Source organism: Delphinus delphis, chromosome 18 (genome assembly GCF_949987515.2).
Source record: "Delphinus delphis chromosome 18, mDelDel1.2, whole genome shotgun sequence".
Taxonomy (NCBI): Eukaryota; Metazoa; Chordata; class Mammalia; order Artiodactyla; family Delphinidae; genus Delphinus; species Delphinus delphis.
Genome location: NC_082700.1, coordinates 49,550,496 through 49,694,674, shown reverse-complemented (window position 1 = coordinate 49,694,674; position 144,179 = coordinate 49,550,496). Strand labels below are relative to the sequence as shown.

General features: G+C 37.3%; 1 long non-coding RNA gene across 1 annotated transcript; it reads left to right on the top strand.

The window, feature by feature from the left end:
- Window positions 1–30,169: 30,169 nt before the first annotated feature.
- Window positions 30,170–136,075, top strand: LOC132413848 (uncharacterized). The gene is made up of 5 exons (XR_009516831.1): window positions 30,170–30,349; window positions 49,025–49,154; window positions 101,893–102,088; window positions 134,969–135,054; window positions 135,686–136,075. It is a non-coding gene; the product is annotated as an uncharacterized lncRNA (long non-coding RNA).
- Window positions 136,076–144,179: the final 8,104 nt, after the last annotated feature.

Genomic DNA, 144,179 nt, shown 5'->3' with positions numbered 1-144,179 from the left:
AAAGACAATTGGGAGGGAAAGAGGCGAGAGGGAGGCGAGGGGAGGGGAACAGGAGAAGGAGGAAGATGAGGGATGAGGAGCAAAAGGAAGAGGGGAGGGCTTCCCTGGTGGTGCAGTGGTTGAGATTCCGCCTGCCGATGCAGGGGACACGGGTTCGTGCCCCGGTCTGGGAGGATCCCACATGCCGCGGAGCGGCTGGGCCCGTGAGCCATGGCCGCTGAGCCTGCGCGTCCGGAGCCTGTGCTCCGTAACAGGAGAGGCCACAACAGTGAGAGGCCCGCGTACAGCAAAAAAAAAAAAAAAAAGAAGAGGGGAGGTGTGTGAGAAACCAGGTGTGCAGAAAGAAGCAGAGGCAAGAGACAGTAAGAGAAGGAGAGGACCACCTGTGTTCCTGAGGGATTCACAGTTCTGGTGCCTTCCTAGGTCCAAAGTATATTCCTGTAACCATTTGTTCCTTTTTCCTCAAACTGCATTGGTTTGATTTCTACTACCTGCAAGGTAAGAGTCCTAATTAGAACTAGAGAAGAAGTAAATGTGCCTTTCGTCTAGAATTATTTCAAGTAAGTCTGGAAGTCAAACTCTGTCTAGATGGCCAGAGTCCCCTGTACCTGCTGGGGTCCGTGTCTCATTTCTGGACTCCGGAGGTGAGTAGCTGTGGAGTCTACCACCCTCAGCCCCTGATTGTTTCAGTTGTTCCATTCCAACACTTAGGCTTCCATGCAGTTGGCTGCTTTGGGCAAATCACATCATTACCCAAGCGTTATCCTCTCCTTCCTTCATTACTGACCACAAAGGCACATCCCATAGATTATCAGAGGTGGAAGGAGCTCAGAAATCATCTGGTGCAACCCTCTCATTTAATAAATGAGAAAACAGAGGTTCAAGGGAATGAAGAGGCTTATTCAACATTACGTGACAAATCAGAAGCAAAGCCAGGACCAGAACCTTCCAACATGTCTCCTGTCTGTGTACCACCACCTGAAGTGAGCATCTGTGTTAGACTGCAGCCAAGGAAAGGAAACCAGTGCTATGGGGAAATGGTGACGAACTTTATGAAAAGCAGCAGTTTTCCTCAGCTTTCAGCTTCTTGGGAGGCAGCTTAGAGTTTTCGTTCCCTCTTGCGGAGCAGAGGATTCAGCCCTGCTCCCACAGCAAGAAAAGCATTCAACTTTTCACAGCTTTCATTTTCAGGGTCAGTATAGTAAATAAGAGAAAAGCTCTGCACTTAATTGGAACTTCGTTTGTAAAGCAGAATGGAAGGGTCACATAAATGTCAAAACATTTTCCAGTGATCTGGGCAACTTACCTTTCCCTAATGCAATTGACAAATTTTTCTGCATGACATTTGCATTGTAGAAAGGCTTGCAGGGAATTAGAAATCACAACAGGCCAGATTTTTTTTTTTACCCTCTGCTCTGATCAAAAAAGGGGATTCCTACAGAGGTTTTGCGAATATTTTGTTTTTGTTTCTTTCAGTTATTTTTTGGACTTAACGTTGGTTTCAAAGCTTTTGTTTTTTCTTCTTCTTCCATGAACCATACTTTTCCTATGTAGAAATTGCTATCTTTAAAACACCCCAGGGAAGAGATATGGGAACATATGTATATGTGTAACTAATTCACCACTTCAGCAATTATACCTCAATAAAGATGTTAAAAAAAAAAAAAAAAAAACACCCCAGAGGGCTTCCCTGGTGGCGCAGTGGTTGAGAGTGCGCCTGCCGATGCAGGAGACAGGGTTCGTGCCCCGGTCCGGGAAGATCCCACATGCCGCGGAGCGGCTGGGCCCGTGAGCCATGGCTGCTGAGCCTGCGCGTCTGGAGCCTGTGCTCCGCAGTGGGAGAGACCACAACAGAGAGAGGCCCGCGTACTGCAAAAAAAAAAAAAAATCCCAGAATCCAAATTTCAACAAATTACAGAGTCAAATTTTTTATCTTAAAACAGTCAAATTAATATTCATTATCAATAAAATTCATACTCAAACTGATATCAAAGCCATATTCATGGAAATGTTTTAATGGATGGTAACATGCACTATTTGTTTTGTTATTTTAATTAATGGTCACTGGTATACATTTTAAATTAATCATTCCCTACCTTGTGTATTGAAAGAGGACAGTGAATTAAGTTGAACTCTACCGTTTCAGGACTTGATCATTTAAGGTAATGTTAGTTTGAGATCTGATATTTAGCTTGCTTGGTAAAAATCTTTTTCATAGTTAAAGTAAACTTATAGTGCAAACAAAGTGTCAGGAAAAACAGTTAAAAAGCTTACTTTGTTCTCTCATTTCCTTGTCAGAGCAACCCTATAAGACAGGCATTATTATCCACCATAAACTCCTTTTACAGTTGAGACAAGGGGGTGGAAGAGAGGTTGAGAAACTTAAGATCACACAGGTACTGTTTGGCTCAGCTGGAAAGTCAACCCAAGTTTTTCTGACTCCACAGCCTGTGCCATTTTCTTTGCCAAGGTGCATCCAACAACCATTCATCAGCTTATTTATTAATTAATTCACTTACTCATTAAGCATTTACTGAGTCCTTATAACACATGGACCAGACAGGCTCTGGCAGTACCAAAATGACCCTAACCTGGGGGCAGGAGATGATCACTGAACAATGTGGCCAAATCTGTCACTGAGCTCTGTACACAAAGTAACCACAAAAGACACACTTATTTGCTAATAATGAATTTTACTTATTGCTCTACCAAAGTCATATTGTTGGCATTCTTTGAGTTGCTTTGTGTAATTCAAATAGTAGAACTAACTTCATTTCTTTTTTTTTTTTTTTTTTTTTTCCTGGTACGCGGGCCTCTCACTGTTGTGGTCTCTCCCGTTGCGGAGCACAGGCTCCGGACGCACAGGCTCAGCGGCCATGGCCCACAGGCCCAGCCGCTCCGCGGCATGTGGGATCCTCCCGGACCGGGGCACGAACCCGTGTCCCCTGAATCGGCAGGCGGACTCTCAACCACTGCGCCACCAGGGAAGCCCACTTCATTTCTTTAATAGCTTTCAATAGTTCAGATTATACTATTTAAGGCTGGCCACTCACCAAGTAGCCCAACATTAGTTAGGTTTTACCTTATATACCTTGTTGATTTCTGAGAGAGGGATACTGTAAAAGATACAGCAAACAAGGCTGACATTTCATCCAAAGGATGACTTAGGTTCTGAGTATGAGTCAAGAAACTTTTTGTGTCCTCCAGGAAACTAGAAAGCAATACCCTTGCTGCATCAGTATTTCACCATATACATTATGCTTGCAAACACTGTTCTTTGAAATCCCTTAAGTAAGATATAACTTTAAAAGTGAATATTTTCTTCAGTTTTATGTTTTTTCTAGAAATATTTATTGAGCTTTTTCTAGCTTTCTGGTACTGCTTTCAAATACATTGGTATATGCAAAGAGTAACATTTATTTGAAAAAAGCCTGTTTTCACTCATTATAACAAGTCATTTCACTACCTGTAAATTGGAGATAAGAGTTGTACTGAATATTTAGGCATGTAAATGAGATAAACTTAGATAATATATGCAAAATTATTTGGGGAACTCTATCAGGTAAATATAGTAGCTCTTGTAAAAGTAAACTTATGTGCTCCAAAGTATGTAGTTCATAAATTGCAAAGTATGTGGTGTGGTTTAGGTGGACTAACGGATTTTATTTTTGAAACAAATTCTAATTGATTAAGCATCTTAGTGGTGCAAAAGACTTCCTCTAAAACTTTTGTTTTATGGGTTTAGGCGTTGAAATTTCTCATAGCAGGACACACTTGCCCTTCCTTTATAAAGCACATCTATTTTAATGGACTTCTGTTTTATGTAATACCTCTGTTTCAATACAACTAGAAGCCAGTTTGATCCTTGTATTTTTGTTTTTTCTAGAAGTCCAGTGTTTCTCAGATCACAACAAAAACAAGTGAAAGCTTTTAGCACAACCAGATTCAAAGTCTGAAACCTTTTTTAAAAAATTAATTTATTTATTAATTTTTAAATTTTTGGCTGCATTGGGTCTTTGTTGCTGCGCGTGGGCTTTCTCTAGTTGTGGCGAGTAGGCGCTACCCTTCATTGCAGTGCACAGGCTTCTCATTGCGTTGGCTTCTCTTGTTGTGGAGCATGGGCTCTAGGCACGTGGGCTTCAGCAGTTGTGGCACATGGGCTCAGTAGTTGTGGCTCACAGGCTCTAGAGTGCAGGCTTAGTAGTTGTGGCGCACGGGCTTAGTTGTTCCGCAGCAGGCATGTGGGATCTTCCGGGACCAGGGCTTGAACCCGTGTCCCCTGCATTGGCAGGTGGATTCTTAACCACTGCACCACCAGGGAAGTCCCTGAAATCTTTTTAAAATCAGGTTTTTAACTTTCGACAAAGCTAGACCCCTGGCTGTGAGAATAACACTGATCAACAGTGTTCTCATGGTCCCAGATCTATCATACTGTACTTAAATGCTGTTACAATTTGCTACAGAAAGTGCATCAGAATCAAATGATTAAATTTGAGCTTTGCCTGCTGTGAAAGTTTCAAACAACCACACAAAAGGCGACAGGCTTGTGCTCTCAGCACCTACAAGTGCAGCATGAAGGTGCTGAAGGAGTGGGTAATTAATGATCTTGGAGAGATTGGAGGGCTGAGTGAAAAATGGTTGAGGGTGGGGCTGCCCCTCTGGCTGGAGCTGGCTGGTGTTAGTGAAAGTTACTCCTGGAGCTGTGTATTGCCTCTGGGAGCATGTAAATACTTCTTCCTAATTCGAGTTACTATTTCCAAAGTCTATAAAAGGAGAGTCAATTTTGTGTGGGCTGCCTGAAAAAAAGAAAGCAAAATACCCAGTGGGCAACTGGTATTATAAAATTACCACACAGAATGCATTTAAGAATGAGTAGAGGGCAGGGGAGACTTATTCTATTTCCAGATAAATGGCAGAGTCTGGCAATAAAATTTCATTGCTCATGAAGTTAGAGTGCCTCCTGTAACAGTTCTAAGAGAAGTTTAGAATGTCCCGGATGAATTCTCTAAACCATAGCCACCAACCGTGAGAATACATTGGGGGCAGGCATTGATGGAAGGCAGGAAGAGAAATACTGGGAACTCAGGTTTGAGGATCAGCTGTGTCACTCACCCTGCAATGGTTAACTCTGATTTCAAAACTTTTTTGAGATTTTAATTTTGTCATCATATTATTTTTTAAGTTCAAAGACTTTTTTTTTTCCTCTCAATGTTCTTAGCTGTATAGTTTTTTTTTTTTTTTTTTTTTTTTTGTGGTACACGGGCTTCTCACTGTTGTGGCCTCTCCCGTTGCGGAGCACAGGCTCCAGACACGCAGGCTCCAGCGGCCATGGCTCACGGGCCCAGCCGCTCCGCGGCATGTGGGATCCTCCCGGACCGGGGCACGAACCCGCGTCCCCTGCATCGGCAGGTGGACTCTCAACCACTGTGCCACCAGGGAAACCCCTAGTTTTGTGTTTTTAATTTGTGGATTAAGTATACTACTATCTTACTTCCCTGAGGGTTTCAATTACAGTTTATTCAAGAGTTCCTCTCTGCTTACTGCAATATTTTTATTTTTCCTAAGTTATTTTTTACTTTTTACATATCTTAACTTCTCTCTTTCATGTTGGAAACTTTCCTCAAATGACTAATGATTCTTGACTTCCACTCATTTTTAAGAATGAGGCAATAAAATTTGGTCAATCACTATGTATAAATGGGAAGTGTTTATCAATGGGTGACTTCTCTATTGATGGACCCCACCTGTCAGTACCTGCAAGTCTTTTCTTTTGGTTTGGTCATTTTCCTATCTGAAAGTTATAAGCCTTTCTATCTGCATGCTGGAGGAAATGAGCAGGGCTCTCACCTTTACTTAATGCCCATATTTACAATGTAACACACAGACCCTCAGTTCTGCCTATGCTTTGAGCTCAGAATCTCTCTGGTTCACTCTTTTTAGAGAGTAAGACCTCCGTCTTCTGTTGGGGTGGGAGAGACTTCTGGGTTCTAAATGCATTTTGTGCAGATTTTCAATTTATCCTCTTGTTTTTATAGCCCATCTGTACTCTCACTCCCATATAATAGGCTGCCTCAATTCCTGAGGTTTTCTGTGGATCAGCCTGGCTTCTTCCCGCTGCTGGTGGTGCGTCACTTTTCTCAGCTCTGTGTCATCCATTACCTCTTATCCACCAGCTTTCTAGTTTCCAAAGTTGTTTCGCTGTTGCCTTTTTTCTTGTTCTCTTCTTCTTTGTGAGTTTATGCTCTTAAAAAAAGAATCTCTCTACTGTCATCCAGTGTGGTTTTGGGAAGGAAGTGATAAACACCATGTGTAAGTGGTCTCAGTGTTTGTTTTCAATATTGCTTTAAAAAATCTGGAACTAGTTTCCCCTGAGGGCAAGCCTATTAAAAACAGAGCACTGTGGGATATTTCAAAATGGTTCCTTTTCTCCTTCCCTCTGCTGGAAGCATGAGAGGGTTTTTCTCTGATGTTTTATGAGGGAATCTGGTCGGGTTCCTGGAGGTAAATACCCCTATGACTGGGTTTCGATGGAGATTTTTAACTCTCAGGCTTGTCCGTGCTGAGCCACCATCAGTTCATCAATTACAGTTCCCAGCTTCCTGCCCTGCACTTGGTTCCCAAAGGTAGGGTGGAGAAATTTAAACTGTTCAAGAGAATCCAACTGGCCTCATCCAACTGGCCTCCATGAGCACTTGTCAAAGAACTTGGAACTTCCACAGTGAGCATCATGTGGAAGGTGTCAGAAGGAGGGAGAAGATGGCTGTTGCCAATCATCAAAGTGGATTCTGTTGGAAAACACTACTGAGCTCAAAAATCACCAGGCCTTGATAAGAAAAGATACAGAGTTTCTCCCCAAATTTTCACTAACCTCGCTGTAATCTAACAGTAGTTGCACCTAAACTGCCTAACCAAAAAGGAAAAAAACATGCACTGAACCATTTGAAACACATACAGTTTTCCATCAAATTCCAACATGCTGGGAATGTTTACAGTCACTGTGTATTGGGTAGAGTACACTCTGGTAGAAGTTTAAGGACTGGGGGCAAGATATTTTTGGCAAAGACAGTCTGTTTCTCTGAGACTTGTTCTCTAGTTTTCCTCAGGAACTTGGGTGTAGCAAGAAAGGAATCTTAGAACTGCTGGGGTTTCAGAGTAAGAATGAAAGCATAGGAAATAGTACAAATATCTGTTCTAGCCAGCTAATTATCATAAATATTTTTAAAAACAAAAATAATCTACCATTGGACTCTGGGAGGTCTCATGCCAAGGAGTACTTCCCAGAACTTCTGCTGTCAGTGTCCTTGTCCCCGCTGTGAGCCACAGCCACTCCCTGCCTTTCCAGGAGACTCTCCAACACAAGCAGCCGTGTGGCTGACAGGGTCTTAGTGCTCCGGTCTGGTGTCAGGCGAGCCTCTGAGGTGGGAGAGCCGAGTTCAGGACATTAGAACACCAGAGACCTCCCAGGGCCACGTAATATCAATCTGTGAAAGCTCTCCCAGAGATCTCCATCTCAATGCTAAGACCCAGGTCCACCCAACAGCCAGAAAGCTCCAGTGCTGGACACCCAATGCCAAACAACTAGCAAGGCAGGAACACAACCCCACCCATTAGCAGAGAGGCTGCCTAAAATCATACTAAGTTCACAGACACCCCAAAACACACCACCAGACACAGCCCTGCCCACCAGAAAGACAAGTTCCAGTGCACCCACCAGAACACAGCACCAGTCCCCTCCACCAGGAAGCCTACACAAGCCACTGAACCAACCTTACCCACAGGGAGAAGACACCAAAAACAATGGGAACTGTGAACCTGAAGCCTGAGGAAGGGAGACCTCAAACACAGTAAGTTAAGAAAAATGAGAAGACAGAGAAATATGCAGGAGATGAAGGAGGAAGGTAAAAACCCAACAGACCAAACAAATGAAGAAGAAAAAGGCAGTCTACCTGAAAAAGAATTCAGAGTAATGATAGTAAATGTGATCCAAAATCTTGGAAATAGAATGGAGAAAATACAAGAAACGTTTAACAAGGGCCTAGAAGAACTAAAGAGCACACAAACAATGAAGAACAACACAACAAATGAAATTTAAAATTCTCTAGAAGAAATCAATAGCAGAATAACTGAGGCAGAAGAGCAGACAAGTGACCTGGAAGATAAAATAGTGGAAATAACTACCACAGAGCAGAATTTTAAAAAAGAGTGAAAAGAATTGAGGACAGTCTCAGAGACCTCTGGGACAACATTAAATGCACCAACATTTGAATTATAGGGGTCCAAGAAGAAGAAGAGAAGAAGGATGGGTCTGAGAAAATATTTGAAGAGATTATAGTTGAATTTCTCTAACATGGGAAAGGAAATAGTCAATCAAGTCCAGGAAGCTCAGAGAGACCCATACAGGATAAATCCAAGGAGAAACATGCCAAGACAAATATTAATTAAACTATCAAAAATTAAATACAAAGAAAAAGTATTAAAAGCAGCACGGGAAAAGCAACAAATAACATACAAGGGAATCCCCATAAGGTTAACAGCTGATCTTTCAGCAGAAACTCTGCATGCCAGAAAGGAGTGGCAGGACATATCTAAAGTGCTGGAAGGGAAAAACCTACAACCAAGATTACTTTACAGAGCAAGGCTCTCACTCAGATTCGAAGGAGAAATTAAAACCTTTACAGACAAGCAAAAGTTAAGAGAAGTCAGCACCACAAAACCAGCTTTACAACAAATGCTAAAGGAAATTCTCTGGGCAGGAAACGCAAGAGAAGGAAAAGACCAACAAAAACAAACCCAAAACAATTAAGAAAATGGTAATAGGAACATACATATCGATAATTAGATTAAGTGTAAATGGATTAAATGCTCCAAGCAAAAGACATATACTGGCTGAATGGATACCAAAAGAAGACCCATATATATGCTGTCTACAAGAGACCCACTTCAGACCTAGGGACACATACAGACTGAAAGTGAGGGGATGGAAAAAGATATTCCATGCAAATGGAAATCAAAAGAAAGCTGGAGTAACAATTCTCATATCAAACAAAATAGTCTTTAAAATAAAGACTATTACAAGAGACAAAGAAGGACACTACATAATGATCAAGGGATCAATCCAAGAAGAAGATATAACAATTGTAAATATTTATGCACCCAACATAGGTGCACCTCAATACATAGGGAAAATGTTAACAGCCATAAAAGGGGAAATCGACAGTAACACAATCATAGTAGGGGACTTTAACACCCCACTTTCACCAATGGACAGGTCGTCCAAAATGAAAATAAATAAGCTTTAAATGATACATTAAACAAGGTGAACTTAATTGATATTTATAGGACATTCCATCCAAAAACAACAGAATACACTTTGTTCTCAAGTGCTCGTGGAACATTCGCCAGGATAGATCATATCTTGGGTCACAAATCAAGCCTTCGTAAATTTAAGAAAATTGAGATCATATCAAGTATCTTTTCCAACCACAACGCTATGAGACTAGATATCAATTACAGGAAAAAAACTGTAAAAAATACAAACACATGGAGGCTAAACAATACACTACTAAAAGCCAAGAGATCACTGAAGAAATCAAAGAGGAAATCAAAAAACATCTATAAACAAATGACAGTGAAAACACAATGACCCAAAACCTATGGGATGCAGCAAAAGCAGTTCTAAGAGGGAAGTTTATAGCAAAACAATCCTACCTCAAGAAACAAGAAATATCTCAAATAAAGAACCTAACCTTACACCTAAAGCAATTACAGAAAGAAAAGCAAAAAACACCCAAAGTTAGCAGAAGTTAGCAAAAGGAAAGAAAGGAGAAGTTAGCAGAAGGAAAGAAATCATAAAGATCAGATCAGAAATAAATGAAAAAGAAATGAAGGAAACAATAGTAAATATCAATAAAACTAAAACCTGGTTCTTTGAGAAGATAAGCAAAATGGATCAACCATTAGCCAGACTCATCAAGAAAAAAAGGGAGAAGACTCAAATCAACAGAATTAAAAATGAAAAAGGAGAGGTAACAACTGACACTGCAGAAATACAAAGGATCATGAGAGATTACTACAGGCAACTATATGCCAATAAAATGGACAACCTGGAAGAAATGGACAAATTCTTAGAAAAGCACAACCTTCCAAGACTGAACCAGGAAGAAATAGAAAACATAATTAGACCAACCACAAACACTAAAATTGAAATTGTGACTACAAATCTTCCAACAAACAAAAGCCCAGGACCAGATAGCTTTACAGGTGAATTCTATCAAACAGTTAGAGAAGAGCTAACACCTATCCTTCTCAAACTCTTCCAAAATATAGCAGAGGGAGGAACACTCCCAAACTCATTCTATGAGGCCACCATCACCCTGATACCAAAACCAGACAAACATGTCACAAAAAAAAGGAAAGTACAGGCCAATATCTCTGATGAACATAGATGCAAGTATCCTCAACAAAATACTAGCAAACAGAATCCAACAGGACATTAAAGGATCATACACCATGATCAAGTGGGATTTATCCTAGGAACGCAAGGATTCTTCAATATACGCAAATCAGTCAATGTGATACACCATTTTAACAAATTGAAGGATAAAAACCATATGATCATCTCAATAGACCCAGAAAAAGGTTTTGACATAATTCAACACCCATTTATGATAAAAGCTCTCCAGAAAGTAGGCATAGAGGGAATTCACCTCAACATAATACAGGCCATATATGACAGACCCACAGCTAACATCATTCTCAGTGGTGAAAGGCTGAAACCATTTCCTCTAAAATCAGGAACAAGACAAGGATACTCACTCTCACCACTATTATTCAGTATAGTTTTGGAAGTTTTAGCCACAGCAATCAGGAAGAATTAGAAGTAAAAGGAATCCAAATCGGAAAAGAAGAAGTAAAGCTGTCACTGTTTGCAGATTCTCTATGATACTATACATAGAGAATCCTAGAGATGCTACCAGAAAACTACTAGAGCTAATCAATGAATTTGGTAAAGTAGCAGGGTAAAAAATTAATGCACAGACATCTCTTGCATTCCTATACACTAGTGATGAAAAATCTGAAAGAGAAATTGAGGAAACACTCCCATTTACCACTGTAACAAAAAGAATAAAATACCTAGGAATAAACCTACCTAAGGAGAGAAAAGACCTGTATGCAGAAAACTATAAGACACTGATGAAAGAAATTAAAGATGATACAAACAGATGGAGAGATATACCATGTTCTTGGATTGGAAGAATCAACATTGTGAAAATCACTGTACTACCCAAAGTAATCTACTGATTCAATGCAATCCCTATCAAATTACCAATGGCATTTTTCATAGAAGTAGAGCAAGAAATTTCACAATTTGTATGGAAACACAAAAGACCTGGAATAGCCAAAGCAATCTTGAGAAAGAAAAACAGAGCTGGAGGAATCAGGCTCTCTGACATCAGACTATACTAAAAAGCTACAGTAATAAAGACAGTATGGTACTGGCACAAAAACAGAAGTATAGATGAATGGAACAGGACAGAATGCCCAGAGATAAACCCACACACAAATGGTCAAATTATATTTGATAAAGGAGGCAAGAATATACAATGGAGAAAAGACAGCCTCTTCCATAAGTGGTGCTGGGAAAACTGGACAGCTACATGTAGAAGAATGAAATTAGAACACTTCCTAACACCATACACAAAAATAAACTCAAAATGGGTTAAAGACCTAAATGTAAGGCCAGACAGTATAAAACTCCTAGAAGAAAACATAGGCAGAAGACTCTATGACATAAATCACAGCATGGTCCTTTTTGACCCACCTCCTAGAGAAATGGAAATAAAAACAAAAAAAAACAAATGAGACCTAATGAAACTTAAAAGCTTTTGCACAGCAAAGGAAACCATAAGTAAGACAAAAAGACAACCCTCAGAATGGGAGAAAATATTTGCAAATGAAGCAACTGATAAAGGATTAATCTCCAAAATATAGAAGCAGTGCATGCAGCTGAATATCAAAAAAACAAACAACCGAATCCAAAAATGGGCAGAAGACCTAAATAGACATTTCTCCAAAGAAGATGTACAGATTGCCAACAAACACATGAAAGGATGCTCAGCATCACTAATCATTAGAGAAATGCAAATCAAAACTACAATGTGGTATCATCTCACACCGATCAGAATGGCCATCATCAAAAAATCTACAAACAGTAAATGCTGGAGAGGGTGTGGACAAAAGGGAACCCTCTTTCAGTGTTGGTGGGAAAGTAAATTGATACAGCCACTATGCAGAACAGTGTGGAGCTACCTTAAAAAACTAAAAATAGAACTACCATATGACCCAGCAATCCCACTACTGGGCATATACCCTGAGAAAATGATAATTCAAAAAGAGACATGTACCACAATGTTCATTGCAGCACTATTTACAATAGCCAGGACATGGAAGCAACCTAAGTGTGCATCGACAGATGAATGGGTAAAGAAGATGTGGTGGCACATATACACAATGGAATATTATTCAGCCATAAAAAGAAATGAAATTGAGTTATTTGTAGTGAGGTTGATGGACCTAGTGTCTGTGATACAGAGTGAAGTAAGTCAGAAAGAGAATAACAAATACCGTATGCTAACATATATGTATGGAATTTTTAAAAAAAATCTTCTGAAGAACCTAGAGGCAGGACAGGAAGAAAGATGCAGATGTAGAGAAGGGACTTGAGGACACGGGGAGGGGGAAGGGTAAACTGGGATGAAGTGAGAGAGTGGCATTTACATATATACTCTACCAACTGTAAAATAGATAGCTGGTGGGAAGCAGCTGCATAGCACAGGGAGATCAGCTTGTTGCTTTGTGACCACCTAGAGGGGTGGGATAGGGAGGGTGGGAGGGAGACGCAAGAGGGAGGGGATATGGGGATATATGTATACGTATAGCTGATTCACTTTGTTATACAGCAGAAACTAACACAACATTGTAAAGCAATTTTACTACAATAAAGATGTTAAAAAATATCTGGCTGTGTGTTATTTCAGAAAATTTTTAAATTATAAAGTGTAATAAAAATAATCCAGAATCCTACTTTCTGTGGGTAATTAACATTTCTTGAAGTCATTTTTTTCGAAAATTATTTTTTACATAGTTGAGACCATTTTGTGGTATAATGTTATATCTTTTATTTTTACTCAACACTATAGGAATTTTCCATGTTATTATCCAATTTGTTAACATTTTTTTATAAGTTCCATTATATTGATTTCAATATACCACAGTTTAAGTAGCCATATGTCTATAACTGAGCAATTGGGGTGTTTCCCTTTTTATAACATTTTTTTAAAATGGGGAATGAAAATCTGTAAATAAGGTCTTTTCTGTATTTGGAAATATTTTTAAGGACTAAATTCCAGGAAGTGAAATATTATTAAGGCCATTAACACATTAAAGCAGGCATTACATATTTTTAGCATTTAGTAGAAATTAAATCAGTAGAGCAGTGACCTGGCTATTCACAATTATCTGATATTCTCTTGTCTCCTACCATGTCATGAAGAAGCCAAAGGGTGGCTCCTAGCTATGTCTGGCTTTGCCTCAATCCCCGTCCTCACTGCAAGATTCACCTCTGATATTTGTAGGGCCTTGGGTTAAAGAATGAATGCAAGCTCTCAACTCATAGACCCCCACCTTCACTTCCCACATGCGACTGTGTCTTCGAATGCATGTGTGTAGGTGTTCCAGCTTCTTCATCCAAGTAAATCCACACCTTAAGTAGTTTCATCTTGGGCATTTCTTGGGACTAGGGGTGTCTATACTGGCAGTGCAGCCCATGTTCAGGAGGAAAGACTTGGGGTCTCTTTGGGCAGGAAATATTAAGATTTCAGATGCCCAGAATGTGGTCTAGAATGTGAAGGGGAGGGTGTGAGCTCTCCATAGGCCCTTCTCCTTGACCCATAAACTCCTTGCCTTGTGAGGAAGGATGCAGTCATTGTGAGGCCCCCAAAGTGCAGGACCCATGGCAGGGGCCCTAGTAACCTGGGTCTAAGGGCAGTGTTACTGACAGCCTATGGCTCACCATACTCCAGGAACAGTTCCGTCTAAACATGACCCGATTTAGCAAGGCATGAAGGCGGGGTGGGGGGTCACTAGGGAGTGGCGAGGGTGATAGAGATATGGGAGAAAAAGGGATAAAGAGTAGTATCTTGTTCATTTTTTCCAAAGAAGCAAAGATAGACTGATAATCTAACTCTACTACATGTAGTTCTCTTCTTTGTGAGTGAAAAATAGATTCCACCAAATATAATATTATAGTGGGTCGAATAATAATGACTCAGAGATATTAAGTCTCAAACCCTTGGAACTTGTAAATGGTACCTTAAATGGTAAAAGAGTCTTTGTAGATGCAATTTAATTAAGGATCTTGACATGAGGAGATTACCCTGAATTATCTGAGTGGTCCCTAAATGCCATCACAAATATCCTTATGACAGAGGCAAAGGGAGATAATACAGACAGAGGAGAAGGTTATGTGGAGACACAGTAGAGAGAGCTGTGTCTATAAGCCATGGACTGCCAAGAGCCACCAGAAGCTGGAAGAGCCAAGTAAAGGATTCTCCCCTAGAGCCTGCAGAGAGAGTGCGATGCTGCTGACACCTTGGTTTTGGACTTCTGCCTCCAGAACTATGAGGAAATAAATTTCTGCTGTTTTAAGTCACACAGTTTGTGGTAATCTATCATAGCAGTCATGGGAAACTAATACAGTACTATTAAATGAAAATCACCCTTATCACTTTCCTTTCAATCCTTAACACATGGGTTTCAAGATATAGAAAACAAAATTATTAGATCATGTTTTGTCTGGTCAAGGATTTTCACAAAACACCAGTTAACATTTTCATAGTCTGGAGAAGCTGACATTCAGGACAAAGACATGTTATACATAATTCCTGGGATTGTTGCACATTACCAGAGATTAGTCCCCCCAGTTCTACTCCCCTAAGCAACACAATATATTTGGCTCAACTCAGCTCTACCACTTACTAGATGTGTGAACTTAGGCATGTTACCTAACCTCTTGCCTTGCAACACTGGAGATAAACTTGTCCTAGTACCATCTTCAGAGACACTTCAAAGGAACCTTGTGATCTCCATGAAGATCTCTCTTCATCAAGTCTGAGTTTCATGTATGTATTCCTTTATTGCAGTTTGATAAATCTCTGGGCATTCAGAGATTATAGTGTGGAGAGTGTACGTTTTTCAAAATTTGGATAATTTGGTTCATATTAAAATTTGAATGGTTTAACATAGCACTTTTTAAAACCAAAGGGATGGATATCTAATGGTAGAAGTTTATACATTATGGCTGGCTCATAATGGTGATTTTTTAGTCAGAATTTCATTTTATGTGTACATTTCAGGAATAATCTATTGATAAATCAACCATTTTATATCAGTATTTCTTCCTGTCTCATTAGCACAATAGGGCAAAAGGAGTGCAGTTATAAAAATAATGAAAAAGTAGGATTCAACCCCTTATGTTATTATTGCAGTCTAGAAGGGTTTACACTTAGACCAAGGCTTATTTCCCTTTATGTGGGAAAGAAATCAGTTGAAACCCTCAAGGGATAAACAACCCCTGTTATAGATCTTAAAGAGTGGAGTTGTGAACAGTTTCCATGAAGAGCAGCAGACCATCCCTAACTTGTCACACTGAATTGAAGCCAACATTCACAGCTGCTCTTTCTTCTCGACTTTGCAGAAGCAGCTTATCCGAGGAATTAGTCTCACTCTGTATTTCTTTTGGGGGCTGTGCTCCTTTTGACTTAGTCTGGAATTAAAATATTCATTACTAAATGCTCACTTTTAAATTTAATCTTTTAAAAGCATTTTATGCCTCCTTTTGGAGGATCTGTAGGTGGTGAGGTTGGGTTGGAAAATGATTGCAGTGATAATAGCTGTCACTGCTGTAGGAATAGCGTGAGTGATTATCAGATGAATTCTCTGATGTGTGGACCAGATGTGTTCTTGGTGGGAGATATAACAGCTCATTTTATTTGTTTCATTGTTGTTCCTGGTGGGAGACATAACAGCTGATTTTGTTTCATTATTGTTCTATGGCGGGGGAGGGAAGGGGGGGGTGATTCCAAAATGGAAGACGCTGAGAAGCTGGAACTTGGTGATAGAGTGGCTGGTCAGTTCAAGAAGGACAAAAAACAAGGACATTTTGGCTGATGCACTAGGGCACCAGGGTCAGTGCTGTTCTGGTAGATGTTTAACATTCAGCTCTCTGGAAAAAGATCCTGATTTGTAGCATTTGCTAATGTTTATGAAATAAATACCCCCAAGATGGCTGATTTTAAGCTACAATGTGATATCAATTGGCTCAAAAAATTTCTGGAAGCTTGACATTGGGCTCTGACAAGACCTTAAGAGCCAGATCCAGCACATCATTGGCAAGACAGGGGCTGAAATGTGCTCTGTGTGTGTGTGTGTGTGTGCGATGGGATACTCCATTATAAACGGGAGTGGTTTATGTCTGTACAGTCTAATAGCCAAGGGTCTTCGGGATATTTGGACATTGGTGGGTCAGAAAACTGTGTGGCATCTCTGGTCAGTCTTTGACATGAGTTGCTGCAGGTAGCAACATTCTGAGCATGTGTTGGTGGGTGCAAGGTCTTTGTGAGTTTTGTTGACCATGTGAATGGCTCTGAGGACTGGCATCAGTAGTTATGTGTCTCTGTGGCCAGTGACAGTGTATATTGTGTCCTGTCCTTGTAGAACAAGGTACTAACTTCTTTTTGTGCCTCTAGGGACACCAGTAGGTACTCATGTGCATTCTACTGTCATTAAGAATTTGTTCAGTCTGTGGGGCTATAGACCTATTTGGGGTTTTGCATCTAGATGTGCTTGTGGTAAGGATTCCCTCTGCTTTCGTTTCTGAGAAAGAACATTAGTGTGACAATCTGTCAACAAATGGTGAAGTGTGACTGCCAGCACACACTGAACGTCAAGTGTTTCTAAGTTGTTCCAAGTGAGAGAGGAAGGTCTTAACACATCTTCAAGGAGCACCAGGGGGTCGTGCCTCTATGCCTTGAAGCTTCTATCATTGACCACGTGTGTTCCCGTACACTGGAATTGACTGTGGCTGAGACCCATTTTTGGAGAAACAGGGAAGGGATGAGGTCATTCAGGCTAGCATCCTCCTGGATAGAATGTTATACACGTCCATGCTAAGTGCAAACCAATAAAGAGCCTCATCAAAAACCACCATGAGTGTTTGCACTTATCCTCTAGAAGAGGGGTTGGCAAACCATGGCCTCCAGGTCAAATCCAATCCCCGTTCCTGTTTTTATAAAGTTTGATTGTAACTAGGCCATGCCCATTCATTTGCATGCTGTCTGTGGCTGATTGTGCTACAACTTGTGACAGAGACTGTACAGCCTGCAAAGCCAGCAACCTTTCCTCTCTGGCCCTTTACAAAGAATTGTTTCAGAGTTCCTCCTGTTTCTCTGCTCCACTGACCCACATCTTCATTTTCCTGATTTTTCTACTTCTGTGTTGGTAATTATGCAACGCGATAGAAGTGTTAGCTAACACTGTGTTGGGAATCATATTGCAATATGTAAATGTACCCAGTCAACAAGTTGTACCCCTTTACACAATGTTATACATCCATTATATTTCAATTTTAAAAATTGAAGGGACTGAATAGGATATGTTCGATGGCATATTGTACCTCTTTCTTCCTTGGGCTTTAACTCAGGTTTAAGGACTTTCCATGATGTTAATAAGCACAGATGACTTCAAAAAAATGATGAATGATGGTCAGTGTTAAGTGTGAAATTCTTCAATGTTAAGTATTTAAATTCTCTTTTGAAAAGTATGAGACCTTGTGTATAGGAAAACAAATATTAAAGGAATTTCATTAGTTCTAATTTTAGAAGAAAGAACTGATTGTTCTTCCTTTTGAAAAGTTCCTCTTTCCCAGAAATTGGAGAATAAACTATGTACCTCTGATAAAAGAACAGACCCTTCCTTCACTTTTTTTTAGAGAAGATCTTTCTCAGCAATAGTTACCAGGTATGTTCTTGACAAGAGACACGGACATCAGCTACTTACTCCCATAGTTTCAAAGGAAAAAAAAAGTCTTCCACAGTTCAGCCAAAGAGCAAAAGTGTCATTTTGTGGACATAAGACACCAGCTAAATATTTGGATGAAGGTTGAACAATGGACTACAGAGACTGTATTAGTTTCCTAGAACTCCTATAATAATGTACCGCAAGCTGAGCAGCTTAAAACAACAGAAATGTATTCTCTCACCGTTCTGGAGGCCAGAAGTCCAAAATTAAGGTATTGGTAGGGAGCCTCTAGGGGAAGATCCTTCCTTGCCTCTTCCAGCTTCTGGTAGCCCCAGGCATTTTGTCACCAATGGAAGTGTGGCTCCAATCCCTGCCTCCGTCTTCACATGGCCATCTTCCCTCTCTGCCTGTGCCCAAATTTCCCTCTTTTTATAAGGACACCAGTCATAGTGAATTAAGGGCCCACCTTAAGGACCTCATCTTAACTTGATTACATCTGCAAAGACCCTATTTCCAAATAAGGTCACATTCATAGGTATCAGGAAGGCTAACACATCAACATATCTTTTGGGCGGGACACAGTTCAAGCCATAACAGTGACCAAATGTTTATGAACCATGACTGGACACAAAAGAATGAATTGAGGCCAACACATTCTCTATCTTGGGAATCTGAAATCAAAGCAAAATAGGAAGTTTTTTTTTTTTAAAGGATGTCATGGATCACGACTGTGACTAGCCAAAGCCTTGTGCAAACTGAAATTGTAAGGGAGCAGAAAAGATATAAACAGGTGGAAAGAGTAAAAGACAGGTGGCGTGTATAGTGAAACAGGGATGAACAGAGACAGATGGAAAGTAAACGAATATTTTGCACAGCAGCTTGAATTCTTCAGGTGAGCATCCTTATACTTAAGGTACCTCTGCCCTTGGGATAACCCAAGTGGCTTCTTGTTACTTGGAAACAAAAGAGCAAAACCCTAACAACTGCCCATTGTCCACAAGATTCAGGCAGAGAGGCTCAGGTTGGGGGGTGACAAGAGGGGCAAGGAGAAAGTAAGGAACAAAAGCTTCCAATTCCTTACTTTCCTGTTTTGTTTGTGCCTTGTTGCTTATCTTTGTTTTCTGCCATGGATTCTCATAGGCAGCATTTGTTTGTAAAATCACACTGACCTTCAAATCCAGCTAGAACGAAGGATGAGGAAAAGCTCTTATTGGTATTACATCCCTTTATTAAATCATGCATCACTCATGCTCCTGGGCTAGCTAGAGGAATAGAAAGATCAGTAACTACACACACACACACACACACACACACACACACACACCATTATTTCTGCTTCTCAAATTCACTTTTCAGTCTTGACTAAAATTTCCCCTTCAATGTATATTTTGTAAAATATGAATTGTTTGCTGGGTCAATAAAAGACAAAGTGGTGGAAAAACCAAATTTTATGCTTTTCCAAAGACACATGTTGACACTTTCTATATGGGAAGGCTTGTCTCAAGTGCACCCTAGACTCGCTGTTTGGGGTAGAGAACTCAGCCAGCTGAGGGCTTAGGGTGTACTCTTCCTTACAACCAGAGACGGGTGTCACTCTCTCCTGAAGAATATTTTCGATACTCTTGAGTGCAATACTCCTGTGCATTCAAAGAGATGGCAAAATAAATTGCATACAGCCTTCACTTTTCTTCCGGATCAATAGAAACAAGCCTGTGGTTTCTGAGGTTTCCAAGAAGTGGCTTTAATACTCTGTTCAATTTAACTTTCCTATATCAACCTCCAGAAAAATCAACAACATTTTTCTAAAAGGAAGTTTAGTTCTCACGAAGGCATTTGCTTTTTGGCACGTTTAAACCTAGGTGGGAAACTTATTTTATTCTTAAAATCTTTCAAGATGGAAATTTTCATCCTTGCTCTCTGAAGATAATGTCTTCACTCTTGTTTTGTGACTTTCATTTTGGGGTACAGAGTCAAGTTGGATCCGAAAGTGTGTTTGCCACTTTTAACTTCGGCAAGCAACATTCATCTGAATGCCTGTATCTCCCAATCTTTAACAATCGCTATTTCAGGTGGAAGGGTGCTGCATTTTATTGAGAAGCCTTCTACCATTGCCAGAGTTCTTTTTATGGGAACCTTGGCATACATTACTAGTGAGGCTGTAAAATGTTTACAATCATGTAAACTGTCAGGATCTGAGAACGATGTATGAACACTGTCAAGTTGAAGATACACCTTGCCAGAAAAAACTATATTATGTGGTTGCCTGGCACATTTAAATCAGCAATGCTTGTTTTAACTCAAGGAAAATAGTTTCTGTGTTTGATAAAAGCAAATTATGCTGTAAAATTCTGTATAACATACTGTGAAAAGTTCTCTCATGTTCCTGAAGAACTTAGTTTTATTAGGCATTATCAGAGAAGGGACAAAAATCAGATACGGCATCATCAGGAAGCATGTGAATAAAACCAATAGAAAAGTAATTGCATCAGTAATGGTCTCCCTTTTAGGATATTTGGTTTATCCTTTATAAATCTAGGCTTTCGTGTATTTCTCTTTTGTTGTTTATTAACTTTAATTTTATTATGTTAAAGGTAAAGAAACATATGGCAAAATATAGCCCATACTTTTCTTTTGCTGTGTTCCATTTAAAAGAAGAAAAATGAAAGTGAAGAGTAGGATGTGATAATCCTCTCTAAAGAAGCCTTCTTGGTTTCTTTATTTTTCTGTGCAGATTTGATGTTACCATATTAAGAGGGAAGGAGTAATTGTTACATAATTAACTCTGCTCTCTCAGATGTCACTGTCAATCTATTTTGCTTTATAGTTTTATAAGTTTCTAGAAAATATATCTAGTACTTGCTTTTGAAAGACCCAGCCTGGATATTAAATCAAGTTCCGTACCAAATATTTCTTTCATTGCAGATCTCATGAACTCTAAGCTTTGTTGTTGTTTTCCTTTGATTTGGGGAGAAAAACAGGATCTCTACTTAAAAAGCAGATGAGCCCCGATTCTGGAGGCAGACTACCTGTTTTCAAATCTTGGCTCTGCCGCTGATTAGCTTTATGACCCAGGGCCAGGCACATAATCTCTCTTTAACTTAGCTTCTTTATGTATAAAATGAGAAAATGATGTTATCTTTCCCATAGGGTTAAAAGAGTGCCAGCCAGAACTTTAGCTCTTCCTATTATTTGCAAGATGAATAGACAGCCTGTTCCACACAGCAAACATTTGATCATGCACACTTACCTGGTCAGCTCATTTGTCATGTGCTCTCCACGGGGCCACCATATCGCACAATATAGAATATAATGTGAATGACACCCCCGGAGGCCCATTATTGTGTTCTCCGAGAATAGTGTCTCCTGGTGTTGTATAATTTGGAGGTCTTGCTCCATCTGCTTCCGTTTTATACCTATCAGTGCACACCATCAGCTTTTTGCAGAACTTCTAAACCACGCTAAGAGGATGAATTTCCTCTCTGTGTTCCAGAAAAGGAGAGAAAGAAGTTCTTCTATTATAGAAGAAAACAAACTAAACAAACATATCTATAGAGATGTGACCAAATTGGACTAAGCAATGTAGTCAGTTTGCTATTCTATAATTCATCTAAAACAGGCAGATTATTCTGGGGAGACCTCCCAGTACTGTGTGTGTTGCTCAGGTAATGTAAAAGGATGCTCTCAGGGAACTGGTATAACCAAATATTTTGGTTCTATTATCATGGCAATATTTACAGTGGGTGTTCCCTAATAGATGTTGCTTTCAAAAATGTGTCTTTTATAAGACAAGGAGGGGTAAGATATTCTGTTTCTTATTCTTTTGGGGGGCACTTTGAGTATGTGACACAGAGTATAAGGCATTCATTGTATTAGGATTTCAGAGCTCGCCCCTGGACATCAATACTCAAGAGACATTGATACTCAGTTGGACTAAATTCAAAAGAATACTTTGAATTTTAAGGTATGGGAATTTGTGCTTATTTTTGTTTCAAAACGATAACCACCTGCTGCCCTGCCAGAGTTTTGTTTCTTCCAGTCAAAATAACGTAGCTCTTAAAAATTCATTTTTTCTACTTCTGAGAAGCACAACATTAGGAGAAAATGTTCCCTTCTATTTCTTTAGTTTTTTTTGTTCCCCAAGTTGATTACCAAACCCTAGGGGTAACAGAATCTAATTCAATCATCATAAATGTAGCATGAGGCCCATTTAGGAATTTTCTAGTCTGTAATCCAATCACATCATCTTGCTTTTCTGGCCAAAAAAGAGACTGTTGCCAACAGCACAGAGAAGGCATCTGAAGTTTCCTTTTTTAAACTTCACATTAATAACAACCACTTGTAAAAATAAACTGTATTCAAAAGAGAAGTGCTTCTTCATATCTCCTCAAAGAATTGTGAAATTACTATGTGTAAATGTTTATAAAGGCTTTAATTAACACCTTGGGATTTCACATAGAGATCTGTAAATAAACAGTGGATTGAAATTTGAAAAAATACTTTTGAAACCTTTACTGTATACAATACTTTTAATTAACGCCTAATACCTCCTCCTGACTATATTATTTCTAGGAACTTCTGTAATCCTTTATCTTAGTTTCTGCTATTGCTTTCTGTCTACAGTCTTCTTTCCGCTTTCACAACTGCCTTATTCTTATCAGCTTGCCATTTTATCATGGACTGATGGTGACTTCTCCCCAAGATTCTGAATTTTCAACTTACATTTGAACACATCATCATCATCCATTTCAATAACACGTTTTTATACCTGATGCCCTTGACTTTCCTCCGTATTTTTCATTTATTTATGTATTTAATTTGATTTAACTTTGATCTACAACCGGAATTTTTTACATTCCCTGCTCTTGGATTGCTGGAGAAAGTCATGCTGATTTAGGTGCTCTAAATTCATGGCAAATAACCTTTGATGAGCTCTCAGCGAACCCTGCTAGCCAGTTGCTATGCTGCAGAGCCATAGTCTTCATAGCTGCCATTCCATAGATGTTTTTCTCTCTTCAAACCTGGAAACCAATCCATATCCCCTTTTATTTTCACCAAGATTAATAACATCATCTAAAAAAAAGTCAAACGTTTCCCAACTCATATTCCCTCAGGTATTTCCCACCTTACATTTACTTTGTATTAATATTTTCATCTGTCACCTTATTCTTAGTTCTTATAAAACCTTAATTCTTATAATGGAGAAAGAAGATTCATTTTCCTCTCAAGGCCAGTGGTTTATACTATGCTCACAATCCCATCCCTTTTGCAGAACTTGAACTATTAATTATTTCCTTTATTTCACATCTTCAAGAACTTTCTTTCGCTTTCTTTCTTCCTTTCCTTCTCTCTTTCTTTCTTTTTTTTTTTTTCCTTTTCTTTCTTTCAACATGCTGGTATCTTTCTTGAAACTGCTACTTTCTATGAGTTTCCTTTTCAGTAGCATTCTATGCTCACTAGCTCCATTTTTTAACTTGCTGATTCCATAAACACAATTTGATGTGTAGTATTCCATTGAGAGGAAGTCACAATCTCCTAATTGTAATGAATCACCTTATATTTAAAATAAATCACAAATATTTACATGCTTTTGTCTGTCTTCTCAAAGGAGAATAAAAACCCTTTCAAGACAAAGACTTTATCTGTCTGGTTCCTCACTGTATATCCTACATATCCTGTCTGGTGCAGAGTTGGTACTCTATAACTGTTCACTGAGTGACCAGGTAATCACCTAATCCAAACCAACTTTAAGTTTCAGAGACTTCTGATAATAATTCTGCTCAATAGTAATTTTATGAGGAAACATTCTTTGAGGATTATCTTCCTCATCTTTCATTTCCACCAAGATATCCAGTCAGCCCCCAGTTTCTTGTTCTACAAACTCTCATATGTATACTTTTCTTATCTGTTCTTATTTCAGCATTCTCAAATGGGAAAATTTCAGTACCGTAGCCTAGCACAGTATCCATGCCTCTTGTTCAATCCATCCTGCACTGAGCTACCAGTATAATCTTCATCTGAAACAAAGTTCTGGCCACACAACTCTCAGCAGCTTCTGTTGCTTACACACTAGAATTGTAAGCTCTAATTGGTCTTTATTGCCTTATCTCTGAAAAATTTCCTATATGAAATTTATGTCCCAGTTAAACATTTTTCAAATATACTCCATGGTTTTTATAAATATAAATAAAGATAAATGCCTTCCTAATCCATTTCTTCTGAAATTTCTTCTTCCCTTAGCTATCTAACCCATCTGTCAGGATTTAATTCAAATGTTACCTCCTTCAGTAAGCTCTGTCAGAGCTCCCCAAATGGAAGTGACCTCTTTCACCTGTAAATCTTCATAACATTTTGAACTCTTTTCATGGTATGCCTCACATTATGTATTTATTCAACATATTCTATATATTTTTCTCTTGTTTACAAAATTATACATTGTTTGAGTACAGGAATATTGTTTTTAATATCCTTTTATTTCCTTAGTGCTTAGCATAGCATCTTTTCCCTCCAGCTTTATTGTAGCATAATTACGTACAGTGAAATCCATTTAAGTGTACAGTTTGATGAATTTTGGTAGTTACATACAGTTATCATACCATAATCAAGATATACAATATTTCTAATACTATAAAAAATTTCCTCATGCATCTTTGAAACCTGTCCTCCTTTAATCCATAGACTTAGGTGATTACAGATTTTTCTGGAACTATAGTTTTGCCTTTTCCAGCCAGAATTTATATGAATAGCATCGTATAAGTTGCTTTTGTCTTTGACTGCTTTCATTTTGCAGTTTTCCACCCATGGTGTTTCATATTTTAATTGATTTCATGTATTGAAATTCCACTGTATTGCTGAGTATGAATATACCACAATGTTATGTTTATCAATTCACAAGTTGATGGACATTTTGAGTTTGTTTGGGTTTTTGTTTTCAGCTTTTGGGTATTGCAAATAAAGCTGCTGCGAACATTTATGTACAAGCTTTGGTATGAATACATGCATTCATTTTTCTTAGCTAAATCATGTTGTAGATATGTGTTGGGAAGCTGAGTGAAGCCAGTCCAATAAAAAGTCATAATCCCTTGCTCAGCTCTAGGACCTGAGCCAATTTTCAGATCTGGAACCCATTGACTAACAGGTGGCCTCATTCCTAGGAAGAAGGTCACAGCAACTTCCTGGCAATTGTATATTATAATGATTTCACAGTCCCTCCCCTGAAAGACCTAAGTCATTTACTCAGATTGCTACATACTTGGGAGAGGGAAATGCTCAGACATTTCAAGGACTATTAGACACAAGTAGAAAGTGAATTTGATGCTTGGGGAACCAAAGCATCATCACGGTTCCCCTGCTAGAATACTGGTTTATGAAGGTAAGATAATAAACGGAGTTCTGACTAAAATCCAGTTTCTAATGGGTCTACTGGTTCCATGGATCTACTCAGTGGTCATTTCCCGAATGCATAACTAGGATGAACATACTTGTAGTTGGGATCATTTTTTCATTGAGTATTTTGCCTGTTAGATAAGAGATAACATAATGAGGACAGCCTAATAGAAACCTCTGAAACTTCCTCTACCCATGCTGGCTCACACATTCTGGGGCAAGGGTATAGTAGAGCATGGCACAGATAGTGGGGCGGTGGTCCCTTATCATTTCCTTATCTCCTTTTAATTTGTCAGTCTGGCCTCTTTCAGATACTGATGGATCCTAGAGAATAACTGTAGATCACTGCAAGTTCAAACACATAGTAGCCCTGTTTGCAGCCACTGTGCCAGATGTTTCATTGTTGCTCGAGGAGATATAGAAAGCCTCAGCTAAATGACACTGGGCCATTAATTTGGTAAATGCATTTTTTTTGTATTCTAATAAGAGGATCAGAAATAGTCCATATTTTCATGGAATGGACAAAAGTATTTATTAATAGGTGTGCCCTACCTAGGGCTATGTTAACTCATTCTCCTTCTCTCATAATAGGATATAAGGGGATCTGGAGCCCACAGAACATTGCATGCATACATCATATCAATGACATTATGTTGATTGGGCAGGATGAACAAGAGGTGGCTATTTGCTACAGGCTCTGGATCCTACATCAGGATCTAGCCTGTCCTCCTTTTCATCAATAGAGGTCTTCTTTTCTTTAAGCCTAATTCATTTATTTGCCTACTCAAAATTCTTGTGCTATTGATTATACTTTCCTTGTCTTGTATATTTAACATCTTCTCAAATAGCTTTTTCTTATCAATTTTTGAAGCTCTCCGTAAAAACAAACTCTGAAAATCCTTCCCTTACCCCAAATTCCCATCTATCCTTGTTTCCATCCCTTTACCTTGTCCCACCTTATAGTCAAAATTTTCCAATTTGGTTTTAATATCTATCATGTAATAAAATTTGATATTGTATTCCAGCTTTGCAATCCCCTTGAGCTTCAGATTCATATAACTAACTGAGTACATAATCTTTTTACTTGGATGAGTCAATGTTACCTCAAACTCAACTTATTTAGATTCAAAGTAATGCTCCATTTGCCACTTATAGTCTTTACACCCAGTGGTCTTTGACTCAGTATAGCTCTAGAAAACAAAGGAATTAATCTTAACATTTCCCTCTCTCTTATTCTCAATACCTGATCTCCCACTAGGAAGGTTTATTTTTCCTCCCAATGCTTTTCCAATGTGTCCCTCTTTCTTCTCTACTGCCTCTGCCCTTGTTGTAGAATACTCTCGCCTAGAGTATTGTAATCGTTTTCTAACAGACTCTCCCTTACTGTCAGTTGTCCTCTTCCAGTCCTTACTCCATAGTCAGAATAATTTTTTCTCTTCAAACAGAAACCTGATCAAGTCACACCTTCTGTATAACAGTTTAGTAAAATAAAACCGCAAATATTTAATGTGGCCAAACACGCCCTGCATTGTCTGTCCTCACTTTTCTCCACATTGTGCTTTAATCTTACACAACTCCCTCACCCCACGCTCTTCAAGTAGGGAGCTCTTGCCATTCAATCACCAGTGATGCAGGAAGGACTTCTCTGGCCATCTCAGTCATTTATTGCTCCCCGTTAAATGTGCTCTATACATGTACTCCATTCTGTACCCTTATTTATGAAGCATTCAACTAGAAGTGGCTATGTGTCAAACATTATATAAGCATTTAAAATATTAGCTCGATTAATACTTATAACAATCCTATGAAATAGATACTTTAAAATTTTCCATTTTACATATCAGCAAACTGAGGACAGAGAGGTTAAATAACTTTCCCATGGTCACATAGCTAGTATATGACAGAAGGGATCAATCTCATCAGAGCCATGAAGGGGATCCATGGATCCAACAGAAGGGGTCCATGTTTTAAGGAACTTACTTATGCTGCCTCTCTCCCTTAGTGACATTTTTCAAAGTCACAACTTACATTTATTTGTGTGAATGTCTGTTTTCCCATTCTAAAGATAATGATCTGTTTTGCTCATTATTATGGTACATAATGCAAGTAGAAATGAAGGGATGAAAACCGAATGAATAAAATATTGAACTATTTATTTATATCAGTCTGTATTTTGGATGTTAACTTCCTCTCATATGTGTCCTGTGCTCTGGAATTTCATACTACTAGGTTAATTATTTCCAAAAAAATATGTATGAGCCTTGGCAGAGGTATTTAAAATAGGTAATGAATATTTTCATGGCCTAACAACTTAAAAAATGGAGGGTCTTAAGTAGAGATATCAGCATGTCAGAAATGTTAGAGAATATTCATTTTTCACTCATGTTGAAAGTTTCATGAACCAGAAAGTTTCATGATGTTTCATTTCCCTTCCTCCAATTAATTATGAATTCAAATTCCTTGTCAAGCTTAAGTCAAGGAATAGTAAAAGACGGGAACATTTTTCTGATTATGAAATAACACATGTTCATTACATGGAATTTTAGAAATGTAAAAGATTTTTAAGAAGAAATTAAGAATCAATTACTGCTAAATCTGCCAAAAAAAGAAAAACCAGAATAGTTTGATGCCTAAATCCTTTAACACCTATATGCATATATAGATATATAAATCATATTTATACATACATATATGTCAAATACAGAGGAATACATATACATATGTGTGTATGAGTGTGTATACTTCAAAATTAGCATGTTACTTTAAATGAATGCTTATTTAATTTTATATAAGAAGCATATTTCACTATTATTGTTTTTCAAAAACATGATATTTAATGTCTAGATACTATTCATCCTATAGATAAGCCATAACTTATTTTACAACTTGTTCTTATTTTCAGTATCTTTAAAAATAATAATTCAACGTTTTCTTATATATAAACCGCTATCCACATCGCTGAAGTTTTCCTCATGATTGAGTCCCCAAAGTGGAGAGAAAAGATCTTAAATGTTCTCACCAGAAAAAAGAAATAATAATTATGTGAGGTGATGGAGGTGTTAGCTAATGCTACAGTGGTAATTATATTGCAATACAACATGTGTATCAAATCAACATGTTGTACACTTTAAACATACATAATGTTATATGTCAATTAAATCTCAGTTTAAAAAAGCGAATTTTAATTCCTTGATTCATATTGCTGACTGCTTCCCAGAAAGGTTGTACATAATTAAACAGAAGCATACGGGGTACCTACTTTATGATACCTTTATCAACTTTAAATGTTGCTCCTGGAAACAAAATCTTTGATGATTAAAAACTTTGATAACACTATGTCAATGAGTGTTTGAGAAACAGATATTTTCATATTTTGTGAATATGTGTAAAAATTGCTACAAATTATATGGAGGGAAATTTGGAAACTCCTGCTAAAATTTCATTTCTCTTTTGATAGCAATTTAATTCGTTTCTAGGATTTCTCCAGATATGTTCAAGCTTGGTCTCAAAGTCGTGTACAAAAATATTCATGACCCCTTGTTTGTAATAGCCAAAGGCTGTAAGCCACCCAACTATCCATCTATAGGAGGTTGGTTATATAAATATGGTATAGGCACACCATAGACTACTGGATCAATTAGCGCTCTCAATGCTAAAAATAACAGAACTCTAACCCAAATTGGCTTACACTATAAGAAAATCCATTGATAACTTGACAGTCCAGAGGCAGAGTAGACTTCAGGGTGGCCTTAACCTCCTGACTCTCATATTCTTGACTCTTACTATCCCCAAAGACCTACTTTCTCTGCTCTGCCTTCTGCATTATCTGCTAAAATACATGGCTTGGCTGCCTCCACTTGTGATTAAAAAATGCTCTGGGCTTCTTCATCTCATGGAGAGAGGGAGCAACTCCCCAATCATTAAAAAAAAATAAAAAATCTAGGCTTCATTTTGATTGGGCCAACATTGGCCATTTGACACTGAAATAATCACTGTTGAACAGGGACAACATCCCTGGAGTTACAGATGGTATGAGTCTCACTCAAACTTTAGTGCAGTGACACAAAGGAGGTGGAAAAGTGGAAGGTCACTGGGAAGCAACCTCATATCCACTACAATTTTTATGCAGAAATTAATATATAAGGTAGTTTTATATGTACTGATACCAAATAAACTCCAGGATATAATATAAGCCTAAAAATAACAATAAGATGTTAATTATGAAAACACACATATTTGCTTGTATATGCAAAGAATCTTTCTAGAAAGGCACATAGGATCTGGTAGCATGAGTTGCTTCAGTTTGGGATAGTGGAATAGAAACTTTTCATTGTATTTTTTCTTCAAGTTTTTTTTGTTTGTTTTTGTTTTGTTTTTACTTTGAGTTATCTATTTGTAATGTATGAAAAATACTCTCTTATTCTACTTTCTACCTCTTTGAATATAATGAGATTAGAATTTTAAAACATTAATTGGCCATTTGTATTTATTGTTCTATGAACTGTCCACGAATGTCTTTGGCCACATTTTCCTATTGGTGTGTGCAGTTGTTATTTTCCAAGAGGGCCCCCAGTGATCCTGGTATTCAGGCCCTTGAACATCTATCTCCCTTTTACATTAAGATTGGCCTATGTGACCAGCTGATTATTGATGGACTAAGACTTCCAAGATTAAGTCATTAAAAAGCTTTGTGGCTTCTGACGTGATCTCTTAGGTCTCTTGCTCTGGAGGTAACCAGACATCATGACATGAAGATGCACAAGCAGTCCCTGAGGAGAGGAAGTGAGGACTCTCACCAGCAGCCAGCACCATGTATGTGAACCAGGGGTGAATGGGATCCTCCAGCCGCAGCCAACCTCCAGGTGACTGCAGCGTTTGACTATGACCTCAGGTGAGACCCAACCTAGAATTCCCAAATTCCTGACCCACAGAGACTGAGAGGAATACTAAATGGTTACTATTTTAAGCCACCAAATTTGGGGATTATTTGTTATGCAGTAATAGATAATTAATATTGCACATAAGCAATTTTCTTATTGATTGATTAGAGATCGTTATATATGTTTTCCAAGTTCATGGTTTACTTTTCAATTTGTCTTCTTAATACATGGTTTTAAAAATTTTTTATGCAGTTGAATGTATAATTTTGCTTCTTGTCCCATATCTTTCTAATATCTCTCGGAACCATGTAAAATGATAATGGTGATTAAAGATTTTCTAATGTGATTCTTTGATTTAAATGGAAATCACTCTAGTATTTTACTATCCAGTATTATGTTGTTTATTGGCATAAGTTAGATATTCTTTATTATGTTGAAAAAGATTCTTTTATTCTTAGTTTTCTTAAAAAGTCAGTGATAAGTATGGTGAATATTAGCAAATGTTTTTCTGACACTTATTGAAATATTTTTAAATTTCTTAATGTAATGTACTATATATTAGCAATATGAATCAAATGAATAGTAAGTCAACATTGAATTTCTGGGAAAAACGATTCTTTGTGTGGGTAAATAATTTAATATACTCTTACGTTCTTACACAATTTTTAAGAAAAGTGTGCAAACTTATAGCTACTCAGACAGGAAATTAGTACATCATTAAGCATTTACATAGGTTCAGATATTTTATCAATACAAGAATTTTGTTCCCTGCTTTTACTGCAAAGACAGGAATAACTCTTACAGAGGATAGAAATTTTAAAGCTCTTTAAATGACAAAACTGGAAAAGGATTGATAAAGCAAAAAGTTCAGCAGCATTGCAGGCAAAAGGGGTTAGGGGGTGACCTTGCTTCATGAAAAAGCACTGATGTCAGAGCTTGGCCAGACCAATCCTTGACCACCACTATTAACTGTTAACCCACCTCTCTAACTTACTAATATTTTACTCAATATTTTTGCACTAATTTCATTAATAAAACTGATTTTTAGTTTCCTTCTTTTATTTTGGGCTCTATTTTAGGATGTTATATGCAACTTATATTAGCCCCACCTCAGGTTGGAGTCTTATTTGTACCTAAATCTTTGATAACATTTTCAAGTCCTTTGTAGGTATTTGGTTTATTCTGCTTTTTTTATTTTTAAACTTTCTTTGAATTAATTTTGATAATTTTCATTACACAGTTGTAAGTTGGTAGTCTATACTAGACCACTGATTTTCAAAGTGCAGTCTGAAATATTTTTTAGGGCACTGTGAGGTCAAAATTATTTTCATAATAAAACCAAGCTGTTGTTTGCTCTTTTATTCTCATTCTCTTCTGGGTGTATGGAGTTTTCCAGAAAGTAAATTATGTGTAATGATGTCATTATTCTGATATCTGAGAGAAACGTGCTTCCATATTCTTGTGTTTTAAATATTCCTAGTTTTGTAAATCAACTATTCTTTAACAAAAAATAATGAAAAACAATTCCTAACTCAAAAAATTCCTAATAGATATGACTATTAATTTATTATTAAATAAATAGTTTAATTTCTAATATGGTAAATAGTAATAGGTATGACAAACATAAACAAAGGCACTTTGGGTTCCTCAATACATTTTAAGTGTTTAAAGGGGTCCTGAGAAAAGTTTTGAGCATTACAGTTCTATCTAGATATTGTCCATTTTTTTTAATGCAAAGTTTTAATAGTGATTATAAAAAATATTTCTTTATTAATGTTAATCTCTCCCTCTCTCTCTCATATATCTTTCCTAATAGTCTTATTTGTGTTTTATTCTCTTCTAAAAATTGGATATGCCAAAAGTCTGTCCATTTGATTGATTTCACTTGATTTTGCCCGACAGTAACCGTAACTAACTCTATTCTGAATTATTTTATGTTTTGCTTGTTGTTGTATCTTTCATAAAGATCTGAGGTTTAACACAAAGCTCGATTAATTTTTATTCCTTATTGTTCAACATGAAAACACCTAAAGCTATGTTTATGAACAAAAGATTTTGCCCTAAAAATTTAAAACAAACCAAGCTAATGCTTATGTACTACAGCAATAAACATATCTTCCTAGATACACAAGAACTCTGAAATAACATGCACATGCTTTTTCTTGATAAATTACTTAAGACATATTACAGTCAACCAAAAAATTGATCACAAAAATTCAAGTAGTGTCTAACGGGTATTATGAAACGAAGTGATATTATTCATTGAAACTATCTAAACAGAGATTTGATCAATAAATTGCTATACATAAGTATATTTACTGAACCCTTGACTTCCTGATGGTATTTTTCTATTTCCTTCATACATTAAAAATAACTTAGCAGGTAAATAAATTTAAGGCACAACTTTTCCCCTTCAAATTTCTTTGGACCATGTATATTAGTATCCTATTGCTCCTTTAACAAATTGCCACAGACAGTGGCTTAAAACAACACCAATATGTTATCTTACAGTTTTGGGAGTTGGAAGTCTGAAATCAATTTCATGGACTAACATAAAGGCGTTAGCAGGGCTGGTTCCTTTTGGAAGCTCTAGGGGAGAGTCTGTTTGCTTGCCTTTTCCAGCTTATAGAGGGCACTCACATTTTGACTCAGGGTTGCTTCCTCCAACTTCCAAGCCAGCACCATAACATCTGCTCTCCTCTCTGACCTCTGCTTTTCCATTATTTCATCTCTTTCTGATTTGATCTTCCTGCCTTTCTCTTATAAAGACCCTTATGATTGCACTGGGCCTACTTGGATAATCTAGGATCACCTCCTCTCAAAATCCTTAACTCATCATCTGCAAAGTCCCTTTTACCTAGTAAGACAACATATTCACATGTTGTGGGAATTTGGATGGGGACCTCTTGGGGGGAGGCTATTATTCAGCCTACCATATCATGTTCCATTTATCCTGGTACTTAGCATTCCAGAGGAAGAGTGAGGTCATCACTATTTTCATTTTATTAAATCTGTAGTTATTTTCAAAACAATTAAAAACCTGCTTCTATCTTTTTTTTTTTTAATTCTTAAAAGAATGTGGTAGTGGTGGTCTTCACTGGTGAATTGAATTATTGGCCCCAGTTCTTCTCCCTTTCTGTGCCCAAACTCTTTGCCTTGAACTTTGCAGTCCCTGCCGCCGGTACGGGCTGCATTCCCTAGCCCTTGTCTTTGGTCTTGGCTAGCTGGCTTGCCCTCCAGCCTCATTTCATCACTCCTCACTTGCTCTGGTCCAGCCACATGCACCAGGCCTTCAGATAACATTCCCTTTGCCTCAAAGGTTAATCCTCTCTCTCTTGAATTTGGGTTCATTTTCCTCATCCTCCAGGCCACTGTGTTAGGGAAGCCTTCCCTGATTCCTGGACAAAGCTTTACTGCTCAGCACCCATTCACTGCTCTTCAGTCTCATTAAGCCAACTGCTGAGACAAAACTATGTTCAGCTGTTCTTGGAAACATGATCCATTCAACAGATATTTATTGTGCACCTGATATAATGTCCTTGAGAGGACTCTCAATCCAAGAAAAATGTCCCATCTCCAAAGACAACCCCTGTTGACTGAGGACCTGCTCAGACAGCTTGGCAGATGTAGCTCAGATCTGGTTTTCAGCTGCCCATACGTGTATTCACACGTATGCACTTTGATCTGCTTTAGAGTTTGCAGACTTTGAGGACTGCTGAGGATACTCCTGGGTAGACAGTCTTGACAGGAGACAGGGCTTGTTAACAACACAGACAACTTGGGTGATCTTGAGCCATCTGACAGTTGAATAAAATCAAGGTACTCTCTCCTCCATTTGTGCAGAATTTTGCCTTCAGAAAACACTTTTGGTGCTGAAAGCCCCTCCAGGAACACTCTGGAGTATACCAGGGCTGACTGATGAGCCTAAGAGCCAGCGCTCATCGGCAAAAGCTGAATATGTTATTCTGCACCTCATTTCCCAGCCTGCCAGGCAGAATGTGATGGCTGGGATGACAGCTGACATCCTGGGATGGCCGTGAGATTTCATTTACTTGTTAAATGAGGTCACAGAACTGCTTTGTTTGGCTGTGATCAGTGTTTCCAACTCTCCTGTGGAGAAGGAAGGACGCTTCACACTGTTAGAGAAGTCTGCTTTCAGACCTCCAAGTTCTAATCATGCACTGTCCGTGACCTTTAGCTCAGCTGACACTAAAGGCACTGTGCACCCATCTATAGACAACTCCTCTCCTCCAAGCCTGGTAGAGAGGAGAGTGGAGATGGCTTCTTAGAGAGTTGAATCCCTGGAGAAACATGCCTCCTAGCATGTCAACATCCTCCTAATTTCCTTCCTTTGTGTTTCTCTACATTGAGGCATATCTATTCTTCCTTATGAAGATCTGTCATGGGATCAGCATGCTTATAGGGCTCGTTGATCACTGATCTTTCTGGAATTCTCTCTTTTTTTGTGACAATGTACCAGCAACTTCTTACCTGGTTCTGCATGCCAGAAGCAGCTTGTGATTTTTGGTGTGTTAAGCTGACATCTTCCTTGGCCTCAAGTTATGCTATAGCAATAGTATTCTTTCTCAAAAGTAGCACAGCACAAGACTGAAGCTCCATGAGGAGAGGAACTGTCTATTTTTCTTTCTTGTATTCTTAGCAACCCATATACACCTTCAACCATGGTAAGTCTTTAGTAATGAATGAACGAATGGTTTCCTTGGCAACCTCCCAAAGACTTTTCAGTTCCTACTGCTGCTTCCTGTCTACCTCTCTCAATGTTTTATCTCAAGTGAAGTAGAAGTGGAAAGAAGAGGTTGTGTGCAAGTGCTAAGCAAGCCCTTCATTGTGTTTTCTGGTATCTCTCTCCCTGAAACTACTCTCTATCCTGAAAGTTCTCTGGCACTACTTATTTGACATTGTGATTTCTTCCATTGACACATCTTCTCTGTTCTTTAGGTCTGTATTTTACAAAACACTTAGTTTTTGGTTATCAGAATTCCAATTTGAACTAAATTAAACGAAAATGTGGGAATTTGTTATCTCATGTAAGCAGTGGATATAGCTGGACTCAGGATCAACTGGAACCAGTATTCAAATGTTGCCAAGATTTTTTATGTGACTTCTTTCTTAGGGAAGCTGCATCTACTTTACTTCTACTGGAGATCAACTTTCTCCCCATTGTGTGGGAGATGGCTTTCAAGTCTTTCATCTCAGAATCTCCATCCCAAATCTCAGTATGAAAATCCTATGGAGAGACTTAGGTTCACATGGTTTGGATCATGTAACCCCTGCCTGGACCTACCTGTGGCTGGAAGAGTGGAGTATTGGGATCAGAAATCCCTTTGGGTGAGGGATGGAAAAGATATCCCACAGAAGTCAGTATAGTTTCCAGAAAACAGTAAGCTATTACTCAGTGTCTGATAGTAGACTAAGAGAAGAATACCTCAATAGTTGCGTTTACATTAAGCCACATCATTCTTTACATCATTGAACGTAGCTGTAATAGTGATTCCTGTCTGCTAATTCTAACATCTGGGCCATCTTGGAGTCAGTCTCTGTTGATTATCTTTTCTGTTGAAAATGGATTACATTTTGCTATTTTTAATATGTCTAGTAATTTTGGATTGTATCCTGAATATTATGTTAGAGTCTCTGGATTCTGTTGTATTCTACTGAAGAGTGTTGATTGTATTGTTTTAGCAGGCAATTAAATGAATGGGCTGAAACTGCCAACTTTATATCTTAGGCAGCAACTCCAATATCAGTTTAGTTCTTCTATCTTCTGTTTGACTGTTTTATGCATGCCTGGCTCAGGAATTAAACAGAGATTTGGGTGGAATTTATAAATAAAATTTGGGATCCTCCTTTTCTAGCTGTCACCTTTCCAGGATTCCCCCACTCACTTTCCAGGGCCTGTGATTATTCCAAACTCTATCCTCAAGTTCTTTAGGCCAGAAAGATTGTGGCTTTTTTAAATCAGAGTCTTAGATGTCCTTCAATTAAATTAGTACCTATGTTAGTCTACTTTTAAATCACACTTTCAATCAGATTAACTGATCCTGAAACACTTTGAGCGTGTTTCCTTTGCAGTTGTAAAACGAGGTGCCTTTTTGCAGAGATCAGTAGGAAGTAGAGAGACAGGAGCTTGAAACTGTAGCCAACAGCTGTGTGACCTTAAGCAAATCACCTCTTTTGTCTGAGGTGTGATTTCCTCATTTGGAACATAAAGTATCAGCCTCAAATTTCTTTAACACTAATGTCTCCACAAGTTCTAAATTTCTGGGTTTTCATGGTGGGATGAGAGGTGGGAGGGAAGATTCCTTCTCTCCATTCTCTCTTTTAAACAACTGTATTGAGGTACAATTGGCACACAGTAAACTGCACAAATTTAAATTGAATAACTTCATGTGCTTTGATTTGTGTATACCCCTGGGAAACCATCACCACAGTCAAGATAGTGAACGTATCTGTCACTTCCCAAATTAGCTTGCGTCCCTTTGTGATACCGCCTCTTCCTTCCTTCAGCTCCTGTCTCCAGGCAGAAAACTACTAATCTTCTTTTAGTCTCTTTAAATTACTATGTGGCAGTATCTCCTCATGGTTTTGATTTGCAGAACCCTAATGACTAATGGTATCGCGTATCTTTTCATGGGATTATTTGCCATTTATATATCTTCTCTGGTGCAGCATCTTTCAATGTTTTGCCTGCTTTTTCTTGGATTGTTTGCTTTTTTATTATTGGGTTTTCAGAGTTTTTACTATATTCTGGTTACAAGTTCTTCACCAGATATATTAGCAGTGTCTTTTAAAGAGCAGACGTTATGTGGAGCCTGAATTTCTGACCCACATAAATATAAGATACCATAAAATAGGGGTGGTTTTAAGTCACTAGGTTTTAGAGTAGTTTATTACATAGCAGTATATTATCAGAACATTCACCATGGGATCTTTAATCTTTAATCACCAAGGAGTAAAGAAGGAGAGGAGCAGAAATGAGTTAGGCAGCAGATACAATGATTAAATCTGCTTTTGCCCCACCCAATGGCTCTGTTTTCACTCCTTTGGGAAGCTGGAACTCTCCTTGAATTTTATAATTTCAGTTTCTGATAAAAGAGAAGGAAACAGCTTCTTCTCTGCAGAAATGAGGCTATCTTCTCTTCTATGTCAACTATTTTGGAAGATAGAACTTTGGTAACAAAGAGGGCAGATCCTTGAGACACCCCTGAGGTTGGTGGGTCCATGGCAAGGACCAGTAGAAAGGTCCCCATGGTCTTCAGTAAACATTGAAGTAGGCCAGGTTTTCCTCCAGTGTTCCTGGAGATTCATCCTCTAACAGTCTCCTCTTCCTTTTCTGCTTGGGGCCTTGTGCTATCTCCATCCTTTTATCTGTTAAAACTTATTCTTAAGAAAGAATCTGTTTTCAGTCATTTGTCTGTTATGGGGTCTTAATTTTTGCTTTTATTCCACATCTTATCCTATGAAAATTCTTTCGTATAAAGATTTCCCCTCTCTGAAGAATTTCATGGAACATCATTCATTCATTCATTCATTCATCCATTTATGTTTTTATTCACTTACTCTGTAAGTATTATTAAACACTTCTGTACATCTAATGCTGAGGATATGATGGGGCACAAGTTTTAGTGTCTGCTCTCAGGGAGTTGTAGAGAGTGATGTCACTGCCTCTCTGGCCAGAAGTGTGTATTGGGGTGAACCCAGGAGTTCTTCCTGAGATATCCTTTTACCTATCTGGACAATGCCTGGGTCTGACTGTGAAATATCTCCAGTGAACATTTACCACTTCCTGTAAGAGCATGTCAGTTTGAGGCTGCAGAGGTTCTTCCAGTCCAGAGGCAGATCTCTCAGGTAACCTCTGCAGGAAATTACACATTGCTCTTCCACAGAAGGAAGTGGGGGAGGGGGTGTTAACTTTGTATATAAGCAGCATTCTCGGACTACGGTTGATGGACAGTTAACTTTTCTCAGTTGGCATACTTTTGGTACCTCAAGATGATAGGTTTGGAAGTCCTGAAAGAGCTTCCTCCTTTTCTGAATGTGAAATTTCAAGGGGAATACTCTGATGGATTTCCTGTATTAAATGGTACCTGAAAATTTGCAGACACAACGTAATCAGAGTATTGCTTGATGCTTATAGGGTATGGGTTGACAAGAACTAGGGCAATTGAATGTGGGAAAATGATCAATTAAAAATATGAGTGAAAAAACAGAGGACACAAAGTTGTTAAAATTCCCTTTGCTTCTAAATGCAGAATGAAACATCACAAAAGAAAATGGAGATATCTAAGTAGAACAAAGGTCCAAGTGGTTTCTGCTATGAGGTCTCAAAGCTACACATAATGGCAAGGACACTTCTCAAAACCCATACAGACTGTCAGCAGTGGAAGGTCAGATTCTTCCTCTCAAGCTGAAGTCGGCTTGTGTTAATGCTTAAAGTTTTTATTTGCAGTTGTTTTTAAAAATAATTTTGGGGGCTTCCCTGGTGGCGCAGTGGTTGAGAGTCTGCCTGCCGATGCAGGGAACACGGGTTCGTGCCCCGGTCCGGGGAGATCCCACATGCCGCGGAGCGGCTGGGCCCGTGAGCCATGGCTGCTGAGCCTGCGCGTCCGGAGCCTGTGTTTCGCAATGGGAGAGGCCACAGTGGTGAGAGGCCCGCGTACCACAAAAAAACAAAACAAAACAAAAAAAACACTAAAATTACTTGGGGTATTTTTTGTTATAATAGTAGTAGATATTCATTGTTATAAATGTTGAAAATACACGTAGGCAAAGATTGCATCTCAACTATTAATATTTTGTCATATAGATTTTTAGTCTTTTTTCTTTGCTCTTATGCATTTGCCTTAATTATATAAGGAATACAAATTAAAGTTATAAAATATAACAGGAAGTTATAGTCCAATAGGAGAAAGTGCTCCTTCACCCAGATAATCACTGCCAAGAGTTTGTTGTCAAGTTCCACTCTTTTTTAATTTAATTTTATTTTATTCTAAATTTTATTGGAGTATAGTTGCTTTACAATATTGTGTTAGGTTATAACGTACAGCAAAGTGAATCAGCTATATGTATACATATATCCCCTCTTTTTTGGATTTCCTTCTCATTTAGGTCACCACAGAGCATTGAGTAGAGTTCCCTGTGCTATACAGTAGGTTCTCATTAGTTATCTATTTTATACATAGTATCAATAGTGTATATATGTCAATCCCAATCTCCCAATTCATCCCATCCGCCACCCTTCCCTCTCAGTAACCATATATTTGTTCTCTAAGTCTGTGTCTCTGTTTCTGCTTTGTAAATAAGATTGTCTGTACCAATTTTTTCAGATTCCACATATATGCATCCACTCTTTTTTCTGTGCATATATATTTACCAAAAGTGGGATTTTAGTGTATGTTCTGCTTTATGACTCACTTTTTGTCTGATCATATATTAATCTTGTAAAATATTCTTTTATATCATTTTTTATGGAAAGGACTTAGTGATTTAATTATTCAAACTCTTATTAATATGTAGGTTGTTTTAATGTATGATCATCATGATTAGGTAAGTATTTGTATGTATCCTTACGATAAATTTCCAGAGGAGGAATGTTGGATCAAATATGTTCTGAACTTTTAAGTTTTCTCTTGATATAAAAACAAGAATTGTCCTCCAGGGCAAATTTACAAATTTAGAGTTCTAACAGCAGAATATGAGAAAGCATCTTTCCCTTATTGTTGCCTATGTTGAGTATTATTTTTTAATCTTCTCTAAATCTGATCCTAAGAATATCTGATAGTTGTAATTTATATATCTTTAATTGCTGGGAGGATGTGGGTATGCAACTTTCCAGTATAGAGGAAACAGTAAAGTGAAGGTATTTTAATGTAGTCCTCGGGACTTATCTGTGTAACTTGGATCAAAGTGACTCAAAGTGGGAAAGTTGCTGTTGAGCACTTTGTAAGATGAAGTGGGATGTGGGGCAATACCTAATTCAGAGAACCCCTGTCGACAGCCTGAGTCCATGTTTATTTCGCATAAGAAGTGGCAGCAGGATGAGATGTGCTGGGAGCAAAGATGGAAGCAATGAGGGCCCTTGTGGGGCTGTGTTTCTTTTTCCTTTGGGAGAGTTTCTTGGCTTTAGGGTCTCTGGTGTGTCTACCTTTGACTTTCCATCTGACTTGAAAGTAGGGCCACCTTTTTGAATGCTTTTCTTCTTTCTGTAGGAGTTGTTGGAACCAACGCATTTTGGAGGGCCGGTCTACACACCTGGGCTTCATTCTGAATAACTATTCCTCTCTCCTCTGCCTACTTCAGCTCTGGTCAGCACATTAGACACGCCTGTGGAGCTTTCAAGACAATTCATACCTCTCTTCCCTTTCTATCCCCTCAGACCAATTAAACTAGAATCTCTGGGCTATGAGACCTGGACACAGAAGTGCTTTATTAAACGCTCCAGATAAGACACTAATGTGCATCCAGGCTAAAAAAAACCACGGGACTAATTTATTTCCACCCTTCAGTTATCACAGGAACCAATTCTCTTCACACCGTCCCCCTCCGTCTATACACATGTCTTTTTTCTAGCCAGCTCCAGCTTGGATTTTATTGAGAAGAATCAGAACAACAATATGGTAAACAACATACAGTTTTACTACATAGGTGCACGTAAGCCTAATTGTGATAAGTATCACAGGGGTGCCCTTTTGTTAGGTCACCAATTTCTCCTGCAAGGGACAGTTCAGTGTGTTCTATGCATAGAATCAATTTCATATTGATTTAGTGGTTCAAATATATATTAGTACCAGCAAATAAATCATTCCCTTAGCGTCAAGGATGTGGGTCTAGAGGTTCAGCCAGGGGACTAGAAATAGTTATTGGTGTTCTGAAGCAGCCGATGAGCCTAGAGAAACTGTCCTATCTGAAGCCCTACCCTGACCTCTGGCAACCAGGCCGCAATCCCAATTCTGTCTTTTTTATTTTCTTGCTGACACCTCGGGTATAGAAATCGCCAAATCACAATGGCTAGCTGGACCCACGGCTCCCACTATGGCTTCTCTTAAATCTTTCTCTCTTCAGGTTGGCTTTGACGCAGGACTTTGTAGTTTCCACGTAGTCTCTCAGTACTGGTCCAAAATGTTTATCTTTCCCCTAAGGTTCGGAAAAACCATAGGAAAGAATAGCTCCAGGCCAAACAAAGAAGCGTGCTCCCCTAGCAGCAATTGTCTCCTTTTTCTAGGGTCTTTTCCAGTTCTCTGTTTGGAAAGCTTCCGCATTCTCTGGAACAGCGGGCAAGAGACAAAAGTGTATATTTGACATGCAAAGACTATGCTTAGTATTCAAATAGTGCTATCCCAGCAGGAAAGTTCTCAGCACTTTTAAATCCGTTAACTCTTTTCTATTTGAATACTTAGGGTTTTGGTCCCACTTGCTGCTGGGGAAACGAAAACACAGTGTAAAGAAGGTGAAATAGTGGTCAAAGACCTACGGGCGTGCGGGAGACTTTAGCAAGTTACCTCTCTCTGAGCTTTAATGTTCTCATCTGTAAAGTTCATAATAACACCTGCCCTGCTGGACCCACAGGGGTGTTGAAACAGGATCATATGTGGGGATATGTGATTTGAAAACTGTGAGGTGATAAATACCTCTTTATTGAAGTTTAATCTATAAATAATAAAATGCACAAAGTTCCATATGTTTTTGCCAAATAGATATACTTGTGTAAAAATGCCCAAAGCAAGATACAATAGCTCACCATCACTGTAAAGGATCTCTTTTGTTCTTTTATGATTAATCCAAGCCACATCTCCCACCAACCCACAGAAAACCACCATTTGGATTTCTATAGAAATAGATTCATTTTCCCTGTCCCTTAGTTTCAGATAAATGGGATCATACAATAAGTGTTTTCTTGTATTTGACCTTGTTCTCTAAAATAATGTCAGTGAGATAATGTATGTTCTGTGTGTCATCCCTTTTTACTGCTGAGGGGTATTTCATTGCATGAATAAACCACATTTTGTTTATCCATACCCCCGTTTATGGACATTTGGATTATTTCCAGTTTTAGCTATTATGAATAAAATGACTATGAACATTCTTGTACATGTTATTTGGTGGATATACACTTTCATTTCCCTTGGATATGTACTCAAAGTGGAATTGCTGGTCTGTGGTTGTAGGTACAACTTTACCTTTGTAAGAAATTGTTAAACTGCTTTCCAAAATAGTTTTATAAGGGTCCCAGATGCACCACATCCATGCAAATCTTTTCAGTCTCTTTAATTTCAGCCATTCTCGTGGGTTTCAGTATGGATTTAATTTGCATTTCCCTAATGACAAATGGAGCGAATCATCTTTTCATGTGCTTATAGGTTATTTGTGTATATTCTTTGCTGAAGTGTCTTTTATCTATTTAAAAGTTAGGTTATTACTGGAGAGTCAAACCCATTTTTTGTTTCCCATTCTTATAGTTAAAAATCCTCTGATTATATCAGTTTGTTTCTTTAGCAAACACAATTGAGAACAAATTTAAGAACAGAATTCTAAATCTAATAGCCAGTGGTTTTTCACAAGTCACCTGGATATCCTGTTAAAATGTTTGTTATGATTCAATATGCCTTGGGTATGGCCCAAGATCCTGAATTTCTGTCAAGGTACTGCAAATGTCAAAACCTCTGGTCCAGTTACCACCTTTGAGTAGCAAAGCAATCAGTGCTTCTTTGATGATGGAGCCCAGCAGTATTGAAAGATCATTTTATATAGCTACATCTATATTTATTGTAAATCACTGTTCTTGTGGAATCATAGCCTGAGAAAGCCAAGGGTGAAAGGAGTCTTCAGAAATAAGATTAAAGTTATAGATTCTGGTATATTGATTTGACTAGTGGGCCCAATTGTCCAACCTCGTGTTTTCAAACCATTTGCTGTATAGCGTGGTTAACGTCCCTGCACTTACACTCTGTGTCAGGCATGTGACTTGCTTTGTCTAGCGAGATGTTAGCAGCTTTGGCAAAGCAGGGCCTTGACCAGTCCTTGTGCATTTGGGTTTGCCCTTGCCTGTTTCTCTATGTTCACCCATTTGGCTTCCTGAAGAATGAGAAAAACACATGGTCATTTATTGGCCAGTGTTTCCTTAGTGCCTATCATTTATTGAGCATGTGCTATGGTTCAGGCAACATGTGAATCATTTATATTTTCCCAGTACACTTCCCACAGTAATTCCATACCATAGGTACTACTACTGAGGACATTGAAACCTAAAGAGGTTCAATGAAGCAATTAGCTCCAGAACTAGGATTTAAATCCTTTTTCTCTTCTAACTCTAGATGAAGTTTTAGCAACCAAGGTTGCAGACTAAAGCAATACCTTGGAAAGGGAGACTAGGACTCTAGAATGTTGACGGGCAGCAGTGGAAAATTGGAGGATTTTCTTTGGTACCCTTATGCCTCCCTTTATGCAGTTCTTTCCTCCATCAAAAGATCATCCATTATCTGTAGCCCCAGTAACTCTGTGTAACAAACTACTGGAAAAACTCACTGCCTTAAAACAATATGTATCTGTTTAGTTTAAGAATTTACAGGTTAACAATTTGGGTTGGGGTCAGTGGGGCAGTTCTTCCTGTATCCATCACCAGGCTGCCCCAGCCAGCAGTCAGCAGACCACCAAACATGTGCATGAGAAATTATAATTATTTTTATCTGGATTTTATATAATTATCTTTTTATTTTATATACATATTACATACATATATTACAACGGAGTGATGACAGACATCAGTATTCAAGATAATGTGTAAAAAGCCTTATTATATTAGGTTCTATTCCAGGCAGAGCATGCTATTCGGATAGCTGTGTAATTTTACAGAAGTACCAAAATATTTTACTTTTATGGGTAATAACTTTATTCATAATATTGATTTCCTATACTCACTATCTGAGTCTGGGCTGATAAATCTGTCTTGAAAGGATCTTAAATCTTTTCCTAAAAGTAAGTTTTACATGTAACATCCTACGCTTGGCAGCTATATCAGCTCTACCAGGATTGTTTTCTTTAAGCTGAACCACAGCTTATTTCAACTAAAAAAAATGTAACAGCAGTTCCTTATTCAAAATACTATTTGAAAGATTGCTTAACTCAGTAAGTAAGATAGACTTCGAGTGATTTGGGTCAGTAGCTGAGTAAAGCAGAATGATTAAAATGACACACACTCTATGTTACTAGAATCGATTTTCTTGTGTGCCCCCTTTATCTCGTGACTTTTATTTTTTTATTTTTCAGGCTATTGGGCAATATACATTTCATGGTTTGGAAAACACAGTTACTTGTCTGTGGTTCTCCCAATACTAAATAGAAGAACCTTTGAAGGAAAACGTGTCACTTTATTAGAAATAGTGAAAGGGAGAAAACGTTCTTTGTGGTTAAAATTATGAAGGAGAGCTCTGTGTCTTGAATCTGATTCTGTTGATATATGTTGGGAGCATCTGGAACAATAAAGATTGTTATGAGCCAAGAGAGCTAGAAAGCAGTTAGTCTGATGTTTCATTTATTATTTTCTCTCTAGAACAACTCATTCAGACACTAGGATCCTGGAGAAATCAGAAACAGGAGTGGTTTATGTATGAATTGCCACAGATGGCATGCACCTAGACATTTCAAGCTCAAAGTTAAAAACAGGGCACTTAAAACAGGTCTGCTGTTTGGCTTTGCCACTTGAGGCATTATCTCAAGTATGGAAAATGAGAGTCTTCTCTTGGGTTTTAGGTTTGGACAGACAAAGGGAAAAAGATAATGAGTTTGGACTATGTATATATGACTCACAGCAGTACATAAAGAACAGTGTTCTGAGGGCAAACAACAATAATAAATAATGGATTGTAAAATGCAAATCTGGAGAGAGGAGTTTTCTGCTGGGCTTTAATCTTGAAGGGTTCTTAAAGCCTTTAAAAAGTATGTAACTTTCTGAGTTTCAAGCAAGAATGACAAATGGCCTAATTGTCAATATACTGGGTACAGAATCCACATAGGAGATAAACAGATACGATTCAATAGGAAACAAGTTGGAAATAGGAAATAAGAGTTGCAAATAGGAATTCAAGTTGGAAACAAAAGAAAATAAAACCTCAGGTAGAAACAGAAGCTGCAGAGTACAAGCCTCTTTTCTTGGCCTGAGCTAAAGTTAAATCAAACAGTCATTAATAATTAATTTTTGTAAAATCGCTGGAGGCCTTTCATTTGGCTGATTCTAAACACAAGGTGCTTTACTGGAGAGATGGCTGTAGCACTGACAGTAGTTATAGCTCATGAAATGAAAGTGAAAAAAGGCGTTCTCTGGCAAAGTTTTTCTTAACGTTTTCTTTTGATTTTTTAAAATATTTATTTCTCAAATAGTATGAGAGCATCCAAATATTAGAGGAGTATTTCTTCTTCTTCTTGTTTCCTATTTATGAAATCTGAGCTTCTAAAAGTCTAGCTGGGTTAATTCATAGTATTAGCAGTAGTATACGTTTTATTAGCTATGGCTTGATGACTCATCTTTTGGCAAACGTTAGAATTCAGGTCTCTCAAGAATCAGACATATGTAGCCTAGATGATAGAAGGCATGCAGAAGTAAACAATGTAGTTTCAGACTGCTGCAATTAGGAGTGTTTTGGCATCCATTTTCTACCCAAAGGGAGACCCCTTACAGACAAGACAAATATAGAAACTTTTTTCCTAACTCAAAAGGCAAGAATTATAAAAACAAAAACTTTGCCTGTCACGGTATAACCACCTACATGACTCCAAACAAAGTATTCAGAAATAACGTTTCAGTGCAAGGCAAATGGGAAGAGGAGTCATCCTCTAAATCAAAGTAAATGGCAGTGGCATTTTTCTGAATCTGTTGGAGGAAGAAACTCCTTAGCAAGAGAGTTAATTAGGTCTTTCCTCTTTGAAGTCTGAACTTTGAGCAATTCCAGAGAGACTTAGAATTTGCTCTATTTAGTTATAAGGGAAAAGAAATATGGGTGCAGTTGACTCAGTGCAAAGCAGAATGGGACAAAAGCAAGGAGGACACAGAGAGATCATTAAGTCAGAAAGATGGAAGCAAGAGGGAGCGTAGAACATTAAAAATATTCCCCCAGCCCCATGAACTCTTCAGTGAGTAGGGGAAGGGGAGGGAGTTAATGATGGAACACCACTTTGCATCACTTATAGCTTGTTGTGTTCACCCATACTTCTGTCAATTGTATACTAAGATGTCTACAGCTCTAAATTTCAGAACATAAGTTCAGTCATTCTCAGTTGAGTTCTTGGTGTCTTTTTATGGTCATGCATTAACTTCATGTATTCTTGTGGATCTATATCTGAGCCAGTTGGATCCCAACTGGCAAGATTCTGTAGATTAGACTCAATATGCAGTATCCCTTCTACCATGTTACATATTAAGACTCTCTTCCTCTCTGAAAGCGATATACATTATACACACACTTCATGAGACATAATATTTTGACTTCATAAATGGAAACTAATATTGTGTTTCTGGTTGTAAGATATCTAGTTTTGTAATACCACAAAAAGAATTAAAGTAACTTGACTGTTTAGGGTGCTTTATAAGCTACAAGCACTTTTATATCTATTCTCTTATTTATTCTATCCTTGTTGGGTAGATATAGATTTTTAAAGATGAGAAATCAGGTTGGGGTAACTTAAATAATTAACTTGGGTCCTGTTTTTAGTCGAAAGACCTATAGTTAAGGTTTTCTTTCTTTTTTATAAATCTTGTAATTCTGTCGCCTTGCCGTTCTTTCCAGCATAAACTACTTCCAGATTATAACTAAAGTCTTTCTTAGGAAGGCTCTTTTTGTAGACCATTTATTTGAACTTCTCTTTCTTATGGCAAAATTTGTTTTGACCACAATCTTATTTTACACATGACTTAGTCATTTTTTTGCTTAATAAAAGTTCTTTTACAAGAATATTATATACTTTCTGTTGTTTAATTAAAAAACAATAAGTATGTATTCTTTAAGGAGAATGAAAATGTATATTCTATAATAAGAAATGCTAGTTCAAAATTCTCAGTTGTTGACTTCCAATCTGACAGTTGTAAAACAGGCAGATTCACTTTATGAAAAAAGGTTTGCAAAGCCTGTAATAAAGTAAATGATGCTGTACGAACAGAAGGCTCTGTAAATGTGAGATGCATAAGCTTGAATAAACTGTGCTTTTCTTCTGATAAAAATGAAAGAATTGACACATTTGAACTCTGTCATTCCTAACAAAGATTCATTAAATATAACCTGTTAACTTTTCCAAGGTGATCTTGCATATGAATAAAAGGCTATGCTGTATCAAAGATAAAAAGCAGATACTTCAGGTTTTTTTGAAGATTGTTTTTGTATAGTGAATGTTATGGAGAAGCAAAAGTTAGGATAAATACTGTTTTTTTCAAAGCTACAGTAAATAATTCCAAATTCCCGAGAGGTCTGTGTTAAAATGGCTGTTGTATCTAAAAAGGATCATTGACCAGATTGTGAAATTATAGAATCTTTACAACTATGCAGAAAAGGAAATACTGTATTGTCCAATCTGTAATTTTATTGATCATTTTCCTTTTACTCTTCATTTTCGAAGACCCTAAATCCTAAAACTCAGCACCAGTTCCATTCTTCTAGTCCCAGACTTTTAGTTTGCTGGTTATATAACAATATCGTATACTTTCTATTGGTTAGAAAACAATTAAAAAGAATGGTACAAATGAACTTATTTATAAAACAGAAACTGACTCACAGATATAAAAAACAAACTTATGGTTACCAAAGAGGAAAGGGGGGATTAACGGGTACACAGTACTACATCTAAACTAGATAAAAACAATAAGAACCTACTATATAGCATAGGGAACTATACTCAATATCTTGTAAAAAAAAAAAGTATAATATTTTTAAGAAAATGCAAATTGATATACTATAATAATATAATATAATATAACCTGTTTGTGTGCCTGAAGGTTGCTATCCTGAGCCTATAAAGCACAGATTTCTCATCGCTGACAGCATAATGTGTCATTCTCTTCATGGCTCTACACCTCAAGTTGGCATAGCCATTTGTTTTATGGCTAGAAGACAAGGAGACATTCTAGGTCATTTGTGTGGAGACAATGGTGTTTTCAGCTAGATTTCCCTTGTCAAAATTGCAGCACAATCACAGAGTATGTCGGATTTCCCATCAGAACTGGACAGGAAAGCCACATGACTCTGGAAAGATCAGATAGCAGCTTGACACATCTGTACTCATGAAGTGTCATGTTGGGAAGCTACTAAAAAAATGATGGTTTCCCCAAAGAAACAGGCAAAGCAAATGGCAGAAGGGACAAATGAGATGGAAAATATGTCCAATCAAAGAGTATTCCCCTCCGAGCGGGGAGGTTCTGAAAGCAACAAGACACCAACCCCAGCCCTAACTATCGTAACTTAGGGGCGGTCTGAGAAATGTAAGAGCCAGTATAAAACAGAGGGAAAGTAGATAATGCTAGATTTTCTCCTTTTCATTATAAAATAAGGACTTATTTTATAAGTCCGTATTTATAAGGACTTAGATACCTATCTAGAACCAAAGCCTAAACTTGGTAATTTGAATATGTCGAAACAATGACATGACTATGTTTTCCTTTGTACCCGTATGCTTCTTGATTTTTCCAGGAGCAGAGGCCTCTTAATGACCCATCCAGAGGTCAGTGGTTCAAGGACTATCTGTCTGTCACGGATCAACACCTGACAGAGAAAGCCCAGTAATGGAGAAGGTGGAGCAGACTCCCAGACAGGAATAACGGTGGGTACAGTGGTGGCAGCTGTGATGTATGTGTTTATGGCTGCTTGTGTTGGGCCTTTGCCTTTCAGCTCAGTAAGGGACTCAGTTTTGAACACCATTGTCCCTGTCTCCAAAGAGACACTTGGGTTGGAATTGCCAAGTCCAGGAAACTGCTGTCCTTTGGGACAGTGGCATACTGAATCCTGGGGCTGCCTTTCACTAGACTCTGAGTGTTCTGTATTTCTTCAGCAATGCTGGGTGGGAGTGGTGCCTCGACCCTAAGAACCAGCCTTTACAGTGAGAGAGAATATGTTCTATCTGAAATGTGCCAGCAGATAAACTCTCTGAGGGCAGGACTCTTTTCTACATTACATCCCCAGTAGCTGGCACATAGTATGTGCACAGCAGGTGTTTGCTGGATGAATAAAATATAGCATAGTTTTGTCAGATTGAAGCCTTTTCCAAGTAGGTGTTATAATTCTCATCTGCGTTATTTTTATGGAAGTTTCAGTAGGATCACTTCTGCCAAAACAGCTAGAGATTTGTCCCCCCTACCCCCCTTACCAGAGCTGGTAAGTCAGTGAACTGATAACTGATACGAGGACAACATAAAATGAATTTCTTTCCAATTTATCAAAACGGGTTTACTATTTTGTTCTATGAGATTTCTCATATGGGTTGAACTAAGTAGAATAGTTGGGAAACCACTTATGCTTGATAGGATTTGTACTGCTGTTTCATGAACTTAGTAGTTGTATCTTTGCTTTACTGGCTGGGAAGAGATGCTAGCGATCTCTTTGAAATAACTTTCAAAGCAATTAAAATTTTTTGGACCCCTATTGTTCAAGGAGGGGAGAGATCAAAGACACAATAGTGTCTCTCTGCCATTAAGCAGCATAAATCCTAGTTGAGGGGCAGAGACATGTACATATCTACATGACTCACAACTTCATTTCACAGAGGACCCGCTCAAATGTTCTATCCCCTTACCTGAACTTATTTTGCTTTATAGTCCTTACAACATGTTTGTTCATTATCTGTCTCTTTCCACTAGAATGTAAGCCTATGAAGATAAAAAGGGTTTGTTTATTTTGTTCATTGCTCTGTTTCCAGTGCCCTGGACAGTGGTTGGTACACACTAACCCCTTAATAAATGTTTATTGTTCAATGAACTGTCAGTATCAGGTAACCTATAATTTCCTCATTGATTTAAGACTAGATAAACTGTGAGTCTTTTAATCATAACATTTTACAGTCACCTATGGTCAAGGAAAAATGTCCAGTCAATAAATAATATAAGAATTGTAAGAAAAATCCTGTTCCTATCCTATTCAGAAAAGAACTGTGGACTCCAATGGATTTCATGTCTTTCAAACATGTATTAAGACATCTTACTTTCAGCAAAGCTTTTTTTTTCTTTTTAGTTTCTGGAGTTTCTGCTAGAGTCAATTCTCTTTACTACTTCTGTTGCTGAAGTGACAACAGTACAGATGGGCCTCAAAACTGTCTGATGGCATTTTGTAGTATATAGAACCTTATACTCACAGAAATAAAATTTTTATGGATGTTACAGTCTTTGTGGAACTTAAGACCACAGAATCTGAATTGATTACTTGAGGGGGAAAAAAAGAATCAAAATCAATACATAACTGCTTAATGTCTCCCAGACTCTGAATTACAGAAAAATTTTTGTTGAAACACAATGAAGTTATACTGTGCAATTCAGTCACAGAATAAATGATTCAGAGTTGTTTTTGCCCTAAAATCCATCAATAATAGCAGTAATATTTGGTAGCAAATGCAATTTTGAAGACTGATGTGAACTGTCTACTTAAATAACCGTAACACCAACCAATTAAGTTTTCTCATAGTCATTTTCCTCCCTTTTTTTTTTTTTTTATACACCGGTATCTTGGAAAACACCTGCTGATGACAACTAAGGAACTGTAATTCTTCTGCCTTAGCTTGACTTATTTTTGCCTTAGGGAATGAATTAGCATGTAAATTAGACATGACTCATTTTAGCCACCTATCAATCCAAAAATATTTGAACAAGGTAGGCCAAAAATGACTGGCTGGGGATTGCAGAATCTATTGGACTATATTGCTTTCTTTAAAATATATTACTTTCTCTAATTGAATTAGGTTAGCTTCATGTAATTGACACAGACAAACCTGAAGGACGAGTGGGAGATGATAGCCTGAGGGTCAGGCTAAATTTGAAGTCGGGAAATCACTTAATATTGGGCAAGATGATCTTTAAGTTACCTTCCAACCAGACACTGTATGATTTGAAGAAATTGTAGCCCATCACTACATGCCTCAATCCAGCAGTATCCTGCAGAGTAAGAGTAGGAAGCTGAAATATCTATAATAGAATGGAAAACAAAATTAACTAATCCACCAACCTGGATTGTCAAATACCCTAACCGATATTTTCCAAGCTTGTTGGTCTTAAGGGTCAGTGGATGAGCTTGTTAAAAATACTTAGTCTCAAGTTCCTCTCTATTCCTGAGCTCTGCAGATTCTGGTGAAGTGGGAACAATTTGAACCAAAGGGAAAACTTTCCTATAATCCTACCAGGAATTAGATGAACGTAGCTTTACCTTTTCCCAGTAACTAAATAAAATGACTGACCCTATGTATGACCATTTCTAATTATTTACATGTTTGCCTGATCTAGGGGATCATGAATTTAGCTTTGAAATTACCAGGGACAGAAGTTTGATCACATCCAAATTTGATTAATATTTTACATATATACATACTTAATAAGCATTTTAAAAATTATGTACATACTTACATAACATTATTTATATAAAATAGTTATTATACATATGTTTGTTTTTGAAATATTGAATGGGAAAGAGATTTATGTTTTCCTCTCATTCATATTGCAATATCAATTCTCAGGAAGAGAAGACTTGTCAAACTTTAAAATACTGTGCAATTGCCAATCAGATGTTTTAGATTACATTCTTTAACACCCTATTCATCATGCAGAAAATGATATGAAAGGGATGGGCACACTGATATATGAATAACATTATTAAAAATAAAAAAGTTTTATGGCCTCATGTGTATGAACTGAGATGCCATTTAATTATAGACTCAAATAAATGACTCTCTCAGGATAATTTTTTGCATATTTGTATGTGGTTACTTTGGGGACAACATATTTATTTTTGATAACTTTAAAAGTTCACTCTGTATAAAATAGTTTTTAAAAAGTCCTGGGAATTAGTGTGAAAAAAAAATCATTAATTAAAATATTTAACTTCATGCTGATATTCTATAATGGGGTTGGCACCAGAAAAACACAGCATGACTATTTTTTCCTATAAGAAGGTTTTGTATTAATTATACAGCACACTCATTGAAGGCACAAATGAAGACATTTGCACTCATGCAGCTATGTGGACAAGTGGACATATACTACCTGTGCAACTAATTATTTTTTTCATTCATTGATGAAGAAACCAACATTCATTACTATATGTTTAGCTCTAATGAGAGATGGATCTTCTTCTTTGACATTTTATAAGTTAAAAACAACATTAAAATATTTTAAAAATTGCTGGGGAAATCAACATTTCTAGATTAAGATGAGACTGAGGACTGGAGGGATGGATTAACATCAAAGTTGTGGCCTGGGTTTCCTAGAGCATGTTCTTCTGTGCTTCAGCTTCTTCATGAGGAAAATTACAATACTTTCTCTTAGGTTGCAAAGATTCAGTGAGTTCACACATGTAAAATGTTTGGAAGAGTGCCCAGCAAATAATGATGCCCAATAATAATAACTATTGTAATCATTGATCTTAGAACAGGAAGCACTCTCAAGGAAATACAAAGTCCAGGCAGCCCCCTTCTGAAGCATTATAATCTCAGGTCTAAAGATGAGGCAATGAGGGGAAGGTCTAGAACCTACCTCATAAGCCAACTTTTCTTATGAATGTCCACTAAAATGCTTCCGTAGCTCCTCTCTACTTCAAAAAATAATTTTAAAACATTTTCTGAGGCTGTCTGCCTTGGGGCCCCCTGAGTGCCCAGCCGATGTGGGACCTGGCCCCCACCCACCAGAGGGCCCAGGATCTTGGCCTATCCACCAGCACACCTGCAGTAGCCCCAGGAAAAGACTCACCCATCAGTGGCTAGTACTAGAACAATGACATTGTTCTAGTAGGCCTCACCTACCAGTAGGAGGGCCTCATCCAAAACTAGCAGAATACACATTCTTTTCAAGTGCAGATGGAGCATTCTTCAGGATAGATCACATGCTAGGTCACAAAAAAGTCTCAATAAATTTGAGAAAGTTGAAATCATAGGAAGCATCTTTTGCAACCACAATGCTATGAGACCAGAAATCAACTACAATAAAAAAAAATTACAAAAACCACAAACATGTGGAGAGTAAACAATATGCTACTAAGCAATGAATGGATCACTGAAGAAATCAAAAAGAAATAAAAAATACCTGAAGACAAATGAAAATGAAAACACAACACTCCAAAATTTATGGAACACAGCAAAAGCAGTTCTAAGAAGGACATTCATAATAATACAAGCTTACCTCAGGAACCTAGACAAATCTCAAATAGACAATCTAATATTATACCTCAAGGTACTGAAAAAGAAAAAAAAAAAACCCAAATTAGTAAGACAGAAGTCATAAAGATCAGAGTATAAATAACTGGATTGGAGACTAAAAAAACAATAGAAAAGATCAATGAATCCAGGAGCCAGTTCATTGAAACGATAAGCAAAATTGAAAAACTGTTAGCCAGACTAATCAAGAAAAAAAGAGTGTGGCCCCAAGTCAATAAAATCAGAAACTGAAAAGAAGTTACAACCAACACCACAGACATACAAAAGATCATAGGAGTTTACTATGAAATTATGCACCAATAAAATGAACAAACTAGAAGAAATGGGTAAATTCCTAGAAATGTACAATTTCCAAGACTGAGTCAGGAAGAAATAGAAAATATGAGCAATTACCATAATGAAATTGAATCAGTAATTTAAGAAACTGCCCCAAAACAAAAATCCTGAACCAGACAGTTTCACAGGTGAATTCTACTAAACATTTACAGAAGAGTTAACACTTACCCTTCTCAAACTATTCCACAATTCGCAGACAAAGGATTGTTTCCAAACTCATTCTACAAGGCCAGCTTCACCCTGATACCAAAACCAGACAAAGATATCCCCCCAAAAGAAAATTACAGGCTAATATTATTGATGAACATAGGTACAAAAATTTTCAACAAAATATTAGCAAATCAAACTCAACAATATATTAAAAGGATTATATACCATGATCAAGTGGAATTTATTCCAAGGATGCAAGGATGGTTCAATATCTGCAACTTGTTCTCTCCATTCTAGAGTCCTTAAACCTTTTTCCTCTTGCCCAGCCTATGAAAACTCTGTCTTAATTTGAAGGTAGCATCTATTTAACTCAACTTTGAATATCATCAGTGGGCATAGACGTTTGGAATAAAGGCCTAGGAGTCTACTAATACACTTCTACTTCCTGCCTTGCTTCAAACCTCCATTAATTAATGAACACAGAGACAGCTGCTTCCTGAAGATGATGAAAAGGAAAAGAGAAGCAGACAAAGAGACATTCCCATGAATTGCTATTAAAGAATACTGTCCATGCATGCTGATTTATTTTCTGTTACAGCTTTTGATTATCCTTCCCAACTTTCCAGACTATAAGTTTTATGAAAGCAAGAACTCTTATCTTTACCAATATGTATCTAGCAACTAGTACAATGTCTAGAACAAAGTAGACACTTAAAAATTTGTGTTAAATAAATGAATAAATATAATAGGCATTAAATACATATTTATTGTATTCCCATTGCTAAATACATTACTTCATAAAGAGAACATATTTAATAAATATTGAATGAAAAAACAGAAGGTTGACAAGCAGAAAGAGAAAAACAAATACTGTATGCTAACACATATATATGGAATCTAAAAAAAAAAGGTTCTGAAGAACCTAGGGACGGGACAGGAATAAAGACACAGACATAGAGAATGGACTTGAGGACACGGGGAGGGGGAAGGGTAGGCTGGGACGAAGTGAGAGAGTGGCATGGACATATATGCACTACCAAATATAAAATAGATACCTAGTGGGAAGCAGCCACATAGCACCAGGAGATCAGCTTGGTGCATTGTGTCCATCTAGAGGGGTGGGATAGGAAGGGTGGGAGGGAGATGCAAGAGGGAGGGTATATGGGGATATATGTATACGTATAGCTGATTCACTTTGTTACAAAGCAGAAACTAACACACCACTGTAGAGCAATTATACTCCAATAAAGATGTTAATAAATAAATAAATAATGAAGACATGCTCCTTTTTAAAGAAGAAAAAAAACTATCTGTATTTGCAGTTGACATGATCTTGTATGTAGAATGTCCTAATGAATCCACTAAAAAACTATTGAATTAATAAATAAGTTTAACAAGTTTGCAGGTCATTTGTACAAAGATCATCTGTATTTTTTATACCAGCAATTAACTATTCAAAAATGACTTTAAGAAAACAGTTCATTTACAATAGCATCACAAATAATAAAATATTTAGGAGTAAATTTAACAAAAGGAGTACAAAATGTATACTCTGAAAACTACAAAACGTTGTTGAAGAAATAAAAGATGAATTACATAAAGGGGAAAAAAAAAGCTTGACAAGGAGATGCGGCAGCAAAACCTTGGAGGTCATTTCACACAGCCTTGAGCCAGCTGAGTTGGTAAGATTTGGCTAAGGGTGTTGAATGTGTGAAACTAACCTCTGATCTAATCATAGCACCAATGACAAATGAAAATCAGCAAGAAAAGATCCTACTCTTCATTGTATGTCCCTGAGTCTTCTGATTCAAGTTGATTATACTAAATCTCTGTCAAGACTTTTGCCTTGACTTTGTAGCAGTGGTTCTAGGCTTATACAAAATTTCACTTTGAGATGATGATTAGAAAAGAAGTGTGTGGTATGAGACTGGTAAAAAAAAGTGAAGTGAATTGACCTAGTTAGCTGAATGCTCCAAACAATTGTATGAACTCAAACAACGTGGAGCATCTTACATATTTTATAAAGGAAAAACAGAAAGGACTGGTGTCTTGAGGAGAGTTCTTTTGGAATAAATATACAATATTAGAGTGAACATGCTTTGTTATTAAACAAATACATGACCTCGAAAATTCATTTTTTAAACTTCTCTGTGACGTGAACAAAAGTAAAATTAATTATCTCATGGTTATCCCAGAAAAAGGGACAAGTGTGAAAACATTCCCTTTTGCTATAGAGTACTGTGAATATACTGTTATAGAAATACCATGTTATTAAGCGACTGTTTATTCATATACATGTGAGATGGGATTGAGTCCTAACACTCTATCCACAGTCAAACACAGTGCCCAAATCTTTACTGAAATTACATATTTTTCTTTTGAAATCAAATAGCTTATCAAACTTGCTCATCTTATCAAATAACATAAACCTTCCTATTAACCTCTTCTAGTTCCTTTCATTTGCTCATGTAGATTCATGCAGTGTCATTTTCTTATTTCAATACAGCTTTGGTCTCACCCTCTTCTTGAACTTGTTATTTTCAAATACATTACATTTCCATGTTAAGCCTATTGTTATAGGCTTAACAATACAATCATATATGTACTGTTTTTTTTAAAATTTATTTTATATTGGAGTATAGTTGATTTACAATGTTATGTTAGTTTCAGATGTACAGCAAAGTTATTTAGTTATACATATATCTATTCTTTTTCAGATTCTTTTCCCATATAGGTTATTACAGAGTACTGAGTAGAGTTCCCTGTGCTATATAGTATGTCCAGATTATCTATTTTATATACAGTAGTTTGTCTATGTTTATCCCATCCTCCTAATTTATCCCTCCACACACACACACACACCTTTCCCCTTCACTAACCATAAGTTTGTTTTCTAAGTCTGTGAGTCTCTTTCTGTTTTGTAAATAAGTTCATTTGTAAAATTTTTTAGATTCCACATATAAGTGATATCATATGATATTTGTCTTTTTCTGACTTATTCACTTAGTATGATAATCTCTAGGTCCATTCATGTTGCTGCAAATGGCATTATCTCATTCTCTTTTATGGCTGAGTAATATTCCTGTATGTACATATATATATATATCTTACATCTTCTTTATCCATTCATCTGTCGATGGAAACCTAGGTTGCTTCCATTCTTGGCTATTGTAAATAATGTTGCTATGAACACTGGGGTGCATGTATCTTTTCAAATACAGTTAGTTTTTAAATAAGAGGAGAAAGGCAAAAAGATCTTTTCTGAATGAAGGTGTGCTTTTCTAATTTAACTGTCATGAGAAGTGCATTTAATCTCATCACTCATATTCCTTGCATTTTATTTGTGCTGAATCAAACGTTCAGATCCATGTTGTTCTATTATACTATGAACTTGTGGAAGGTTTGATAGTGTTCAGCAAGTAAGTAAATACACGCCTGTTGAGTGTAAGATGACCATAAAATGTTTGTGCCTTTTACCTTTATATACTTTATAATACTTGCTATTAACTGGTCTCAGTAACCATGACACAACTTCCCTCACCTTAAAATGAGCTACAAGTCATATCTGAATATATGACAGGAAAAGATATATATGTAAACAGGAATGAGAAGCATGACTTCATAGCCTTATGTTTATTGTAAAGTTCTACCCCTACTCATTTATTCTCACTTTTTATTTTTACTTTTGCTCATTTCTCCCTTCCATTTTGAATCATTATACAGAACATTTATCTCAGAATTCTGCTGCTCATTGATTGCTGACAATCAATTCTTTTTGATTGTTTGATTTTTCTTTTCCTGAGAGAAGTTAGCGCTCCAAGTGACTCGGGCTGCTAACACCTGCTATGGAGTTAGAGAGGAGTAAAGTATAAGCCATTAATTTTTTTCATGGACAACTAGTGAGAACCTGGTATACCACCTGGGAAGAGGTAGATTAATGAGAAGGGGATGAAATATTGATTCTAATGTTACCTATTTCTGGATTCAATGTAGATAACTCTTCAGGTAAGTTTTGGCATTATACATCCTCTTGAAATAATTGAGAATGTCCGGTGTAAAAAAAAAAATTTAGTTACTTTTATTTTTAAGCCATATTTATTGATGTGTAATTTGTTTACAGTAAAATTTATTCTTTCTTAGGTATACAGTTTATTTTTGACAAATGTATACAATTGCATGACCACCATGGCAACAATGATACAGAACGTTTTTATCATCTCAGGGAGTCTCTAGTGCCTGTTTTTGGTGTATATCCTCCACTTCCCCCCCACACCTTCTGGTAACCATTGACTTGATTTCTGTATCTATAGTTTTGCCTTTTCCAGAATGCCATAGAAATAGATTATACGGTATGCAGCCTTTAATGTTTGACTTATTGCACTTAGCATAATGCCCTTGAGATTAATGTTGATGCAGGTATAAAATTTCTTTCTATTGCTGAGTAGTATTCAATTGTATCATATATCACAATTTCTCTATATATTCGACAATTTTTGGACATTTGGGTTGTTTCCAATTTTTGAAAATTATGAGTAGAGCTGATATAAACTCCCATGTACAGTACTTTGTGTGCACATATATTTTTATTTCTCTTGGGTAAATACTTAGGAATGGCATTGTTGGGTTGTATGGTGAGTATGTTTAATGTTATAAGAAACTGTCTGTTTTCCAAAGTAGCTATCCCTAGCCATGCCATTTTTGCTTTCCCATCAGTAATGTATCAGACTTCCAATTGTGCCACATCCTTGATAGCACTTGTTATTGGCAGTTCATTTTTTTTTTAATTTAGCCATTCAGTAGGTATGGAGTGATGTCTCTGTGGTTTTAGTTTGCATTTCCCTAAAGGCAAGCTTTGTTGACCAACTTTTTATGTGCTTTTTTGCAATTTATGTCTCAATTTTGTTGAAATATCTGTTCAAATTTCTTAACTCATTTTTCTAAATTGTTTTTTGTTATTATTATAAATGAATTGTAAGAGTTTTTAAAACTACACTTTGGATACAAGTTGTTTATCAGATTTTGTAAATATTTTCTCCCAGTCAGTGGCTTGTCCTTTCATTTTCTTAACAGCATTCTTAAAAAGCAGGAAATTTTGATTTATGAAGTCCAACTTATCAAGTTTTTTTCTTTTTCTTTAATGGCACATGCTTTTTTGGTCCAAATAAGTTTTTTCCTAAACCAATGTCATAAAGATTTTCTCTTATGTTTTCTTCTAAAAGATGTATAGTTTCAGGTTTTACATTTAGGTCTGTAATCCATTTTGAGTTGATTTATGCTTAAAGTGTCAGGTATGGGTCAAACTTAATTTTTTGTATGTGGAAGTGCATATATTTTTGGAAAGACTATCCTTTGGCCATTGATTTACTGTGATACATTTGTTGAAAATCAGTTGACCATATGTATGTGTGGAGGTTCATTTCTAAACTTCACTTGTTCCTGTTTTACACTAATACTGTCTTTATCATTACAGCTTTATAGTTAATCTGAAATCATGGCGTCTAAGTACTCCAATTTTTTCTTCTTTTCAAAATTGCTTTCGTTGTATATGTCACTTTACAATTTCTACAAAAAAGAACATTTTGGAATTTTGATTGGAATTGTGTTTAATCTGCATATCAATTTATGGAAAATTAATATCTTAACAATATTAGTTATTTCAATCTATGGGTATGATGTAACTCCCATTTGTTTAGATTTTATTAATTTTTCCATTAATTTTTGTAATTTCCAGAAGATCTTGCAATTATTTTTAAAGATTATATCCAGGAATTTCATGTATGGATATAAAATTTCATGTATGGAATTTCATGTATGGTCCTATTGTAAATGACACTATTTTAAAAAATTTTATTTCTAATTGTGCATTGGCACAATGTGGAAAACATTTGATTTTTGCATATTGACATTTATCATTCAAACTTGCTAAACTAACTTATTAGTTCTAGTTGTTGTGGGGTTTTTTTTGTAGATTATTTGGGACTTTCTATTTAGATGGTCATGTCATCTGTGACTAAAAACTGTTTTTATTTCTTCCCTTCCCGTTTTTATGCCTTTTATATTTTTCTTGCCTTAATGCAAAGTTTAGGATCTCTAGTACAATGCTGAATAGAAATGAAGTGGTAAGAGCAGAGATACTTGCCTTATCTCCTTTTCTTAATATATTCAATTAAAAGTATAAAGATAGTAAAAATCAGAGTGGTGTCAGAAGCTAAGTTCTAGCTCCAGATCTACCATTAACTGTTAATTGAGATACTAATTTCCTCTTTATTGTAATGAATATCCCCAAGAATGAAAAGTGTTTAATACCAAATTAAAAACCTATTTACAGTATGAAATAAAATATCAGATTTCCTGATCATATTTTGTATATATATGAATGAAACAGAAAAATGCCTGAGATTTGATTAAACTTCCTGATCCATAGGCAACAACATTTAAGGATATATCCATATAGTTATACCTATTACTCAACAGTACTTGAATCTTATTGCTTAGTCACATATTGTGTACACATTAAATATTTAGATAATTATAAATCTAAAGTTAAAAATAAGCTATGAGGCTATATTGTACAACACAGGAAATATAGCCGATATTTTATAACTATAAATGGAATATAACCTTTAACAATTGTGAATCACTGTATATTGTACACCTCAAACTTATATAATGTTGTATATCAACTATACCTCAAAAAAAATACCCAGATTATTTTGTTAATCAGTTAAAAAGTTATCTACTTGCAGTTTTAGTTTTTGTGTACCCTGCCTTCTAAGATTACAGTTGGTGATTGAAAATAAGATATGAATTGCATTATAAATTATAACATTAGTTTTATGGTTTTAAAATTAGCTTTTTGTAGGTTGAAATTGTGAAAATTAATTCTTTAGATCTGAATGTCTTTGGGTAAATACAATTAAAATTTTCTTAAGTTTCTCAAGAGTGGCTAGAAGCAGGCTTTAGATGATGGTGACCCTACCCAGAATGTGTACCTAATTCTCATTGTTTTTTAATAAAAGAATGTGAAAACAACAATTCAGTGAGGAATTTTTAAAAAATATACAAATGTGCTCTTTCCATTTATACTTGCTTGAATTTAACCTCTTTTTCCCTTTCACCCAGAGGTATCTATTACCTTAGGAAGATATGGACTGTAATAATTTGGAATGTAAAATAGCCAATTTTAGCTTTTGACTCACAAAATAGGATCTTACAACCCATAGACAGACAATAGTTCTGAAAGCCTTTGCATATCGAGTAAAACTTGGTGATCTGAACTGAGATTTTAAGCCATAGGTAGTAAGAACTCAAGATACGCCCAGGTTAAAAATGAAGTCTAAAAATTCTTTTCATTAAATTTTTTTAAGTTTAATTTTTTATTTTTGGTGAGAACATTTAAGTTCTACTCTCTTAACCAATTTTTATAAAGAGCCTTTATAACTGAAGAGTGGAGAAGGCAGAGACTCTTAGAAAATGAGACTTTCCCTCAGAGCTCTGCTTTCCCTTTTCCAACCTTTATCCTTCAGGCTTTGCCTTGGGTGTGAATCCTAAGAAGGAAGAAACTCTAGGTGGGGACTTCTGGATCTCAGGGCAATTACCACTCAAGGAGTCCCCTCTCCAACATCCAACACAGAGCAGGTACAGATGAAGGAAACAGTGTTGTGGTATGTTTAGGAAGAAAGAGGGCCTAAGATAATATAAATGTTCCTGAGTAAAACTCAGCTCTCAAGTGGAGTTGTGTGAATTCCACAGACTCCTTGGTAGCCTGAGAGGGTTATAGAAGATCAGTGAGCAGGAAATTAAGCTGTAGCTGCAGTGTGGACCCAAAAAACAGTTCTGGCTACACATAAGGTAATCTGCAGTGCTCATGAGGGGAAGACTGGACAACAGGGAGAAGTGGCTGATGTCTTTGGAGACAACTGGCATGCCTTGCCCAGGCTGAGAAAGCAATTCACAATTATATAAATTGGTACATAGCCATGGACACATCAGCATTAGAGGCTGTGAGCGGGTGTGCAAAGACAAAAGGGGCAAGACATTTATTCAGGGGACAGCATTTGGACCTCTGATAATCCAATGCTATGAGAAGATTAGCTTTTCTTTTCTCTGTCCCCAGGCACTATCTTGGCAGGAGGCAAGGATGGGAGACCTCCTTGATGGGGAAGAAAGCCTGGGAGGGAGATTAAACTTTGACCCTGGCCCCATTTATATCCAAAATAGAATGACTTCCCTTTAGTTAGAAAGTGTAAATCATTCCTCTAAGCCTGTCATCAGAGGGAAAGGCACTCAGGAACAAAATGAAGTATGTCTTGAATATTAAAGGAACTTTTTGTTTTTTGCACTTTGGGAGTATCCTGTGTGAATTCTCATCCTATTCCACCCTTACAGAAAAAACTAATTTTTCAGGACAGAAAATTTGTTTCATACATGTGGTATGTGGCTACTGACCCTTTCAGTGATGATATTAAGCTGAATGCTTGACTTTCTGGCAAACCCCACCTCTTACCTCTATCTTGTCAAATTTGGAGTTAGAAATTCTGAGAAAGCTTTGAAATTTGTCTCTACTTCAGTGAAAATATATTTTGTGTACCATGATGAATCAATTGCAATCTAAATTTTTGAACAGTAAAACATTCTTTACAAAAAAGTAACTCGTTACTGAAACAAAATTTTAAAAGTGAATACACAAAAGGATTTATATGGCTTTAATTTAGATGATCAGCCTGAGCTGATCCAATTGCACCTGCCAGCATCAGTTAAAAATAAAATACTAACATGTTTAGGGCTAATGTTCATGAAAGGATGTATTGTCTGTCCAAAACAAAGCAGGATTGTTTCCTCTTGATTGTAAAGGGCTTCTTGCTTCCCCTGATGCTCAAAACTTATGTCATGGGGCTATTTAGAAGTGAGTAGTATCCACATCTTCTATACTTTGAAAATGAGAGTTGTCATCTGAGTTTCAAGGTTTCCTTAATACCCATGCCAATTTTAGTTTCAATATTTCAAGAGAAATTAGACAGCATGTGTAGGCAAGAGTAATTCAAATGTATTATTTATTCTTAGATTTTTTTTTTACATCTTTATTGGAGTATAATTGCTTTACGATGGTGTGTTAGTTTCTGCTTTATAACAAAGTGAATCAGTTATACACATACATATGTTCCCATATCTCTTCCGTCTTGCGGCTCCCTCCCTCCCACCCTCCCTATCCCACCCCTCCAGGCGGTCACAAAGCACCAAGCTGATCTCCCTGTGCTATGCTGCTGCTTCCCACTAGCTATCTATCTTACGTTTGGTAGTGTATATATGTCCATGCCTCTCTCTCGCTTTGTCACAGCTTACCCTTCCCCCTCCCCATATCCTCAAGTCCATTCTCTAGTAGGTCTGTGTCTTTATTCCTGTCTTACCCCTAGGTTCTTCATGGCATTTTTTTTTCCTTAAATTCCATATATATGTGTTAGCATACAGTATTGTCTTTCTCTTTCTGACTTACTTCACTCTGTATGACATTTAACTTTGGAACATGAATCAGATGGACTTAGGTTTAGAAGTAAGGATGAATTTCTTGCCTCCTGATAATCACTGACTATAGCAATGGTTCTTAAATTGCTGTCACTAGATCAGCCGCTTCGTGTGGGACCATTCTATGGGAACATATTAAAATTCTCAAGCCCCGCTCCAGAACTGCTGAATCAGAAACTCTGATTGTGTGGCTTGTATTTTAACAAGACTTCCAGGTGATTCCAATGCATGCTAAAGATTGAAAACCACTAATCTATAGAATACTACTAAAGAAACATCACTTATCCTGAAATCCCTTAAAAATGAAACTACTGCATATTTTGAATGCTTTGGTAAAAATCTTTCCAAGAAGTAGCTGGACCAGTAATCTATTTAGCATTATTTTATTTACATGTATTAAAATGTTTAATTATAAATTTCTTAAAAGGGTATACATAATGGTATGTATGGTCACTTTTGACTCTAAACATATATGATATACAAATATAAGAAAAGTAAATGTATAAAAGCATTTAGAAATGTGACTGGCCATTAATTGAATGCTAATAAAAAGTGATAACACTTAAGGAGCATCTATTTCATGTAGCAACATGCTAGCCAGTTTTACATATATTATTTTGCGTAGATATCTAATATTTATAACAAATGTAAAATATCTTTCCAAATGTCACCCAATTAGGAGGTGATAAGTCAGATGCAAGTCTGTTCTTCAACTATAGCCTTACCTCCTTAAGTTAATTTACTTAAGTGATCCTACTCTAGCTAGGAGATTCATTGATGACAATAATAAGATATTAGTTTGGAATACTAGTCTCCTAGTGATAATCAGTGTGCAGGTAATATCATGTATTTTATTAATATGGTGATACCCTGGAATAAAGCCATTGAGGGAGAGGCTCATCAGTAGCAGCCTTTATATTTATGATGTGCTTAAATATCTCTTCTATCACTTCTCTCTGATGTTAAATCCTCTTTATAATCTGAGTACTTTGGTGACTCAGACTAAAGTCATGACTTTCCCATGACTCTGTTTTATATATCACTACTTAAAGAATAGTCTTGGGCTTCCCTGGTGGCGCAGTGGTTGAGAGTCCGCCTGCCAATGCAGGGGACGTGGGTTCGTGCCCCGGTCCGGGAAGCTCCTACATGCCGTGCAGCAGCTGGGCCCATGAGCCATGGCCGCTGAGCCTGCGCGTCCAGAGCCTGTGCTCCGCAACGGGAGAGGCCACAACAGTGAGAGGCCCGCGTACCGCAAAAAAAAAAAAAAAAAAAAATAGTCTTCATAACTAGACTAAGAGAAGAGCATACAACAAGAATGGAATTTAAGTCAGTAGTTTGCTATATCAAAATTTTATTGCATTATTTTAAAAGTATATTTTCTCTGAAAACTTGGACTCTATGCTACATTATTGCTATCTCAAACATTTTTTTTGGAAAGAGTAGTGACAAACTAAGTTTGAAAAATACCTTATCACTCTGCTCTGTTGTTATTCCGCTCTGTATAAGTACATATTCAACATCAATGAAATAAAATCCAATTGCCCACAACAATTAGGCAGAACTAGCAATATCTGGAGGGCTGATATTATAGGTGGAAGTAGGGAGAAGACATTCAGGAGACTGGGATTCAATAAAAAGCTATAAATTTTCAGTTTATGGGCTCAGAGTTCAAGAGAACACTGCTATTATTCAGTCAAACTATCAAGAGGTCATAAGACTCTTGGATCAGATAAGACTTTTGCTTTCCTCTGAAGCTGCACTAAACCTAGAGTAAAGAATTTTTTTGGAAAGTATGAACAGATTAGGATAACCGTTATGGATTGAATTGTGCCCTCCAAAAAAAGACGTTGAAGTCCTAACCCCCAGTAGCTTATAATACGACCTTATTTGGAAATAGGGTCATTGCAAATGTAATTAATTAACATGAGGTCATACTGGGGTAAGGTGGGCCCTTCATCCAATATGACTGGTATTCTTATAGGAAGTCAGAAACATGGAGGGAAGAGGGTCATGTGAAGACACTCGCATAGAGACTGAGATTGGAGTGATACACTATAAACCAAGGAATGCCTGGGACTACCAGAAGCTGAAAGAGGCAAGGAAAGACCCTCCCCTAGAGGCTTCCGTGGGAAAATGCCCCTGTCAACACCTTGATCTGGGAAGTGTGACAGAATACTTTTCGGGTGTTTTAAGCCACCCCGTTTGTGGTACTCTGTTACGACAGCCCTCGAAAACTAACACAATGAGGTAATGGGAGAGGAGAGAAAGAACAGAAAAGGGAAACTGAAAATTCTCTAAAAAGCATTAGTTAATTCAGCAGAACCAAGAAAGCTGACTCCCAAGCTTACTATGGAAAGGTCAAGAAACAACCTGATTTATCTTGTCTGATCCCCCAAAACTCAGGAAATGATAATGCAAGGTATGTGTGTTAACTAAGTTCCTGGACCCTATTCCAACATGTGTGTGTGGAGCCTTCCCCACACTAACCAGCAATTCTTGGATACCTGCAGCATTTCCAAGAATTCAATTCAATTCTGACATTATCTACCTGGAGATAGAATCAGATTCTATAGGTAAAGGGTCCAGTTCTGCAAGACCACCCTTTACTTCATCCACCAATTGCAAGCCCACGTTACCTGTGCTTCTGACTGACTACAGATTGGAGATTCTAACAACCCCCTCCAACTCAAGATACCAATCCTAAGTCCAGACCGTTACCTGTATGTCTAACTGACAGGCTTAGATCAGAAGTTTTCACAACTCCCTCACTGGGTTCAGTTACTTTGCTAGAATAGCTCATAGAACTCAGGAAACCTATTTACTCACTAGATTACCAGTTTATTACAGAGGATATGAATCAACAGTCAGATGAAGAGATGCTTTTGGTGAGGTCCCAAACATAGGAGCCTCCATCCTCATGCAGCTTAGGGCTTGGCAAGGTGGCTTGTAGAAGTGTTCAGTTTCCTTGACCTGGAAGCTCTCCAAATCCCCTCCTTTTGGGTTTTTATGGAGACTTCATTACTTAGGCATGATTAACTCATTGACCACTGGTGACCGATTCAAGCTTTAGCCAGCCTCTCTCCTCTCCCAGGAAATCAGGGGGTGTGACTGAAAATTTCAAACCACTATTCAGTTGGTTCCCCTGGCAACCAGCCCCCATCCTTAGGTACTTTGTAAAAGTCACCTTCATTAACATAAAGCCAGTTGTGATGGAAAGGGCTTGTTATGAATAATAAGATACCCATTTCACCTTTATGGCTCTGAGGCATTTCCAGGAGTTGTAGACAAAAGACCAAATATTACAGAAAAAGAGGCTCCCATTGACTTTATTGCTTAGGAAATTCCAAGGGTTTTGGGAACTGTGAGCCAGGAACTGTGGAGGAAGACCAAATATAAGTGAGAAATATATTTTGGTCATCTGAGTGACCAAATATATATATTTATTATAAATCATAATATCACAGTATGGAAGCTGAGATGAGGGAGAATGGGAGCTGAAGCATAAGTGGGTAGAGACAGAATCAAGCAGGAGGCAATAGTATAGAGACAAGGATCATCAGACCAGCCCCATGGGCTTCTGAATAGAAAGAGATGAAGATCTTGGAGAATCTTCCTGAGATCCTGGAATGTAGCAGCAGGTACTTTTTATATTAAGAGCCCAAGAAATCTAAATCAAGAGTAGGAGGGAGTTTCAAAAAGTGCTGAGCTAGCATGGACAGATCTCGTGATATTTTAAATTTTTAATGGTGTGACAATACAATTTAAAGATGGGGCAAGGTGGGAAGAAAGGCCAGCTTGTAAACAATGATATTACAAAAACAGCTGCATCTTGGCAACAGTGTGATTTGACAGGACTTAAAGAAGGTGAAGTCAAATTGGAAGAAGTTGGGTTCCATGTAAATGTTTTCTAGTTTAGAATAAATTTTTAGAGAGAAGAACACCCAATTAACCCTGGCTATTGAGGAATAGATATGTTAAGGACAACCAAGGAATTGCGAGTTACTTCTCTTTAAGGCTATTGGAAAAAGAACCATCATATTCTACCTAAATGCAAAGCCTTTGAAACCTAATTTTAAGTATGAAAATCTATGAGCAGTTTATTAAAGATACAATTTTTCTTCTTTGTCATAAATCTTTAAATGACTTGGTGTTTTTTTAAATGTATATGGTGTCTTTGTAAAAATCTACTTAAATTCTTTTTTTATGCTATATTAATTTAATGAATCACTTTTCATTTGAAAAATAATTGGTTGTCCTGCTGTTTTTCTACCTCAAGTTTGAAAAACAATGACCCTAATAGTAGCCGGAAAATGAATGAACGCAAATTCTTTGGTGTTGTCAGGAAGGGGAAAATTTCCTCCTTTACCCCTCTTAAGTTCTTGTGGCTGGACTAATAATAAAATCAATGCAAGACAGATTAACAGGAGAAAAAGAAACAAATTTTAATTCATGCACATGGAGGTGGCATAGAAACGGGTCCTAAGAGGTGGCCAAAGCAGGCAGCTTTTATACTTTTTAGACAAAGAAAATAATAAATTTGGGAGGAATTGACAGGACAAAGAAACTTAGTTTATGGGTGCTCCGTTAGTGAAGAATCTAAACAGAATGTGGGTTTGGGGTAGTAAATTAAAGAAGTAACAAGATTTGTTTATAGAGGCTTCTCAGGCTGAATTCCTTATCTGCAGAGTGAACCTTTCATATGGCGGGTTTATTTCCTGCTTTCAGGGAAAAATATGTTTGTGTAATATATATATATATGTCTTAAATGGCACGAATAGATAATGCTTGTATAATTTAAGTTTGACATTACATTTACCAAAACCGATGGAGCTCATTTTAACTGGTAAATGTAGTAGAAAATAAAGGACTGTGAACAAGGAAAAGCAGAGCATGGCTCACCACCCAGTTCTGCAAGAGTTAAAGTTGTAACCCGTTGAGGTTGCCCGTGGACAGTGCATACTGAAAGGAATTCGGGATGAAAAACAGGATGAGGTACTCTGTACTTCACATAAACAGATCCTTAGATAGTTAAATGTATATGTCAGGAAGAACTTCAGTGATCCCAGATTCTTGCACAGAATAACACTAAAACCATTAACTTGAGATCTCTGTTCTTTGTGATTAGCAGCAATCTTTTACCACGATGTATGATTGACTGCATGTATTTCCTAGCCAAAAAAGTCATACATAAACTGGCTTCTCCCCTGTCTCTCTCTTTGGAGCAGTTTCCTCAGAGCCACTGAGTGGCTTTCTCCCAGGCTATAGTCCTCAGTAAGTCCTTGAATAAAACTTAAACTCACAACTCTTATGTTGTATGTTTTACTTTAAGTCAGTACATATTAAATTTTGAAGAATTGGCACATGTGGGAAAAAAATCAATGTTTTGGGGGTTTCATTTTCCTTTAGAAAATAGTTCTAAGGCTAACTCTTTCTGTTCACAATGTCCCATTTTCAAATTGTGTAGTTTAAAAAAGTGGATTTAGGTCAAGGGCTATTTCAAAAATCAAATAGGGTCACTAATTCCCTCAGAGAATTATAAGTAGTTGTGAAGTGAACCAGTTTTCCTAAATGCTGCCTGGATGATATGTGTTACTTTAATTCAGGTATTATAACATTAAAGCTTCTTTCAGTTGTGGCTTATGTATATTTCAAAAAGACAGCATTACTTCACCTCCTAATTTGATGTCGCTCTTTTTATGAATTTCTTTTTATGACTTTCTCAAGAGGCTAGGCTACATAAATCAGAAATTCAGACTATAATTTCTTCAAAAACTATTCAGTTAAATTAAAAATTTAAACTGAAAACAATTTAGTTTCAAAAATATGATGAATACTTATTATATTGAAAAAATGATGAGTATTGTGACATACACAAAGATGATGCAAATATGTGATAATATGTATAGATACAAAAACGTGCTGCATCCTAAAAAAGGAGAAAATATCAACTTTTCTATCACCAGATTTAAAAGTTAGAATTGTTTACAAAAAATTTTCCCATGAAGATAAATGTTTCAAAGAGTTTGTTTTAGTTCCCACTTGTCAAATTCTGTCTTCATCAAATATAAATACAGATGTGAAACTTTTGTAAATAACGGTAATGCACTATTACTAAATAGGGTTTTTTTTTTTTTTTTTTGGAAGTGGGGATGCATTTATCTTGATCAGTTTTCACATTCTCACTGAGTGTGATCAGCCGTTCCTTATGTTCAATGTTTCCTGGTGAAATGGCTATAATTAAGTGGGCAGTGTGTAGGTGCAGAAAAATAATAGCTAGCACTTATGTAGTGCTTACTGTGTGCCAGGCTATTTGAAACTCTTTATACATATTAATATGGTTAATTCTCAGAACAACCCAACAACATGTAACTAATATTCTCTCCATTTAACGCGGAGAGATTAAGTAACTTGTCCAAGGTTACACAGCTGTTAAGTGACAGGCAGAATTCAGATACAGGTAGTTTGATCCTGGAGATTATGCCTTAGACCATAATTCTATAGCCCAAGATTTTACAGTAATAACTCTGTAGAGTTATTCACTCACAGACTCACCATTAAAAATATTGATTATGCTAAATTGGGATAAGGATGGAAGAGGGAGGCAGAAGCTACTCTGATGAACTATGCAGCTGAGGAAATTTATCAAATTCATGGTTTTGTATTTGTAGAACTCACCCAATGGCCTGCTCTATCACAGAGGCATTTGTAATATACCATTCAGGTTATATCTGAGTTGCAACAATTCAACTGCTTTCAGATCCCTCAAATCAATTTAAAAATGAACATTATGGACGAGGGTTAATAAATATGTGTATCTAGTGGTCAGCCACAACCAAGTGTCTGAAGAAATGAAACAACTGGCGCTCTCCTTCTGGACACACACACAGTGAGGCAGGGATAACAAGTAGTTATCAGTAAACCAGCTCCCGGGGCTGGCTAGGGCTGCCTGTGTGCCCAGGTAGCTGCGTTCTGGAGAATTCTGAGGCTACATGCAGATACCAAAGGGAAAGAGGCTGCCCTGAGTTACCAGCAGTTACGAGGGTACATGTCGTCTTAGGTAAGAGGATAAAATGTCTAATTCCAGTAATTATGAAGAGTCCTTCAATTCAGTGCGTAGCACTGATCAAATTCTCCCTTTACCCCAGTTTGCCTTTCACAGTCAGTAATCATTTACTTTTGCCACTCTGCCTCTGTAGTTTGTCAGGACACAATATGTTTCTAATTTAAGGTCTTTTAAATGAAGGTATTATGGAAGTATAAAACATTTTAATTCAGTCGTTTAAGGTAGCATTGTAAACCCAGTTAGAAAAATAAACAAATAAGGAAATATACCTCAAAAACTTGATTGCTTTTTACTTGCTGTTCTGAAGAAGTTGTAGTTCTGGAGAAATTATTTATTTCTCCCAAGAAGCAAAACATCACTTATAATGTGAGTGCTTCTGGCACATATGCTTGAGAAAGAATCACCTGTTTGCAAAAAAAAAAGCACTGAATAAGAATCTATTGTGTATATGGTGTATACACAATAGTCAGGGTGATCACAACTCTTCCTGCACAAAGTTATTTCTGCTGCAACTATTTGAACTTAGTAAGACAGTAACTATCCCTTGAGCAGATTTCATGGTCACATATTGCTTCAAAAGCATTGGTAGGAGAATATCATTAGTAATGAGTTAACTGTTAAAAACTGTTCAGCGTCTGGGCCCTGGGGTTGCCAAGAACTGTGGTGTGTTCTCGATTGTTGGCTGAAATTCTGGAGCAGATGAAGGAGGACGAGGAAGAAGAGCAGAATCCTGTGTTGATATCGGATGAGGCAGGTGCTAATATGACTAATGGGATGCAGTCACATACAGTGCCTTTAAGTCAGCAAAAGTTCCTGTTCCGAAGCGATAACTAAAGAAGGGGGAAAAAAAGTTTTGAAGCCTAATCTTTAAAGGTGCAACTGTAGACATTTTAGCCTACAAATTCAGAAGATTCCTTATCTCAATATTGATATGTGGTTTTGTGAGCATTCAGGTTATTGTACATTTATTAATAGGCAAGAGGAAGTTGCCTGGTTTGAACGTAAGGGGAAGTCTTGAATTTTGCTGGTTCTCACAGGAAAGCATGACAGCTTGGCTCAAATTATGTTAATTCTTCAGCTGGCGCTATTTGCACTAAGGTTTACTAATCACTGTGTTTTGGTACAAATTTATAATCATTTCTCCCAGAGCACCCCGGAGCTGGGGGGTGCTGGGTATTAAACAGGGTGATTCCTGGGCACCTTTCCACCAAACCGGGACTCTGATATTACCATCCTCATTCGGCTCCTTGAGTTCAACCTACCCTGTCATATTTCTGTTCCTTTGTATGGAATTTCCTTCCCTAAAACACCCATCTTCCTTTCTTTCAATAAAAATCTCGTTAATCATTCAAAATAAAGACTAATATTTCAAGGACAACTGAAATAGAGACGTTGCTTCTAAGCCTGACAATTAGCCTTAGCATTCAAATTTCTCCAGAGTGAGAGCTCTCATAACTGTCATGCAAACTATATATAGATTAATTGTATGTGCTTAAATATGCCTCTGGTAATTGGAAACGAATTTGCTCCAAAGGAAAAAGGCAGAAAAGAAGAAATAAATGGCAGAGTATTTATGTGGAATCTAGAAAAATGGTACAGATGAATTTATTTGCAAAGCAGAAACAGAGTCACGGATGTAGAGAACAATCATATGGACACCAAGGGGGGAAAGGCGGGGTAGGACGAATTGGGAGATTGGGATTGACATACATACACTACTATGTATAAAATAGATAACAAATGAGGACATACTGTATAGCACAGGAAACTCTACTCAATGGTCTATGGTGATCAAAATGGGAAGGAAATCTAAAAAAGAGTGGATATATGTATACGTATAACTGGCTCACTTTGCTGTACAACAGAAATGCAACATTGTAAAGCAACTATACTCCAGTAAAAATTAAGTAAAAAATCATATTAACTGGATATGTAAGTCCACCATTTACATGAAAATTTTAATTATCAGCTACACACGAATTGTGGTACCTATGCTTACCTCTTCTCATCAGCAGGCAAACTAAGAAGAAAGCTCAATTTTAAAACAGTCTGTTTTCATATTTAATTGTTCCATCAGGTTGGAGTTTTTCTTTCCTATTGGAGAAGGGGAGAGAAGGGCACGTCAATATGTTCTTCTGCACTCTATAAGGCTATAGCTCTTTTTCTATTAAACCATCTTGGAAATATGGCCAAAATTTCAGCTTCACATTATAAGGCATGATACACTTTTGCTAAGTATGCCCTTGCCTTGACGTCCTTCAGAGCATTGTTTAGAAAATTACGTTTACAGGCATATTTCCTCTCTCATAGCACCTGTGGGAATATTGCTGCATGGAAATGGGAGGGTAATGGCCCAAACTCTTCTTAGAACTCTTAGGAAACAATTTTCGAAGACATTTAATTACAAAGAATAGCAACTTGTACACACAAATATTTTCTCAGTAAGCATTGTTGTCATTGGTATTATGTTTATATCATTCCTAGACTTTCGGGAGGACTGCAAAGCAGACAGTGGTGTACTCATCTAGGAAGAGAGTCACTGAGTCATCATCTTCCTGTTGGGCCAGAGTAGACTCCTGGGGGGTCCTTCATTTACAGACTTTTAACAGCTGGTGACTTGCTCTCAAGTCACAAGGATTTGTAGAAAAGCAGCTTTGATTTTTCTCAGGAAAAGCAGTCTTCTTCTCTTCTCTGAAATCTTCTTGAAAATTTAAATTTCCAAGGGTATCGTATTGGAAAAAATAGTGTTTGGGATTTTATATATCACTTTATTATTTGTACTGCTCATTCTCATATTTAATTCTCAGTAGATATCATTATTAGGCACCAATTAAATTGGTACTCACACTGCTTCTTCCAGTGGCCACATCTTTACCAACCCCATCTCTCCCTTTGGAGGACTGCTTTCTTTTTCCATCCCTAGACAACTGTTGCAAATAATCCAATATTTTTTATGCCTCTGACTCTCTGGTTTAGCAATTGTTAAGGGTTGGTCATGTGACCCAAGTCAAAGTCCTTCCTTGGAGTTTTATTTTTAATATCAAGTGTGTGCATGGTGGACAGGTCAATAAGTGGTTACAAGTAAGTCTAGAGTTGCTGATGGCCATGGCCATGTCTCCACAGTGTGACATAGAGTGCTCTCTGATAATGAAATCAGCGTGCAGAGAGAGGCTGAGATAAACTTGGTGGCAAGAGAGGAAGACCCCACCTGCAATTTGATTACATAAGCCAATTAATTACCCTTTATATGTTGAAGCCATCAGTACAACTGAAGTGAGTTGATACAATACTTATTCCCAACTTAAACTGGAGAAATTGAAATCTTGTAAACATACGTGATTTTACTGAGATGTTAAAATGCATTCTGTTTTCTGCCCCTTTTAGAATTATTTCTATTGAACTGCTCTTTCACGTTATGCCATTAGCACAAACTGAAGTAAGTCATAAGAATAAAATTCTCATCATTTTACAACCTGTTGTTCACTAACATTGTACAGTGTTTGCACCTGTAGCTGGGGGAGCTTACTAGGAAGATGTTTTCATACATGATAAGAAAACAAGTCAATATAAGGAAAAAACACAGATTATCCTCAATAAGAAGTTGATTTGAATTTTGAAAACATTACAAATTTTATAACTGATTTTATTTCCCTCTTTGGCTGGTGGAACAAAGAGATAAATTTTCAGCTTAGCTTTAGCAATTGTGCAGGACTGTACAGTACATATTTTCTACTGTCTACCTCACCTCTAGTTTTATTCAGTTTTTGTGCATTTATTCCTTTTGCCAAAAAATTAACTTCATTCCTTTTGTATTATATATGCTTTTGAAAATAAAAAAGCAAATGAATAAATGAAACAGAGAATGAATGAGTAACTAAATGCATTTTTTATATTGCAGTAGATTAGTGTGGTATGCTTTCTTCCAAACTTCATTAAACACTGCTGAAGGCGGATGAAAGCAGAAACTAGCAATAGCACCTTAAGTTAAAGGAAGATCACATGTGAGGTCTTTTTCCTTTCATGGGCCAGAAGAACTTGCATTTATAGTATATCCTTGAGAGGCATATATTGAGATTCTTAGATAATATAGCATGTATTTTGCTCTCTCAATAAGAAACACCTGAATGGTCACTACTGAGATAGGAAAGGACTTTGGCCCCTCATGGCCTGCTGCTAATTATTGGAAATGGCGATTAGGAGAAACACGGAGGTGAAAAGCAAACAGCTACCCCATAATTGCTCAATTTCAATTTTTCTGAGCCATTCAGCTCTGGGAGAACCTTTGTGCCCAATCCGTCTCTACCCACATCCCAACACATAGGATCATCAACTTTTCTCTTAGCCACTGAGAGACCGTATCTACCAGGAGGTATCCTGGCAGAGGTGTATTGCATCTTGGGCTGCTCAGGTACCTGAAGAAGTTTCATTTCATTGACCCGCTCATCTTTTCACAGTAGATTTCTTCTGGTCACTGTCTGGACTAAGGATGAGTAACTCTTGGATCGCAAGTTGACCCATGGGCCAGTTGGCCCTATCTGGAGGGAGGATATACAGTACAGGGTACCACCATATACTGTGAAGGGCTTGTGAGCCAGTAGTTCACCTCACAAGAGGTTGTGGGCATGGCAGGCATTCTGAAGATTGCCTAGTCCATTACAGTCTTTTGCAGTTATTCCCTTTTTCTTCCTTTAAATTATGAAATTTTCAAGCGTAAGAATTTAACTCTTTGTGAGTTTGTCTATACCTTTTATATTTTCATGTGAAGTATTCTCATTTCCAAATATTATGTAATTATCACTTGAATTTCCTCTTTGACTCACTAGTTTTTAGGAGGGTTTTTGAATCTTCAGTTGATTTGTTTTAAATTTAAACATTTGCTATTAATTTCTAGGTATTTTTATACTGTAGTTAGAACTTAGTCGGAAAAAAATTGTACTTTTTAGAATTTCTTATGATTCTTTTATGATTAAAAATAGGATTTTTGTTAAATTATTTATAATTTTTTCCCATGATTTCTCATATACTGAGAATGCCATGCTGAAATCATTTGCCTGTATTGTGTTTTTACCCATTTCTTTTATAATTGTTATAGTTTTCCCCACAAATGCAATGTTATTTGTTGCATCCAAGTTTACAATAATTTTACTATTATTGTGCCCTGTAAGCTTTTATTGACATAAAATTATTCTTTTTGTCCTATGTAATGTATTTCATTTTGCATCAAATTCTCTTTTGTTGTTATTACTACTAACTTTTTTTAAACATACCTTTTTTATCCCTTTTATTTTTAAACTTATGAAGCATTTTGTTTTAGGTGTTTCTTTCAAATAACATGTAGTTGAAATATTTAGAAACTTAATCCTGGTATATATCTTTCATAATAAACTTTTAAAATTTATTTTCATACCTGAAGAAAATATTAGTGAATATTTACCCAATCCTTGACTGGAGAAGTAATCACTAAAAAGAGAAATGATGAAAATAGTTTCAAAGGGAAGGAGTAATATGTTAGGTTGCCTAAACTTTAAAACACAGCTGTTGTAAAAATGTCACAGCCTCCTTGAAAATAGAGGAATCACTGACAAGTGTGACCAAAGCAGAAACAAAACTGAACAGAAATATAAAACATTATGATAAAGAAAAATTATATAACTAGCAATGTGGAGAAGAGTAAAAAGAATTAAGGATACACAGTGGATATGTGTAAAATGGATAGCTAGTGAGAACCTGCTGTATAGCGTAGGGAGCTCAGCTTGGTGCTCTGTGATGACCTAGATGGGTGGGATGGGGGGGGGTGGGAGGGAGGTCCGAGAGGGAGGGGGATATAGGTATACATACAGCTGATTCGCTTCATTGTATAGCAGAAACTAACACAACAGTGTAAAGCAATTTTACGCCAATTAAAAAAAAATTTTTTTTTAAATGGGTACACAGTGGATAACTTCATGGAAACAAATCTGAAAGTAGAGATGGAAAGCAGAGAGAGAGAATGTTCCTGAGCAGTAGTGTAAAGATGTCAATACACCTTCAAAGTAATCTACTTTTAATATAATTTCTACTGTGTACAATTGTAAATTGTTTTAAAATGTCTGATGGAAAAATATATCAATAAAAACAATCAGGAACCTTAAAATTATTTTTTCCTTTGCTCATCAGTGCATCTGCAGTGTAAAGAAAATCTAAACAGAAAGTAAGCACACAGTAATTACTAGTTTCACGAATGCATGGATAAATATGACTTTCACAGTATTAAAACATAGTGAAAAAAAAGGCACAATAATTAAAACAATATGGTGTTGGTCTTAATGCTGTATCTAAATTCTAAATATGGAAATTCAATAGAATATGGAATAAGCTTGTTAAACAGAATAGAATAGGATGGAATAGAATAAAGAATCGAATAGAACAGAATAGGTATTTTTTTAAAAAAGAATCCCTCTCGAAAATATTATGGGAAGAGATCTATGAATTATTGATACGTGACAAAGAAGTTACATTTTATAGTCTAATAATGACTAATATTAACACATTGCCTAATATGCATTAGGCATTTTCCTAGGTGCCTTTCTAAATTGATACTAAAAGCAACCATATGAAGTATTTTCTCAATTACAGATAGGATAAGAGAAGCTCAGGTAGGCTAAGTTACTTAAAAATTTACGGATGAACCCAGGATGAGATTTGAACCCAGGCGGTTTGTCTCTAGAGTCCATACTTTTAACCACTTGGCTATATTTTCTTGTATTTGTGTGTGTAAGATTTGAACCCAGGCGGTTTGTCTCTAGAGTCCATACTTTTAACCACTTGGCTATATTTTCTTGTATTTGTGTGTGTGTGCATGAATATAAATATACCCATTATATAAATCAATATATAAATAATGCAATCTTATAAAATATATGATAAACATTGATAGTGGTGTGGTTGTCTCTTACAAGAGAGATTTTAGGGAAACATTCACTCTATAATTTTGAATTCTGTGCAAAGGACATGTGTTATTGTTACTAAAAGCAAAACGTGTATTCTTTTCAGAAAAAAAAGAGAAGCCTCTCTTTTTAACAAATATGGTTGAACGACTAGGTATCCTTATGGGAGAAAATCAACCTCGAATCTTAACCACACCATATACAAAAATACCATTTGGACAGTAAAAAATACAGCCCAAATCTCAAGCATCCAGAAGGTATTAAAAAGATTGTCAGCCTGGAGGCCAGGCAGGGAGGAGCCAGGGTTGGTGCTAAGGGCTGCTCCCAAGAGCCACGTGAAAGGTATATGAGGGGCTCAGGAACAAACACAGAGCCTAACCATCTCCGTGCCACACACCTCAGTAGATGTACTTCTTAAGTTTACAAGTCCTATGCAACATCAAGTCAGCTTGAAAACCTTAATTTTACCACCATTATTTGCTCAGCCTGTGTCCAGAACCAATCCTGTCAATTCTATCACCTGGCTAGTGATAAGATACTAATTACTGCACTTACTCAAATTGTCTTTTTTTAAACATTGATTTGACAGATCAAAGGACACTTTTTGCTCGTTAAATTTGGGGCTCAAAATTTGATTATACTTCAAAGAGAACTTTTTTCTGTACTTCCACCTCAAGTTTCTTTCCTGTCTTCATTTTCTCCAGACCTTATCAGTGTGAGAGGTCTATTTGTGGGTTTGAAAGGAATCTTCACTGGAGCAGAAGAGACATTTTTCTCCATGGGAGGAGGAGCTGTGCTTCTGGAAAGTGGACTGTCTCCACAGGATAATTTTACACTCTATGAGTAGGACATAGAGAGTCAGAAAAACATCTGGAAATCTATAAATAACCACTTATATTTGTCAACTCTCTTCCCTCCAGACACTCTCCCTCTTATTACTAGATATTTATTGGCATTTATGTAAAATTATGAATTGAACCTAATCAATTTAGCTGCTGTTTATTAAACGAGGGGGAAATCACCTCTTTTATTTGCCAATGGTGGAAAATAGTTATAAATTGGAGCTTGAAGCAACTTGAATTGTTATCATTTTGACTCACAATCAAATACGACCCAGAATAACTGCTCCAACTCTGAAAAACAAAATCATAAATAAGGGCTGAAGGAAAAAGCAAATGAATGAAAGTTTCGGAATAACAACTCAAAAAAGAGCCTAGAGAGAGAGAGAAATGGACAGAGACATCATCATTGAAAATCGGACAACCACTGGCACTCATTATGTTCAATTTCTAGAAACCAACCAGCATCCTCATAATCAAGCATTTACTCAGCTCCTCTGTAATAAACACCATGTATGACTCTTGAAGAAATGAAGAACATGCGTACTTTTAAAAATCTTAATGTATGTGTATATTTATAATAACACCTGAAAACAAATATATTCTATAGATTGCCTTAGGCACAGTCTACACAACGCAGTTTAGAGGGGTTAAGAAATCTCCACTAGTAACCAAGGAAGTTTTCCCCCAAGTTTACCACATCTTGAAATTGATTTATGAGGCGAAGTGCTTAAATGAGAATTTCTGGGGAAATCAGTAACTTAAGGAATATATGCCTGATACTAATGTTGTCTATCACTAGAGGGTCAAAAGGTAGAAGGAAAGACCAAAGAGCCCTAGGGATAGTAAGTTCAGAGAAGAAAGCTTCACCTCCTTCATAATTTTGTGCAGACGTGGACCGGAATATTTTTAATTTATTTCAGCTCTAGGAGAGGAAGGAATAAAGACAGATTTTTCTTTACTTTTTTCTCTTACTCCTCTTTTGAGAATCTGGTATAAGCTATAAATTCTGCCACCAAAAAAAAAATGTACATGCACACATTCATCCAAGTACTGGAGGAAATTTTCAGGGATTCAAAGACTCTCTGAAATTCATCCAAGATGGAAGGTTGAGAAGCACTGATCAAAGGGTTTGTTGGCATCACAAGAAGAAGGGGGATTTGTTGGAAGTCCTGAATGTGATGAGTGCTTTCATGTCAGTTGGAAGAGAAGACATGAGGAAAGGGCTGGAAATAAAATTACTGAGTGGCAGATAGAGTGAGTTATTTCGTCTGGAGTAAAATGTGCAAATGGATAAGACAGAAGGCAGAATTAAAAAGTTATAACCAGTACCCAGAACAAGTACAATTTGTAGGATGCAATTCACAGAGCACATTTATTTCCTTTTCTCACTGGCGTCTTGGTGCTCAGTGAGCTAGATTTCCCCCTGCCTATGAACCAAAAAAAGCAGCTATAGGACTTTGTAGAACACATGCCAAAGATTAAGATCACTTTAAGTCACAAAGTTGTCTCATTTTGGTACTTAAAATGTCCAACAATGCTTCCAACTTCTGCTGGAGTGGGTCGGGGGACATGGGCTACCTCCTGCTTTGATTCTCTTCCCCAACTCACTACCCCTGATTTCTGGTCCAATGGCCCTGAGATTGGAAAGTGGGGAGCGAAGGGATGTAGGGGGTTGAGAAAGTGCTTGCTCTCATAAGCCATCTTCATGCTAGGTCTGAGTCAGGTCTAGGTTCAAACACACTTTTTGACTTAGAGATGGTATCTTTCCCCGTTGCTGGAGATCTTTTAGTGGCAATTCCCTAGATGCAGATAAGGGACACTCCTCTGGCTTCTCATTTCCTCTCCTTCCACAGTACCTAGGAAACTTGAGCTTCCCTCTGCAGAGGCCTGTTCCCCAGCGTGCCTCCATGAGACCCCTTCTTAACTGTGGCCCCTGTCCTGACCCTGGGGAGCAGTCATACTTACGTCGCTATGGTACGTTTTGTGAGCGTTACGCAAAACCCCTTTTCTTACTTCTGCCCCTGGAAGAATTGGCCAGCCTGTCTTCTGCCTTTTGCAATTCTCCGGAAGGATTCAAACTCAAGAAGTGAGTGAAATCCCTCAACTGCTGGGAAAACAGTGGAAGCTCTCTGATTGGTCCTGAGGAAGTTGAGGTGAAGGAGGTCACTCACCCCATTTCTTCTCCTGGGTGGTGGTGAGTGGCTCACTGCATACCAATAACACTTTCTTCAAGATCATTCTCACAAATTCTCTCTGGATCTTTTTACATGCTCAGTGTGGAAGGCCGTATTTAATATGATCTTGAGCATCTAAATGTTTGTAAGTTCTACTGTTGGTTTATCCCACAACCCATTTTAGAATTAGCTTAGGGCAAAAATTAGATAAAACTTTCAATACACAGAAAATAATGAACATATATGTGTAGTCTTACAGAAATGAAAACAAAATTAAAACGTATATGCATATTGTAGACAAAATAGTTGTGAATCAATATATAAGGTTTTAATTTACAAATTTAACAAACTCTATTGCCACTTTTCCAAGCACTTTACAGACTAACTTCTTTAATCCTCGTAACGATCAACTTTACAACACAAGCACTACTATTGTCATCCTCATTTTCCGTTGAAGAAACTGATGCCCAGAGAGGCTCAGCAACCCGTCCAAGGTCACACAGCTGGCAAGTGGCAGAGCTAGGGTTTAAGCCTATGCAGTCTGGGTCCAGTATGATTGATCTTAGCCACTATGCTATCCTTCCTCTCAAGGTTATTGGAATCCCTGAGTAATTCTAAAAGAAGAAAGTATATATTTTATCAATCTGAATTCCAGAGTGGTAATTTCAACCACTCTGCGGCTACAACTCTCAAATGCTTTGCTTCCCTGTAGCTCTGTCCCTCTTATGACCTGGCAAATCAGATCACGTCAATTTCTTACTTAAAATCTTTAGTATTTTTTTATTACTCACCAAGACCACATTTCTTGGTGATGTATGAAAAGCCTTTCATGTTCTTCATGTTCTAGTTTCTTTTAACATCTGTAATCTCATTCCCTGTCATTTCGCTAAACACTCTTCTCCATCATGCTTATCTACTTGTCTGTGCCCTGAACAAGCTAAAGCTATTTTATTTCTCTATACCATGCCATCCACGTGGAATTATCTCTTCCATGTATACCTTTATAGTCTTCAATCCACAAATGAATTGATTTTTCTTCTAAGAAGCCATCCTTGACCCTTCCATCCATACATGTATCCATCTATTCGTCCATGCTTTTGTCATACATTCACCAAGTGCCACAGGTCTTAGCTTTCCAGGTGCTGGAATATAATGGCGACCAAAGCAGATACAAATCTTCATTTCCTCTTTGGTGCTCTCTTAATCCCTGAGAAAATATTCATTTCATTCCATGTTGCATCATTTTTAAATAGTTTGTTTACACCTCTCCTCTGCACTATAATCCGAGATCCTCCAGGGCCCCCAAACAGGTCTTTTAAACAATATTATCTCCATTTCTCCAGGCACATAACAGGGTTCTTAGCATAGACATGATAAGTGATGGATTATTAAATTAATTAATAAATGCACACATTAGTGAGATGTAAATGAATAGTTGAATCTAAAGATACACTTGCTACTTTTGTATTATTATTTGGTGTAGTTAGAAATTGGTACATGGGGAACTAATAAGAAAAATGTTTCTGGAGTCTAGGTTCAAGGGTTTCGAGTCTGAACTAGCTTCCTAAAGCTGTGGGAAAAAATGTGGAGCAGGAAAGGATTTGGCCTCAATTGAGAGAACATGAAAGTGATCCACTCTGAAGGCAAAATGAATGCAGCTTTTCAGATTTAAGACTTGCTCTGTTATCCAGAAAACTGTTGAATTGACCAAAATGGAAATTTCTAGCAGAGAAGGGCAAAATTACAAAAAGAGATGTCAAAAGTTTTCAAAAATGTATGGTTTAATTTTTTTCTATCCGAAGATAGATTCTTTCCTTTGATTTCAAGGGATTCCAATAAAGGGTTTTAATATTTAAAGATAAGTAAAACACCCTGCTGAGCCAAGTTACCCACAGTCTTCTCATGCAAAGTAAACTGAATATTCAAAGAAATTAAAGGTAAGGTATAGTTAAGAAGTTGCTGTTCTTAGTGAACGTGGCTCTCTGTTGATGTGTGTGTTCAGTACTTGGATTGACTTTCAGCACATTTTCTTAAATTCATCTCCCAGGCTTCCAGAGAATTATTAACAACTCAAAGAAGAAAGCTGTCTTTTTATTAGATCTTTTTATGCTTATCTAATAAAATAAATAATGGTTTCTTTGATGTCACTGTATCAAGGATTACATTTCCTCTAAGGAAATTATTCATATCCCTTCCACAATATGGTGAAAACGCTGAGTCACCTGCCATTGACCTTCACATGTTTATGTGTACTTATCTAAACCACACATCTGTTCTTTATTTTCCGATAAAGAGACCATATGCCCCTTGACTCACATATAAGAGCATAATGTTCTAAAACAAACGCACTAAAGTTAATTTAGGAGGTAAAATAAACTTTCAAGAGGATTCACATTCAATGCTCTAGCTGTGTAAAAGAGCAGAATTTATTTCTAAACTCCAGAGTGGCATTTTATCTCTTCTTCCATAATGCTCTGGTGAATAAAATAGTTTAATGAAATAACATTTTAAGAAAGCTAAAGAGTTAGCATCCATTTATCGGTGACTTTTTAGTGAAAAGTTATATAAAAATGGTTTTCACAGTTTTGGTCCAGGTTCATAGCAAATACTTCATACCTTAGAATAAATTTAAAACATTTTTTATATTCTACCTATTTATGCCACCCAAAGGCAGTCTTAGAGACATATCAGCCATAGGTCTGAAACTTACAAAGTAATAATAAAAATAATTTCATATTTGAAAAGACTCAACTTTTAAAAAAACTTTTACATTATTGACTTTCATTTGCTCCTTACAATAATCTATTAAGGTAGGAAGGACTATTATTATTTCGGTTCTACCAATGAGGAAACTAAAGCTCAAAGAGCTTAAACAAACAGTCTGAAGTTCTAATGACAAAAGAGAAGATAGATTTTGAACCCAGGTCCTTTGCCAAATATAATGCTAAAAAACACAGTGATGATTCAGAAAAGTGGAAGTTAATGGTTTAAGTCACATGAAGATGCTTGTTCTCAGTAAACACAGGGCATAATCATCGAAGTACGTACCCACTGATATTATTTATCTATCTGTCTAGATATACATTTTCTTAGATTCAACCAAACCACAGCCGGAGTGGGAGATTTAATGTATCTTTTTCAGACTTTAATGGCTGAAGTTGACAAATATAAAAGGTGCAGATGAGTTTTAATATAGACACATTGACTCCAAACCCAAGAAATATACATGATTTTCAAATATTCATGGAAAATATACAAAAAACTGATCCCATACTAGAGAAACAGAAAATCCAATAAATTCATAGTTAAAAATGCTACAAGTTGTAGTGAAAAGAGAGTCCTTCAAATATTATCTCTTGGAAATAATAATAATAAACAATACATGCTTAACTCTTGAATTAAAGTGGAAATAAAGGTGAAATAAAAGACATTTTAAAATCAATGTGGATGAAAATGTTATATGTCAAAACTTATAGGGCATTACCAAATCTATAACCCAGAGGAAACTTTATGGTTTTAAGATGTATATTAATGAATAGGAAATATTGAACAAAACTGAAATTAGAAAAGATAACAAGAGACAAAAGAAGAAATTAGTAAAGTTAAAAAGGTAAAGATAAAAGCAAAATTTAATGAAGTAGGTAAGAACCACCACCACCACAAAAACAGATCTGTACAGTGCTGGTTCTTTAGACTGAAAACAGAATTCGACAAATCTTTTAACCATGTATGACTAAGACGAAAAGATTAAGTAAGGAGAAAAATATAAACACACAGCATCATTAATATAGATATTGACAGAAGAGATGTTTTGGCTAAGATCATCCCTTATTTAATAAAAATTTACACTGAAATTTTTTTTTTTTTTTTTTTTTTTTTTTTGCGATATGCAGGCCTCTCACTTTTGTGGCCTCTCCCGTTGCGGAGCACAGGCTCCGGACGCGCAGGCTCAGCGGCCATGGCTCACGGGCCCAGCCGCTCCGCGGCATGTGGGATTTTCCCAGACTGGGGCACGAACCCCTGCATCGGCAGGCGGACTCTCAACCACTACGTCATCAGGGAAGCCCTGTATATTCATATTTTGAACAAGAAAAAGTAATCTTAATGACCATTTCTCTCTTGCTTCATGAACTCATAATCTCCCATGAGGAAATGCCAAGTTAACATAGTGTTTATGCTAAGAAAATCCCCAAGAAACCATATAAAGAATAAAATCAGAGCACCAGCTTTCAAAGCCAGAGAGTATATAGTTTTATCATTAACATAAAATGTATCTGTCTATGTATCTATAGATAGATAAATATCCATCCCCCCCCACCCCGACCAAGACTTTTGCAATAAGTTCTTGTTGCCTTCTTCCTTGTATTTTGGTGTTAAGTAGGAATCAGGTACAAAATAACATGGAAAGCAAAGTCCCATATAAAATCTAGAAGGACGCATACCAGATTACCAACAGTGGTTAGCTTTGGGAACTGTGGCATGAAAAGTTACAGAAGGCTTTCTACCTTTATACACATCTATAATATTTAAACTCATAAAAACCACATATTTTTATTAGACAAAGTAAAAAAAATAGTTCATATACTTTGACCCATAATTCAAAGTACAAGAGTCTCTTTCAAGGAAAAACTCATAAAAAAAAAAAAAAAAGCCTTAACTTTACCCTTATAATGTCATAATATTGAACAATTATATATAACAAATATTCAACAATATAAAATAATCTTAATTACAGCTTGTTAAAACAGTAGATTATTCTTCAAATGACGTGGTTTCAGAAATGTTTAATATCACTACTTAAAGAATAGTCTTGGCTTCCCTGGTGGCGCAGTGGTTGAGAGTCCGCCTGCCGATGCAGGGGACACGGGTTCGTGCCCCGGTGCGGGAGGATCCCACATGCCGCGGAGCGGCTGGGCCCGTGAGCCATGGCCGCTGAGCCTGTGCGTCCGGAGCCTGTGCTCCGCAACGGGAGAGGCCACAACAGTGAGAGGCCCGCGTACCGGTAAAAAAAAAAAGTTTAATAGCTGGGGAAATGCTTATAATTATATATTTATCTTAGGTTATAACAAATGCAGAGTCTAGTTACTTTTTAACCTTCACTAGACCTTAATCATCCTTTTGTGTTCTATGATGCAGGTTAAATATATAGCTGGATGATGGATGGATACGGAGATAGGAAAGAAGGGCCCTGAACACTTCTATGTGCATTATGGTGTCACATTTAATCTTCATAACATCTCCATTTTGCATATAAGAACACTAGGCACAGAGAGCTTTTGTCACTTGCCATCTTCCTCTCTATCCATCCATCCACTTGACAAATATTTATTGAGTTCCTGCTATTTGCCTGTGACAGGTGTTGGGAACAGACGGACATGCAAGATAGACATGGTTCCTGCCCTCAAGGATCTTAGAGTCCAGCATGGAATCAAGCATGGTATAATTAAAATAATTATTGCATAACTAACTAGTTAATTGTAATTATGAAAAGTACATAAAGGAAGTACTTAGGTAGGGAAAGAGAAAATTGAGGTAAGGCTCAGCAATGAAGGAATAAAGGATGTCTGAGGTTAATGTAATAAGACACATTCTTCTATATTTCCTCTTCCACTTACTGTGAAATTAAAAATAAAGTACCTATTGAGCTTGTACTGGATGCCAAAGAGGGGGCTAGAGCTGTGGACTTTATAATACAGGTCAATCCCAGGAAGGAAACAGATGTTCTTAGTAAGAATAATGCAGAGATTGCTGTTTTATAAAGGGCAGAGTCAAATTCCTGGGAGAACTTTTCCTTTCCTCAGAGAAGGAAAGTGTATGGTGTATGGTCTTTGTGAAAAATTCATGCTCACTTGGGTGGGGTGTACCAATTTTTTAATGAAGAAATAAACACTTTACGTTTACAGTTTGGTTATAATTGAGATTATAGTTCAGTTTAAAGTGAAATCAGAGTACCCATTTTTTGTTCCATCACAGGACTGTTGTTCAATTTTCGCCTTTAGGGATGAATGAGGTCCATTAATATTCAATTGAAAGAATTCATCTCAAAGAATTCAAGCAGGAACCAGGGAGATATGTTTCCCAAATGAAGATGGGGTAATTGATTGGGGGCCTCGGATGAGGAATATCCAGAAAAAAGGAGGGGGATTAAAGAGAGAGGGTCAGCAAAGAAAGAGCACCCAAATGTTCCTGCTCATGTAAACGTCAGTCTCTTATGAGTTGAATTAATATGTCAGTCTGCAGAGATGGATAAATTTGGGTTGCTTTGATTTAAGTGAAGACTCTGAACTTGCAAACATCAGGACCCTACCATGAACTCTGATAAGTGAGTCAAATTGTGACCACATAATGAGATCCTTCCCAAGTTACTACCTGTCTTTCCTAGATGACTTATTTACTTACTGATTGACTGATTGATTTATTGTCTATCCCAGCACACCAGTTACTATATAGAGCTAAACAGTGTTTTCTGGCTAACATTTCTATTTTTGAAGATATCTGCCTTTGTTTATAGGGGCTTGTTCCTATCAATTTCCATTTCAGGAATGCATTTTTTATTAAAACTTTTATTTGGGGATGATTGTAGATTCATAGGTCATTGCAATAGATAATACACAGAGATGTCATGTATCCTTCATCCAGTTCCCCCAATGATAGCATCTTGCAAAATTTACTGTACAATGTCACCAACAGGAAATTGATCTAATTTTATTCTTACTCAGATTTTCCCAGTTTTACATGCACTTGTGTCTTCATATATTTATTTCTAAATGATTTCATCACATTTATCAATTTGTGTAACTTGTGTAATAGAGTTGTCTTAAATGTTTCCTCTGTATCCATTGAGAACTACATTAGACTATGTTATAATTTATGCTTCAACTGTGAAATATGATTGAGAAAACTCAAGAGGAAAAAGAAGGTCAATTTACCCATAGTTTCTCTCTCCATTTTTCTTCTGTTATTTGGTGATTCCTTCTTCTACCATTTCTTTTCTGCTTAGAGTTATTCCTTTAATCATTCTTTTTTTTTTTAACATCTTTATTGCAGTATAATTGCTTTACAATGGTGTGTTAGTTTCTGCTTTATAACAAAGTGGATCAGTTATACATATACATATGTTCCCATATCTCTTCCCTCTTGCATCTCCCTCCCTCCCACCCTCCCTATCCCACCCCTCTAGGTGGTCACAAAGCACCAAGCTGATCTCCCTGTGCTATGCGGCTGCTTCCCACTAGCTATCTATTTTACGTTTGGTAGTGTATGTATGTCCATGCCACTCTCTCACTTTGTCCCAGCTTACCCTTTCCCCTCCCCATATCCTCAAGTCCATTCTCTAGTAGGTCTGTGTCTTTATTCCCGTCTTGCCCCTAGGTTCTTCATGACCTTTTTTTTTTTCTTCTTCTTCTTAGATTACATATATATGTGTTAGCATACGGTATTTGTTTTTCTCTTTCTGACTTACTTCACTCTGTATGACAGACTCTAGGTCCATCCACCTCACTACAAATAAATCAATTTCGTTTCTTTTCATGGTTGAGTAATATTCCATTGTATATATGTGCCACATCTTCTTTATCCATTCATCTGATGAGGGACACTTAGGTTGCTTCCATGTCCTGGCTATTGTAAATAGAGCTGCAATGAACATTTTGGTACATGACTCTTTTTGAATTATGGTTTTCTCAGGGTATATGCCCAGTAGTGGGATTGCTGGGTTTGTATGGTAGTTCTATGGTATGTCTTCCAGTGACTAATTATTTAGCATCTTCATCTGAGACTGCTTGATTTCCCCTTTCTTTTTGAAGGATACTTTTGCTGGATATAGAATTCTCTGTCAACAGTTTTTTTATTTCACCTCTTGAAAATATCAAGCAACTTCTTTTGACCTCTGTGGTTTCCAAAGAGAAATGCACTTCCATTCCAATTGTTTTTCCTCTGTGTATCATTTCCTTCTTGCTACTTTCAAGACTTTTTGTTTGCATTTTATTTTTCAGAAGTTTGACCAGGATTTGTCTTGGTGTGGATTTCTTTGTACTTTTAATTTGGGGAATTACTCAGCTTCTTGAATCTGTAGGTTTATGTCTTTTGCCAAATTTAGAAAGTTTGAGCACTTTTACCTCTGTCTTCTTTCTCTGCTTCTTCTGGGATCTAATAACAAACGTTAGATCTTTTGTTATAGTCTCACTCTTCCTTGAGGTTCTGTTCAGTTTATGTGTTTTTTATTTTTTCAGTTTATTTTCTCTCTGCTTTGCAGATTAGGTAATTCATATTCTATCTTAAATTTCACTGATTTTTTTTTCCTTTGTCTCCTATATTCTACTGTTGAGCTCATGTACTCATTTTAAAATTCAGGTTATTATATTTTTTCAGTTCTAAAATTCCTACTTGGTTCTTCTTTATATTTTCTGTTTCCCGTCCTGATACTTTCTATTTTTCCATCTGTTTCAAGTGTGTTTATAATTCCTCATTAAAACATTTTTATGATGCCTGCTTTAAAATTCTTGTCAGATAATTCTAATATCTATACCATCTTGGTGTTGGTGTCTGTTATCTTTTTTCACTCACAATGAGATTTTCCTGGTTCTTGGTATGATGAATGATTTTCCACTGACACTGGGACACTTAAGGCATTAAATTATGAGGTTCCGCATCTTGTTTCAGTTCTGTGCTTTAGCAGAGTTTATCTGAAACTGCTCTAGCAGGAGTTGTAGAGTGCTGCCTCACTACTGCCAAGAAGTGGAGGAGGTACAAGTTTACTGCTCATCTGCTGTGACTCAAGTGCAGGGGCAGGAAAGAGCCTTCTCATTACTGCTGGGTGGGGCTGGAGGTCCAGGCTTTCATCCTCATCCTCACCAGTCGTCAACTGGTACCATTCTCTCTGGGAACTGGAGGAGAGCTGCTCCCCATGTGGCCTTCACTGAAACCATAGGAGGGTGTTGCCTCATTATCACTGATAATAATCCCTCATTATCACATTATCACTGAGCAGTGATGATGAAAGTCCTGACTCTCCATTGTGCAGCCCCTGAACCATCTCAAGGTAGGGCTACCTTGTTCCTACCTGGTGAGAATGTCACAGCTCCCAACTTGGCTTTTTTGACACCACCCTGCAGGGTATTAGGGTGCCTTGTTGCAGCTTGTTGAGGGTGGAAACCTAATTTCCCCCTGGCTTACAGTTGTTTTTCTTTTTCTTTCTTTTTATTTGTCTGTGGCATTTGCCTGAAGAAGAACAATTATCATGTAAAAGTATTCTGTCTTTCTAGGCTGCCTACTCTTGGTTCTTCAGCTAGAGAGAGCAGCCTCTTTTGGTGTCTTTGTTTTGTTTTGTTTTTGTCTCTGCCTGAGGGTTTCCAGGATTCTGGCTTCTTTGGAACCCAGTCTGGGGTATGTGAGACAAAAAGAAAACTCTGGAAATTCACCACCATGTTATTCCTTGGGCTCAAAGTTTTCATTTCTCCAACCTTGAGAGCCTCCTTATGCTTGTTTTACATATATTTCCAAGGTTTTTAGTTGTACTTAGCAGGAGGAATAGGGAAAACTATGTCTACTTCCTCTTTTGAAGCAGAAGTGGAATTCATTTTTAAAATGTAAAAATGACCCTGGCTTGCAGGATGGTAGTGGTGATGGATTTGTGGAAGGAAGCAAATCCTGAGGGAACTCTGCTTACTCTTCCTTCAGGTGGTTTCTAGGACCATTTCTGGAGGTACTTGAATAAAGAGGCTGAAAGTTTAACTTAAGAATTTTCTTTAATAGATTCAAGAAGAAATAAGATCAACAAGAAAGTATCTCTTATTCTTTTTTTTCAAAGAAGCAAATTAAAGGTGAGAGAATAGATAGAGGGAAAACCAGATTTATCTAGAATAAATGGTTATATTAGAGAAGTAATAGGAAAGAGCTGTAATAATAGTTAGAAATTAAGGTTTAGGGTATTTATATAAATGGATTTAGAGGCTTCTATTTTGAGAACCCTGAGAAAAAGGAAATCTCATTCCTGCGAGGACAATATGAGTTTCAAAGAAGAGCTGTAGAAAAGGGTAAAACTAGCATAAAAGAAGTAATAAAAAATGAGCCACAGATATGAGAAATCATATTCTCCAAAATAAAGTTTCCCCCTTCTTCCCAACTTTATGCTGTCTTGAAATTCAATCTCAGTAATTTCCTACGACTATTGAAAGAGTATTTGTAAAACTCATTCCTCCAGCATTTCATGTTCTCTTTTGTTCATTAATTTAAATGAGGGTAGATGCATTCTGGAGGACAGAATTCTGAAATAAAGCATCATAAAAACCTGCTTTATAGCACAGGGAGTTCAGCTCAGTGCTCTGTGGTGACTTAGATGGGGGAATGGGGAGGTCCAAGAGGGAGGGGATGTACGTATACATAGAGCTGATTCACTTCACTGTACAGCAGAAACTAGCACAACATTGTAAAGCAATTATACTTCAATGAAAAAAGAGATCCTTAAAACTCATTTATTAAGGAAGTAAATTATTGCAGTTATCTTCAATGTACTTTACGTGCTAAAAATATTTTATCATATCCTTATCTTATCTATCCTAGCATGTACAAGTTGCTATACTAGACTCCGTGATCCAAATTAAATTAACCACAAGGCCCTTTCCATAAGGTGTTAGGCAGTAACTGAGACACCTTGAATTAGTTTCTGGAGTTGGGTGGGATATTTATTATAAATGATTACACTAACCAGGGTACTCTACTATCCAAGTATGATATTTTACAAAGGTAGTTGTACTAGAATATATAAAAATTATCATGATTAATTCAATTATGAACTAGACATTTCACTCTACCTTGTGGTGACATGACTATAACAAGAATTTCTACACAAGGGGCAACGTGGAAGTAGAAAGAACATGATAAATTGGGTGAAAATACTGGCTCTGAAACTAATTGGATTTATACAAGTTATTTAATTTCTTTAAGCCTCAATCATTAATCCAATTTTGGAATCCTTAATCCTAATTGAATTTGGATTCTTAAAATTTAGACGCATTTGAGAACCAAAACCATTTACACACATACAGCTTACTATATACCTTTAGAAAATTGTACTGTTGAGCTATTTTCACTAGTACAACTTTACCATTCCAGGAAACTTTTACTCAAAAAGATAAAAGTTGCAAATAGCTGTATATATTTTTTTAGGAAAATCTCTTCATTCTGTTGGGCTATTTTCACTAGTACAACTTTACCATTCCAGGAAACTTTTACTCAAAAAGATAAAAGTTGCAAATAGCTGTATATATATTTTTTAGGAAAATCTCTTCATTCTGTTGAGCTATTTTCACTAGTACAACTTTACCATTCCAGGAAACTTTTACTCAAAAAGATAAAAGTTGCAAATAGCTGTATATATTTTTTTAGGAAAATCTCTTCATTCTGTTGGACTATTTTCACTAGTACAACTTTACCATTCCAGGAAACTTTTACTCAAAAAGATAAAAGTTGCAAATAGCTGTATATATATTTTTTAGGAAAATCTCTTCATTCTGTTGAGCTATTTTCACTAGTACAACTTTACCATTCCAGGAAACTTTTACTCAAAAAGATAAAAGTTGCAAATAGCTGTATATATTTTTTTAGGAAAATCTCTTCATTCCTCCAAAAAGACATCTACATGAACATTAGACTGTCAGCTTTTCCGTAGCTACATTTTTCCCCCTAAAACTACTCTTTTCTCCTCCTTATTCTTGGAAACCCTTGCCTAAAAATCTCCACCTTGCTGTGTTCACCACATCTCCTCTGAGATGGTTAAGGGATAGAACCAGCCATTTCACAAAGCTCAGAAATTTTAGTACAGCTCTTCCTTGCTCTAATCTTGCTCTGTTCTTAACTTTATTTCAAGACCATCAAGGTGACACATGCAAGCTGTTGATACTTACGTTTTGATGCACACATACACACATGTGGAATGTTAAATAGATGTTCCCAAGATACAACTAAGTCCCAGGAAATCGTCTCTGTATCTGACAAAATCTTCTCCTTTCTAGGATGATACTTTAATCGACTTGACCTTCCTTTCATGTCAGCAGATTACTGAGCCACACAGGAAATTTTCTGATAGGAGACAGTCATACACAAACTTTTTATTTGCTTCTTTTCAGCTGAAATATAAAATGCAATTTCTAGATTATACTACTCCAGAAACCAGTTGAAAATGGAAAAGTTTGTTTCATACATGGTTTTGTTTTTATAAACTAACTCATCCCTATGCCAAAGGTTCAACCTAATGGAAGTAATGCAACAGATTCAGAATGGCCCACATCCTCAGGACTATTTTTCCATGTATCCCAAAGAATAAAGAACCATCTTAACATTTTTAAGTCCCGCACATTCTGAAAAGAATGCATCCTGAATGCTCAGAGATGGTAGCTTTCAGCCCAGCCCTGAACCATATAAGTCAGGTGCCCTAGGAGAGCTACCACCTTGACCTGAGGAGGCTGAGTGTATTCATCCAGGTTCCCTCATGGGATCGGTTCTGCTCTGTAAGAGGCCAACCAGCACACAGCATATTTAGAGGCAAGAATCATCAATCCCAATGTCCAAAACTTTCAAAAGAGGAAGGATATATTTCCCAACCTGCCAATGGACTTCTCATCTCCCTCTGTGACATTAAACCAGCATTTCATGCCAAGGAGAGCATCTGAAGCAGATAATCCTCTTCATTGTTGCCTGGTGGAGGTGTGGTGCTTAAATATTCCAAGAACCATCAATTTCAATTATTTCTAAGAATCCTGCAGAGTCTCTTGATGACCCATGGGGGTCACTGAATGAGCATCTTTTGAATGACAAAACAGTTGATTGAAACCAGTGAATTGGTGTGTGAAGAACTGAATTTGAGATGTAATCACTGTTTTTAAGCCTTTATTATGTGACAGTCATCCTACGGGCACTTTCACAGACGTGGTCTTAACTACCTTTATAAAGTGAGTACTGTTATTTTTATTTTGCATGTGAGAATGCTGAAGCTTAAAATGTTGTCTAAAGTAAAATGTTGGGGCTTCGCTGGTGGCGCAGTGGTTGAGAATCCGCCTGCCAATGCAGGGGAGGCGGGTTCGAGCCCTGGTCCGGGAAGATCCCACATGCCACTGAGCGGCTGGGCCCGTGAGCCATGGCCTCTGAGCCTGCACTGTAGGGCCCGTGAGCCACAACTACTGAAGCCCACGTGCCTAGAGCCCATGCTCGGCAACAAGAGAAGCCACCGCAATGAGAAGCCCGCGCACCGCAACAAAGAGTAACCCCCGCTCGCAGCAACTAGAGAAAGCCCCACGCAGCATCAAAGACCCAACACAGCCATAAATAAATAAATAAATAAATAAATAAATAAATAAATAAAATACATGAATAAAATAAAATAAGATGTTGGCATACATGTTTAGTTGGGATTTGGAGCCATGGTTATATTTCAAAATGAACGTTTCTGGGCTTCCCTGGTGGCGCAGTGGTTGAGAGTCCGCCTGCCGATGCAGGGGACATGGGTTCGTGCCCCGGTCCGGGAAGATCCCACATGCCACTGAGCGGCTGGGCCCGTGAGCCATGGCCTCTGAGCCTGCGCGTCCAGAGCCTGTGCTCTGCAACGGGAGAGGCCACAACGGTGAGAGGCCCGCGTACAGCAAAAAAAAAAAAAAAAAAAAGAACGTTTCTTGTACAAATCACTTTGAGGATCATAGCATCATCGAAGGAAAATATGTCTAAGAAACAGATTTTGAAGACACAGAAGAATATGATATTTTATATCAGAAATCTCTGGCCTTGTAAAGTACGGGAAAATAAGTAGAGATGTTCAGTATGAATTTTTTTTTCTGAAATGAGATGCAACTAGTTTTATGCTCAGTTAAATCTTCCTGGTATTATATGTTAATTTTTGAGCGTAAAAAGTTTTTTAAGCTTCAGCATAGACAAATTTTAATGGTTAGAAACTGCTTTTAAATTTAGGCCAACCTTTAAACAGCCTTCTCACATTAACATTATTGCAAGAAGTAAAGCCAGATGCAATGAAGAGGTTTTGCCCATCACCCCAAGGGTGGTGGCTCAGAGCAGACAGAGTCCAGACAGGACTGTTTCAGCAGCAGTGCAGAAAGGGCAGAAGCAAACATTACTCTTTCCGACTGGTAATTCCTCCTCTTCTTTGAATTTTTGTCTGCGTAGACTCTCCCTTTCGCTAGAGACTTTGAAATCCGATGAAGAATGGCATGAGAAGGGTGCATTTCAGGTTACAAAGTTTGATTTTTCTAGTCTGTTGAATGTAGTGCCATGTAGATTTGATAACCGCTGAAATTAACCATCAGTCAGTCATCTCACTGGGTCCTCCGTTCTGTGTGTTCAGTGATGGGCTACCTTAGACTGGTTTCTGAACTTCTCTTGCTTTTGACTGTTAGCTTTGGACATGTAAAAATATGAAAAGCTCCCATACATAAAGGAGGAATTAAGGGGTCTGTTTGCTTCCTTATGTTTCACTCTTACTCTCAGGGTTTAGAATATGGATTTGAGGCAAGGTTATTAGAACTTGGATCCTACCTCTGCTACATTTTAGCTCTGCTCACCTGGGCAAGTTAGTTAAACTTCCTATATCTCAGTCTCCCTACTTACGAAATAGAGAGAATGATACCTACTTCATACAATTATTTTAAAAATTTAGACTCAGGATAAGTAAAGCATTAAAACCATGCTGGGCACACAGTATTAGCTGTTCTTATTAAGGATGCCTGATCATCCTAATAACATGTCTCTGTGGGACTGAAGCATTTCAGTTCAAGAGTTGACGTGTTCATCATTAATGTGTTCATGTGAAATATCAAAACGATTTCTCTTAGTCCAAAATTTAATTTTTCTTTATTAGCATTATATTCCATCAAAAGTTATAACCATAGCCTTAGAATACAATACTGAGCTCTTTCTTTTACCTTAGACACTGAGAAATCTTATATTTCAAAATATGTCTACATTTCTATGAGCGTTTCCTCCAAGTACTCTGCCAGCTTTTTGTAGAAATCAGGGAAAAATTACCATGAACTGTTAGAAATGATAATCAGGCAGGATTTTGTTGGGAAACAAAAGGTGGTATTTTTGTGGTGGTGTCAAGCTAGAATTTGAAGTCACCTTAGCTGTAAAACACGCGTGGAGGAATTCTAGCAAATCTGCTGCCTTTGTTCTAACAGAAAGTGTTTGGTATCGGTAACCCACATCAACTGGGGAGTGGTTAAAATACCAGGTAAATTCCCACAAAATGCTTTTTTTTTTTTTTTTTTTGAGTGAAATGTGCTTTTTTTTTTTTTTAACATCTATTGGAGTATAATTGCTTTACAATGGTGTGTTAGTTTCTGCTTTATAACAAAGTGGATCAGTTATACATATACATATGTTCCCATATCTCTTCCCTCTTGCGTCTCCCTCCCTCCCACCCTTCCTATCCCACCCCTCTAGGTGGTCACAAAGCACCAAGCTGATCTCCCTGTGCTATGCAGCTGCTTCCCACTAGCTATCGATTTTACATTTGGTAGTGTATATATGTCCATGCCACTCTCTCACTTTGTCCCAGCTTACCCTTCCCCCTCCCCATGTCCTCAAGTCCATTCTCTAGTAGGTCTGTGTCTTTATTCCCATCTTGCCCCTAGGTTCTTCATGACCATTATTATTATTTTTTAGATTCCATATATATGTGTTAGCATATGGTATTTGTTTTTCTCTTTCTGACGTCACTCTGTATGACAAACTCTAGGTCCATCCACCCCACTACAAATATCTCAGTTTCGTTTCTTTTTATGGCTGAGTAATATTCCATTGTATATATGTGCCACATCTTCTTTATCCATTCATCTGTTGATGGACACTTAGGTTGCTTCCATATCTTGGCTATTGTAAATAGAGCTGCAATGAACATTGTGGTGCATGACTCTTTTTGAATTATGGTTTTCTCAGGGTATATGCCCAGTAGTGGGATTGCTGGGTCGTATGGTAGTTCTATTTTTAGTTTTTTAAGGAAGCTCCATACTGTTCTGCATAGTGGCTGTATCAATTTACATTCCCACCAACAGTGCAAGAGGGTTTCCTTTTGGTATACAGTCATTACCTTAAGACAGCATTGCAGGTTCAATTTCGGGTTAATCTCTTGCAGATGAGAAGCCCATCGTATGTTTACAAGATTGAAGATGACAACTGAGCTAAACATTGTCCTAAATTTGGAACAGGTGTTAGCGAATGTATGCTGGGAAATGTCGAAATCAGCAGTAGACTCATCAGTCCAGCTTCTCAAGTATCCCTCAACCGGAACCAAGCACTGCGGTGCCAAAAGCCGTCAGAAAAAACCAATCTCACAAAGAGAGAGTCCCCAGCACGATGTGACTCCAGGGGTGTTTAAAGCCCCCTTGCTTATTTGCTTATTCACAGCTTATCAATACCGAGAGTTCCAGTCTGAGAAGATCTTTTTTTTTTTTTCATCTTTATTGGAGTATACACAATGGTGTGTTAGTTTCTGCTTTATAACAAAGTGAATCAGTTATACATATACATATGTTCCCATATCCCCTCCCTCTTGCGTCTCCCTCCCCCCGACCCTTCCTATCCCACCCCTCTAGGTGGTCACAAAGCACCGAGCTGATCTCCCTGTGCTATGCAGCTGCTTCCCACTAGCTATCTACCTTACCTTTGGTAGTGTATATATGTCCATGCCTCTCTCTCGCTTTGTCACAGCTTACCCTTCCCCCTCCCCATATCCTCAAGTCCATTCTCTAGTAGGTCTGTGTCTTTATTCCTGTCTTACCCCTAGGTTCTTCATGACATTTTTCAGTTCCATGTGTTCTTTTAAACGTGTGTTCTGTTAAAAAAAATAAAATAAAATGCTGGTCCCAATTATGAGCATCATTAGCCTCCACGATGCCAAATCTACTGTACACATTTGGTCTTTATTTTTCCTGATCTCAGAAATATTTGACAAAACTGACCACTCCCTACTTTGATATTCCTTTCTTGTGCCTTCCTTGATACCTCCCTCTCCTCTCTCTCCCTCTCTCCCTTTCTCTTTCACTGTTTCTCCCTCCTCTTTGGATTCTCTGCTTAGTTTTCTTTATTAGTTCTATCCAATCAGTAAATATCAGATTTTGAAGACTGCTTACTCTTTTCTCTCTCTTTCTGTGATCTTCTCCACTCTTGGCACTTGAATTACCACTTACCCACTGATAACTCCTATCTTACCTAGGTTCCTCCAAAAGCAGAATGAGGCAAAGGTTTGTAGTTTATTTGAAAGTTATTCCAGGCTGTGGCATGGGACGAGCAAGACAGGGAAGGAGGAAAACCAGCAGAAAGATGCGTTATCAAGTTAACCACTTCTGCAGCGGCAACTGGTGCTGGATCCTTCTGAGATCTTCTGAGCAGCCTTACAAAATGCAGCTCAGATTTGCCCATCCAGGGGAGAAGAAAAAGAAGTATTTATTCATCAGCTTCTATTTCCCATTGATCAAGGATGGCGTCACGGGAGTTAACTCCCTCACATTCTGGGGGGTTCCTATACGAGCCTCAGGCAGCCCTCAAGAGATACAAGGCTAAGGCTTAGGAGATTAGACCTGCAAGTATCTGGTTGGAACTTGGATGAGAGGGGATAGCAGTGGTGGTTGTAGCAGCTTTGATTAGAGTAAGAGGTGGGGTTGAAAGGATGTAACAGGATGTGTGAGACGGGCCTGATACAACTCCCAAGCATATTTCTTTATCACAGATTTTACTGAACTCTGGATTCATATAACCAACTGAACTCATGTTCTTTTCCATGAAATTCCTCCAAAGTTTCCCATCTTGGGAAATGGTACCTAGTTGCTCATGGCACAAAACTTAGTCATCATTCTTGAGGTTGCCCCCTCCTCAATTCTCCATCTGAATGGGTCCCCAGTTCCTCTTCGTGATTTTCTCCCTTTCCACAGAGCCTCCTATAGTATAAACCATCATCATCTCTTACTTTGACTACAGGAACAGCTACTCCTCATTTGCTCTCGATTCCTTCAGATCTCTTTCTCTGCTGTGAACTGAAAGGATCATTTTTACATGAAAGTCTAAGCACATAATTCTCTAGTTAATTCCCTTTACTGACTTCTCATTGCTCTTAAGAAACTCCGAACTCCTTAAAAGTGGCCTGAGTTGAGCCCTGCCCGTCTCTGCCCATCATCCTGCTGTAGTTCACAATGGTCCAGCTGCACAGAGCTTTCCTTCATGTGTCAAATGACACAAGCTCCCTCCTTCCTCTGTTCCTGAACACACTCCTGCAGTAAATACATCCTTTTCTGTGAGATATTTTGGGAAAAAGGCAGATTAATGGAGATGTTTGGAACTTAGAAAGATGGCATGAGTCAAACTCAGGGGACAGCCAGAGAGAGGTAAGTAGTTCAGAAAGAGGGAACTGAGGTCTGATTTAAACATTGGCTACTTTACTGTTTTTAATCCAGGGCCTGTGCATCCAGGCATTCAGTATTTACTTAACAGTTATATCAGTTACACAGCACTTAGTTTGTGCAAACACTGTCCCAAGTGCTTTGAAACATTAATGAGTTTACTTAATTACTGCTGTATGTCAAAACAGAGCTCTGTTCCAGATTCTAGTTCCTTAATATTGTCATGCTTATTAGGCAAAATACTACGCTTCTTGGAAGTCTGTTGGTTTTATAGAATGAGTGGTTTAAACCTTGAGATTAAATTATTATACATTATGCACTTCTGGAAATACCTGACTTCAAAGCATTCATGCTTTTCCATTTATTTTTTCTTTAATTCATTCAATATTTGATGAGAATCATCTTTATGTTAGGAGCTTTGCTACCACTGGGATATGCTTCCAAGACCTCAAATTCTCTGTCCAAACCTGACCTTTCTTCCCCTTGCTGGCGTTCCCTGCCACCTGTCTCTCCTTGTTTTGGATAAACCTCTTCACAGCTACCTAAATCCTCTTGCAATATAGGACACATTTAATCTATTCCAGTTCCTTAACTTGAAACGAAAGACCCTTGACTATGCATGTATAGCCCAGACCATGGCCCTGGGAGCTCAGTTCTAATCCCCTTCCACACATCTCTAGCTCCAGCCATCCTGCCATTCCAGCAGGAGCATCTCACTAGGAGTGCCTTCTTCTCTCATTGCCCTGTTTTTGCATTTCCCCTGCCTTCTACTTGCAAAGTTCTTTAATCTTTGATTGACTTAGAGACTCCACTCATTCTTAAGCATCTAGATCAAATGATGCATTTTATTAGGAAACTTATTTTGCAGAGATGGACACTGTCTCCTCTGAATCCTCCCATCATTTGGTGCATGTGTTTATTTTCCCTATTTTACTTGTTTGTAAACTCCTAGTTCAACTCTGATCTTCTCAAGTTCACAAATCATATCTTCTCCATTTTTCTTTTATCAGCATTTTGGGAAGAGACTGTCATCATCAAAACAACAGAGATAAGATATCTAAGAATAAACACAAATTAAAGATATCCAGACATTATATGAAGAGAATTTTAATATTTCACTAAAGGATATGAAGTAAGCCTTAAATAAAAGGAAAGTCATACCCTGTTTTTAGACAGAAAAACAGAATTCCTATTGGCAATTTTTCCCAAAATTAAACAATAAACTCATTTATATCTCAATTAAACTAACAACAGATTTTTTTAACTTAGCAAAAATTCATGTAAAATAATCAGCATGTGAGAACATCTTGGGATAGTCTGATAAAGAAAAGTAATTAGCAGAAAGTCATTTTTATTGGTTTAAAAGTACTATGAAGCTACACTAAAGTAATTTGGTATAAGTTCATAAATAGATCAAGAAAATTGAAAGAAATTCAGAAACAGACACATAGAAATAATCAAGATATTGGTGAAGAGGATATTTAAAATTGTTGAGCATCTGATAGATTATTCAGAAGGTTCCATTGGGCCATTTGGATAACTCTTCTCAAAAAACTAAAGCTAAATCCCTACTGGAAGTTTTAGTCTAAAATAAATACCAGATATACAAGCATTTAAACTAAAAAGAGATATTCTAAAAAGACCAGAAGAAATAACCTTACTTTTTAAAAACTTTAGAATGGAAAAAACTCTTTCTAACTTAGAAATTGAGAGGGGAATGTCATAAATTGGACCACATAAAAAAGTATAAATTTGGTATTACAAAAAAATTTCATGTTGCAAGAAAAATGACAACTATGGAAAATGTATGCAAAGTATAAAATCTATGCCAGACAAATGCCATATTTTCTTACTACACAAAGTGTTCTCACAATAGAAAAATGAATAAAAATGAAACATTTCACAGAAAAAAATAACAAATAGTGAATAGCCAGCCATATGGTAAAATGCTAAAATTAACACGTAACTATACATGCAAATTTAAATAACAAGAAGACACCATTTTCCCCTATCTTACTGGAAACACTAGAATGTTCTATAATAGCCAGTGTTGGCTAGAATAAGTAAGTACTCTCAAATCATGTTGAAAGGCAATTTTAAAATACCAAGATTTCTTGTGATCCAGAATCCTACTCACAGGAATTTATCTAACAGTTTTACTTAAATGCAAAGATGTTCATTGATTTTCAGATCCAGAAACAACAAAATGTTCATCAAAAAGAGAAGTATTAGTAATATTCATACATTGTGCTATTTTTGCAATTGTGATTAGAAATGGTAGATTTAACTATTTAAATGGAAAGTTGACCAACATATCAGTTAATTTAAAAAATTGTAAAACACAGATGTTTGTGTAAATGAAAGGATCATTTACATGGAATAGTACATATATCTTTCCAGACATGAAGTCATGAAACCTAACACGGTTAAATCTGGGGAATAACAACTGAGCCGGAGGGGAGATGGCAAGGGGACAGTATAACCTTCAACACTTCTGTATTATTGGAATCATTTTATAAACCTAACAAAAGATTGTTTTTCATAGGTTTCTAAGTTCCAAAAATGACAACTCTTCTTACCTCTGTCACTTTAGACTGAGAGAGTTATTCCGGAATAACTTTTTTATTCTAAGACACCATGTGTCTTCCCAGTAACTGATGGATCCAGAAATTGAAATATTCATGCTCCCTGATGGTGACAAGTCCCTTTTGGGGTTAATTTTTACATTTATACTTTGCTCTAACAGGAACGCTGAAATCTGCATGTGCGTGTCATAGCTAGGATGTTTTTGGCACAAGCAGAGGCTCTTGCTGCCGCCGTGAAGAAAGAACGGATGCCTATGACAGGAGTGGCAGCTCGCTGGCGATGAACAACCTCACTTATTTTGGCATTGCGTACATCATACATTTTCTTAGTCCTCTGCTTTCTGCACAGCCTTCCAGGTTAGTAGAAAAATAGATTTTGCATTATTATTATTTTCTCTGTTGCTTCCTGATAAAATAAGAGGGATAGATATTGCCTTTCTACGTGCTCTAATTGCCAGACATGGGAGCTTGGCTCTCAATCATGTAACTACAGGTACAACTGCTTAGGTGAGTGGCTCTTCTGATGACTACGTGTGGTTTTGTACCCAGTTCCAATGTGTGGTTTTTTTTTCCTGACACCACCTAGCAATTCTCTGACACCAGCTTGGTGTCCTACAATTGAACTTAATTATGACATCATCTACCCAGGGATAGCATCAGATCCACAGGACAACCCCTTCTTCAGACACCAGTGACAAGTACAGTTTGTCAACTGTGCTTCTGACCGACCAGCTATAGATCAGAGGTTCCCACAACCCCCCTCTGATGAATATTTGATTAATTGCTAGCATGGCTCACAGAACGCAGGGAAACAGTTTACCTACTAGATCGCCAGTTTGTTATAAAAGGATATAACTCAGGATCAGCCAGAGGAAGGAGATGTGTAGCGCAAGGTGTGGGGAGGAATTCAGAGCTTCCATGCTCTCTGCACGCTACTCTCCCCGCATCTCTGCGCGTTCACCAACCCCAAAACTCTTCAAATCCCATCCTGGGTTTTTATGGAGGCTTCATTACATAGGCATGATTGATTAAAACATTGGCCATTGGTGATTGAATTCAATCAGTGGGTGAGACTGAAAGTTTCAACCCTCTAATCACATTGTTAGCTCCATTGACAACCAGCCCCCAGCCTTAGGTGACCTAGATACTTTCCAAAAGTCACCTAATGAACATACACATGACACTTTATCTCTCTCATCACTCAGGAAATTTCGAGGGTTTTAAGAGCTGTGTGTCGGGAATGGGGTGAAAACCAAATTTGTATTTCTTATTATAAATCACAGTATCACACCATGGTTGGTCAGATCTTTGGAAAGTTCGAAGGTAACAAATACAGATGAGAAAACAAAATAAAAAACATGGAGGGTTCCCTTCCTATTGTCCTTTTATTCTGTAGGAGCGCTGATACCCAGGATTTCTGCTGATGCCACTTATTTAAGTCAAAAGTGTGGAACTCAGCTTGAAGCTTCTTCAGGAAAAAGAGTAGGGTAAATACTGATCACTTCTAGCCATGTTTTCTATTCTGAGTTCAACATCATTAACTAGATAAAAATTGTTCCCAAGTGGTGGTAGTTTTTTAAAAAACATGATAATTTCTTAAAGCTGAATGTAGTGTACCTATAGCCTTGTATGTGGTGATAACTCAAAAAAAAAATGTTGCTGCCACACTTGTTTGTTACCCAAATCACAATAGGATGCAGAGGACAAATATTCCTCTAATCATAATATTCAGCATTTCTAATAAATTAGACATACAAAAATAGTAAAGAGCAAAAAGACACTATTTAAAAATAAAAAAAGAAAAGTATTTAACCCTCTATTCCCTCAAACATTGAACACGGTCATTCAGTGCAGTACATAGGCACTATCAGAATTCAACTCAGCCAGTTTCATAGAACTTACTTGCTCCTAGAAAGCGATGTACTTTTTTTTTCTTTTTTTGAAATTGTGGCTCATAAATCTTTCTATAAGGAAAACCACCAACTCAATTTTTCATGACTTCAATATAAAACCATTAAAAAGTACACTAGCTACTTACCAGAAAAGGAAGGCATTTCAGTACTGGGGCATGGGGTAGCTGTTTCTCTCACTTTTCAAAATGGAATTTAGTTAATTTTATGATGTTTTAGTTTTAATTTTATTATTAAAAATCATGCTCATTGAAAATAATTCAAAGCATACAGAAAGTTATAGGGGGAAAAGTCACTCCTCCTTGCCTTACTTCCGCGAGTTAAGGGCATTTGCTATATTCTTAAATATCTTTGTGACAGATCAGCTAAGATTTTCACTGGTTTCAAGAGAATATGTAATTTCTTATTGAAACGTTTTTATGAAGGCTGCTTGTCCCATAATTCCAGTATCTGATTCATCTTGGTGTTGGCATTGGTTGATCATCTTTTCTCAGTATGATAGTTTCTTTTAATTGTATCAACCTTTCAACAATTATGTTAGGAGACTCCAGGTCCTATTTAAATCTTTTATTTTAGCAGACAGTCACCTGCTTGGGATTAGCACACAGCTCCTGGCTTACCTTTGCAGACTGTGGTTCCAAGGACAATTCAATTTTTTTTTAAGTGTACACTTCAGTGGTTTTTAATATAATTACTGATATGTGCAACCATCACCACAGTCAATTTTAGAATATTTTCATCACAATGAGAAACCTGTATCCTTAGAAATCCTCTCCCTGTCTCCCCATCTCCCAGTCCTTAGCAAGCATTAATCTACTTTTGTGTCTATAGATTTGCCTGTTCTAGAGATTTTACATAAATGGAATTCAAACACGTGACTTGCACTTTCACTTAGCATAATGTTTTCAACATTCAGCCATGTTGTGGCATGTATGAGTCTTTATTCTTTTTCACGACCAAATAATTTTCCATCTACGGATACACCACATTTTATTTATCTGTTGATGGATAGCCAGTTGATGAACATTTGGATTGTTTCCACCCATTGGCTATTGTGAACAGTGCTGCTATGAATATTTGTGTATGAGTTTTTGTTTGCATGCCTGACTTCAATTCTTTTGGGTGTATATGTAGGAGTGGAATTGCTGGGTAATCCTATATTTAATGCTGTAATTCCATGTTTAACCCTTTGAGGAGCCACCAGACTGGTTTGCACAGTGTCTGCACCGTTTTGCATTCCTACCAGCAACGTATAGGGCTCTAATTTCTCTACATCCTCACTCACACTTATGTTCTTTTTCTTTTGGACAATTTAATTTTTAGAGCCTTTAGAGTGCCATTTTGTCTGCTTGGTTCATCTGGTGTCACTGGGGCTCCCACTGGGCCCTTCCAGTGCTTGAGGAGGAGATAGGAGTCCCCCAAAGCTGGGCTGCCTGGTGCCTCTAGATGGTGAGAGTCTCCCCCTCTCCCCAAGGGACAGAACGTTCTTCTGGGACAGACTCTTAATGTAGCTGGATCCCTTTTGCCATTGGTGCCCATTCACCCAATCTCTTGGTGGGGGAGGGGAGTCTCAGGTCTACAGGGACAAAGAGACTTTCCGACCAGGCTGCCTGCTGTGGCTTCCCCGGCAGTGTCGCCTGGCTGCCCAGGTTGTCTATGTGGAAGCAGATCCTGTCCCTTGCCTGATGATTTCCAGAGTGGGTCTTGATCTCTCACCCTTGTATACATTGCCCTGCTTGCCTGGTGGTGTTCCTAGAACTCCTGTTTAATCCAGGGGAGGAATGAGCTCATTTGGGCTCCCTTCTCTTCTCTGATGGGAGATCTGGCACGAGGGGCTGAGTAGCCTTTCTCTGTTGGGTGGAGGGTTATAAGACCCCCGCCACTATGTTTTTCCCTTAGTTGTAGGATCACAAACAAATTCGTCTTCCTCTTTCCACCATCCAGAGTTCTCCTTCCGTTGCCTCTTGCATTATTTCCAGGGTTTATAGCTATACTTGGCAAAAAGAAGCTGGGAGAAATGAATCTACAGCCTCTTTCTTGTCCAGACTGGAAATCTTTAATGTTCTTTTAATGTGCACGTCTCCCCAGCTAAACTCTGAGGGCTAGGGAAAGACACCACATCTTAAAGTTGTGTCTTCAGCGTTTAATTCAGTTTCTGACTCATGGCAGGCACTTCTTAAGGAAGTGTTAATGAATTAACATACAGAATTTGCTCTGCCTTTATTTTACTACGGTGAACAGGAGATTTTTCTGTGCTATGTTACTCAGCAGTGACAACAAACCCAGATTAGGGCTCTGCTTAATAATGTAAAAATGTGACTTTTTTCTCTGCGCTTGGATAGCTGACTTCACATTTATCTCTTAGTGTTATCTCCATTGCAGGCGACTAAAAGATGTCAGAAAAGGATATCAGTAATACATCACGTCACAAGCATCAGAGAATGTCTGAGTGGGCAAATAGTTTTCTCAAAGGACTTTAGAAAATAGTCTCTATATACCTTTGCTGCTCAAGGCTTCCATTAAGACAAGATAAAAAGAAGAGTTTTACTCTTCTAATTATAGGTAAACCTGTGAAACACAGCACCCAGCATGGTTGAAGGTTTTGTTTGTTTGTTTATTGCCCTGGTTTAATGGAATCCTGGGGCAAAAACCTTAATGTAGGTTAAGATTGTTTAATAGTAGTCATAATGCCTCCCTCATTTTCAGTGTCTCCTGGTGTGAAGCTCTGAGCTAGCCACATTACTTATATTCCTAGTCAACTCCACAAATCTCCATTCTGTAGATGCCGCAGCTGTGAATTAGAGAAATTATATTATCTAAAGTCATACAATTTGTTCAAACAATAGAGTTAAGTGTGCACACTGAGGACCGTCCACGCTTTTGTTTATAGGTTGGCTCTTATAAAATACAATATCTAAAAGCAAGCATGAAAATGTTACACATGACAAAATAAGATTTGATGAAAAAAATCTTTTTCTTCATTTATCCGAAAGTGTCACAGTAATAGCTTAGTATTACAGGATGTTTTGTTGCAGTGATAGTAACAACTGCCTTTTGACAAAGTAATGCATTGTTATTAGCTCATTGAACTAGAATAGAGAACATTGTTTCCAAAGGCAATAATGTCTTACAATACTGTGACTTCTGCCCTGCCCCCTACTGTGTTATTTTCTTTCCTCCACACTGACAAAGGCATTCCACAAAATGAGAAAACAGTGGAGGGCACAGCTGAATCAAATTTTGAAACAAACAGCCAAAGATAAGTGTGTCACATGAGAACAGCTCTTAATTGTTCTGGGATAATTCACTCAAAATATAATGATGTTGTTAGAAAGAATGAACTACTTTTTGCGGATTAAGAGAAAATCATTTGTAGAAGATGAAAGGGCATCTAGCATTTGAATAGACAGAGAAAAGAACTGCAAGAACATGAAATTACTTTTTTGCCTGATAAGACATTTATCTGTGTTTCTCTATCCTCATGCTAAATGAGGTCTAGAATAGATAATGTCCTTTGAAAGCAGAAATGGTATTAGGTTGGAATTCTGTTCAAACCACTCCAAAGAAAGACATAAATAGGCATTGCAGTGAGGCAGGTTACTAAGGGAGGAGACCTCTTTAGTTAAGTCATCTTAACTAGCTTTTTTTTTCCCTGAAAACTGCCCAGGGTGTCTTACCAAAAACCAAGGCTGCATTCTATATTTGCAGGGAAATAAGATGTATAAGTAGCGCCCCCCTTCACTGGGACAATTTGGTTCCTAGAATATCTTAGCTCAAATCTTTCCTTTAGTGTTAACACGGATTTCAAAGCAGATGGTCATAGTAACTTGCCTTTCAAGACAAGCCTAAAATCTTACCAGTTCACTGAGACTTTTAAAACAGTCCATCCTCCTGCTAGAGGCAGCCTAGCAATATGAAATAGCCTCTGCATTGAACTTATACTTGAGCTTCCCGGACTGCCCTTTTTCTTGTACCCTTCCAATATGGAATCTTAGCTACACTTTAATGATGAATCCTCCCACTGTAAGTTGGACAATCAATCAATGGTATATTTGATGGGAGTAGGAAGAACCTGAAGTCTTTGCATGAGATAGTACAAGTGGGCTCTTGAATGTTTTCAATGTGGAAATTCCTGGGCACTTTTTGGGAAATTCCTAAGAATTTTTTGGAATTAATTCTTTTAATGAGAATTTCCCTAGAAATATGGACCTGTTTGGTATAAAACGCAGGGACAAAGGAATTGAGGACTGAGGACTGAGAGGGGAGGGGTTAGGGTCCAAGTGATAAGGCACATGACTGACTCTCAAGGACCCACCTACTTGATGCAAGCAAATCGTGCATAAATTATAATAAAGTGTTTGTATATTTAATATACATATTTCTCGGCTTGAGGAATTTGGAATCTAGAAGAGTAAGCAGTGGGGAAAAAATACACATGAAGGTGGGACTCGCTTTTGAGTCAGATGCCCAAACAAACAATGGAATCAGGAATCAGATATTAGGAGTCGGGAGTGAAGGTTTTTCTGACATTTGTAATATAAAGTGGAATCCACAAAGGCGTCTCAAGTAGCTTTAGAGAGAAATATGTGTATTCTTTTTGGAAGAAAGCATTCTGATTACAGTTTTTTAGGAATCCATGAAATAAGCTTAATTAAATATAAATGTAGGTTTAAAAATTATGTAAAATTCAAGAAAACAATTCACCATAGGTGAGTCAACAAAAGCAGCAAAAATATTTAGATTTACATACTTCATATATTGGAATTATTAGATAAAAAATATAAAGTAACTATGTATAAAATGTTTAAGAAGTAAAATATGTGCAAAAATAATTGAGGAAAAAGGAAATGGAACCATGAAAAATAATCCATAGCTTTGTTTCTGGTAATTCCCAGGTGATTTGGGTCCACTATCCTGGAGAGGATAAGAAGCAAAGCTGCAGGGCTGTGTGCATGTGTGTGTGTCTGTGTGTGTGTGTGTGTGTCTGTGTGTAAGTATGCATGTGTACCAGCTTATAGGAATGAGAGAACCAAAAAGGCAGCTAAGAATTCCTGGTCCAAGACCCACGTGAAGGGGGAAGCCAAGAAAAATGGAAAAAGATATGTCATGCAAATAGTAACCAAAAGAAAGGTGAAAATAGCTGTCAGAAAGCATTACTAGCAGTAAAGGAAGACACTCATAATGCTAAAATTCAGGAAGATGTAACAATAATCTGAATGAACCTCAAACATTGACAGAACTAAAATGAGAAATAGACAAATTCAAAATGATGGATTTTTTTTTTTTTTTTTTTGCGGTATGCGGGCCTCTCACTGCTGCGGCCTCTCCCGTTGCGGAGCACAGGCTCCGGACGCGCAGGCTCAGCGGCCATGGCTCACGGGCCCAGCCGCTCCACGGCATGTGGTATCCTCCCAGACTGGGGCACAAACCCACGTCCCCTGTATCAGCAGGCGGACCCTCAACCACTGCGCCACCAGGGAAGCCCGATGGATGATTTTTTAACACAAACCATTCAATAATTAACAGAACATGGAGAAAAATTAAGTAAAAAATAAACATTTGAAATACTCATTAATAGACACACACACACACACAACTCCACCCAACAACAGTACAATACAGTTCTCCAGGACACATGGGGCAGTTAAAACATTTATCAGATGCTGCCTCACGAAGCACATCTCAACAAATTTCAAAGAACTGAAATGATACATGCTGTATTCTCTAATCTCAGTATAATTAACCTAGAAATCTGGAAAAAAATCAGTTTGGAAAATCCCCATATGTTGAAAGCTAAGAAATATACTTCTAAGTTACTCATGGCCATGGAGGGAATCACAGTGGCAAAGAGAAAATATTTTTAATTAAATGTAAAATAAAATACCATTTTTAAAACTTGCAGTTTTCTGTTAAAGTGTGCTTAGAGGGAAATCTGCATCCTTAAAAATGCATATACTGGGCTTCCCTGGTGGCGCAGTGGTTGAGAGTCCGCCTGCCGATGCAGGGGACACGGGTTCGTGACCCGGTCCGGGAAGATCCCACATGCCGCGGAGCGGCTGGGCCCGTGAGCCATGGCCGCTGAGCCTGTGTGTCTGGAGCCTGTGCTCCGCAATGGGAGAGGCCACAACAGTGAGAGGCCCGTGTACCGCAAAAAAAAAAAAAAAAAAAAAATGCATATACTAAAGAAGGTGAAAAACTGACAATTAATCATCTAAGTCTCCATCTTAATAATTTAGAAAGAGAACAGCAAACTAAATCCAAAGAATGTAGAATACAAGAACTATTATAAGTTCATAAATAAAGAAATATAAAAGATTAATAAAATGGATACATTTTTGGTGAGATTGGCTGAGAATGAAAGAAGAGAAGACAAAAATAATATCAGATATTTAAAAGAAAACATTTAATAGGTTAGAAAAGTGTACGAAGAAGTTGGTTAAAGAAATAATCCAATGTGTCCAATAAAATAGACATTTCTAGAATCATATAACTTACCAAAATGTAAATAAAAGTAGAAAATCTTTGTAATTCTATACTTGTTCAATGTGATTTAAAATTTTCCCAAAAGAAAACTGTTGGTTAGTCCAGATGCCTCCATTAGTGACTCATACCAAACATGAAAGTAGGAAATGTCAATTTTGCTCTTCCTGAAAATAGAACATAGGGGTAAACACCTCAAGTTAATCTTTGAAACCAAAATAACGAGCATATGTGAAATAAACCTAATAGAACTTTTATAAGGAAATAATAATTGAAATAAAAAATTTAATGGATGAATTCAACAACACACAGACATAAGTGAAGAAAGGATTAGTAAAACTGGAGTATAGAGGTAGGGAAATTACCCAAGTCACAACATAGAAAAACAAGAAGATGGAAGTATAATAATTGAAGGGGACAGTCTAACAATATAATACATCACTGTCCCAGAAGGAAAAATAGAACGAAGAAGGGGGCTGATATTTTGCCAGAGCTGATGAAAGGTACAGACTCAAAGACACGGAGAGCACCGCTTGCTCAAGGCAGGATAATTTAAAAAGAAATATAGACTCAGTAAATCTGTAGAAAGCCTGAGGGAAAAGGTAGCCAGAGAGAAAGAACAAATTACTTACAAAGGCTTCTTAAAAAACTGAAAGCCGGATGATAGCAGAATAAAATTTTTGAAGAAAATAACAGTTAACTAGAATTGAATATTCAGCAAACTTGTTTTAAAAAAAAAAGAGGGGGCTTCCCTGGTGGTGCAGTGGTTGAGAGTCTGCCTGCTGATGCAGGGGACACGGGTTCGTGCCCCGGTCCGGGAGGATCCCGCATGCTGTGGAGTGGCTGGGCCTGTTGAGCCATGGCTGCTGAGCCTGCACGTCCGGAGCCTGTGCTCCACAACGGGAGAGGCCACAGCAGTGAGAGGCCTGCGTACCACCAAAAAATAAAAAAAAAAAAGAGGATAGGTTGATACAAATACATTTTCAGATACTGAAAGTCTGAGTTCACTTACCACTAATCAGCTTCACTAAAGAAACATGTAAAGATTTTCTTCAAGAAGAAAGAAAATAATCTTACAAGGAAAATGCAAAAAATAATTGTGAGAAAAGAAATTGATAAGGATAATACATTAGATATCTAATGCTGTGTAACAAGCCCCAAACTTCGTGGCTTAAAACAATAATCCTTATTTATCTCTTACAGCTTCTGTGAATCAGGAATTTGGAAATGACTTGGATAGGTGGTTCTAGTCTGGGGTCTGTCATGAGGTTGCCATCATGTGCCAGTTGGGGTTGCAGTCATATGAAAAAATAACTGTAGCTAGAGTCACAAGGTGACTCACTCACATGGCTTTAAAGTTGGTACTGGTACCAAACCTCTGTCATAGTTCTTGGGTGTCCTGATAGCATGGTGGCCAGATTCTCTCAGAACAAATGATTCAAGACATCAAGGTGAAAGTTAAGATGTCATTATGACCTAGCCTTGGTGGTCACATTCCATTGCTTATGCTATATCTTATTAGTCACACTGGTCAGTTATGATTCAGAATGAGAAAGGATTACACAAACACGCACACATAGAGTTACAGGCAAGCAAACATTGTCTTCATAACATGATAATAACGATATGTCAATTTTGAAAAGAAAAGCAAAATTAGAGAATGACATTATCACCAGGAGAGACACTATCAGAGTTAAATTCTTTTAATTTTTCAAGAAGAGAGTAAAGAAACTGATTTATAGTTTTGTGCCCATGGGAAAATTGTAATGGTAATCAGTTAAAAAATTGGAATAGGTTATGTAAATTATGAATTGTATAGAAAAATAAAAGACCAAAAGAAGCAAAAAAAAAGTCATAGAGAACAGAAATAAGATGCAAGAAGCATCCAAAAATGGATCAACCAGAAAGCACAGTGAAATATGCTAGAAATCAGTTCTGTTATATCAGTAATCACATTAAATGCAAGAGCAATAAATTTGTTCATTAAAAGATAGACATTGCCACTTTGGCTAAAATAAATCAAATTTAACCATATAAAACACATATAAAGCGTAAGGATGTAAAAAGTTGAAAACAAACAATTGGAAAAATATATATGTAAATGTCAGGAAAATATAAAATGAACAAATTTTAAAATGTGTAGTTATATTAATATCACAATATAGATTAACCAGGAATAAGTCTTTAAAAAATCTAAAATAAATACAACTTGTTTATTTATATATATATATTTTTGGTGCAAAAACCCCCCATAACTATTTACTCATAAAGATGATTTAACAGATAGATAAGTATTCCATGTCCTCATAAAGGAAAATCCAATATCATGTTTCTTCTCCACAGAATCATTTTACTGGTTCAGGGAAATGGCAGTCAAAATCCCAACAGATTTTATTTTTAAATATCGACAGGCAGATTCTAACATTTCTTTGGAATAGGAAAAGCTGAAAGACAGGAGTTTCCCGAAGAAGAATACTGTGGGAACATCCCCTGGAACATTGCAAGACTCATTACAAAGCTACTGCGTTGCCCCAGAAAGAGACGTGCTGCTGATTGACCCTAAAAGAGAGGCCAGAAACAGTCCAAGAATATACAGAAATTACATATGACACGTGCTACTGTAAACTACTGGCGAAAGAATAGACTAAACAATAATGGGACCAGAACTTTTGTTTATCCCTCTAGGAAAAAGACAAAATTGGATTCCTACCTCGTGTCATGTACTAAAATAAATTCCAGGTGTATTAAAGACTCAACTATGCAAGACAAAACTTTAAAGCATTTGAAGAGAAGACTTAGGGTGAATATTTTAAGATTTTGAAGCAGGGAAGAATTTTTAAATTAAGACTCCAATAACAATAACACCAGGGGAAGAAATAAAATAAAGGAAAATCCTGATAAATTTTTATGCAAAAATAACACCTACTTGTTAAGACATAGTGGAAGTGAAACATAAGCAACAAGTTGGAAGAAGATATTAGCAGCAGATGTAGCTGATTATTTATATTCGTTTACAGAACATATAAAGAATTTGCATTGCTTGGGAAATGCTGAAAATTCTGATAATTTCAGACATTAATGAGGAGGAACAAGGGAGTATCTGACAGTTCAGCAATTCACTTTAGATCTCTATCTAAAGGAATATTTCTCACATGCAAAGGGAGGCAACTACGAGAACATTCAAAGTACCCAAAAATATTCTGGGCATGAACACAAGTGTATATACTTCCTATTATGGACTAAACTGTGTCCCATCTCTGCAATTCCTGTTGAAGCCCTAATCCCCAGTACCTCAGAATGTGACTGTATTTGGAGATACATCCTTAAAATGGTAATTAAGCTAAAATTAAGCTATTAGGGTGGGTCTTAATCCAATATCTTGTCGTTGTAAGAAGAGATTAGGACACAGGAGAGACACCCAGGGATGCGTGCACACAGAGAAGGGGCCAGATGTGGACATAGGGAGAAGGGGGCCATCTGCAAGCCAAGGGGAGAGGCCTCAGGAGAAACCAAACCTGACGACACCTCCATCTTGGACTTACAGCCTCCAGAACTATGAGAAAATAAAATTCTGTGATTTAAGCCACCCGGTCTGAGGTATTTTGTTATGGCAGTCCCAGCAAACTGATACGCTCACCCCCTTCATAAAGGCAAAAAATTAAAACAACCCAAATATCCACCTACACAGGAAAATGGATTTTCTCCCTGAGGTGTAGGCTTTAAGGTAACTCAGTGCAAGAACTCAGTGCAAGAGAACCTTAGTCCCTGTGTTTTACGATTCGAAGTCCCCCAGATCCAGAAGAGAGAATCTGACTCAACTCCTGGAACACATGCAATGACTACTCCCACCTGGGTTAGCTTACAAGCGTTTGAAATGAAGCATCAATCTGAGATCTTCCGGCAAGTGAAACGGTAGTTCCATCTAATCACCAAGAAATTATACTCCAATGAAGATGTTAAAAAAAAAAAAAAGAAGAAAGTACATATTTTTCTACTCATAGAAGAGGAATGGCCCTCTGACAAAAATTCTATGAGCCCCCGTCTCTCCCTCGGTTGCATTTTCTTCACCTGATCTTGGTTTAGGTCTCTTGAATTTCCAGAAGTGAGAAGGAAGATGAGAATCAGGGTGTGTGTAGAATAGTCAGATTTTAAAACTTGTGCTGTAGTGGAATTTATTTTAAGCTACTTTATGTCCTTACTCTCTTTCATAAATGTGACCCTCTAGGCAGACAAGCAAGAGCTGAATGTTAGATTCCAGTGCTCTGTCTTGCGGGAATTTTGGAGGATGGATATTATTACAGAATAGCCATCAGTCAAATTTTATAAGATTTGGTACTGAGGACTTTTTAATCTAATAAAGAATCAGTAGAGCAAGGCAAAACTTGCTGCAGATGAGACAGCAATGAACTAATTTATCCAAGCTGGTCTTTTCTATTAATCTTAAGTAATTAGTAAATGTCTGCACACTTAACACGTTTAAGGAGATAAGATCTGAGGATTAAGTGCAGTAACAGCAATAGGTCAGAAACTATTAATTGTGGTTAAACATGTTACAAATTAAAAGAAAAAAAAACTGTTCAGCTCTATTTAATTTGCTTTGCTTTAATTTTAATTTAATTTTGCTTTATAACCAGAAGTTATATTCTGTGTATCGACCATAGATAAGGAAAATTGTTTCAGCTAGAATTTGACAATAGAGGCAAATATTTACATAAACAAAATTGTTCCCAGAATTAACCTTGTAAAAACAAACAAGAAGCATATTTTCTTATTGCAGCAGTGCCCAAACTTCACAGAAATAATCCTTAATTCTATGTGTAGAGGAAATTGACTCTTTCTCTATGGTATACTCTCTGTATCCATTCAACCAACATTTCTTTACCTCTGGTGGTAGGTCAGGCACAATTCCTGGAGGTGGAGATTTAAAAATTAAACAAAGTATGTGTCACCAATTGGACTAATGAACTAATTGTTCATTAGTCCAATTGGAATGATGGAAAAGTGAACAGTTATCATCATCTAGTCAAGTGTGATCAAGTTACACAAAATTCAATCACTAACAACTGGGTTTAGATTAGGGAGCAATACACGGATGAAGTGTGCCCAAGTTGACTCTTAGAAATGACTAGGGATTTATCAGGTGGTGGCAAAAGGGGGATGAGGGGGACTGTCAGAGGGTGGAACATTCCAGGCAGAGGAGCTATAAGGTCATTCATTAAACAAAGAAAATTCAGTCTTAAAAATACATTGACATGTGGACTCAGAAAATAAAAAATAACAGTTAATCCATTTGGTGCCGGGGGGAACTTGATCCTAACTTGTACTGACCTCAAAAATGGTTGGAAACTGAGCTGCTTTTTAAAAACTCTGTGTCAGTGCCAGTCTTATTTATTTGCTTCCAACTCTAATTAATTTATTCTTAGTGTCTTTATATGTTGTACAAGCTCTGGACATTTTAATTCTTAGCAGTCCCAGGTTTTAGATTTCTAAGTATGTCAAACAGTTTTAAAATTCTTCAAAACTTTTAGAACTTTTGAGAGAGGCAATAAAATAGATTGAATTTTCCAGCATTCTAGAGACATTCATGTGACAAAAGTATCCCCTTATAGCCCAAGGTTATACATCACAACTCCTCAGATTTCGCTATAGTTTATTACAGTGAAAAAACACCCACATGGTCTTGAACACATATTCAATTTATGAGCATCAAAGGAAAACAGATTTAGATACATTAAAATGTGGTTTCTATGTTTATAATGATATGCAGCCACATAAAAAATAATGTACAGAACACCTTGTCCTACAAAACAGCTTTGGATAATTTTCTCTGACTAAAAATTATCCTAGTTTGAGAACATTAGATTAGACATGAACATAAATTCGAGACATTATTAATTTATTTGAAAGAGTTGAACATTTAAGAAGACTGTTGCTACCAGTGGAAACAAAGATGGAAAACTGTCAAATAATTGTGAGTTGCTTGGAATTCTGCCTGGCTTCCAGAAATTAAATTGGGAACAGATGTCTGACCACACAGTGAAAATGATCTTATTAGTAAATGTTTCTTTAAATGAAACACACAATGACAAAAATGATTCTTTAGCAGACTCCCAGTCAAAGGGAAAGAAATATTAGATAGGTTGGAATCTCCGCCATGGACTTCAAATTTCAGAAGTAGAGACTAGCAATTTAGAGGTATTTTTCCTGGGATGCAAATAGAACTTTGCAATTCATTTATAATGCATTTTTTTGTGAACATTTTGATGAACAACAAGAAATGGTTGATGAAAAGATTAGACAACTGAAAGAGGGCTTAGATTTCATCCTTCTTAGTTCAGTTTCAGACCCTAGTACATTTACTTTTGATTGGTTAGAAGCACCAAAACAGATTTTTACTTAAATGATTTAAGGAATTAAGTAGTATGTGATTTAAAAAGAGAGAAATACTATTAATTATTAAAAAATGAAGTGAATCATTTTACTTTAACTATAGTTATATTGATAAATATAACAGGTTAAAACAGGTTAGTTTTTCTTACTCTGCATTTGTAATCAAATTTTTCATGGTAGTTGATAGGTTTTTGCTTAGGTATTTGGAGTCGTCTTTCAAGGAGAATAACTATTTTTCTTGAATGTTAAAATATGAATGAAGAAATATATGGCATTGTGCCAAACCCCTTACATAATACTTTTGACACAGTTCTCAGTATCTTGGTTTTATTGGAGAACTATGACTCTAGAGAGGAGTAAGTTTAGCAGTTACCACCAGGGGGCAGCAGAGGCTGTAGGATCTCAAGACCTGGAAGTAGCTCTACTGGCTAAAACAGGTACAATCTTGCACTCTTCCTCCATTTTTGCCGAGTTGAGGCTCTTAGCTGGGAGTGCACATCAGAATGTTCCAGAGAGTTTTGAATCATAATCTCTGCGGAAGTGTAGTTTCCAAAAGCTACTGGTTATTCTCATGCGTAAGAACAAGTGAGGAGTGAGAAAGATAAGAAGGATCTCAAGATGACTGCCTCCTTTCCCATTGGGTTGACCTTAGGGAACTGGAAACATGGACCACAGCTACTGGGTTTTCAGTAACTTATCTGGGGATATTCAGTCTTGTATTCTCTAGTCACTGGATAGGAGGAAGGGTGAAGCAACCTGAACTGTTTTTGCCAGGTCCCCTAAGGACTCACATTTTAACTGGTAGAGAATATCCACTGAGGTGAAGTTTATTAGGCTTGACTCAGATATAAATTGGCCCACAAAACCTCTGATTATTCTCGTTTGCTCTGGCTCTCTAACTGAAGTTGTTCCCATGCTTTTAAACTGTCAGTGCTTTTAGTATTCACTCAAATAACAAAATACTTCCTTCTTCAGTTAACTGTTTTCTAAGCTCCTAGTATTTACACTAAAATCATTAATGGTGGTTAGAGCATATAGTTCTGATTCTCTTAGATATAAAGGTTTTTTGAAGTTGAGTTTCTTGCAGGTTACTTCTGCTCTTATTATGCCGAACTTAGGGGTGGTAACTTTTTCTTTTAGTCTTCCAAAATCAAGTGTAAAATATGGTCTTTCCATTTATATCTTAGAGCTGAATCGACAGTGCTTAAACAAGAATTGAGTAAAGAATGTGGAATAACAAGAGGGGAAATAAACATGGGCATTTTTATGATTCTAGATAATATTTCGTACAAGATAGGGTCTATTTTCCAGACTCATAAATTTCATTTTATCCAAGATAGACCCCAAGAACAAAGGAGATGAGTAATATATTCTCTTCTTGTTATTAATTAGTTCTTCTTCCAACTTTAAAGTATTGCAACCTCCTCTCCCAATCAGATTAAGAGGTTTGAATTTTATTCTGACTGTGATGAGAAGCCTTTGGAAGTTTTTAAACAAGAAGGAGGTTCAATTTGTGTTTAGAAGAGAGGAATCGGACTTTTCTGTGATAAACAGATGGTGAGAAGATGAGGTGAAATGCAAGAAGATCAATTAGGAAACTAAATGGTGATCTCAGAGAGAGATGATATTGTCTGGACCATGAGAGTAGTGATGGAGATGGAGAAAGTAAAAATATTTGGAACAGACTTTGGAGACCCTAGAAGAACTGACTCGATTTTTATATGGTAAAGTGGGATGGGGGTGGGGAAGGGATTTTGGAAAGGAATGGTTGGAAAATCTACCTTATTTCCTTTCAGTGCCCTTGCATGGGTCTCTGAGATGCTGCTTGTGCCCCTGTCTTGCTAAAGAAATTGGGTAGAGTAAGGCTAACCAAGTTTGTCCTCTCTCTCCTACATTTTAAAGGGATTAATGTACCCAAACAAATTCACTGAAGCAATGACATATTATGAAGAAAAACAAACAAATCTGTGTGACCTCACACTGTATAACGCAGAGATAGGAAGTGGCACACCGGGCAGGATAAAGCAGGCTGTGGAGTGCTTGCTAGAGGCACTGGTATGCCCAGGAGTTGTTTAAATTAGATGCATTATTGCACTTCCCGTCCTGGGATCAGTCTACCTAGACATCAAGGGGAAGGCATAGAGCTTTTGGTCATCACAACATATTTTTCAGTTTTCCTTTAGTGTTCTGTTCTTTCCAATGAGGCTTTGACTTCTTTTTTCCTTCCCCCCACCCCCCCATATGTATAAGGGATTTTAAAAAAAAGAGTGTTGGAAAATATCCCCGTGAAAGCACTAGCCTGGACGTCTGGATTTCCGTTTGTGAGACCTGCCTCCCTTACCGATTAGCTGGGCAAGTCACCTATCCTCCCTGGAGAAGTGATTGTAATATAGGAAGCTTGACTCCATGCACCCCAAATGCCTTCCAGCTGTCATTATCTGTGACTCTTTTCTTTGAGGTCTGTATGAAAATAATGTCAATTCTTGGGCTTCCCTGGTGTTGCAGTGGTTGAGAGTCCGCCTGCCGATGCAGGGGACACGGGTTCGTGCCCCGGTCCGGGAAGATCCCACATGCCGCAGAGCGGCTGGGCCCGTGAGCCATTGCCGCTGAGCCTGCGCGTCTGGAGCCTGTGCTCCACAATGGGAGAGGCCACAACAGGGAGAGGCCCGTGTACCAAAAAAAAAAAAAAAAAAGAGAGAAGAATGTCAATTCTTGATACCATCAGTGGGTTGCCAGTTCTTGATTTAAATGAAAGAGCCTCAGCCATTGCACGGTATATCAGCAATCTCAGAGAAAAACACATATTTGAACTTTCAAGGCAAAGAGAAAAATAATGATTACAGGCTGTTGTTTCAACCCCACTGGATATATTCATATTTCTTTTTGGGTTCACTGAATCCACATTTTGCTTTTCCTTGCTATTGTAATCATCTTCTTTCATCCGTCTTTTTTACTGAACATCATTTATTTCTTATTACACTGGGCTAACAGTAATGTCTTCAGAGTTCTGATTTCTGCATAATCCAATAATCTAATTCAATGTCCATACAGATCAAGAATATTATATAGACAATAGGCCAGCAAGAGGAGTTTCTCCTAGCTTGGCGTGGACTAATAAAGTCAAAGTGAGCAAGGTACATTGGCTTAGTGGGCAACAAGAAGTGGCCAATGAGTGGTTTCCTTCATGAGCCCAGAATGATCAGACCATTCTGCTGTCTCCCTCTTGTTACAATGCTTCCTTGGTCATAAAATCTAACAAGAGGTTTAACATTAGGCACTGTGACAGCTCAGAAGAAGAACTGCCAGGTGCATTCAAGGTATTTAAAGGGAGGATGTTGGATAAATGTTACCCCTTACCTTGTGAATTGAAAACAAACCAGCTAATAGGCTGCTGGTTTTATTCTTCTCCATTTGACCAAATTTGAGAGCGTCCAGAATTTTGAAGAACAGAGTTGAGATTCTCAAGTCACCTGTCCTATGATCAAACAAGACTGGCATTTCCATGTGGATGTCTTGGTATCAACTCGAATGAAACCTGTATAACATTTAAACTGCTCATCTGCTCCTGCCCCTTTGATCCAGCTCCTACTAAAAGTTACCATTCTCACATCAGTCTAATTCACCCGAATTGGTAGTTGCCAGTTTTTCTTATTATTTTAGAGGCTGCCTTCATACTGACCATTTAGTTGCTGATACAAAATCTATAAAGATTTGGCATGTGGGGTTGACTCCATAGTGACCGTAAGTCATTAATGCACATGGTTTCTGGATAGGCTAAGATAATATCTATACCATACTCCTAAATTATCGTTAGGGTTTTATTTCATTTACCTTACCAATGCAAGTGCATCTTGAAATAGAGTTTAGCTTAAATCTTAAATTAAACCTTAGCCAAGAAGTTATCCTCTGCCTACAGAAATCAAAAGTGATTGGCATTTCCTTCTGCTCCTACCACTTCCCCCCTCAAACCTCCTCCCCTAGGACAGTCCCAGGCACCCACAAAAGGAATATTTGATAGTGTGTGCAACACCAATCTGTAAAGTAAGAGATATAAACTGTAGCAGCAATAACAACAGAAAACCCTTAAGGATTACTCTTTCAGGACCAAGAAACTGCAGTGAACCTGACACTTTTCTGCAATTAGTGTGCCAGTTCCGATACAAAGAAAGAGTCATTCTGTTATAAGATGGGGCAGAACAGTGTGGCATCTGCCCTGGCCTGGAGCATGAAGGGGATGCATTGGATGAAGCAGAGACAGACGGTGATGAAGACAATCCTGCAGGAGGAATTTACTGACCTTACTCAGAAGATATTAAAGTTAACGTGAGAATCACACACCATCTTTAAATTTAAATAACATGCGTAGTGTGGGTTAACTCACTTTCAGGTTGCCAAATTTTTATAATATCTAGAGTCCAAAAGCACCAGTTAAAGTGCTGCTAAAATAAGTAAGTGGCTTCAACCAACAATTGAAATCAGATTTTCCTGCCCAGCGTGTGTTTCATCCACCCAGATTGGCCTCCTGCTGAATAAAGCATTTTGGTGTCTCTGGGCCCACCACAGCTAATTTATGCACATTCAAAAGCCACGTCTTGGCAGACTCCTTATTTGCCTTTTCCTTAGGAACATTTCATGAGCCAGAGCAATAATTTTGAGGTTTGGATAAAAATACTCTATAAATATATGATTAAATTTTGCTTTTAAATACACAGGCTCAACTCTAATTAAAGTCATGAGTACTTTCAGATGGGGAGCCACAAGGATTCGGTCAGGGTGTACTCAAAGAAAAATGGCAAAGCTCAGTCTTTTATGTTTAGGACAGGAGGGGTAAAGGAGATCATTTGGGGCAAGGCAATATATTGTCAATAAATGGAAGAACTTATCACATTTCAAGCACTTTAATTCACGACCCACGGTATGTCTTTCAAATGCTATGTTGAAATGCAAAGGCAGAGTAGTAAGAAAATTTGGGGTATGGCATAAAGCCATTTCACACAAACAGTGCCATCTCCTATGCATGTTCTAAAGAGAAGAAAAAGGGTCTAGTGGAAATGTTAAATGTTTTAGCTACGTGAAAGTATTTAATTCATCAATGAAATGGTTTATTACATAATTTCTAAAGAAAATGTTTCGCTAAGATGGTTCTAGAGGACATGGATTTGGGGATTATAATTTAAAAATTATATATGTAGACATCTAACTCGGGAAATTATTTTCTAAAAAATACTGAAACTTAAAATTTAATGTGGTCCCAGTGGAATTCAATTAGCAAAATATAGAAGGTTGAAAAAATCTTACAAAACAAGTTAATTCATTTTTCTCTATAAAAGACATTAGAATGAAGTTGGGGGAGAACCTATAAACTAAAAGAGATTTAAGCTAAGTAAAAGTATAATTTTAATACGTGGACCTTATTTGGAATTTGATTCAAATAAATCAAATTGTGAGTAGACAAAGTTGCACAGCATTTACAAGGAAAATTTAGAAAATGCAAACATTGACAGGATATTTGATAATATTAAAGAATTATTGTTAATTTTATTCAAGTGTGATGATATTTAAAACAAAAAATTCCATTCATTTGGAGTCACATGCTGAAATCTTTACCAATAAAATAGGTTCATGTGTTTGACTCAGATTTTTTGGTTTTGGTAAGAAAGCCAGTGGAAAACTTTTAAAACAGCCGAGTACTTGATTTCTTGGACTCTACCTCATTTAGAGTATTTTTTAAAAACTCCTATTAGAATCAATTTTTTTTCAGTATTTTGATATTTACAGATGGTTATGTTCAGAAGGAAATAATCCTTACCACTAAGAGAGTGAATGAAAGAAACACACATGCAGTTTGTAGAAGCAAATCCATTTTAGATATTCCTACTTTGATTCAAGGCAAGATAGCCCACTTTTCCATTTAAGCCTACTTCCCATCACCATCAGGGTGCATTAGACATTTTCTCTCCTCTGGAAGAAGATGCCCAATAATGTCCTTTTCTAACTGTATGGCCACTGGGTAGGGATGACAACTGGCTTGTATGTCTGGAAGACAGCAAGCTGTAGGTCATAGTTAGGGTTTTTTGGATCCATGCTGCCAGATGAGTGTCTGTAGTGATGCCTCCTGCCACGATTCTTGATTGGAGAAGAAATTCAAATCAATCTGCAAAACTCCAAAGGTGAACAAATACCATTCTCTGTACCTCAGTCTCTTTCACTTGATTTTCTATATTTTATCTATGGGATAATGTACTATGCATATAACATATGTATGTAGGTTTAACTTTAAAGAATTAATTACTGATGGCTTAAAAGGGGTATCACTAGGAGAAACCAAATAAGAGAGCAACAAATCAAAGGGAAGCACAGAGATTTCACAGAGAAAAACCAGAACAAAACAACAAACAACAACAAAAACCAAAGGTGACAGACAGTAGAGACTGGGAACCAGACAGATACAATACAGAAGAAGAATCCAGCTAGTAGTTTAACTTGTACATTACAGGTCTTGGAACAAAAAATAAAAAAAGACTTGGGAACCAGACAGAAGGCTGGAGATGGGATGGAAAGTCAATTGGAATTGAGGGACTTGACAGAGCTACCCACATAAGTGGGAGGTTAGGAAGTGATGCTTCAGTAGGTGTTTATAGATGATTCCTGGATCCACTCATTTATTCCTTTAGGAAAGATTATATCTTCCTGCGTATAATGCACTCTTCTAGGCACTAAGGATGCAGTGATGAACAAACAGTATTTTCCTTACTTGTGGTTTGTATCCATCAGTTATTGCTGCATTCAAGAAGAGTAACTTGAAATTCTCTCACAGGAATGAAGGCTTACTCTGAAGACTAGATATGAAGGAAAAAAACAAACAAAACGTCTACTGCTTGAGAGCTAAAGGAAGCACCAAAATTGGACACTTACATGTGGTGACAAGCTGATAGCACCCTCTTCCCACATGCAGACATAACTCCTGGGGTAACTCAGACTAATCTCCTTCCCATCACAGAAAGTGCAAAAGAAATATTCTAAACCCAGAGGTGGGGGTTGCAGAGAGTGCATGGGAATGCTCTGCTTTCTCTCTTTTTCTTTTTTGGAGCCTCTTCTCCCCTTTTCAATATGTTCTCTTGGAAAGGAGGCTTGGAGCAGCTTGAATGATCTCAGGATAAAAAAAAAATCAGGCACAGAAGATACAACGGAGACCAAGGGCAAAAAAGACACATACCTGAAGATGAGCTGTATGTTACCTGTGTTTTAAATCACTCAAGCATCTCCACAGATTTGGTAGGAAATGAAGATTATGGCATCTAAGTTCCACAAAGGTAGCAGCCCCTTCTGTTTGTTTCTATTACTGGCTTCTAAGGGACCTAGCATATTTTCTGGTATATGTTAATAAATATTTCTTGAATGAAGGAATGAATGAATGACAATGACAAAGATTTTACTGATAGTAAAGAAAATGAAGTATATGAAGATGGTGACCAGTCTTGTAGTCTTGCGTTCCTTAAGTCTATTTCCTGTTCTGTTTCAGCCTTAATGTCTGCTTCTCTGGGGACTCATGCTTATTTGTGTTCTCAGCCTTCTAAGATATGTTAAACGAGATAGCACTATTTTAGTCCATGACACAATCTAAGATGGGACTAGACAAATGCATTTAATGTGCATTATATATCAGTAGTTTGTGTTCGATATACACTTGGGATATTGAATTGAAAAATGTTCCCTGCCTCCATTAATAATGATTTAAAGGTAAATCCAATGAACATTATGTCAACTCTCATTGATTCAAGGACTGGTTATCTATTTGGAGGATTATCAAGATTTTGTGCTGTTTTTCCTTTGACTAGAGAGACTCTTCTGGGATCATGGTTGAATTAACATGGCTCATTAGTATGTAGGAATAAAATATTCTGGTGTCTATAATTTTATAAAGGGGTGTGGAATACGATGATGGGGAGGTGAGACATAAAATGCATTGGATGACTTTTTTAAAGGTTCTGTCCCTTGGTGTCTCACAAACAGAAAGCATCCTATTCCTTCACATTGCTTTTCATTTTCTTCTCCTTCTGTGTATGACCTGGGATGGTAGTGACGGTCATAGAGCCATGAGTGGGTGGTAGATGGTCAAAATAATGAAAGCAGAATAAGAGAATTAGTTTTGAATGAAATCTGCATCTCTCTCACTCAGAATCCCACACTAGCAGAAGCAAACTCATGTCAAATGAAAGTCCAGTAGACGAGCACCGTGGGGCAAACATTTCAGAATCACAGCTGATTCTCAAATGTGCTACTTCAGGGCTGTTTGACTTTGAGTCAGTTATTTAATCCAATTTTAAAATATTTGTCTCCAAATGAAGGTAATGATGCCAAACTTATATAAATATGAGAATTAAATTCATTAATGCATTTAAATGTTCAGTATACTGCTTGGCTATTGTTAGGGTGCAATAGATGCTAGCTAATATTATTTTTCCTTTGATAGAAAAATAATTATTTTGTTTTAATAAAATAAAAAGCAAAAAAGAAATTCATTATAATTGTGATTATCCTTCAGTTTTCTTCTCAGATTTTTAAATTTTTAGCTAACCATTGAGTTTGCTTTCATGTAACATGCAGATGTAATGTTCTTTATCATTGACCTGGAAGATATTATTTTAAGAAAAATGATTGTTGTTGGTGCTTAAAATATAGATTGAAAGGGATTTTTAGAAATGAACTATTTTCTATATCTGTGAGAAGAACAAACTTGTGGTTACCAAAGGGCAGAGGGAAGGGGGGAGGGACAAATTAAGGGTATGGGACTAACAGGTACAAACTACCGTATATAAAGTAGGTTAGCAACAAGAATATACTGTATAGCACAGGGAATTATAGGCATTATCGTGTAACAACCTATAATGGAGTATAATCTGAAAAATACTGGATCACTATGCTGTACACCTGAAGCTGATATAATTTTGTAAATCAACTACCCTTTGACTAGTACAAAGAACTAATCGATTCTAACCGTTGATTCTGCAAATGAGATTTTGGTGAAGCAATGAGGCTAAATTGGTGGCCGATGGTCGCAGGTACCATTTAGGAACAGCTCTGATGACAGCTCGAGTCTTTGCCACTGTGTCCAGTTCTCTTTCCCGAGAAAGCATAGCCTTGTTTAAACAAGTCCTGATTGGACAGTGGAGCAGATACTTGACTCTTGGTGGACTCATGAGCTTCTCTTTCCTATTAACATGAATTAATAACTCAGAAATGGTACATCTTGAGGTTGGTAGAACTGAGAGAGAGTTTTGGGGGTAGGAGAAACATTGTATGGCCCAAGCAGACATAGTAGCAGAGAAAGGAACCCTATGGAATTGCAACCTAGTTGTCTCCCCAAAACTCCTCTTTTTTGCTTCTGCTAGTTGGGATGGGTTTCTGCTACTATAATCAAAAGAGCCTTGAAAAGGACTAAATGAATAATCATTTTTGTTCAGATGAAATAAGTATTTAACTGCAAATTTATACCTTATTAATAGACATTAAATAATGCAACCTGGAATTGGATTTTACAAATGTGTTGGCATTTTAGATGTACTCTTGTCTTTCATAAAATAGAGCCATCTGCTAATAGCTTTGATCAAAGCATAAAACACTACTTAAACTAACAGATTTTGAAATGGAAACATGAAGAGAAAGATTCTTTAATTTTCTAATTGCTCTTCTCTGCTATTGGAATTAACTGGCATTTTATCTTTAATGGGAACAATTATGAAGAGAAACATTTGCTAGCTAATTTAAAGGTTAGCCACTATGGCATGACTAACATCTATGAGAAAAAGAATCAGTAAATTGTTACATTGCAGCAATCAGTATAATTGATGCTCCTGTGAATACCTGGGATATTTAATTCCTCATTTTCTTCAATGGATCGTAACCACTAAAGTCTGCACAAAGTAGAAATTCGACACAATAAATGTTAGCTTCCTGCTTTTGCCAGCTCAAATATGTTTCTAATAATAGCAAGACTTTATCTTTTGTTTAAAATATTTTGTCTTTTGTTTAAAATATTTTGCTTTTAACAAAGAACAATTTTTGCTTTGATTAGCAGTTTTCACATCCCAGTAACTCTTCCTCATGAACAGGCAAGTGGAACAGGCAAGTGGAAGTGGCAATAACCTTAGGATTACATCATCTCCAGCACCAAATGTGACCCCTGGGAACTGAGACTGGGAGAATTCTTCACTACAATTTATCAGTCACCCTCACTTAGTCCCTGTCATCACTCAGCTCTTTTTCATGGTATTTCCATGTATGTAGGGATAAGGGGAGAAGTGGTTTTAAAAATCCACCTTCTCACTTGGAAAGCTTGAAGAAATTAAGATTTTACTTTTATACAACTAATGTTTTTTAAATAAACTGGCTAATTTTTCAGGTTGAAAAGTCAATTCTCTAAAGAAACAAAAGCCCAGTCAGATTCATATGGCTTACAGAATTCTTACTGTGGCCACGTTATAGAAAATCTTCTGATGTGGTTCATTGTTTCTCAAGCCAAAGCACACATCTGTGCTCCCAGGATGTCCTGATGTACATGCTGTTCTTCCAGCCAAGTAGTATGCTCTGCCACTTGGCAAAATAAAGCCCTTTGAGAGGCAGTATGAACTTGAGTGGCTGGCTACATATTCATCTCTGCCAGCTAGTAATGATTATTTTATTTTTACAAATTGCTTATTGAATTTTATGTATGCGCTCGCTCTTAGAAGAGGCAACTTTACCCTATGAAGAAAGAGAATACTATTTGTTCAGCTGTGGTGTTTGAGACCTTATAATGACAATTCTGATAGAATATAGAGCCCTATCTCAAAATGTACAGGTAACAGGCTCTATCCGGACCACTCAATCAGAATGACTGGACAGAAGGGAGCTGCCAGTTTGGTTTTTAAAGAAGCTCTCCAGGTGGTTCTTAAGCAAAGTGAAGTTTGAGAATCAGTGATTTAGAGGACTTCAGCATAAAGTCCTCTCCAAATACAACTGGTTTATTGACGCCTTTGGATTTCTCTTAGGGGCAGCTGCCTAGCTGGGCCCGTGATAAGTCTGTCCAGCCCTGGAGCACGTTATTAAGATATCCTTTATGGCCATCCACATTCTCTAACATGTCTTTATCTCTGTTTTCCTAACTTCCTTCAGTGGGTCCCAACATGTGTTGGAGAAAGGAATAGCATTTATCGGGCGACTTCAAACCCTCAAATACGAATAAACAGTATTCTCTTCTTTTAGCCCAGGAGTAGATGGCTTATACCAGCTTATACCGAATCAGTATCTATCATCCATGTCTGTCTATCTATCCTCCCTCTAACAGAGAACTACTAAACATCTATGATGAGCAAAGTACTAAGCAAAGCATCATTGGAAATACTAGGGCGCATCAGACACATCCTCAAAGGAGGTTACAAACACCTGAGTGCAGTGATATAAACAGATATAAAGGGGCATTAGATTAGGCATGGAGATGATTCTAACATGAGCTGAGTGTGGCACTAGGAGACCCTGAAGTTTTGAACTTGGGACACTTGGACACTGGTGACATTTTGAGAGGTCACACTTGAATCCCTAAACTGTCACATGGCATTGTAAGGCCATATTAGGGACACAGGGGACAGAATAACTGACACCAGGGAGGAAATACTTTGTGTCTTGTCAGGGATGAAACTGTGCTACCTAGCTAGATATTGGAGCATAGCTGAGCCAATCTATAGCACTGGAGCTATTCTTCTTAGTTCCATCATACTTTTTTTTTTTTTTCCCTATTTGGATGGAATACAAGTTAGTGGTTCCCCAGCTGAAAATGAGATGGTAATTGTAACAGACGATAGAAAGAACACCAGAGTGAATGCTTGCCAGTTGGTGTGGTTGAACTCTTTCCAGCTTGGAAATTCAGAGTAAAGAGGGATCTGTGTGGGTTGAAGCCATCCCTGCAAGAGTCTGCCTCTCATTCCTACTGTTTTTAGGCAGGTCTTCACCACACTCTTTAGACAAGAACCTCTCCATTTTTATCCTAAGACAAAACAAACAAATAGCGAATCTCCGATGAAGATGTAGAGGACCTCTTGTTTATAAATGGTTTTTAAATGTTATAACAAAGTAATATATATACATTGCAGAACATGAGAAAACATATCATACAGGAAGAAGAATAGGGAATTTTCCTTCATCACTTTAACATTTTTTAGTATTTAGTCCCTTGTCATTTTTTTCTGTCATACGTACTATGCATACACATTCTTATTACTTTCCACAAAAATAGAATTCTTTTGTATATAGTTTTAATACTTTCATTATTTAAAAATGTAACTCCATATTCTAAACATTCTCCCTGTTGTTTAATATTCACCCTTAGTATTATTTTCATGGCTAATAACTGCTTATTACATTTGAATGTAACACACTTTATGTAAACATTTCTCTATTTTTGGACATTTAGGTAATTTCTAGTTTCGTGTGAGTACCACCATATAGTTGAGTGCAACCAAATATACTTCAAAGTATTAAAATTTCCAGTCAAAAGATCAAAATGATCCTTTTGAAACAGAGCTATAGGCTGTAATTTGGCCAAGGAACTTGAGGTTTTGGCACCCCAGTGGTTAAGATCATACAAAACTGGGCAGTCTTAGGGAAGATAGTTCTAGGTTTTTAGCTGATGATAAATTGTGTACTGATCTCTAAGCAGGGGGAATTATTCCAGTCTGCAAAGTGGACTAAGCAAATAAGAAACCAGGAAGATTAATGGTCAGAAGACAGGTTCAGGGGAACCTGGCTTTACTGTGATTGATGGCCCCCAAGTGGAAAACAATAACAGGCCCAACAAGAGTTTAATAATCTTTAAAAAAAAATAAATGGCCCTCCTCTGTCCCATAAGTAAAACTTTTTAAATGCCCTTATTTTAAAATGACTGTATCAAATCATGTTATTTTTATTTTGGAAACTTTTAAATGCTATGAAAAGATTCATTTAATAAAACCTCTTTACAGAAATCATAATCAGCATTTCTAACCAGAGAACAATGGTGGGAGGGAGAATTCTTTTCAGAAATACAAAGAACAATGCCAAGTTTCTGATTTTGAAAAGAGTTGTTAAATAAGGCACAGAAATGAACTGAGGGGAAAAAAACAAGTTAAGAAATTTTCTCAAGTTTCTCTCAAGTCAAAGAGAGTGTACTGCAGAGTTTAATAGCATAAAGATTAGGCTTGGATTTTTAAGATCTGCATGTTGAGATTATAAAACTCTATAAATCATGTTTATAGTATGTGTCTCAATATTTAAAATATTTTATTTAACTCTGGAGGCCATGTTCAGTGGATTAAAATAAAGTCTTATGTTTATGCAAGTCTCATACCATAAATCAGTACAGACTCACTATTAGAGTTTATGAAAAGAAAAATGAAAGACTCCACTACCCTTCTGATGTACATTTCTGAATGGCTTTCCTCCCTCCACAACAAAAATTAAAACATTTTTAGAATTAAAACTTTTTAAACACCTTTATTTAAAAATTATTGTCTCAAATCATGTTATTTTTTTTGGAAACTTAAGTGATGAAAAGATACATTTAATAAAACCTCTTTAGAGAAATCATAATTAGTATTTCTAACCAAAGAACAATTTAGCATACAGATTATATTTGCAGAATAGAACTTACACTTATATATGTGGATGTCTTCTCCAACTGTTAGAAATAAGGAAAACAGAGGTACTCTTTATGAGTTATATTGTCTTAATTTAGACTTGCTTGACTCTATTTAATTTGTAATAACAAATAATGCTTTTAAAAGAAGAATATATCAACAGAGGGACAATGATTAGTACAGTGAAAAGTTCAAATGTTTGACCTTTGAAAACATGTATGTCTAGCTCTTCGGAAAGATGCTGGATTTGGAGTCTAGGATTATGCTTGTTCCTCAGACAGGTGTTCTGAACTCTTTGCTGGGAGGTGTTATTCTTCTGTCATTTAGAAATAAGAAAAGTATAACTACTGCATAAATAAGAAATGTTACAGCTTTCCACCCACAATTTCCTTATCTATTAAACAGAGCCATCTAGTGTGTAACTCCTACTCTCCTTGTCTTAGAACACTTTTCATCTTTTTTCCTAGGATGTATATAACTCTGCTTCTAATATAGTCAGGGAAAATACCTCAGTGTCAGGATGACTATGCAGTTTGGCTTCGTAAGAGGGGATAGTATCATAGGGCTCTAAGCCTTCAGAAGCACTGGATGGAAGGCAGAGAATGAATGATTTCACTGGCAAGTTACTGTATCCTGCATTTTGTTTAAGGGGCTGTGTATGTGAGAAACCCATCCCCCTGGAAGGGCTACTTGTGACCCATAGACATCTTAAGCCAAAGGTGGCTTTTGAGGAGCCCACCTCACCTATGACTGAGTGATCTCAAGATGCAGCTAGGGCTTCCCTGGTGGTGCAGTGGTTGGGAGTCCGCCTGCCGATGCAGGGGACACGGGTTCGTGCCCCGGTCCGGGAAGACCCCACATGCCGCGGAGCGGCTGGGCCCGTGAACCATGGCCGCTGAGCCTGCGCGTCTGGAGCCTGTGCTCCGCAACGGGAGAAGCCACAACAGTGAGAGGCCCGCGTACCACAAAAAACAAAATCAAGATGCAGCCAGTCTGATTTATATTTGTTTTTCTTTCACATTATCCTAGGACTCCCAAAGTCCAAGGCAACTAAAAAAAGGTAGGATACTGGAAATGAAAATGACTCTCTGGACTAGCAACTTCAATCCACATTCAGAATAATTTATCTTTGTTTCCTCCTATTATTTACCTCTGTCTTTTAACCCTATTATGTGGGTTCCTTAAATTTATCTTGTCACTCTTTAAAAATTTTTTAAACTTCCATCTATATATGTATTTTTCCATATTGTTTAACTATTCTTTAAAAAATGGCATCATGTTTACTTCATGAATTTAATATTTTCTATTTTTTTCTAAGGATAAAAATTTTAGTTTTTTAAAGTTTTTTTTTTTTTCTTCCTGCATTGTCTCTTTTATTTTGAGACATTGTCTCTTTACACTGTATATGGATCGTGGTGTATTTTAGTCTTCTTGTTAGAGTTAGAAGTTTTCCTCAAATGTCTGTTGGTTTCTGACTGACTTAAAAGAGACACAGTAAAGTTGTGTGTCTGTCAGGTCAGCTAGGGATCCCCAAATCTGTAGTTTTCTTTTCATTCTAGAGAAAGTTCTCAATCTTCTGCCTTGATGGGCAGCCCATCAGCTAGTTCTGGATGAGTGAAGAGGACTCACTCTTTGGCATGTGTACTGTATCTCACTGCCTGGTGTCCCTAAGCCAGGACGTTCTAGTACAGTTTCTGCAGGGAATAAATCTCTCATCTCTAGCAGGAGTATGAGGGGGGCTGTTGCTTTAGTTGAATGGGGACAGTCCCTCTGATTGTTCCACATATGAAGGGTCAGCCAATCCTGTTTTCAGTCTCTCATGTCTTAACCCACTTTCCAGCACACCTTCTGCCTACAACCCTTAAAACTCCTGGGTTCCCAGGAGTGAATCATCTTGATTCTTGTCAGTATGCACATCTTAAGATATTCGGTTTCATTGAGGCTTCCGTCATGTTTGTGCATATACCTGGAGTATTCAGCTTCTAGTGGAGTGTCTTAAAACAGCAAGGAAAGATTATAACCAGATCCGGACAGGGTCTTCTGGGCCGCTTCCTCTCTTGATGAACCTGGTTCCTTCCATCCTCTCTCTAATACCAGGAGTGTTCTATCAAGCTTATTCCTTGTTATCCACACCATACTGACACCAGTCCCAGAAAAAGGAGGAACGTGTATCCTTCCCCCATGTCCTCATTTTCTGTCCTGATATTACTTTCACTCCACACAGAAGGACACGATCCAGCCATGTGGTCCCCAAATTATACAATTGTCTGGCTTCACCACATGTCCCGGATTCTGAGGTATTAAGTTCCACCACATGCAGGAGATCAGCAGCTCTGGATATACAGCTCCAAGCTCCATTTAATCTCTTTTCAGCCTCTCCTTGGCAATAGTTTAGAAATCTCGTGGTCAAAGTTAAAGCAGAGTCTCTCTTGTCCAAGACAAATGAATAACACAAAGGGTGAGAGTGACAATCAACACAATAGAAGTGACACTAATTACTTGTGGAGCAGATACAACAATTTCAGCTGAGAGAACTGGGAAAAGCTCTATCTCTTTTTTCCTTTTCTGTCTTTTATCATTTTGTTTCCTTCCTTTCTTTGCTTTTTTTTTTTTTTTTTTTTTTTTGATGACCATGAAGAACAAATAGTTCCCAGTTTCCCTTGGAGGAATTCTGCTGTGTTACAATTCTGGTAGCCAAGAAGTTCTTCATTATGTCCAACCTAAATTGCCTCTGACTTAATTTAATGCTATTTTATTTCATTCAATTCAGCATGGAAAGGGAAAAAGTAATAAATTTCAATTTCATAAAATCCCTTCATACACTTCAAGACAGTGATTAAGCCACTTCAAGTTTTCTTCTCTAGCCTAAACAGCCCTGACAAAAATCTTTCTGAAATGATTTTTAGACTGGGTTCCAGGGATTACGTTTCTCTTGGTAAAATAAGACCTGACTGAAGCTTTTCTTCTGCTTTTCTGGCTATACTTTTTTTTTTTAACTAGGCATGTACTTCAATCACACTTTATAAACCTCATTTACAATGTTCAGTACTTACATACTCAAAACTTGTAGGCCTTTAAAAATTGCAACTTTATTCAAATTAACCAAAGCAGATATCATGGTAATTCAAAAGTGATTACAGGCTGACTTTGGTGTTATGAAAACATAAACATTGGTCTCCTGGGCTAAATTTCCTCTTTCATATGGTCACAATTTTAAGAACAGGCTGTGTAGACAGGAGTGTTATTGCCAGAGACACCGCTTGGAAGCAGCCCTACGTGTGCAAGTGTGGTTAGTTTGAGCTAAACAAAGAAACAGTAAAAGTTTAATGAAGCCCAGTTGGGAACACAGTCTGGGGGATTGTGTCTGTGACAAGAGAGATTATTCTGCAAAGCAACTTTCCTTAAGCTTCTCTAAAAGCATATAGATATCACAAAGTTTTTGTTTTCAGTTAGAAAAGAACATGCCACTAAACGATTAATAGCTGCCCATGGTATTTTGACAAGATTGACCTTCACATTTAAGATATGCAGTCCTAACAGCGAAGGATTACTTAATAAAGATAATTTAGGAGGCATTAAATCCTGAAAACAGAACCAGGTATTTAATCATCTTTAAAATATGGAACGCTATTTATTCCATGATACTTGTAATGGATAGGCTGTATATGTCAAGCTTCCCTTTCTCCTTTTTGGTAAGAAAATCTCTTTTTCTAAGGAAATCCATTCCATGAGATTTGGATGGAGTGATCACTCTCCCTCACTCCATGTCCCACCAGCATTAAGGGCCTTCCCAGCTGAAGACTACATGCCCTTAGAGGCAGTGACTATTTGTGGACAGACATGTGACAGAAGCAGTGGTATTTCTGAGGTTTTTCAGCCAGTCCCAGATAAGGAAGATGGTGTACAAGAAGTCTCCTGAATGTAGAGAAGCAAGAACTCTGTGTCACTAAATTCTGCCCCCAGCCACTTAAATTTTTTTTTTTTTAGCTGGACTATTTTTATATGAATTTCTATTACAATTAAAAGTCCCAATTAATAGGACTGATCAGAAACACTCCATTTTAAGCAAGGAAAATGAGGCATGATTTGCCTACGTTAACGCACAGCTGGTTTGCTGTGCAGCTATGCTCGATGTCCAGCTCTCTTAAGCTTTGTTCTTTGACTCTTATTTCCTGGGCACCTGCAGTGTGTCAGATCTTGGTGGTAGAATGATAAGCCTCCCTTCACCAAGCTTATAGTTGATTTCTCTTTAATTCTCCATTTTGGTGAAGCTATGTATTGTTAAAGTCTCCAAGAGAAAATTTCTAAAAGCAACTTTGTTATAATAAATTGAACTGCAAAGAAGAGAGTGAAAGATTTTCCATAGAACTATAAATATTAAATTTAGAAATATTAAATATTTCATCTAAATCTTGAAGCCTTTTTTATAAACCCCATTTTGTAGCTAAAATAAGTACTAAGAAAATTAAGCCACTTTGCCAAATTCATACTCCATTCAGTCTATTTTTAAAAAGAGGTTGTTTGTTGCTTAATTCATTATGAAGACTGTGTACAAGAAAAAATACTGAGGTTAAATTTTTTTTCTTTTCTTATATAATAGTATTGCATGACTTCATTTGTTAAAAACTTATAACTCTTCTATTACCATAAATATCCTAAAGCTTAAATAAGTACTATTAATGGAATGATTACTATGAATATATCTAATTACTAGCTACCTGCATTGTGGGAAGGAATTTGAGACCCAAAATTCTTCCTGTTCTTTCATCCTGCCTTGAAGTTGCAATGACCCCTCATCTCTCGCCTAGCTCAAATGCCGCAAACATATAATCTCCAGAACTTTCCGTCAAGACAAAGAAGCCCAAGAAGATCTAAAGTGACTAGAGGGAAAAAGGTAAGTCTAGAATATACCTAAACTTTTTTAACTCTTAGATTCAAATGCTTGTTATCATATACCAATTTATTAGGCAGGGGGTGCTAATAAACAAAGTGCATAAATTTAATTATTGAGAATGGTCAATTTATTATTTTTCAAATAGGCATGTTAACTGGTTTTGTTTTGTTTTTACTTTAAATATGTGTGTTTCATTTTATGTTAATTATAACTTAATGAAGTTGTTTAAAAAAAGACAAAAAAGATGAGACATCCCTTTCAGCAAATTCACACTCACAAGGAAGGATGTCTATAGTGTATTAAGTGAAGAAAAAAATGTGAAACAGTAGGCATGATATTTTTTATGGAATACTTATAAGCAGAAAATGTTAACTTTGGCTGTGGGAATACAAAGAGTTTTCACTTCCAAATTTAAATACTGCCATAGTCTACAATGAACATATGTAAGGGTCGGGCTCCAAGATGGCCCCCAGGGATCCCTACTTCCTGGGATTCATGCCCTTGTATATTTGTCTCCCACATTGTATCACAGTTAGTTTGTGTGACCAATAGAATATCTCAAAAATGATGATCTGCCTTAAAAGGCAACATGGCTTCCTTTTTGCTCTCATCTGAATTATTTATTTTAAAGGATACAAAGCAGCTTTATGGTGGGGTCCATATGAAGAGGAACTGAGGCCACCTGCCAACAGCCATGTGAGTGAACCATCTTGAAAGAGCATCCCCCAGATGCAGCCCAACCTTCAGATGACTGCAGCCCTGTCTGTCATCCTGATTGCAACCTCATGATATGAGAGAGAATCATTCAGGTAGGCCATTTCCAGATTTGTGATTCCCGGAGATGTTTGTTATTTTAAGACATTAAGATTTGGAGGAATTATTTACATAATAATAGATACCCAAAACAGCATGTATTCCTTTTTTTTTTTTTTTGGATAGCTATATATATATTATATACAATAATATATATAATTAACATATAATAAATTAAATGTGCATATGTAAAGAATGCAATCTGATAAGTTTTTATATATACAGTTGACCTTTGAACAATGCAAGTGTTTGGGGCATCAATCCTTCACCCAGTTGAAAAAATCCTACCTATAAATTTTAGTCAGCTCTCAGTATAATGGTTCCTGCATATCTGGGGTTCCACATCCTTGGATTCAACCAACTGCGGACCATGTAGTACTGTGTTTATTGAAAATAATCCATGTATAAGTGGACCCACCCAGTATTGTTCAAGGGTTAACTGTATATGATATAAATATATAGGTATGATATGTAACTGTATCTGTAAAGTATCACTAAAATCAAGATAATAAACATACCAACCATTCCCCCCAAAAGTTGCTGAGGGCCTTTGCTTATTCCTCCTTCACACTCCCAGCTTGCCTACCCCAAAGCAATCCTGTCTGCTTTCTGTTGCTATAAATGACTTTGCATTTTCTAGGATCATGTGTAAATAGTATTACACAGTATGGACTCTTTTTGTTTGGCTTCATTAACTTAGAATTATTTTGAGAATCATTCACATTGTTGCATCTATCAATAGTTCATTCCACTTTATTGCTAAATAGTAATCCATTTTATATTCAGCATTGGATATACCAGTTTGTTCATTCATTCACCTATTGATGGAGAGGTGGGTTGTTTAGAGTTTGAGGCTTTTCCAAATAAAGCTTCTATGAAATACCTAGCAAGAGAATGACTGGGTTATATGATAAGTGTATGTTTAACATTTTAAGAAGCTGCCAAACTCTTTTCCAAAGTGCTGCCTCATTTTACATTGCTAGAGAGTTCCAGTTTTTTCACATACTTGCCAACACTTGGTATGATAAGATTTCTTAACTTTAGTTATTCTAATAGATATGTAATTGCATACTATTATAATTTTAGTTTGCATTTTTCTAATGACTAATCATTCTGAACATCTTTTTGTGTGCTTAATTGCCATCCATAAGTTTTTTTGTGAAGATTCGACTCAGTATTTTGCCCAATTTTTTATTGAGTTGTTTGTTTTGTTGTTAGAATTTTGAGAGTTCTTTATATGTTCTCTATCATATATGATTTGCAAATATTCCCTTCCAATCTGTAACTTGGCTTTTCATTCCTTTAGTAGTGTCATAAACTAGCAGAAGCTTTAAATTTTGATGAAATCCCATTTATCAATTCATTGTAAAAAACAGATTATGTTTTTTCAATCATATCAAAGAAATCTTTACCTAACCCAAGGTCACAAAGATTTTTTTCCCAATGTGGTCTTCTAGAAGTTTTATAATTTTAGATTTAACATCTAAAATTCACTTTGAGCTAATTTTTGTATAGAGTGAATTTATCAAAGTTCATTTTTTTGCCTATGTATATACAATTGTTACAGCATAATTTGTTGGAAAGAAGACCCTTTTCCACAGAAATGTTATTGTATTTTTGTCAAAAATTACTTGTAATATGTAAATTTAAGAGGAGAGGATTGGTTGATCCTCTGGGGGAAACTTCCAGATGAAGACTGGTTCTTTTATTTGAAAATAACTATGTTTAATAACAAAAGTTATACAGGAAAATGCAGAAAACACACAGGAATATTAGAATCAATCATAATATCACTGGCCATAGATAATTAATGGTTTTCTAAGAATACAATTCATCTTTTTAACTTTTTAGTAAAAATGGGGTCAGAGTACATTATTTTGAAATCTGCTTTACATATCACTGTATGGCAAATAATTTTGATATTATTAACATCTCCTATAACATGTATAGATTTTTAAAAAAAATTTTTAACATCTTTATTGGGGTATAATTGCTTTACAATGGTGTGTTAGTTTCTGCTTTATAACAAAGTGAATCAGTTATACGTATACATATGTTCCCATATCTCTTCCCTCTTGCGTCTCTCTCCCTCCCACCCTCCCTACCCCACCCCTCCAGGCGGTCACAAAGCACCGAGCTGATCTCCCTGTGCTATGCGGCTGCTTCCCTCTAGCTATCTACCTTACATTTGGTATAACATGTATAGATTTTTAATGAAACCATAGTGATGACCACAAAATTCATATAGAGGCAGAATATATTCCTGTGTACCAACCAAATTCAGAAAATTATTAGTCTAAAAAAATTAAAAGCTAGATAATGATGATTAATTTGAAAGTTTTCTTTAAATTATTCAAAGCAAAGTGACATTAACTTGTGACTTTTTTCTGTTAGTTTCTGTCTGCATTTCTGGATTTTTCCATGCTAACAATTTGACTGAATTGTTCATGACTCTTTCTTTTTGAGAGAAGAGAAAAATAGTTTTGGTACAAAGCTCTTTTTATCATAGTGGAGATTTTGATATTAATAAATATTTAGAATTCACATGAAATCATTTTATAGGACTCTGGAGCTGAAAATTAGGGGATATAAATGGAAATTTGCTGTCTAAAGATTTTGGACCTCGATTCTCATAGTCACTCAGAATGATGTCGCTGGAACCTATCCAGGATTATACGAACTTCGGCTCATTGACATGGAGACGGATACTATATTTCAAAAACTGCATGAAGTCCTTCTGTGAATAATCAAATTAAGCCTTTAAAGATAGCATTCTCAACAAGACTCAAACCAATTCCAAGAATGATTCCATAAAACTGACAGTTTCGGTTGTTCAAAACCACCTAGCCAGTCTTGAAAACACGTTAATCTTCTTGAGTAGAAATGTGACCCAAGAGAAATGAGGCAGTATTAATTTGGTTTGTTGCTAGGGGAAGTGCTAGCCAAGTTTTATAACTCATTCTCTCACTGTTGTAGTAGAAGGAAATGAAAATAGAGAGGATATAAATCAGCTCGGCTGGGCCAGTTCTGGAAAGGGATTTTTACACCATTTTCTAAGTCTAAGAGGGTACAGCCAACAGGGGTTGCTGGCTGAGGAAGTATTAACTTAGGATTTTGCAAGTAGGGAATCAGGGTATCCAGATGAGTTCAGATCAAGTCGAAAATTATAGTGTTTGATCAAACCTGAAATGAGTATGTGTATTATAGGTGTCTAATGGGACACTACAATCTTAGGAATGACGCTAATGAACATTGGGGTGAGATATTGTCTATTAATATTGAGTACGATCCTTGCCCTTCTAAGATCCTCCCTATATCTGCATTTCCCAAACTTCTTCGCCACAAGCCACATGGTTTAAATTTAATTCCTACAAGAGGATTAGTCACAAGAGATATGAAGGACAGACTGAAGTCATTGTTTTGTTTCTGGCAGTAACAGGTGACGTGTTCAGCTGACTGTAGACATAAGGTTTGCAGCATCTTCTGGATGAGCTTCTTTTAATCACTGCTTCAGTGCTGTAGGCAACTGAGAGATTCAGCAACACTGTTCTGAATCTCCACACTTCCTGATTTCCTAAAACCAGCAGTGGCACACCCTGACCTTTATTTGCCCTTATGAACAGCACTTTAAATATCCAGTTCCCTCTATTAAATCCCTTCCTATTAAAACAAGTACAGTAGTTTTTGTTTTCCCACCAAAATGGACGGATAGACCATTTAAATGTTAAGATTACACAATAGAATTCTCAGCATTTGTGTATGGTGTACACACTTAAAGTTTCAAGTGTAAGTCCAGAGTAAGGAGGTGAATGACCAGCTTCTTCCTCCAAGCAAGCATTTATGGTTTACTACAATAGAAAACACAGATTGGTGTTTTGAGATAACAGGACCAATTTTTATCATTGCCCTGATTGGCCCCTCACGGATACTTCATTAGGAAGACTCAATTTAAAAGAAATGTTTAGGACTTCTAATACAGGCAAGCAAAGTTTGTTGCATGATATCGATTCAGGAGAATAAACTACATATATGTTAGCTGACACATTTCATTCAAAATTTTAATAGTTTTGTTGAACCTTCCAGGGGAAAAAAAAGATACATTCCTACGATTTAGATTTTCATTATTGAATGAAATATTGGCAATGAAAAAAGTTGACACCCCATAGAAGCCATTAAAATTTTAAAAACTGAAATTATTTAAGAAGTAAGAACACAAAGGCAGCTTTTAAAATTTTTTTATCTAGAAATTCGTTTATAGGTTTAATTGCAAAACTTCCTGGGACGCATATTAAGTACCCATTTATCTTTGCTCATGTCTGACATTTAAGATAAAAACCACAAAGCTTTATCAAGGGCCATAAAATCAGTCAAACAAACAACTGGAACATGAATGAATGTAAAAGGGTGTCATGTTTCTGGATGGAAAGACAACATTTTAAGATGCTAATTCACCCTCAAATTGATATCTCCATTTCCTGTAATGTTAATTTCAGGGGGATGTTTGTTTTTCTTTGACCTTTCAAACATTATTCTAAAGTTCACGTGGAGAATAAAAGACAACATAGTCAAATCATTTGGGAAAAGATGTGCTCATCCCTGATTAGCTGCTATAAGAGACTGGAGATGTGGTTGTGGGGGTGAGGAGGTGTGGCGAGCATGGTCTGCGTCAACTACGCTGCATTCATGAAACGGAATGTACTGCAGCCAAAAAAACAGACTGGTGTACGTACTGCTCAGAAGGATGTTGGGAATATATTGTTAACAGAAAAAAAGACCTACAGATCAATGTGTTTCACACAATTATATTTCTATAAAAACTGCACACACCTTTACACGTACGCATGCAAATGTCTGCATTAGCCTTAGAACACTTGACAATACATCAAACTGCTAAAGTGGTCCCATCTGAGACAGTGTGGGAACTGAGGTTGACATTTGCTTCATATTTCCTATGTGTGTGCACGCACATAATATTTAAAGCAGTGATGACCTTGTAACTTTCAACATTTTGCATTTTTAATATTATTCAAATTAAAGTATAAAGAAATCCGTCATGTAGTGTTTTCTGTTCATGTAAATAGACATGTACATTCACATACATATACATTTATGCAAGAAAGAAACTTTGATATTTACAAACATGACTGCTTTTTTTTGAGGACAGATCCTTTCTTATAGAAATGGTATTTGTTAGGTTGAAAAATCTTCATCTTGGGTAGGCAAATTAGGGAGCTAGAGTCTGAGAAGCCTGGATTGCTTTGCACGATAGAGAAAGGTTGTGTGCAGGATGTGGTTTGACTTGGTTACTGTCAGTGGTATGATTTCAATATTGCCTCTGCCACCCCTACAAGTTCCTGAAAAAGGTCTACATGATTCACGAAAGCTTTGGTATAAGTGGATTTCTTGGCAGAACTCAGAGTCAATTAGAGTGCAGTTCAAGGGCAGATGCAAAGACAATGCAGCTTGAAGAAGAAGGGACTATGGAAAGTAAGACTCCAGGAATTTTCAGAAATTTAGAAGATATTTTGCATTTTCCCCATGTATAGCTTTGGACAGTGCTTCAAGGAGAACACTCAGACAGCTTTACTTGTGTTACCCGGAGTCTGTCCAGCAAAGAGGGCTGGTTCAAAGTCTGACTAAGCTTAAAAGTGAGAAGCTATAGCTGTCTAGTTATTCTGAAGGCTGAGCGAGAGTGATTAAAAAGAAGGTTGAAGAGGGCTGCCTAGAGGGATGATGGGATCCTAATTTGGATGATATCCTGTGAGGAGCGGACCAAGGGAACTAGAGGCTGAAAAGGCAGAGATTTGCGAGTAGCATCAGGGGAAGACTTTACCTGCACTAAGTATCTGCAGCGAGAGATCCCAGCAGCGAAGGAGTGACGTCTGAAGAAACTACAGCCACTCCCTAAGAAACAGAAGTAGTCTTAACACCCTCCAAGCCCAGAAAGTACCAAGGCCAGGTCAACGCTAGAGTTAAGTAAGATATTTCTTGCACTACAACCCTCTTCTTATCTGCCATGTAAACCTTGAAATGCCAGAGGCAGCCTAACAAGTGGGGGAGTGGGAGGAGTGCTAGACGGGCCTTAAAGAAGAATGTGACTCTCAAGGTCCTGATCTCTACAATAAGCCTAAAAAATTTAAGAACATTCTCTCCTCCCCCACTATAGACACACTTGAGAAAGAAAACGCAGAACATACTAATATTCACGATCCAGTCGTTTAAAACATGTACTGATCAGTTAAGAATCTGTCTAATTTTTTTAGTTTAATACATTTTACCTCTATAATAAATAACGATTCATTTGCTTTTTCAGCACTATTTATCGAGTGCCAACTTTGTGCCGGGCACACTTCTTCTGGGCTTTGGGAAATCAGGAACAAAATGACAAAGTCTGGCCCTCAGCCTCAGAGAATTTACATTACAGTTGGGGTGACCCAGGGTAAAAATATAATAGTACAAGACCACATAGCAACAAGTTCTATTATGAAAAGTAACTCAGCTAAGGTGATAGAGTGACAGGACTGCTAATTTATATAGAGACATCAGGTTACTTTGAGAGTATAAAATTTAAGTAAATTGAAAGATATGAAGAAATGAGTCATGGGATATCTTGGGGAAGATCCATCTGGCCAGAGGGAACATGGAATGCAGAGGACTGAAGCGGGGACAATCTTGGCAGGTTGAAAAGTGCAAGGAGGTCCTGGTGGTTAGACTGTAGTGGAGCCAATGAGCAATGAACCCTCATTTTTTCAAATGAAACAACTTTCAGGGAGAAGGACCTTTGAGATGCTAACCTTTCTGTGGGCAAGATCTGGAAGGAGAGCCTGCTGGGCCCTGGTCAAGAAGAGGGTCTGTTATAACCCATACCTTGCGTGTGTGTTTAGATCGTGCTCTGAGACTCACTGCCACCTTCATGGTTTGTCCATGAGCATTAATTTTTTTTTTTTTTTTTTTTTTTTTACCACACAGGAATGATTATTTTTTGGATCGAGATATTCTCCAATATGCAATACATTCATAGTAAACCCCAGGGCAGGAGGACTCCACACAACTCCCTCCTCTTCCCTGAAACGTTGGTTTCTGAAACATAGCTTGTTTGCTGCACACGCCCATTACATGTTACATCACCTGAACAACACTGCCCACTTCAAAACACACGTGCCCACACACAGACACACACAGACCTGCCCACAGGGTCAGGGACCGCCACTTCCTGGCAGGGGAGCGTGGCTGCAGCCCCCCTGCTGCTCAGTGAAAAGTGTGGGAGCTGTGGAAGCCTCCACGGGCTCCTGCTTGACCGAGGGGGTCGCTGGTGAGCAAGAGGGTCAGTGGGAGCTCCCTGAAACCACCAGCTGCAGAATTCTTGTTCACTGGATTGGCTTGTTTTCTTCATGATTGAGAAAAGCAGCTCGGCACACAGGATTTTTAATAAACAGTGTAATATCCCACACACCTTCTTAGAAAATGTGAAGCACATTAACAGAACTCCTAACTGTACTGGAAGACAATGACATTTGGCTTCTTCGTGTGGCCACAGACCTTCATTACTGGACAGTGACACTGATCAGAATGCCACCCAGTTACTAGTGTGGAAAATCTGCCATCCGTGACCATAAATATATAAAACTCTGCTTGCTCCGAGCAGTTGGTCTGTGTAGGTTCCATTTGCCCTGTTGGTCACAGATGAGCTGTTGATACCCTTTCCGACCCCAAATAAAGTCCGTTAACAAGTTCCAGCATGATGAGAGGGCCTCACACTGAGAACGGGGGGGCCCCCTTTCCTGGGTCTTGTCTGCAGTTGCCTAAAGCGGAAGGGGTTCATCCAGAGCTTCGACGGGGCCCCCCAAAGACGGACTTCATCCCTTTCTATCGCAGCCACTGATCCCACGTGGGCTTCTCGCTCTTCAGCCTCTCTATTTCCGATTTTTCATTGTATATGGAGTGGATCTGGGTTTAAATACTGCGGTGGTGGGCGCGCTCGGGCTTGATACAGCAGCACTTGGGACACTTGTACAGATCCCTTCTCCAGGCTTCAGTTGCAAACCTCCATGCCTTCTTTAGTAGCATTTCCTTTGGGTACTGCCCCCGGCTGGGTGAGCACGGTCCTCAGGTGAGACACCACAGGGCAAGCACCGCCAGGCAGTTAAAAATGATCCCGTGGACCACGGAGTACCAGAAGTCTTTGGAAGGCAGCAGCAAGGCCAATGTCACCAGAAAGATCGCATAGGTGACCAGAAGCCACGTGACACAGGCGCAGATCCTGCTGCAGCCCAAGTGGATGAACTGGACTCTGTCACGTCAGCCTCGAAGGC